Source organism: Struthio camelus, chromosome 22 (genome assembly GCF_040807025.1).
Source record: "Struthio camelus isolate bStrCam1 chromosome 22, bStrCam1.hap1, whole genome shotgun sequence".
Lineage (NCBI taxonomy): Eukaryota > Metazoa > Chordata > Aves > Struthioniformes > Struthionidae > Struthio > Struthio camelus.
Genome location: NC_090963.1, coordinates 8,525,505 through 8,642,221, shown reverse-complemented (window position 1 = coordinate 8,642,221; position 116,717 = coordinate 8,525,505). Strand labels below are relative to the sequence as shown.

The following is a 116,717-nucleotide window of genomic DNA, read 5'->3' as shown; positions in this document are numbered from 1 at the left end:
GGAAGAGGAGAGGAAGAGGAGAGGAAGAGCAGAGATGAGAGGGGAAGATGGGGAAGATGAAGAGAAGATGAAGAAAGGAGGGAACACGAAGAGACGAGAAGGGAAGCTGCAGAAAAGAAGACGAAGAAAAGAAGACGAGCAGAAGAGAAGACAGGAGAAGGGCAGGTGAAAAGGGGACCAAAAGGGGAAAAACGTGGGGGCAAAGTGGAAAAAACGCAGGGGAAAAAGGGAGGGGGGAAGAAAAAAAAAAAACAAAAAACCCGCAAGACTCTGCCGTTCCCCGGCGCGTCTCGTCCCCGAGCGGGCATCGAGGGGGCTCCTCGGGAGCGCGGGAGGCACCGCCGCCGTCCGTCTTCCCGCCGCGCCGTCCGCCGCGGGGCCAAATGTTCACTTAAGGGGATGTTTTGTTTTGTTTTGTTTTGTTTTGTTTTGTTTTGTTTTGTTTAGCGAAAAGCAGCTTTTTGACCGAAACGCACGTTTTCCTAGAAAAAGTTTGTTTTGGCTGAAAGCTGCCTTTTTTCTTTTTAATTTTTGTTGTGTTGTTTTTCTCTGGTGCCCAGAGCTGGTCCGAACCTCGCTGTGGGTGTTGCTTGTGGTGGCCCTGTCTTCTAGATGACCCTCAGGCTGAGGGTGTAGGTAGCTTATCTCCAGCCCTGTCTCCTGGACGGGCCACGAGCCAACGCTGCAGGTAGCTTGTGTCCAGCTCTGTCTTCTGGATGGACCTCTGACCGATGTTGTAGGTAGCGTGTCTCCAGCCCCATCTCCTGGATGGACCTCGGACCTACATTTGCAGGTAGCTTGTTTGCAGTCCTGTTTCCAGCCTCATCTCCGGGATGAACCTCAGACCAAAGTTGCAGGTAGTTTGTCTCCAGCCCTGCCTCCAACCCCATCTCCTGGATGGACCTCGGCCCTACATTGCAGGTAGCCTGTTTGCAAGCCTGTTTCCAACCATATCTCCTGGATAGACCTCAGACCAACACTGTAAGCAGCTGTTCCTTGGTCATGTTTCCAGCACCATCTCCTGGATGGACCTTGGAGTTACATTACAGGCAGCTTGTCTCCAGTTTTGTTTCCAGTGCCAGTTCCTGAATGGACCTCAGACCTGTGTTGTAGGTAGCTTGTCTTCAATCCTGTTTCCAGCTTCATCTCCACAGCGAGCCTCAGACTGATGTTATAGCTGGCTTGGCTATATCTATCTCCTGGATGGACCTCAGGCCGGTGCTGCAGGTAGCTTGCCTCCAGCCCTATCTCCTGGATGGACCTCAGGCCGGCGTTGCAGGTAGCTTGCCTCCAGCCCTATCTCCTGGATGGACCTCAGGCCGGTGTTGCAGGTAGCTTGCCTCCAGCCCTATCTCCTGGATGGACCTCAGGCCGGTGTTGCAGGTAGCTTGCCTCCCGCCCTATCTCCTGGATGGACCTCACGCCGGTGCTGCAGGTAGCTTGCCTCCAGCCCTATCTCCTGGATGGACCTCAGGCCGGTGCTGCAGGTAGCTTGCCTCCAGCCCTATCTCCTGGATGGACCTCAGGCCGGCGTTGCAGGTAGCTTGCCTCCCGCCCTATCTCCTGGATGGACCTCAGGCCGGCGTTGCAGGTAGCTTGCCTCCCGCCCTATCTCCTGGATGGACCTCAGGCCGGCGTTGCAGGTAGCTTGCCTCCCGCCCTATCTCCTGGATGGACCTCAGGCCGGTGTTGCAGGTAGCTTGCCTCCAGCCCTATCTCCTGGATGGACCTCAGGCCGGTGTTGCAGGTAGCTTGCCTCCAGCCCTATCTCCTGGATGGACCTCAGGCCGGTGCTGCAGGTAGCTTGCCTCCAGCTCTATCTCCTGGATGGACCTCAGGCCAGTGCTGCAGGTAGCTTGCCTCCAGCCCTATCTCCTGGATGGACCTCAGGCCGGTGCTGCAGGTAGCTTGCCTCCCGCCCTATCTCCTGGATGGACCTCAGGCCGGTGCTGCAGGTAGCTTGCCTCCAGCCCTATCTCCTGGATGGACCTCAGGCCGGTGTTGCAGGTAGCTTGCCTCCAGCCCTATCTCCTGGATGGACCTCAGGCCGGTGCTGCAGGTAGCTTGCCTCCAGCCCTATCTCCTGGATGGACCTCAGGCCGGTGTTGCAGGTAGCTTGCCTCCAGCCCTATCTCCTGGATGGACCTCAGGCTGATGCTACAGCCCCATCTCCAGGGCACCTCCCTGGCCGGACTCAGACTCGACCCACGGGGCTCGCCCTTGGTCCGTGGCTCATGCTGCTTGCCCAAGGTGCCCACCGAGAGCTGGGCCCCTCCGCCGTCTCCCGGCGGGGTGCAGGGTGCCACGGGGCCAGCGACGAGAGGTGAGTTCGGATGGCGAAACCTGGTGCCTCTGCAGGTGCCCGGGTGCCGCTCGCTGCCCAAAGTCCTCCTCGCGGGAGCGGGCAGCAGGCGAGGGGCCGGGGCCGGGGGAGAGCCGGAGGCAGGCGGAGGGGAAGGAGCGCCTTCAAATTGACAACATATGGCTGCTCCTTATCCTCGGGGCTAGTCAATAGGTCTTTCATGCTGGGCCGGTTGCCATAGGAGCGAACACGTCGGAAATATCCCAGATAACTGGAACAGTGGCGAAAACATGTGTTTTGCATGAAAAAAAAAACAACCCCCCCCCCCCCCGTTTTCCCTGCTCGCCCGGCTCTCGCCGGGCCGCGGGGCGGGAGCAGCCCCGGCGCGCTCCCGGCGGGGCGACGGGCCGGAGCAGCGGGGATCCCGGCCGGGCCGCGAGCGTCTCCTCTGTCCGGCTGCTCCCCCCCCGCATCCCCCAAGAAACAATCTTATCGCGGGGCTGTTTCCTCCCGGCTGGTCCCGACGGGGACCCCCCCGGGGTGGGGGGGGGACGAGAAGGGCAAAACCCCCAGCCGCGACCGTCGGCACGCCGGCCATCGAGTAGCCGGATGCCGTGCAACCGAGCGCGGGAGGGATGGCGAGACGGAGAGGTGGGACGGAGCCCGGGGCGCAGCGGGGGACGCGGCGGGTCTCCTGCCCCTCCTGCCGGCCTTAAAAACGCTTTGCCGTCCCCGCCGCGCCTCGTCCCCGCTTGCCCTCGGCTTTGGAAAACCTCCGGTGGCTCCCGGTTTCGTGCCGCCGCGGGCCTGGGAAACGCGAGCCGCCCGGGGCGGGCAGCACGGCTTGTTTGCCGGCGTAAAAAGCGTATAAACTTAAAAAGTTTATATAAAAAAGTTTACTTTATATATAAATATATTATAATTAGTATAAATATATATATAAATATATAAATAGTATATATATAGTATATATATATAGTGTATATATATAGTGTATATATATATATAGTGTGTATATATATATGCTATATATAAAATATATATATTAGTATATATATAAATAGTGTGTGTATATATATATATATAAAATATAAATATATATATTTTTACTTTAAATATATAAACTTTTATATATAAAAGTTTATATATTTAAGTATATATACTTAAAAAGCAGCCAAGCGCTAGGGCTCAAATTCGGAGCTTTTTTTTTTGTTTTTGTTTACCCAGGGGCTAGATGTTGGGTTCAATATAGGATGCGGCTTGGCCAAAAAAGAGACAATTCGGGTGGGGGGGGGGGGAAAACCCCAACCCCAAAACAGGGTTGAACGGCAAGCAGGGCTCTCGGCGTGGCCGCCCGGCCGGCCCCGGGACGTCTCGGCGGGCCCTGGCGTAAATATTCCCGACGGCAGCGAGTCGGGGCGAAGCGATGAAAAAAAATACCCCCAAACGCCTTTTTTCACCAGCAATCGGCACTTAAAGGGTTTGTTTTATTTTTGTTTTGCTCCCCAAGCTGGTGGAAGTGGGGGAAAACGCCGGCTGCCAGCAGCTGCTCCCCCCGCAGAGCCCAGCCGCAGCTCGGAGCAGCTTTTCCCTCTTGGGCTGGTGGGGTTTGGCTTTTTTTGGTTTTTTTTTTGAATGTTTCAGTGCCCCCCCGCCACCGCCGCCTCCAGCTATACTATGGGTCGGTGAGGTTTAGCAAAATAAACAGCGCCTAACCCTGATGTGCCGAACTACTGCGAAAGACAGAAGAGATTAGCGGGGGCAGCGAGGGGACCGAAACGGCCCGTTGCGGGGATTCCTCGTGCTCCCGAGCGGCTTCGCAAAGCGCGCTGCCCGTCGACCGGCGGCGGTTGCCGGATGCACTTTTTTGGCCTTTTCCCCTTATTGAAATATTTCCCGGGAAAGCTCAGCCGCAAGGAGCCGCGCCTCTGCGGTTCGGGGTATATTCGGGCCATACGGGTCCCTTTTGCCAGGGTGCTGGAGGCCTTTTTTGGCCCCACCGCGTGCCGGGAAGGTGGGATAAATCACAGCGAGCGAAAGCCGGCTGTGGCGATAAATCAGCCGGGGAGCGATTAAACCCCCCGCACCGCGACCGACGGGGGTGGGGGGGAAAAAGCGCTTTTCCCTGCCAAATCGCCCCGGCTTTCGAAGGGAGGCCGAGCCCCACCGGCTCCCCCCACGGCGCGGCGGCAGCGCCCACATCCACAGCGCGGCGATTTGGGGAGAAAAACTCCCGCGGGGCCTCTGGCTCCAGCGAGGGGGGCTGGGGGGGGGCTGGGGCCGCTTACACGGCCGGTTTCCCGCGGCCTCGGCCCCACTCCCTGCACGCTGGGGATCTTTTTTCTGCTGCTTTGCCCCGCGCCCCTCGGCTTTTCCTCCGCTCTCGCAGCCCCAAAAGGTTTTTCTCCCCTCTGGGCATCACAGCCCCGTCCCGGAAATCTCCGACGCTCGCTCCCAGCCGCTGTGGCCGGGTCGGCCAGCGATATTTCGGCCGGCAGCGGGACGCGCGGGATGCGGCCAGCACCGGGTCTGAAGCCCCGCCGGCCGGCGCGGGGAAGGAGCCGGGTGACCCCGCTGGGCGGCAATAACGCTTTTTTTGGGTTAAGAAACGCCTCGGCCGCAGCGCTTTCTCCCCACCCTGCTCAAGAACGCTCCTGCTGGTATTACACCCGACCTGGAGGCATCTCGAACGAGTGGACTTCCTCGCCAAAAATGACCTCAGACTGCACGGTGCGGGGCTTTTTACCTATTTAAAGGGATTTTGGAGGATAATAACAAGCCATTTTTCCTGGCTGCGCATGAAAAGCGCCAACGGGCACCCGGGGCGCCTCGCCGGCGGCACCGCTGCCTCCTCCGTGCCCCTCCTTGGGCATCGCGGTTCCCCGGAGAAACGGGGAAAAGGCGCTGCGATTAAAAGCAAATCTTGCCCGCAACGTTTGCTGGAGCGGGTTTTTACAGGCAACTGGTTTTCCTTAACTGTGCGGGCTCTGCTGCATTTCTCCTTTTATTAACGTGGCAGCTGTCCCGGGGCACGGCGTATGCGTGCGGGCGCTTATGCCCTGCTCCCTGCCGGATGGTTTTGGCTGAAAAAAGCCTGGTGCTGGCCCTCCTCCTTCCTCCGCTTGCTTTTTGGAGGCCGGGCTGGGTTGCAACGCGCGGCGAGGCGGGATGCAACAATATTAGGCTGTTTCCAGCCCCTGTGATATGCAGGAACGGCTTTGCTAGGGCTAAAATGTTGCCAGAGGGAGAGAAGGCTGGATAAGGAAAGATGCATCCCAGGAGAGCAAACTGCAGGATTTCGGTGCTTTCGGACAGACATTGGCATGAAAATTCCAGTTTTCCCACCCCAAAAAAGATGGGGCAATGCTCCTGCTGGTCCCACCTGCCCGAACCCCTGCATCATCATCCTGCACCCCGTGTCCTGCGTGCACATCCCGCACCCCACATCCTGCACCTGCAGCCTGTGGCTGTATCCTGCATCCCCACCTGCATCCTGCATCCACGTCCCCCTCCCCACATCCTGCATCCCACATCTGCATTCACATCCCACATCTGCGTCCTTCATCCTCCAGCCACATCCCAGATCTGCACCCTGCACCCTCCATCCGCATCCTGCGCCTTGTCCTGCATCCACATCCCACATTTGCATCCTGCGTGTGTCCTGCAGCCTGCGTTCACATATGCATCTTACAGCTGCATCCTCCATCCTTCACCCCACATCTGCACCCTGCATCCTCCATCCTGTGTCCTCATCCTGCATCCTCCATCCTTCACCGCACATCTGCATCCTCCATCCTCATCCTGCACATCTGCATCCTGCATCCTCCATCCCACATCTGCATCCTGCATCCTCCATCCTGCATCCTCCATCCTTCACCCCACATCTGCATCCTGCATCCTGCATCCTCCTTCACCCCACATCTGCATCCTCCATCCTCCATCCTCATCCTGCACATCTGCATCTTGCATCCTCCATCCTTCACCTCACATCTGCATCCTGCATCCTGTGTCCTCATCCTGCACCCCACATCTGCATCCTCCATCCTCTAGCCTGCATGCTGTAGCCACATCGCACATTTGTATCCTCCATCCTGCATCTGCATCCTGCCCCTCACCTCTGCATCCTCTACCTTGCACCTGCACCCATCTGCATCGCGCATCCACATCCTGCACCCTGTCCTGCATCCTGCATTCTCCATCCCACATCCAGCATCTGCATCCTGCACCCTGGATCCTGTCCCTCACCTCTGCACCCTGCATTCTCCACCCTGCACCTGCATCCCGCACCCGCATCCTGCCACCCTGCACCCCATCCTTCATCCTGCACCCTGGATCCTGCCCTGCACACCTGCACCCTGCATTCTCCACCCTGCATCCGAACCGTGCGTCTGCACACCCACACCTGCATCGTGCACCCTCTACCCTGCCTCCCGCATCCCACAGCTGCGCCCTGCTCTCCTGATGGGCCCTAACGGGTGCTAATGGCCCCGAGCAGCCTCACCAGGACCCCCCCACCCTGCCCCTGTCCGGGGGTGCTATTTAAGCTCAGCCCAGGAGCACCATAGCAGATGGAGCTGGGCAGGGTGTAGCACCTGGGGTGTGAGAAAGCATCGGCCCGTGCTGGGAAAGGGGCTGCAGCTGCCTTCTGGATTTTGGACGGAGGGAAGCGGCCCGGGGTGTTTCTTGCAAGCAGGTGCCGAGCCGGCCGGGGAGGCTGCCGGCACATCTGGCCGGCAGATGTGGCCGTGCCGCCCTCCAGATAGGGGAACGGGCCGGGGCGCGCCGCCTCCCGGCCCGGCGCAACGCAACGGGGCTTTTTGGAGAATTGAACCCTTCCCGGCACCTCGAAGGCTTTCTGGCCCGGCTGGCCGGTGGGACCTGCCTGGGGATGGGCCGGGTGACACCCCAGCCCACGTCCCGCACCCCAATCCCGTGTCCTGGGGTGTGCGTCTGCCTCCTGCATGCAGGCCCCGTGTCTTGCGCTGCACACCCACAGCCTGCATCCCGCAGCTGCACCCGGGGTCCTGCATCCGAATCTGCCGTGCATCCTGTCTTGCATCCGAATCTGCCGTGCATCCTGTCTTGCATCCGAATCTGCCGTGCATCCTGTGTCCTGCATCGTGCATCTCCATCCTGTGCGTCTGCACCCAGCTCTCGCAGCCAGCAGCTGCACCCACGTCCTGCATCCGACTCTGCCGTGTATCTTATCCTGCGTCATGTATCCAAATCTGCCATGTCCGGCACGGCACATTTGCCTCCATGTCCCGTGTCCTGCCCCTGTCTGCGTCCTGCACCGTGCCTGCGCATCACGTCCCGCGCCCACATCCTGCACCGTGCCTCTGCATCCGCGTCTTGCATCCTCCCCCGAATCTGCATCTTGCACCCCACGTCCTGCACCCCAACCCGCATCACGTACCCTGCCTTGCATCCAAATCCGCCGCATCCCGTGTGGCACCTCTGCAGCCACGTCCCATGGCTCTGTGCCCCGCGTCCCGCACTGTGCATCCGCGTCCCGCACCGTGCATCCGCGTCCCGCACCGTGCCTCTGCGTCATGTCCTGTGCCCACATCCTGCACCGTGCCTCTGCATCCACATCGTGCGTCTGCATCCTTCCCTGCATCTTGCACCCCGCGTCCTGCACCCCAACCCCATGTCATGCACCGTCTTGCGTCCAAATCCACCACGTGCAGCCACGTCCCGTGTCCTGCGCCTGCGTCCCGTGCCTCTGCCCCTCGCGTCCTGCACCGTGCACCCGTGTCCTGCATCCTGCACCGGGCACCTGCGCCCCATCCTGCACCGGGCATCTGCGTCCGAGCCCTGCACCCGCGTCCCGCACCCCAGGCCTTGCAGCCGCCCCCAGGGGCCGCCGAGGAGGAAGAGGAGGCCGAAGGCAGGAGGCCGGGAGCGGCCTTGCGAACCCTCGGCCCTGCGGCGAGCTGGGGGGCTCCTGACAGCGAAGCAAAGTGGGCGGCGGGGGGGGGGGATGCCCAAATGCCGCTGTTTCAGCAGGGGAAAGCTCCCCCCGGGCGGGCTGAGCGGGGGGAGCAAACAAACTGCCGGGCAGCAGTGGGCTCCGGGGGCCCACTCATGCAATGAGTTGTGCCTGGTCTCAGGCTGCAGCCAGTCGGCACCTGCCCTCTCCAAAAAGACCCCCCCCCTTTTTTTAAGGATGCTTTTTTGCAGGGGGGGGGTGCAGAGCCCTGTGATGGCACTAACGAGTCCTGGCAGCTCTCAGCTCGCTAGGGCAATTAGAGCGCCCCCCCCCCCGAGGGCTGCTGTCCCCATGCCAGGTGGGATTGGGGGGGGGGAGCAGGGGGGTGAGGTCTGTGATGGGCCACCCGTGACACGAGCACGTCAGGCCTCAGCCAGCTCACCTCCCTTCTGCCGCGCTGGTACTGGGCTCAGCTGGGATGCTCCCGCTGCAACGCGCCAATGCGCCCCCCCCCCCCCACACCTTTTTTTTTAAATGGCCGCCTTCCTCAGCGGGGGGCCGCGGGGCCGGAGAAGGGGAGGGCTGGCAAGGTAAGGCCCTCGGCGGGCGCGCGGACGCTGTAGCGCATCCTCGGTTGTTCTTTTTAGCCGGGGGCAAAAGGGAAGATGCAGCCCTGAAAGCCAACGCTGGAGCAGGGCCGGGCGGGTGCACCCTCAGTAGGCTTCAGAGTTAACGGGCCCACGCCGCCCGCTGGGGAGCCGCTCGAGCCGCCCGTGCGGGGGGCTGAACTCCCCCCCCACCCCGCCGTAGCCAAGCGCTTCGTGTGGGGACAGAAATTGCCAGGGACGGGGAGTTTGGGACGCCGGGAGGGCGCCGCGTCGCCACCCGGGCCGCCGCGGCTCTGCACCAGGGCAAAAACACACCAAACGCCACCAAAGCGTGTTTTTCCGAAACCCTGCCGTCGCTCTGAACCTCCCCGTCCCGCCTCCGCCCCGAAGAACACCCAGAGAGCGACAGCCCCCGCTTACCTCCTGCCGCCCGCCCTCGGCCCCTTCCTGCTGCTTTTCGGGGGGCGAGGGGGGGAGTTGTGCTTTTTTCCACCCGTTTGGGTTAAAAAAAAAAAAAAAAAAAGAAAACCTGGCAGGAAAAAGCAGATTGCAGTGAAAAAAAGGAAGAAAAACGAGAAAAGCAACGGGGCGCTGGGTCCCGCGGCCGACGCCGCGCGCGACCCGGACTTAATCCCTCAATTACAGCGACTCATCAAGGCATTAACGGCTGCGGGGACCCGAGCGGGGCCGTACTCACCCGGGCTGCGGCCTCCCGGCCCCGGCGTGCACCGAGTTGCGTCGGGGCTCTGCCGGGGGTGGGGGGGAACGGGACGACGACACGCGTTCGCCCCAGCGAGTTCCTTTCGCCGCCGAGACCCGACGCGCTCGCCGCAGCTGCTGCTTGCAGGCAGGCTACGCTTTATTTGGTAAAAGCTTCAAGCGGCGGTCCCGCTCCCGCGGGAAAGGCCAAAACTAGGGAAGGGGGGGGGGGGAAAACAAAAAAAGGCAGCGTCCGGCCCCGAGGTCCTCCCCGGCGTCGGGATGCGCGGCACAGCGCGTTTCTCCCGGCGAGGAGGAGGAGGAGGAGGAGGAGCAGGAGGCAGGAGCCCCGGGGCGGGCGGCTCAGCTCGGGGGCAGCCACACTTTCTGCGTGCTGACGATGTCGCTGAGCTTGCCCTTGATCTTCAGGAAATGCCGCTTGAACTCCAAGCCGTCGCCCTGCGCGGGAGCGAAAGGGAGAGCGTTTCGGGGAGCCGGCGCCTGGCCTCCACCCCCCGGCCGTTGCACCCACCGTGCACCGCGTTGCAAGGTCTTGCACGCGCCTCGCACCCTGCTGCAACCCCCGCCGCCGTGCCCGCCTTGCACCGCCTTGCAGTCCCTCGTATCACCTTGCAACTGCTTTGCACCACGTTGCACCCGCTTTGCACCACGTTGCACCGTCTTGCAGGATATTTTGTACCACCTTGCTTCGCCTTGCACCGACCTTGCACTGCCTCGCAAGGTCCTGCATGCACCTTGCACCATGCTGCACTGCCTCGCATGCACCTTGCGCCGTGTTGCACCCCCCCGTGCCTGCTTTGCACCGCCTTGCAATCTCTCGTATCACCTTGCAACTGCTTTGCACCACATTGCACCCGCTTTGCACCATGCTGCACTGCCTCACAGTATATCTTGTACCACCTTGCATCGCCTTGCCCCATGCCGCACCCACCCTGCACCGCCTCGCATGCACCTTGCACCATGTTGCACCCCTCTCCGTGCCCGCCTTGCACCGCCTTGCAGTCCCTCGTATCACCTTGCAACTGCTTTGCACCACGTTGCACCCACTTTGCACCACGTTGCACCCACTTTGCAGGGTATTTTGTACCACCTTGCTTTGCCTTGCACCGACCTTGCACCGTCTTACAAGGTCCTGCATGCACCTTGCATCACGTCGCACCACTTTGCAGTGTATCTGGTACCCCCTTGCATCACTTTGCCCCATGTCGCACCCACCCTGCACCATGTTGCACCACCTTGCATGCGCCTTGTGCCGTGTTGCACCCCTCCCCGTGCCCGCCTTGCACCGTCTTGCAATCTCTTGTATCATCTTGCAACTGCTTTGCACCATGTTGCACCCACTTTGCACCAAGTTGCACTGCCTTGCAGGATATTTTGTACCCCCTTGCATCGCCTTGCCCCATGTCGCACCCACCCTGCACCATGTTGCACCGCCTTGAGCGCACTTTGCGCTGTGTTGCACCCCCTTCCGTGCCTGACCTGCACCGCCTTGCAGTCTCTCATATCAACTTGCACCCGCTTTGCACCACGTTGCACCGTCTTGCAGGATATTTTGTACCACCTCACTGCACTGTGCACCAACCTTGCACCGTCTTGCAAGGTCCTGCATGCACTTTGCACCATGCTGCACTGCCTCGCATGCACCTTGCGCCGTGTTGCACCCCCTGTGCCCACCTTGCACCGTCTTGCAATCTCTCGTATCACCTTGCGTATCCTGCACCCCCTTGCGTCACCTTGCGCTACGTTGCACCCACCTTGCGCCGCGTTGCAACATCTTACGCCGACTTGCCACCGCTTTGCGCCACCCTGTCCCCACCTTGCACCGCCTGGCAATGCCCTGCACCCGCCCTGCACCCCTTCGCGCTGCCCTGCGCTGGCCTTGCACCGCCGTGCACCAGCCCGGGCCTCACCTTGGAGAGGCGGAAGTCCACCAGGATCTTGCTCTCCATCTCCACCAGGTTCACCTTGAAGATCAGCTTGTTGTTCCTCCGGTCGGTGGTCGAGATGGTGACCTCGAGAGCGACGGCGCCGGGCGTCAGCGGGGCGCGAGCCGCTCGCTGCCACGGCCGGCGCCGTTCCCAGGCGCCGTTGGCAGGGGATGTCGCCCCGCCGGCCCTACCTGGTTCGTGCAGCTCTTCTTCCAGCCGTAGCCCATCTTCTCGCAAACCTCCTGGAGGGCCCTGTAGGAGCAGTCGGCGTCCAGCTTGGTGAAGAACCGGGTCATTCGCTTCACCAGGCGCTGCCACGGGCTCTGCGGAGCACAAAAACGCCCCCGTCAACGCGACCCTTCCCGGCCCGATGCCGCGAGCGAGTTCGCGTCCTCGCCGCCCGGCTCCCCGCCGAGGCCACGGCATCCCCCTCGCCACCAAAATATTGCAGCGCTGCAGCCCGCTGGCACGCACGCTGCGGAGTTGCGCCCCAACTGTTGCAAAGCTGCATCCTGCACGTTGCAAACTTGCATCCTGGCAGGATATACGTTGCAAAGCTGCACCCTGAACGCCACGACGTCGCATCGCAGCGTTATAAGCACCACAAAGCTACGTCCCGGCTGCGCCTGCACTGCAGAGTTGCATGTTGAGTATTGCAAAGCCGCATCGCAGCGTTAAGAATTGCGGTGCCGCTGCGTCCTGAACACGGCCAGGTTGCACCCTGGCTGTATGCGCACTGCCAAGTCGCGCCCCAAACGCTGCAGAGCTGTGCCGCAGCATTGTCCGTATTGCAAAGGTGCATCCCGAATACGGCAAGGCTGCATGCGGGCAGCGCTTTAATTGCAAGGCTGCATCACAGCGTTGTACATATTGCAAGGTTGCACCTTGAATAATGTGGGATTGCATCGCAATGGTTCCCAACCCTGCAAAGCTGCACCCTGACTATTGCCAAATAGCATCGCGATGATCCTAAGCCCTGCAAAGCTGCATACGGCAAGGTTGCATCCGGGCAGTACTTAAATTGCCAAGCTGCATCACAGTACTGTAGAAATCGCGAAGTCGCACCCCGAACGTTGCAAAGCTGCAACCCGAACGTTGCAAAGGTGCACCCTGAACGTTGCAAAGCTGCAACCCGAACGTTGCAAAGCTGCAACCCGAACGTTGCAAAGGTGCACCCCGAACGTTGCAAAGCTGCAACCCGAACGTTGCAAAGGTGCACCCTGAACGTTGCAAAGGTGCACCCTGAACGTTGCAAAGCTGCACCCCGAGCGTTGCAGAGTCGCTGGGCTGCATTGCAAACGCTGCGAAGTCGCCGCCCGCCCGCCCCGCGCCCCTGCCGGCCGGGGCCGCACCTGGGAGGAGCCCGGCGTGCCCAGGAGCTGGCTGTTGAGCAGCATGTGCTCGGGGCGCGCCGGCTGCGAGAAGCTGATGGCCCGCGCGGGCTCGTGGCGGGGGCCGCCGTCGCCGAGGGGGGCGCCGGTGCCGGGCTCGGGCTGCGACGTGGAGCACCTCGTCCTGTCCTGGCTGCGAAAGCGACGCCCGCTGCAGCCGGCAGCCGCCGCCGGCGGGAGCAGCAGGAGGAGGAGGAGGAGGAAGGAGCGGGGGGGACCGACCTGAGCGGGCTGCGGGAGCCTCCCGGCGAGTCGGGGCGGGGGGCGGCCGGCGGCCGCTTGACGCCTGGGCGGAGGGAGGAGGAGGAGGAGGAGGAGGAAGGGGGGGTGACGGCCGCCGTGCCGGCCCCCCCGGCCCCCCCCGGCCCCCGGCCCGCACCTCGGCCGGCCGGCCGGCTGTACCAGCGGTCCTTCCCGATGTCGGCCACGGCGATCCTGGCCCCGGGGCTCTCCGCCAGCAGCTTGCGCAGCAGGGCTGCCGAGAGACGGCCGACAGGTCGTCCCACGGACGGACGGACGGACGGACGGACGGGGGGACGGGGGGTCCGACCCGCCGCCGGCGCCTACCCAGCGGCGCCGAGTCGATCTTCTTCCACGGCGGCAGGTAGGTCTTCCTCTCCTTCCAGTCGCTGTACTCCTGGCACTCGTCGCTGGGCTGGTCCCAGGGCAGCTCTGCCGGCGCCGCCGGGACCCCCGCAACGAAACCCCTCGGTTCGAGCGGCTCCTCCGCCCCCCCCCCCCCCCAAAACGCTGCTGCAACGCGTAGAAGGTGCCGGGGCGCCGCTGCGGCGCCTTCCCCGCCGAGCGCGCCCGCTTCCCGCTCTGCTCCCAAAGTACTGCACTGCACGAAAGCCGCCGGCCAGTTGCAAACGCGAAAGCAACGGGGAGCGGGCGCGCTCGCGGCTTTTCTACTAAATGCACCCGTTTGCTCTCTGCTCCTAAAACACTGCACTGCATAAGAGGCACCAGCGGGTTGCAAACGCGAAAGCAACGGGGAGCGGGCAACGTTTTGCTTTCCCCGCAAAGCCCCACCGTTCCCTCTCTGCTTTCAAACCGCCGCAACGCGCAAAGGGCAAACGCCGCCGCCGTTACCTCCGGCCAGCATCGCCGTGAGCACGATGCCGCAGGCCCAGACGTCGACGGGCTCGGCGCGAAACTCGGCGCGCCTCAGCAGCTCGGGGGCCACGTAGGGCAGGGTGCCGCACATCTTGTTGAGGCGCCGCTCGCGGCCGTTGTGCCTGAAGACGGTGGCCAGGCCGAAATCGGAGATTTTGAGGGTGTCTGGGCAAAAAAAAAAAGGGGGGGGGAAGAAACCCTAAAAGAGGCGGCGGCGGCGGCGGCCGGGGGGGTTTGGCCGGGCGGAGGGGGCGGCTCGCACCTCTCTCGTCCAGCAGCAGGTTTTCGGGTTTGATGTCGCGGTGGGTGATGCCGATGCCGTGCAGGTAAACCTGCGGGAGGGAGGCGGCGGGTCGGGGGCTGCGGCGCGGGGCCGGGGGGGCCGCGGGGGGCCGGGGGGGGCCGCGGGGGGCCGGGGCGCCCGGCCACTCACCACGCCGGCGATGAGCTGCTGGAAGAAGCGCTGCGCCTCGGCCTCGGGCATGCCGACGTCGGGCTCTGCGCGGAGGCAACGAGCGAGTGAGGGGCGGCGAGGGGCCGCGGCTGCCGGCCCTGGGGCGACACGCGGCCGCGGCGCAACGCAAAGCTGCGGCCACGCTTGGAGAGCAAAAACGCGGCGACGCTTAAATGCAAAAACGCAGCGACGCTCAAATGCAAAAACGCAGCGACGCTTTGAGAGCAAAAAGCGCGGCGACGCTTTGAGAGCAAAAATTTAGCAATGCTTAAACGCAAAAAGCGCGGCGACGCTTTGAGAGCAAAACACAAAAATTTGCAGATTTGTTTAAACGCCAACTGTTTAACCGCACCACGCAAAAATTTGCAAAAAAAGCACTTAAGCGCATAATGCCAGGATTTGCGAAACCGCTTAGGCGCGTGGCGCTGAGCGCCCCCGTCGCCGCGTACCGATGCGGTCGAAGAGCTCGCCGCCGCTGCAGTACTCGAGGAAGAGGTACTGCGTGGCGCCCTCCCGCCGGTGCCCGTAGAACTTGACGACGTTCTCGTGGTTGAGCATCTTGTTGATGCAGATCTCCTTCCTGATGTTCTCCGGGCAGTCGGCCGCCCGCTTCATGTCCACGATCTTCACGGCCACGGCTTCCTCCGTGCGGCGGTTCACGGCCAGCTGCACCCTGCCGGCGGCCAGTGGGGTCAGCGCCGCGGGCACCGCGGCAAAGGAACGGGGGCGCAACGGGCGCGCAGCAGGCGCGCGACGGGGGCGCAGTGAGCGTGCAACGGGGGAACGGTGGACACGCAGTGGGGGTGGAACAGGATTGCAACAGGCAGGCAATAGGTACACAGTGAGCTCACAGTTGGGGTGCAGTGGGCACACAACGGGCACATAACGAGGGTGCAATGGGGCTGCAACGGGCGCGCAACGGGCACACAATGGGGCTGCAATGGGCGCGCAACGGGCATGTAATTGGCCTGCAACGGGGGTGCAATGGGCACGCAACAGGCTGCAACAGGTATGCAATGGGCATGCAACGGGGCTGCAACGGGCACGCAACAGGCACGTAATGGGCCTGCAACAGGCACGCAACGGGGCTGCAACGGGCACGCAACGGGGCACGCAACGGGGCACGCAACGGGCACGCAACGGGCACGCAACGGGGGTGCAATGGGCACACAACAGGCACGTAATGGGCCTGCAACGGGCACGCAGTGGGGGTGCAATGGGCACACAACAGGCACGTAATGGGCCTGCAACGGGCACGCAACGGGGCTGCAACGGGCACGCAACAGGCACATAATGGGCCTGCAACGGGCACGCAACGGGGGTGCAATGGGCATGCAATGGGGCTGCAATGGGCACACAGCAGGCATACAATGGACATGCAATGGGGCAGCAACGGGCACGCAACAGGCACGTAATGGGCCTGCAACGGGCACGCAACGGGGGTGCAATGGGCACGCAACAGGCACGTAATGGGCCTGCAATGGGCACGCAGTGGGGGTGCAATGGGCACGCAGCAGGCACGCAAAGGGGGGTGCAACGGGCACGCAAGGGGCACGCCACGGGGGTGCAGCGGGGGCGCAGCGGGCGCGGAACGGGGGCGCGGGGGGGCGCGGCGGGCGCGCAGCGCACGTGCCCCGGGCGCGCGGGAGCCGCGCGGCGCCCGGCCCGGCCCGGCCCCCCCCGCAGGCCCCGGCGCGGCCGCACTCACTCCCCGTAGGCGCCTTCGCCCAGCGTCTGCACCAGGTCCCAGTCCTCCACGAACGGCACCGCCATCCTCCCGCCGCTCCGCTCCGCTCCGCTCCGCTCCCCGGCCCGGCCCGGCCCCGCCGCGCTCCCGCCGCCGACGCGAGGGCGGCAGCAGCCGCCGCGCGCAGCACCCCGGGCCCCGCCCCCTCCCGCCCCGGACGCCGGGGCCCTTCCCCGCCTCCCTCCTCCCGGACGTCGGGGCTCCTCCGCTCTCTTCCCCCCCACTCCAGCCCCCCGGACGCCTGCACCCGCCCCCCCCGTCCCGGACGCCTGGGCCCCGCCGCTCTTCCCCCTCTCCCCGGACGCCTGGGCCCCGCCGCTCTCTCCCCTGCACCCCCCCCCATCCCGGACGCCTGGGCCCCGCCGCTCTTCCCCCCCCATCCCGGACACCTGGGCCCTTCCACTCTCTCCCCTGCACCCCCCCCCACCCCGGACGCCTGGGCCCCTCTGCTCTCTTCCCCCCCCCCCCCCGCCCCATCCCGGACTCCTGGGCCCCTCCGCTCTCTCCCCTGCACCCCACCCCCACCCCGGACGCCGGGGCCCTTCCGCGCCTCCCTCCTCCCGGATGTCCGGGCTCCTTCGCTCTGTTCCCCGGACGCCTGGGCCCCTCCGCTCTCTCCCCCCCACCCCGGACGCCTGGGCCCCTCCATTCTCCAACCCCCACCCCAGACACCTGGGCCCCTCAGCTGTCTCCCCTGCACCCTCCCCCCCCACTCCCGGACGCCTGGGTCCCTGCTTGGGCCCAGCCCCACAGTTACAGTTTTAGCCAGTTTCGGGGCAGGTTGTGCTGGACTTTGCCCCGCCGGCGCCCGCGCGGCTGCGATTTCACCGCCAGGCGGGCCCGGGGCGGCGGGGTGGGGGGACGCGCGGAGCGGAGACGAGCCACAGCACCTCGGTTTGGTTTTTGTTTTGTTTTTGGAATTCCCCTTTGATCAACCCCTGGTAAAGCCATTATTTCCGATGCCGGAGCCGGGTGGCGTTTATAAAAATCCCTCCGTCACCCCCCCGGCCCGGCTGCGCGAGGACGGGACTCGGCGGGCAGCAACATCCACTCGCTTACAAATGGTATATAAAAAAAACGCCCCAAAACAAAACAAAACAAAAAAAAAAAACAACCCCCAAAAACTGCTTCACAGGCAAACGCCAGGTCAGTGCGGTCGGCGGCGGCGCTGACGGCGCGTCTACGTTCGCGACAGGCCGCGATTATCCAAGTCCTTGACCTGCCGGAAAGGAAAACGAGGGAAACGCTTAGTCGGCTGCGGGCGCCCGGAGCCGGAGAGGGGCCCCCGCTCGCCCCCTGCTTCCCCTTTCCCTCCAACTCCCGTGCAAGACGTTTTTCCGAACGCAGAGGGTTTGGGCTGGGTATTTTGCAGGAAAAAAAAAAAAACCCTTACTTTGTATATTCGCACCAGCCAGTGCTCTGTGGTGTAGGCCTCCTCCAGCACGTCCAGCTCGAAGTCCTTGTTCCCGATCTCCGCGTTCCGCACTCGGTCGTAGCCCGGCGGCCGCTCTGCGAGGGGCGGAAAAGGGAGACGGCTGCGAGACGGCGCCCTCGCAACGGGGCCGGGCTCCTCCTGGCAAGGCAGGAGGTCGCCTTGCGCGGAGGGCGAGAGCCCCCCCCGCCGCTGCCGCGCTTACTGGCTTCTGTGTAGACCTGCCCGAAGCGGTAGTAGCACATCTTGTACATGAGGCAATTGAGCAGCACCGGGGAGCCCTCGCGGTCGACGCGAAACTCGCCCGTCGGCGTGTAGTAGTCGTGCTCCTTGATGTGCTTCCCCGTGTCCGTGCTCCCCCCGATCCTCACCATCCACAGGAACTTGTTGATGTCTGCAAGGGGCAGCAATCGTCACGGTTTTCGCTTAGCCCGGCTGCTGCTTCGCGCTGCCGTCCTTCCCCGGGGCGGCCTCGGCTCGACGCGGGATTCCGCTGCGTTTTGGAGGCTCCCGCATCGCCAGCGACGCCTCCCAGGCGCTGCGTTACGCTGCGCGACCCGCTACTGGGCCAAACACCGCGTTTAACCCAGCAAAGCACCGCAGCTACTTTTGTCCGGTCCTTGCCCGCAGCTCAGAGCGAGATCTTACCGTCGGAAGAATATCCGGTGAGGCCTCCGAATATGACCAGCACGTAGCTGACATCCAGCTCCCTCATGATCTCATAGGCCTTCTCCTCCGTAGATGCCATGGCCTGGGACAAACACAGCGTCAGTCAAGCGGCAGCCATTAAATATGGGGTAACCCCATCACATGAAACCAAGCAGCATCATTCAGACACACCTGGAGGAGAAACCCCATTTTCCAGAGGTCTCCAGAAAGAGGAAAACGATCATCTGGAGAAGGTTCCTTGGAAACCCGACGAGCGAGTCGCGGGTCCGAGAAGGGACGGCGCCTACCTGGCCAACTCGAGAGATGTGCGTGTTGTTCCAGGTGTTGTTGTCCACCAGAATGGTCCGATTGGCCATCGCGGTGATCTGATACCCGTAATCCCACCAAGACATGACCTTTGCGTCCTGCACTCAAATCCGACACAGGCGATTAGCGCCTCTGCTTTCGACTAGCGGCGCTTCGCCCTGTTCCCAACAGGGAGGGGAGCGCGGTGGGAGGCGGGGAGCAGCTCACCTCCGGTGTGTTGTGGCGCAGCCAGTAGTAAGCCTCTCTGAAGTCGTCAAAGATGATCCTGCTGCCGTCCCCGCCTCGAGCGGACAGCACGATGGAGGGAGAGGAGTAGGCCTCGCTGGTCACCCAGGTCGAGTGGAAGGTGTACGTGATCAGAAAGAAAGCCATGACCAGGATCATGCCGCTGGCGACCTGGCGAAGCAAAGGGGCAGCGTCGACCTTCGCTCGCTTCGGGAGAGGAGCCTACCAGCCTGCAGCGGGCCTCGCCGGCACTAGAGGCTGTTTTCCTCTTGTCCCCGCAAGCTCTTCCCCCGAGCGGTTCAGGTGCCGCCCTGAGCGCTCACTTCGTTTTTGATGGGGTACGTGGAGTCTTGTTGTTTTTTGCTTTTCTTATCCGGTCGGCTGATGTCCAGGTTCTTCATGTACGTGGAGAGCACCTGAGAAACCCCAATGCCGGACAGGATGCACATAACCGGGGCCAGCACCAGCATCAGACGCACCTATTGGCAAGAGCAGAACAGTTAGTGCCCGGCTGCAATAGAGATTCCGGGTAGAAAGCGGAGAGAACGGACAAATTAAACGCGGCCCCTAAATCAGCATCTCGTATTCTGCGCTAACAAGTCTCGAGATAAACCGGCAGGTGGTTTTCTGCGCGCGCAAAGACGGGGAGCAGCGGAGCCGCTGCCGCGTCAGACGCCCCCGAGGGAGGTTCTCTGAAGTCCCGACGGTGGCCAGCAACACGCAGAAGCGACCTCGGTTTTACACCCTTTGGGCAATCTTTAGGATTGTAACGCCGGAGCCACGAATTCATAGACGCCTCCGTGCACAGACATCAGCTCCCCTTCAGGCCTCAGTTTGCTACTGCAAGATTGAAAAGCGGCTCGTTACCAGCCTTTTGCAATCAGTCCCCGCTTGGACGCCTGGAGAATCTGGGGGGTTTTGCAACTCAGCTACGCGAGACCAGGAAAAGCCTTCACCCGCTCCTCCCGCGATCTAGTCACCGACAGCGGTGGCCGTAAGGAAACGGGTCACATGAAAAATTAAAACCGGTGAGTTTTGCAAGGTCGCATTCCCTCGCCCCGTGGGGCGGGAGGGAACAAATCCGTTTTAACTAGAGGGAGAAAAGCCTCCTGAACGTTTCAGCTGGCTCACAGTGGAAGAACTGTTATGGCCAAGCTCCGAAACAGGAAGCAACTGAGCTTCGTTAAGACCGCTTTATCATCCTAGTCGTTCCCGGGTCAGTCCAGACATCCAACGGCCAGCAGGCAGCGGCCCTCACCATTACAGCCGAGAAGTACATGCTGGTCACGCCGTACATAATGATAAAAATGCGGGCGTCAGAGAGATTGCTGAAGCAGTAATACAGCCCGACTGCGAAGAGAAAAAAGAGAAATAGGTCAGCTTCACCTTAGCAATATGTTGCCTTAAGCAGCCTTCAGCAGCGCGAGGAAGAGGGGGAGCTGCAGTCCTGGCCTTCAGCACAAAACCCTCCTGGCTCAGCAAGGTTTCGTACAGCGATTTAATAAAAACGTGGTATGAACACCAACGTATGCATTCGGTTCACCTGGGAACATGAAAACAAGAAGCTGCAGGTCAAAGTAATAGGATGACCACGTGGTGGGCTGGTGCTCGGAGACGGAGGCGATGATGGGAATGTTATTCTTTGCATAGGAAGGATCCAGCAGAGAGTAGAAACGCCCCGTCCAGGGAGAGATTTTCCCTAGCAAAGAGGAGAAAATCGTGTTTAATTCCAGCACAGAGTAACCCGCGACGCCAAGAAATTCCCTCATCGGGGAAACACCTGCAAAGCTGAACGAGCAATCCTGGGCCTCGTTAGGCAGTTCCATCACCCGAAACGGCCCTTTTAAAAAGCAAATCGAGTGCAATTTTACCCCCAAAAGAATTCTCCCCTGCCTGACCTACGTTTTTATCGTCTCTTTGCGACTACGGATCAACGTTCAGCTTCTGAAGCATCAGCTCAGCATCCCCAGCGTGGGGCTGAGTCATGACAGGGTTTCTCTTCGCCTCTCCTATCGCCCGAGCCCAGATTTCACAGCTGCATAGTCGTAAAATATTTTCCCACTCACGCACAAACTAGGGCAGGTCCCAGCCCCCTTTCCTAAGGGAGGAGTAGCAAACGCTGAAACCTCAGTGCAAAATTACGATTGACAAATTGTGGTTATAAATAACCAGCGCTTCGTTCTTCAAAGCGACGAAAGGAAGCGAAGCCAGTAAACGCTTTGTGTCGTCGCCACGAGCCCGGCCCTGCCGGGGCTCTCGGGATACCTGTGAGCATCAGCACGGCCCCTATCGTGAGGAGGACGAAGCCGACCAGGGAAATGACGCTCCTGAAGAGAATTTCGAACTGCTGCGGGTTCAGCTTGCTCCGCAGGTAGTCCACAAAGGCGTGGATCTGACACAAGCCGAAGACTCCCAGGGCAGCCATGTGCTCCGAGGAGAGGACGGGCTGCAAGCAGGGGAGAGGGCGATCAGATACGGAGCGTCACCGCGCCGCTGCGCCCGACGCCGGCTTTATTCGTCTGTCTGTCTATTTTTACAAATCGCCTCTCAGCAAAACTGCCGCCAAAGTCACGGGAAGCCTTCTCCTCCCCATGGCCAGCGAACGGCGCAGCTGGCATGGCTCACTTTCTTACATAAGCTTTAATTCCCAGATAGGGATCCACGTGGAAAATTAAATCCGAGAACCTTCCTCACGGTAACCTCTTTTCCTGGTTAATTTTGCAGGCCCATGAAAACACAGATGTTAACCTGGATTTCGCATGCTGTGCCCTAAAGGTGAGCAACGGGCAGCGGCTCAAACTGATTCTCTCGAAAAGGTGAACTACAGTTTAGAAAGACGATGCGTTTTTCCTGCTGCACCAAGGTGCGTTCTGGCATGAACGTTTCCTTCACTGAAAATGGAAATATTTTCATGAAGGGCAACCAGGGCCATGAAGGTTGTTAGCAGCGTATTGCTTTGAAAGTCACCCAGCCTCGCAGCCTCCCCTACATCAACAGTGGTAGTACAACAGCGTTCTTCTCGCTGTGAAGACGGGCTGCGTTTCAAAGCCAGGCAGCGCCGAAAAGCTGGTCGCTGCTGATCTCGCTGAAGGTCGCAACAGAAATCAGCGCGACGGGAGCTAGAACTGGAAGCCAGCACCCACTCATCCTATTGCCGTGCACGTGCAAGGAAAGATAAAACAGCAGATCGTTTTACTATAGCTTTACCAAAACTGGTAAAACGCTGCGACCCTTTGTGAGGAAGAGCTTTTACCAACATCAAGCTCTGGAGGGAAAACCTGTGGCACAGATCAGTGAAGTCTCCACTAAGCTCGCCTATAAAGCTAAGGGCAAACGCAACAGGAGGAACTAGGTGCCACCTCGCCGATGTTCTGCGGCAACCCACAAAACTACCCCCGTCCTCTAGTCTGTAAGTCATTCGCTCCCCTACCTGAAAGCCAACAAAGGAGATCTGCATCGAGAGGATTGTTCCCAAGCAGTAGACCGTACAATAGGCTACGTAGATCCTGTGGGAGAAGCGCCCGGTCAGCATCAGCACAAGAACATGCAAGGGGATCAGGTTAATCAGAAAGACGTAGCCACCCCACGAGGAGACCTGGCAAGAGAAAAGAACAGTTCCGGGACTGAACGGGTTGCGCAGAGGAGGTCAAACGGAACAGGTTCGTTTTTACCCGGGATCACACCTAGCTTCATCAGCTCTGGTCTGAAAACGGGGCAATTTGTCCCGCCTAAAAGCGGGACCAAAATATTCTCAAGCTAAAACAAGCAAGCGGAAACGGGAATTTCTCGTGCTGGCACGGAAACGGCCAGTCGACGCAACGTTTAGCTTCTGTTTGAGAAGTAGCGACCGAGTTCCCGCACAGGCGCCGCTTTCACTCAGCTGTAACGCCAACTGCGATCGGCTCTCTCTAAGGACACCATTAGTAACGCAGTCACAGCTCTCAGAAGCCCAGATTTCCCAACGCAATAAAGACCTTGCACAAAAAAATGACATTGTCCTCGGAGGACCGCAGTGGAAATCAAGGAAGAACGTATCCACTCAAATTTGACACCGAGTCCTTCATGGAGGGTCTAGATCCTTGAATACCAGGAGCAACAGGGGACCTGCCCATCATATATTTTTTGGTTACTGTATCCAAAGCGATCCTTAGAGTCAGAAATACCTGGGCGCCACGAAAAGAGATACTTACCATGTAGAAATATGCAAGAGCACACATCGCTGCCCAATAGATGGACCCAGTTTTTACTGCTTTGATCCACATGTAGTAAGTCAACAGCATGCAGAATATGGCAATACCTAAGTGGAACAACACAGAAATGTCAAAGCAAGCTCACATCAGCCCTGAAATGCCAACTGAGTCTCCAGGGCAAACCAGAGCGCTCAGGCAAACAAAAATACCTCTTTGCCTCTCCCTCAGAAGCACAAACAGCACCTAGGACAAGGAGCTGGGCCTGGGAAAAGGGTTTCATATGTGATTTCTAGGTTGAAATACTGTGATGCCTGCGTCTTACTGCCGAGACCAGCTCACGTGGCCTCTTCTGGCTACGCCAGCTAGCTTCTCCTGACGCGGTGACTCCTTACGTAGCCCTTTCAGGACCAGCCCAACTATGGGAGAGCAACCTGGGTTCTCTTCTGCCCGAGGCATCAACGAGATCGCTGCCTCTGCCAGTCCTGAAGTCATTGCCAGTACAGAGATAAAACCATGGGGCGGCAGCAGCTCTAAACTTAGGTGGAGTTTGTGGTGGCGGAAACCCTCTTTGACTTGCAAACGAGTACTCAAAGAAAGGGATGTGCTCCCTATGCGAGTCGGGAAACTCCCTTTTTTCAGCTGGGTAGGCAAGAAGGACTGCCAGTCTGAGAGCAGTGCAGTTGGGTGAGCAAAGTGCAGGGAGCTGGTAGGGCTCACCGGGAAAGGCCGGATCCTCCTTCACTCGCTGTACCATCTTCCCTATCCTTTTCCAGCCCGGAGCAGTCCTGAAAGGCTTCCCTAGCCGCGAGCGCCGTGAACTCACCTTCGTTATCGTAGGAGCCAGCAACGGATCGAGAGATGTACCCAGGCACAACTGAAATCATGGCAGCAGCAAGGAGTCCTGCCCCTGCATCCTGGGACACACACACAGCCAGAGGGTGGGAAAAGGCATCAGTTTTTTAAGGCTTTCATTACTGTGCCGTGCTAGGCACGGATACGTCTCAAAGACAGGAAAATGAGGTGTTGAAATGAAATGTCAAAATAGATCTTTCATTTCCCGCAAGTTCTGGGCTCTGACCCGTTGCCGCATCCACCTCCAAACCGCCAAAAGAGCTAGTAAAAAGGCACGCAGCCTACTACGTCCAGGCCTTCCCTTTACCTTGAGTTCTTTGGTGAGGTGGTAAGTTACTATGGTGGTGAACGAGGAGAAGAGGGGAGCCAAGAACACGCAGACGTTTCGGATGTCAATGGTGATGTGGAAGAAGTGCAGCACGTGGTAAATCGCTGCCGATGTGATCATAAGGCCTGCAGGACGGAAGAGAAAGCGTTAGCAGGACGCTTTCCATCCGCTCGCAGCCCCGGAGGTTGTTACGTTGCAAGCAGAGCAGAGTAGCCAGAAGTCTCGGAAGGACAGACCGGGCAAGGAGCGCTCGGGGAGGTGGGCCGGGTGCACCCTGCGAGCGCCTCTCCTCTCCCGGCTGGCACTCCGCGATGTGCGCAGCACTGAGCCCACACTGCTGCTCCGAACCAAAGGCGGCTGCGTTTAAGCGGAGCGCGACACCTCCGAGCCGCAGCTGAATGCTGAAAGCTCTGGCTCGCTGCGAGCAAACCTCAGTTAGCTGCCAGCAGGCGAACGAGGGAGGCCGGCGTGCTGCGCTCTGCACCGAGCAGCTGAAGCCACTGCTCTGCTCCGCGTACGCCGAACGCCTCTCTCCCCAGTCTGCACCTTTACAAGTTTCCACCGCGTAAGGTGTGTTTTAGCTCGGCAGAAGCATGCTGTCTTACCCGGATAAATGGTTCCGCCAATAATCCTGCCCAAAGGGTACCATGCTCGGTCGTCAAACCAGTTGTGGAATTTGTAGAAGCCCTCCTCCGCCAGAAAGCGGGTTGTGCGGTAGTTAAAATACCTGTAACAGCAAGAAACACTAAGCAACTCTGCATCCAGACGCAGATGCATCGACTGTTTACCACTCCTCAGGTTACCTCAGTCTTCAAGCGTCGAGGAAACGGGGCAGCTCGACAGACAATTAAGTACCAAACTGCATGCCTAGCAGTTGTCCGTACATAAATGAAACTCCTGATTGATTCACGTGGGAAAGAAACCCCTCCGAGTGCTCTAAGTGATGCACGCTGGCCACTGCCTTACTCTGCGTTCTGTGCTTCTCCAGCGAGCAACGCGTTTGGATACGCTTCCCTGATGTCTGCGGTTCAGAGAGCACCGCAAGGGCTGCCCACGCATTTTCTGCGTGGAGGGAACGAACCTGAGATCCCTCTGCCTCTAGGCAGCAACGCTTTGCCACACGCTCTTGTTTTGCTTGCGCTAAGATACCATCAAAAAGAGCAGGGCCAGAGGGGATCCTCTGCTCCTCAGCGCGAACGCACGATAACTTTATTTTCCCGAGACTGCTGCAAACCTCTGCTGTAAAGGAGCCCCACACGACTCAGGTGTATCCTGCTAGTCCTAGTGGATTTAAAAATGGTTTTGCAAAGATAACACTATCGCTTCCTTCCGATTTTATCGGCAGCAGCCCTAGGACACAAACACAGGTTGCATTAGGAGCCCTCTTTCCTACTGTGCCCTGCTGTATTTGTGTAGGGCCCCGCACCCGTTCCCTCAGGCAACGAATAACCACATCTTGGCGTAAAAGCTGTGTCAGATGATTGCCCTGACTTAGATCCAAGCTCCAGAGGAGTCCTGGAAACCAAGAAGTGAATTTTGAGTCCGGAAGAGGAAAACCTGATCGTTTGTACTGAAAGCTATGTTCCCAGTCTCCCATCCTTAACGGGGAATTTGGAAGAGAATAAATTGAGCCCGGCAAGCACCACCCAACTTGCGCACGCTCCGGAAGAGAAAAGCCCAGGAGGTTCTCATGGAACGAGAGGAAGATACTTACGGGTCAAATTCATGGATGACGCTTTCAAATCTTAAGACAGAAAAAAGTCTTGTGGAGAAAGCTGAAAAAAACAGGCAAAAGGCAGAATGAAGACACAGCACTCTCAGAACCAGAGTCAACATCACGTTGATCTACTACTTTGTTAAACAAAAACTGTTTTGGTCTTCAGTCGGTCACGGGGAAGGTAGGGAAAGATGCTGTTTTCAAAGGTACGCACACTAAAGGAATCAGAGTATTCGCTTAAAACACGCTGTAAAGATAGAGGAGAGCTTCACAACCTAAAAAAGTACAGAACAAGGAGCAGGGCCAGCTCCATTCTGGAGTCCCTCTTTGAGGACGTGAACAGCCTTGAGCGATGGCGACGCGCAGGAACGCAGACTTACACAGCACAGCTGCCATGGACAAAATGAGGAGCTTGAGGAGAGTGTCCTGCTTCTCATAGGACAGCCGGAGAAACCCCAACTTGGTCATTTTTACATCAACGGCGGAGGCGGATGAGGTTCTAACACCTGAAAACAAACAGGAAAGACGATCACGGAGCGAGCCGACTCGCAGCCCCAGAACATCCCTAAACGTTTCACAAAACGGGACTTGAATTCAGGTCTAAACCACAACTCAAAGTGGCCTGTCCTCACCTGACTGGTTGCCCCAAGTCTCTCCTGGGGCTTTTTTTGCCTTAGGGAGACCAGAACGGCTTTGGGGCAGAGGATGTGTCTGCTTCTCTGTGTACAAAGCGATACGTAAGCATGAGTTTTTACCAGCAAAAACAAAGACGCTAGTTTATCCCTGGCTCGTCTCTGAAACTTAGCGACGACCTGTAAAAGATGCACAAAAACTCCACGGGGATTACGCGAAGCTGGTGCTGTTCTCTTGCGTGTAGCAAGTCTGAAGGGCTCTTGTCCGCTACCACTTGGAATTCGTAACGTTAAATATATACATCTCAGTGCTTTTCTAACGTGGACCAGCAGAGTAAGTCAGCCTTGTTTAGACCGGATAACTTGTGTTGTTTAATTCAACCTCCCCGAGCTAGAGGAGGAACAAGCAAAACTTGTTATTAGATACCAAGGAAGTGAAACTGTAGCCAAAAAACATAGACTTTTTACTCTGAAAAACACCTTTTTTTTTTTTTTTTTTTTAAATACATCTTTACCAGATCTGTTTGGAAGAAAAGCCATTCTCTACGGCTTCACTTCCATAACTGGCCAATAAATCTCCCGTTCACATCTCCGAGATGCGACACCAGGGGACGGCAGATTGGGGCAGGCTGAGATTTAAAAAATAAATCACAAGCTGGGCCCAGAAATCTTCCTGTGATCTAGAAGTAATTTCAGCTTGCACACAAGTATTGCCAATTAACGCAAAAACAACCCCGCAGCGTACTTATTTCCTGGTTGCTTCACTTAGGAATAATAAAAAGCAGATAATAATAATAATAACAACACAAACACATATTTTCAGGCCTGGGGCACGAAGACCCAGGTGCCGGGAGGGCTGCGGCAGGAGCGCCCGAGTGGGTTTCCACCCGATTTCCTCCCAATTTCCACCTTTTAGGCCCCTCTCCTGCGAACGCCTCCCGGCGCACGAGGGGGACGCGGAAGCCCAAGCTGCGCCCCGGCCGCGGGCCCCTCTGAGCTCGTCCGCGCCCCCCGCACCCCACAAGCGCCCAGATCTCCCCCCGCCCAGCGCACCCCACATCCCCCGGCGCCACACGGAGCACCCCCAAGCACCCCACACCCCCAAGCACCCACAACCTGCCGCCCCACAGCCCCCAAGCGCCTCCCAGCCCCTCACCCCAGGCACCCCACAGACCCACGACCCCCAGCCCCACAGCCCCCAGGGACCCCCCCAGTCCCTCACCCCACAGCCATGGGCACCCCACAGGCCTGCACCCCCCAGCCCTGGGCACCCCTTACCCCCCCCAACCTGCCACCTCCCAGGCACCCCACAACCACAACCCCCCCACCCCCAGGCACCCCTCAGGCCCACAACTGCTGACTCTGTGGCCCTGTGCCCCCCACAGCCCCGCGCACCCCACAAACCACAGCCCCCTGACCCTCTGCCCCACAGCCCTGGGCGCCCCCCACCCCCCAAGCACCCCCCACCCCACAGCCGTGCACACCCCACAGCCCCATGACCCTCTGCCCCACGGCCCTGGGCGCCCCCCACCCCCCACGCACCCCACAACCGCCACCCCACAGCCGTGCACAACCCACAGCCCCCATGACCCTCTGCCTCACAGCCCTGGGCACCCCCCACCCCCCAGGCACCCCACAACCGCCACCCCACAGCCCCGAGCACCCCACAGCCCCATGACTCTCTGCCCCACGGCCCTGGGCACCCCTCCGGGCACCCCCCCACCCCCCACGCACCCCACAACCGCCACCCCACAGCCGTGCACACCCCACAGCCCCATGACCCTCTGCCCCACGGCCCTGGGCACCCCTCCGGGCACCCCCCCACCCCCCACGCACCCCACAACCGCCACCCCACAGCCGTGCACACCCCCCAGCCCCATGACCCTCTCCCCCACAGCCCTGGGCGCCCCCCACCCCACAGCCGTGCACACCCCCCAGCCCCATGACCCTCCCACCCCCCAGCCCCACACCCCCACAACCTGCCACTCCACAGCCCTGGGCACCCCACAGGCCCATGACCCCCCGCCCCCCAGCTCCAGGCGCCCCCCAACCCCCCCACAGGCCCATGACCCCCCGCCCCCCAGCCCCGGACACCCCGCAGCCCCCCCACAGGCCCCACAGGCCCAGCCTCCCCCCCAGCCCCCAGGGACCCCCCCCGCCCCACAGGCCCCACAGGCCCCACAGGCCCAACGCCCCCCCCAACCCCACGGCCACGGCCACCCCCCAGCTCCCCACGCCGCAGGCCCGGGCGCCCCCCCCCGCCCGCTGTCCCCCCCCCCCCGCCGCAGCCCTCGGCGCTAGGGCCCCGCGGCGGCCGCGGCCCTCACCTGGGCGCCGCGCTCGGCCCCGCCGCCCCGGCCATCCGCCCCGCGCAGCCGCCCCTGCCCGCCGCCGCGGCCCGCCCCCTCGCCGCCGCGTCCCATTGGTCCGCGCCGCCGTCACTCCAGCGCGGGCGGCGCTCCTTGGCTGCGGCGCCGGGCAGTCAGCGGGGGAGGGCGGGGCGGGGGCGGCGCCTTCCGATTGGCGGAGGGCGCGCGGGGCGGGCAAGGTTGGTTGAAGCGCGCAGCAGTGACGTGTCCGCCCAGGCGAAGGGCGCCCGAGGGGGCGGGGCGCGTCACGTGGCCGGATGCGGAAGCGGGATGCGGAAGCGGGCGGCGGCCACGTGGGGCAGCGCCACGTGGGCGCCGCCATGGGGAAACTGAGGCAGGGGAGCGGGAGGGGGGTCGGGGAGCGGGGGCTCTTCCCAAATACCCTTTAACAGCGTGCCCCGGGCACCATCCCACCTTTGCTCCCGCCCTGCGCCCCCAGAAGGCACAGAATCGCAACAAACTTCACTTTTTTTTTTTCTTTTCTGCATTTAATATTTCAGTGTGAAAATACTAGAGAAAAGTTGGATCCGGAGACCGGCCTCAAGTCCTGGAAAACGCAGGGGGCTGGCGGAGCCGCGAATCGGCTCTTTCTGTTGCCCCAGCGAAACGGCCTGGGCCCAATGATGGCTGCCCGGGCCGGTGCGGGTGGACATGTTGGGGGGGGGGTCGCTGAGCCCTCTGCCAGCCCCGACCGGGTAAAAGGGGGGAAAAAGAAAAAAAAAAAAAAAAGGGTTGTGCTTCGGCCAGTGCCGCTCGAGGGACGGCGGGACGAGGACCGCGCCGCCTCCGAAGCCTTCCGAGGGGCCGCTCGGCGCCGCTCCCCCCGCCGGGCCTGCGGGCAGCAGCGTTTCTCTCTCGCGTTTTCCGGATACCGTTTCAAACTCCGTAGCGGCGTTGCGACGCGGCCAGCGCGGGTGGGCGGGCTCGCGTCTCAGAAGCGTCTGATCGCCAAAAAAAAAAAACGACAATAAAAACGGAACGCAACGCGACCTCGCGCCTGAGCCCAGGTTTAACGTTTCCTACGTTTCCGTTTCGGCTCCCAATGTCGCGTTTAAGCAATTTCCCTTTGCAGCTTCAGCAAGAGCTTTCCTCAGCTCCGAGCGAGATTTAACCACCGGCAGCGGCTGGGCGCCAAGGGCGACCCGAGGCCGAAGGCAGCCGGGCGACGGGGACCCCCCCGACCTGAGTTAGGACGTACAAGGGACATCGGTCAGCGGGGGCCGCGCGGACGCCCGCCGGCTTCACGGAGCTACGGCGAAACGGGGCCGACGAAACCCTTCGGCCGAGGGGAAAAATGGCACAGGAGAAAAATAACCGAGCGTACAAAAGAGTCCGGGGTGCGGGGAGGGGGGAGGCCTGCGACACGCCGCCACACAAGCGCAGGGATGCCGGCTTTTTCCGACGTGCGAAGGTGTCAAGAACGCGACCCGCTTAAAAATTCCCATCCGCGCGCTGGCCGCAAAACCCGCCGTCCGGACGGGACGTGGCGGCGGCGGGGGAAGGCGCCGAGGCCCCGGCAGGCGAGGCGGCGAGACGCCTGGCAGCCCGGCCTGGCCCGTCGCCCGGCTTCGGTGGAGGTTCAGTGCCCCAGGGCGGACTTGTGCTTGGCAGGAGACGGCTGGGGCGAGAGCTGCCGGTCGGCGGAGGCGCTGCTCAGGGCGGACTGAAGGTAAACCGTCTTGTGAAAGAGCCTGTTGCTGAGGAAAACCACCAAGGAGAAGAGACGCAGCTGGAAGTGGCTGAAAGGCAAGAGAGGCCGTGAGCCGCGGCGGCCGGCGGGGCCGGGGCGAGCGGGCGCTCCCCCAACGTAACGCGCTTCCCGTTAACGCCCAAAGGCAACTCGAGAGGCTTTTGAGCGCCTCAAGAAACCTCAGCACTTTCCTTTATACATCACCAGCTGGGCTCAGAAAGCTCATGGAAATCCGTTCCTCCTCCCACTTGGCGTTACCCACCGAACAGCGGGTCGTCCTGCAACGTCCCTCCCGCCCGGGCTTCGCATCCGCCCCCCCAGGGCAATACTCACTAGGCTTTGCCAGGGGTCCTGGCTTCGTTGGCGCTGATGATGAACAGAGGGAAAAGGATGGAAAAGAGGCAGCCGCTGCAAGAAAGAAAAAAAAAGGGGGGGGGGAATGGATGGGGACGCACCGGGGACGCCCGGCGCGTCCACCGAGAGCGGGCACCTCCGCCGTCGGCCCGGGAAACCCGTCCGTATCTCCCTATGGAAGCACCTCCGGTGCCGTGGAGGAGGGGGCAGCTCTGCGCTGCCCGGAAACGGGCAGAAACATCCCGTCTCGGGATTGGGAGGCGGAAGTTAACGCTTCCTCCTCCTCCTCCTCCTCGCAAACCCACCCCAAAAGGCTCACCTGATGATGTAAGAGGACTGCATCGCGGTGAGAAAAGCCAAGGGTAAGCCAAATCCGAAGTAATAGGGCCAGTTTCTCTCGATGTTGGACAACCGCTGGTGCATTTCAATTCCTGATAAGGACAAAATCTCACAGAAATGAACCCAGAAAATTCTCACGATGCGAACAAGTCTTCGCTATACGTGCGTAGCGTTTCTTTGTACACCGAAAGAAAACAACGAACCAAATGAGCAGAACGAGAAGCGTTTCTCTGCAGTCTGCTTCAAACAGCATAGGAAGACTCATAACTCTGTTGTCCAAAAGACCAAATGCACAGAGATTTAAAAAAAAAAAAAATCACGTAGTTGCAGCCAAATGGAGGAGAGCGGTAACTAGCAGCAGTGCCTCCTGTTAACAGGCCTGCAGAACGGCATGCTCGTTTCCCTGCCGCGCGCACGCCTCGGTGGGTTGCCCGCACGTCCCCAAATCAGCATCTTTCACCCCGTCTAGATGTTAACCGAGCGGCGAAACCCTCTACGGGGAAGCGCCTCGACCCCGTCGGCCTGGCCGAGCGCCCCGAGGGCGGAGGCAGCGCTCACCTTTGTTAAACCAGCGGTATTCAAAGCAGTACAGAGAATAGAGCAGCGCCATGTGAAGGAGGCTGATGAGCTGGCCGATGATATCGATGGGGAAGAGACTCACTATCATCCCCTAGAGAGGGAGAAAACAGGCGGGTGAGGCGCTTTCGGGACTGACTGGCAAGCTGCGCGCTTGTCGGCACCCGAGCGCGAGACGCGGGGCGACCCGGGCGGGCTGGTTACTCTGACCTCACCTGGATGAGGAAGAGCGCCTGCAGCAAGAGGTTAAACAACATGTCAGCAATGATTTTACTGACGCTGGGAAAGGGATGAGGCTTTCTGCCGGACACTTCGAACGCTAGATCTGCAATGTCCTGCAGAGCAGAGAAACGGGTGTCAGGGAAAACATAAAAGGCAGTTCAGGCGAGCGACTATGTTACTCATGCGCAGCCGCCTACTCGGAGCTCGGCCAAAGCCCGTTCTCCGGGTGCAATCTCATGTTTTCTAAGGTTGTTATGGGTAAAAAGACAAATTGCCTTCTTTTTTTTTGGCCTCTCACATAGTGATGCCAATATGGTCTGCGATGTTTTATCTTGCACCAAACTGCCAGCCGCCGCACTGCCAGCAAAAGGGGCTGCAGGCTGCCCTGTGGGTTTAGCCTTGAGCAACTGAGTCTTAACTGGGAAATTCCCCCTCGTTTCGCTGGGGCGCAGTCCGTGCTTCGCATCACCTACCTGAAACCAGATGGCATTGACCACCTTACTGAGCACAAACAGGGGCAGGACCCAGAGGGCACTGAAAATGGAGGTGAGGATGAACTCCAGCCAAGACCAGACGTCGCCGTGCAAGGAAGGGTCGCCTGCGGAAGACGGACACGGAGAAGCACCTCACAACTGGTGTAGGAACCAACTCGTTTCACACTGCAAACCCGCGAGGTCTGCGTCAACGTTTCACGCCCGGCCAGCTCTACATCACGGTGAAGTTCTCCTCTGCCTGTAGCGCTCGAGCATTTCTGCATTTACCTGCAGAAATATTCTCCATCTAACAACAACTGTGTTTGTAAAACCCCTCCTTTACACTCGGCAGAGTTCACGGGCTGCGGTCACCCCTTCCAGCCTGTTAGCTGGACCATCCGTCTGATTTTCTACTCATCGTTAATCACGACCTTGCTTGGTACAGCCTAGGTGTGGTTTTTAAGGCCAACCCATCAACTTTCGCAACTGATGCCAGAAGGAGCAAACGAGGCTCCTTTTAGCTTCAAGAAACCCAAAGCATCCACGTGCCCCGAGGAAGCCTGAGAAAAAGGTACTTACCGATGATTTGTGCCGTGACCGACTGAAGTACAGGTATAAATACTCGGTAAAACAAGAAGAGGCTAAGCTACAGGAAAAAAGAAACAACATGGGTTCTTGGTGAGGTCTTGTACATTCATTTCTTGCTCTCCTCTCTGCCACTTTCTCAGAGAAACCCACGTGTCTCCAAGGACATCTCTGGCAGAAACCCTCCTAAAGGTGCTACAACCGCCTCTGATGTCAGGGCCAGCTCGAAAGCCACGCAGTCTGGCTAAGGACAGCTCCGTATTTGGCACGTAAATAGCTCAGCTTCAAACGACAGCAGTAACTTTCACATGCCGTGACAGCAAAGGCTGCGAGTGCCGATCGGGAGGCCCGCTCCTTGTGCCGTTACAAAGGCAATGAGCCATTCATAGAGAGCTGAGGACTTCTATTTAAATATAAGCAAAATCTGTAATTGAACGCTTTCCTTTTAACGTTTCCATGCCGATTCCTCATACCTGGACAGGGTCTAGGGGAAAAATGAAGCCAACGATTTATTAGGCTGAAATGAGTCCGCTCCGTTAAGAATCAGCCTCACGAAGCCTATTAGCAGCTGCAGTAAGGTCAGAGCTGAGAAAACGTCTTAAGATATCAATATTCAACGTGGTGAAGCAATATCCCAGGCGGTGCCTGGGCAGGAGTCAAACATTCAGGCGAAGAGCAGCCTCAAATAATTGGAAACGCAACTCGGGTTCAATCTGCGGCTTTCCCTGCCACAAGCCTACCAGTTAGATATGTGACGTGGGGTCCCTTCACCTATAGCTTCGGGACTTGGAAACTTCCCTCGCAGTTCCTACAGCTTGCCGTGGAAAACCCCACAAACATCCACGTACCCAGAACACGCCTCCATTCCACGCGCAGCACTGAAATATCCGGCTCACTATCCGGGGTTCACTGGAAAGCAACAGGACAGACACGGGTGAGACATATGTGTTTAGCTACCGGCGTCTGAACAAACGATCCCCAACCCAGACATCTGCTTCCGTCCCCCGTGTTTGAGGTGACGGACACCTTAGAAACATCTACGCACACAACTGGTTTTATCTGAACGTGGCAATTCTGCAAGAAATCCCTGCACGCACAGCTTCGAGCCAACGCGCAATTTAGATTTCTGCAGGTTTACATCAGGGAGACTTTCAACCTTTATTAATCCTCCAAAAGCGCATTAAAAAGGAGTAAAAGTCGAGAACAGAAATAATTCGTTTACACTAAAAGCGACTGGGGGATTCGTTATGACAAAAAGCCAAGCGTAAGAAACCCCAGAAACTCAAAAGCGACACTGAAAATCCCAACGTATTAAGGAACACAAGGGAGCAGCAAAGGATCCACGGTTTTATTTGGGGTTACTTCAACGTATCTTGGGAACGCCAAGTTAGAGAAACGGATTTTTAAGTATTTATTAGAGAATTGAAGCTTTGCCCTCCTCACACTCTCGCTACAACATGATTAGGGCTCTTCAGGATGCCTTCTTTTTTTCTGGTGGGGGAGATGGTTGCGGCTGAAGGCAGTTTTGGCTTCTCTCTCTTTGCATCATCTCTACGGACGTGCAAGAGAGAGCAGCTCTGTGGGACTTGGGAGCAGACTTGTCTAGTCAGCTACAAAGGGAGTTTGTTACCAAAAGGAACAGCAAAACGTGATTGTTCAATCCTTAAAAAAAATACGCAGCACTCTGTAAGGGCAGCCAACGTGCAAAACCGCAGGAACCTCTGTGGTTTGGGGAGGGTCGAGAGAACGTGACGTGGGAGACTTTTCCATCCTTAAAGTCAGACGCTGCTGAGCTAGTCAACCTAACCTGTATAAGAACGCCTTGAAAGACGCATTACTGCACAAACACAACGACATTAAATGCCGGCCTGGCTGCAGTTAGGACAGCGAGAAGCATCTCGGCGCGGTTTGGGAACTAGATGCCGCTTCGCTCCCAGGTGGACGCGACCCTGACATCGCCGGCCGCGGCGGTAGCGGCCGCTCCGCAGCCCGCCCCGACGCCTGGGCTCAGTTCGGAGGACAGCAGGAAGGCTCAGTATTCAGGGGAAAAAAAAGGAGCCCAGAAATCCGAGCGCTTTTGATTTATATAGCCTCATACATCCAGGGTGCATCCCTGCTATTATTTCACACCTGCTACCTACTTTTATTTTTACAGGCAATGGTAGAAACATCTGGCTAATTTCTTAATGTTGTGCTAGAGTTTCATTATGCAGAGCGGGAAAAAAAAAAGCGTATCTCATGGACCGATTTCTATATTTATCGCCCTCGCGCTTCAGTACAATTGGGTTTACGAACCGTGTTTTTACTGCAAGCCGTTTGCAAACAGGGATCAAAAGCTCTGCTTTTCCAGATACCCGACTTGCTTCAGAGAGCGCTCCCCCAGCGCAGGCAACCAGAACAGCCCGTATTTCTTAAGTCCCACTTATCTCAACTTCCCTTTTAGGTGAACTACTGCGATGTGATGGATATTGGATCGGCGGGGAGGCTGGAAGGACGCGAGCACGTCGCCTGCTCCGTGTCGCCCCGGGCCCCGTACTCACTTCTCGTACTTCTTCTCGTCCGCCTGAAACCTCCGCTGGGCGAACGCGCTGTTCGCTCTCCTCCGCCGCTGCTCTTCCCTTTTCTGCTGGATGCGAGCGTCCAGCTTGGAGATGGTGCATATGCCCCAGATGGAGTCCTTAACTCCCTGCGGAGAAGGGAGCGCGTCAACGCCGTGGAGAGAGGAGACGCGCGGCCCGCCGCAAACCGCCCGGGAAAGGACGGCGCGCGCCCGAGGCGGCCGCGGAGCACTGCACCTTGGGGTGCTGCTTTCCGAGCTCTGCCAGCCCGGAGGAGCTCGCAGCCCGGCTCGGCGGGCGAGGAGGTCCCATCCCAGAGCACCTCCCACCATCTTTAGGAGCAGCGTTCGAAAGCGGCGTTTTTTAGAGGCGTGCTTTCTCCTCGAATCGCTGTTATTTATAACCCTGGCAAAAGGCGAGGAATCAGCTCTCTCGCAGCCTGTTGCTTCAACCTGGCGGAGAGCAGGCCTCGTCCTGCCAGCCTTCCTAAGGCCAATAAATCCTAATTACACAAAGCAGGCGCGAAGGCCTTGCGCTCCAGCCGCAGGGAGGAGCTGGAGGCGCGTTCCTCAGTACGTTTGGCTAATTACAAGCCAGAGCACCTGCCCTCGTCTCAGAAACGTCTGCGTGTCGGCCGCATCCGTGCAAGGCGCCAGAAAGCATCGCGAAAGATTCCCAGCACCGCTTTCCCCCTCCCCTTTTATTTTGATTGATTAATTTGCAAGCGGCTGGACGAGGCGACTGGCGTTTAGTCTTTTCCTGCTGCACAAATGGCTGATGCGGGTCTGAGTCACCGGTGGCTCGAAGGCAGGCCGGCGGGATTAACCGAAAAGTCTCGAGAAGATCCCTAGCGCCACCTTCTAGCACCCCACGGGAAGCCGTTCCCCGCTCCGAAAGGGACCGTAGCCATCGTTATCGAAGTTTCACTTCGCGATAACGATCCTACCGGCCTCGGCGTAAGCCAAAGGGCGTTTCCGTGGGGCTGACACCCGCGTACGGAGGTCTAGACCGAACGGATGCTGCCGCTTGCACCTGACAAGGTGGAAACCAATTACACGGACCGTCCTCCCCGCTGCTTGACAGGCGGCGTGAAAACGTCGCGAAGCGACACCGGTTTTTCCCCTCTTTAATAAAGAGCGCAGCCGGCGCACCGCAGATCTTCAAGGGAGCAAATAACTTCCCGAAAACAAATTATTTCCCCGTGGCGTTTCAGGCGCGTGCGGGAAACCCACGCATCCTCGGCCGGGAGGCAGCAGCGAGACGGAGCGGCGAGCTTGAGCCAAGCCTTGTGGCCGGGAAGCGACTGCGATATCGATACGGGCTACAGAGTCCGTTTTTGCCGGGAGGAGATCTGTTACCGCTTCGGTAACGCCTCAGCCCAACGGCGCGTGCCCTTTTTAACAGGCACACCGCGCGGCCGCCCGGAAATTATCGCAGGAAAAGCGGGGCAGCGAGACGCCTCCCCCGCAAGCCACCCCATGCCTAAGCGCCACATCACGTCTGACCGTCCCAAGCGGACAGACAACCCACCGAGAAGTATCTTTAGCGGATAATGTACCAACCCGCGTGTCTTTCTTCTGAAACTGAGAACAGACTGCGCTATTTGTTTTGTATGCATGTGTTTTGTTTACTGCATATTGACTGGTTTTGATAGGACTCGCCTAAAACGCAGGGGAAAAAAAACAGATTAGGAGAACTCACCTACAACACGTCACCGTCGGGAAACCAAACCGTACAGAGCTAACGCTGTTCGCCGACGTTTCGCCTACGCGTTTGCTAGCGCGTTGACAAGCTGGTCGAAAACGTCTTTAATACAACTATACCCGGAGCGCTTTTTTCCTTCAACTCCTTCAATCTACCTTGGAGCACGCGGGAAGGAAGATGCTCCCGGCTCCGAAGCGGGGCGTCGCGTGGTCGCCCAGCACCCTCCGGCTTTCTAACCTCGGAAGGCAAAACGGCCGGCGCCGACCGCCCGCGCCTGGGGCGCAGGACGGGACAGGCGGAGCGACTCACCCTGACGAGGTCGTGAAGGAAGGTTTTCACGCTGTCCGCCATCTCGACCGCCGCATCACCTCCGCTGCCGAAACCGTCAGCTCCGGGCCGAGGGCAGGCGCCGCACGCGGACCGCTCTCATCGCGGAAGGACGGGCAACGGAGGGAGCCTGCGGAGGCGGAAAATCCAGGGCTGCGGCAGGCGGAAACAGGTCGGGGGGGGCCATAGTTACCCGGGGGGGGGGCACAGACCCCCGCGCCCCAGGTCGGGGGGGCCCATAGTTACTGGGGGGGGCACAGACCCCCCCTGCCCCAGGTCCGGGGGGGCCCATAGTTACCCGGGGGGGGCACAGACCCCCTGCTGCCCCAGGTCGGGGGGGCCCATAGTTACCCGGGGGGGGCACAGACCCCCCGCTGCCCCAGGTCGGGGGGGCCCATAGTTACCGGGGGGGGGCACAGACCCCCCGCTGCCCCAGGTCCGGGGGGCCCATAGTTACCCGGGGGGGGGCACAGACCCCCTGCTGCCCCAGGTCGGGGGGGCCCATAGTTACCGGGGGGGGCACAGACCCCCCGCTGCCCCAGGTCGGGGGGGCCCATAGTTACCGGGGGGGGGGGCACAGACCCCCCGCTGCCCCAGGTCGGGGGGGCCCATAGTTACCGGGGGGGGGGGCACAGACCCCCCGCTGCCCCAGGTCGGGGGGGCCCATAGTTACCGGGGGGGGGGCACAGACCCCCCGCTGCCCCAGGTCGGGGGGGCCCATAGTTACCGGGGGGGGGGCACAGACCCCCCGCTGCCCCAGGTCGGGGGGGCCCATAGTTACCGGGGGGGGGGCACAGACCCCCCGCTGCCCCAGGTCGGGGGGGCCCATAGTTACCGGGGGGGGGGCACAGACCCCCCGCTGCCCCAGGTCGGGGGGGCCCATAGTTACCGGGGGGGGCACAGACCCCCCGCTGCCCCAGGTCCGGGGGGGCCCATAGTTACCGGGGGGGGGGCACAGACCCCCCGCTGCCCCAGGTCGGGGGGGCCCATAGTTACCGGGGGGGGGGCACAGACCCCCCGCTGCCCCAGGTCGGGGGGGCCCATAGTTACCGGGGGGGGGGCACAGACCCCCCGCTGCCCCAGGTCCGGGGGGGCCCATAGTTACCGGGGGGGGGGCACAGACCCCCCGCTGCCCCAGGTCGGGGGGGCCCATAGTTACCGGGGGGGGCACAGACCCCCCGCTGCCCCAGGTCCGGGGGGCCCATAGTTACCCGGGGGGGGGCACAGACCCCCCGCTGCCCCAGGTCGGGGGGGCCCATAGTTACCGGGGGGGGGGCACAGACCCCCCGCTGCCCCAGGTCGGGGGGGCCCATAGTTACCGGGGGGGGGGGCCCAGACCCCCCGCACTCACCAGGCCCCGCTCGCTCCCGCGCCGGGGCCGCGCTCGGCGCTGCAGCCGGCCCTGCTCGCGGCGAGCCGGCCGCCACGCACTGCGCATGCGCCGCACCGCCCGGCCGGCCCCGCCGCGCCTGCGCGCATCGTCCCCGCCGCCTTCCGCGCAGGCGCCGTGAGGAACGGCGAGCCCGGCCGACCGCTGGGGGGCGACGGGGGCCGGCTGGGGGCACTGGGGGATACTGGGAGCAGTCGAAGAGGCGCTGGGGGCACTGGGGGGCGGCTGGGTGGCACTGGGACGAGCCAGACAGGCACTGGGAGCAGCTGGGAGGTACTGGGGGGCACTGGGAAGAGCTGGAGAGGCACTGGGGGTGGCTGGGGGAAACTGGGAGGAGCTGGAGAGGCACTGGGGGTGACTGGGAGGAGGTGTAGAGATGCTGGGAGGCACTGGGGGTGGCTGGGGGATACTGGGAGGAGCCAGAGAGGCACTGGGAGGAGCTGGAGAGGCACTGGGGGGGGCAGCTGGGGGGCACAGGGAGCAGCTGGGAGGTACTGGGGGGCACTGGGAGAAACTGGGAGAAGGCAAAGAGGCACTGGGAGTGGTTTGGGGATACTGGAAGGAGCCAGAGAGGCACTGGGGGCAGGTGGGAGGCTGCGAGGGAAACTGGGAGGAGCCAGAGAGGCACTGGGGGAAACTGGTAGAAGGCAAAGAGGCACTGGGAGTGGTTTGGGGATACTGGAAGGAGCCAGAGAGGCACTGGGGGCAGGTGGGAGGCTGCGAGGGAAACTGGGAGGAGCTGGGGAGGCACTGGGGGCAGCTGGGGGGCACTGGGAGGAGCCAGAGAGGCACTGGGAGAAACTGGTAGAAGGCAAAGAGGCACTGGGAGTGGTTTGGGGATACTGGGAGGAGCCAGAGAGGCACTGGGGGCAGGTGGGAGGCTGCGAGGGAAACTGGAGAGGAGCTGGAGAGGCACTGGGGGTGGCTGGGGGGCACTGGGGGGCACTGGGAGCAGCCGGAGAGGCGCTGGGGGGCACTGGGAGCAGCCAGAGCGGTGCTGGGGGAAACTGGGAGAAGGCAAAGAGGCACTGGGAGTGGTTTGGGGATACTGGGAGGAGCCAGAGAGGCACTGGGGGCAGGTGGGAGGCTGCGAGGGAAACTGGGAGGAGCTGGAGAGGCACTGGGGGTGGCTGGGGGGCACTGGGAGCAGCTGGGAGGTACTGGGGGGCACTGGGAGAAACTGGTAGAAGGCAAAGAGGCACTGGGAGTGGTTTGGGGATACTGGGAGGAGCCAGAGAGGCACTGGGGGCAGCTGGGGGGCTATGAGGGAAACTGGGAGGAGCCAGAGAGGCACTGGGGGAAACTGGTAGAAGGCAAAGAGGCACTGGGAGTGGTTTGGGGATACTGGGAGGAGCCAGAGAGGCACTGGGGGCAGCTGGGGAGCTGTGAGGGAAACTGGAGAGGAGCTGGAGAGGCACTGGGGGTGGCTGGGGGGCACTGGGAGCAGCTGGGAGGTACTGGGGGGCACTGGGAGAAACTGGGAGAAGGCAAAGAGGCACTGGGAGTGGTTTGGGGATACTGGAAGGAGCCAGAGAGGCACTGGGGGCAGGTGGGAGGCTGCGAGGGAAACTGGGAGGAGCCAGAGAGGCACTGGGGGAAACTGGTAGAAGGCAAAGAGGCACTGGGAGTGGTTTGGGGATACTGGGAGGAGCCAGAGAGGCACTGGGGGCAGGTGGGAGGCTGCGAGGGAAACTGGGAGGAGCTGGGGAGGCACTGGGGGCAGCTGGGGGGCACTGGGAGGAGCCAGAGAGGCACTGGGAGAAACTGGGAGAAGGCAAAGAGGCACTGGGAGTGGTTTGGGGATACTGGGAGGAGCCAGAGAGGCACTGGGGGCAGCTGGGGGGCTATGAGGGAAACTGGAGAGGAGCTGGAGAGGCACTGGGGGCAGCTGGGGGGCACTGGGAGGAGCCAGAGAGGCACTGGGGGCAGGTGGGAGGCTGCGAGGGAAACTGGGAGGAGCTGGAGAGGCACTGGGGGCAGCTGGGGGGCACTGGGAGGAGCCAGAGAGGCACTGGGGCCAGGTGGGAGGCTGCGAGGGAAACTGGGAGGAGCTGGAGAGGCACTGGGGGAGGCTGGGGGGCACTGGGGGAGGTGGGGGTACCAGTGGCCCCGTGTCCCCAGGCCGCGCCACAACTGTCGTCACACCCCCCCCCCCCCGGTCCCCGTCCGGCGCGGAGCCCTCCGCGCGCCCCCTCCCTCGCCGCCGCCGCTGCCCCAGGAGCACCGCCAGCACCCGCCGGGGCCGCATGGCTTTATTGCGGCGCCGGGCGCCCTCCGGCTCCGGGCCGCTCAGATGATGTTCGTCTCCCGGGCCGGCTCGCCCGCCAGGATCCTGTCGAAGGAGAAGCGCCGCAGGTCGATGCTCTCGAAGCGGCCCTTGACCACCAGCTCGGCCACGGCGCGGCCGGCGGCCGGCGCGTGCTGCAGCCCGTGCCCGCTGAAGCCCGCCGCCACGATGAGGTTCTCCACCCGCGGGTGCGGGCCCAGCACCGCGTTCTGGTCGAAGGTGTTGTAGTCGTAGTAGCCGGCCCAGGCGCTCTTCACCTGCCCGACACGGCGGTCCTCAGCCGGCCAACGGCGGCCGATTCCTCCCCCCGCCGCCGCGGGGAGCGGCTCGCCCCGAGGAGGCATTTTGTGGGGCTGGGAGGGGAGGCGGGGAGCCCGTTACCTTCAGGGAGGCGAAGACGGGTACTCGGTGAGCCAGCTTGGGCCACACTTTGTCCTGGAAGAAGTCGTGGTCCACCTCCAGGTCCCCGGCGTCCGGTTCGTCCTCCTGGGGACGGGGAGGGAGCGCGCTCGCGTCCCGGGAACGGCTGCTGGGGCCGCGGGCAGGGGAGCAGGACCCCGGCAGCCTGATCAAAAACCATCCCACGTCTCCCCCCTCCGCCCCACGCAAGCCCCTCCGGCAACCCACCTCGGCCGGGCTGACGCCCCCCAGGTAGTTGCCCCCGATGCCTTCGCGGCGGAAGTAAGCCCCCGAGCAGTCGACCAGCAGGGGACAGTCCAAGCCGGGCCCGTTGGGGCAGTGCCACACGTAGACGAACCTGGAGGCGCAGAGGGCAAAGGCGATGAGTCCCTCGCCCTCCGCGGGGACGGCGTCCCTGCAAGCCATCCCCCCCCTCCCTCACCGCGTCCGGCCGGACCCTCCCACCGCCCGGCGCCGGCACGGACCGGAGCAGAGCGGGGGAACCCCCCGTCCTATCTCCTCCAGCTTTTGGGGGCCAGCAAGCCGTCAAAAGCGTCTTCGAAGTGCCTTTAAGGACCTAACGTCCTCGGTCCCCGCGGAGCGCCGGCTGCGCCCTCTGGATCTCTGCCCCGCGACCGGGTTGAAGCCGACCTTTTCCTGGGCTCCACCGGCAGCGGGACGTGCTGCTCGCTGCCCGGCGGCCCCGTGCCGGCGCTGGCTATGTCGGCCAGCTTCCCCGACCAGGCGCCGGCCGCGTTGATGACGATGGCGCAGGACACGGGCTGGTACTCCCTGCTGCCGGGCATGTAGACCTGCCAAGGGAGGGAAGGCGAGGGCGCTGGCGAGGAGGGCGAGGGGGCGCGGGTCCGGGCGCGATAAGCTGCGCGGGGAAGGACGTACGTTAACGTATCGAATGCGGGATATCGGGTGCGGCTGCCCCTTCGACAGCGTCGCGTTTCCCAAGGACGTGACGAAAGCTGGGGAAAAGGAAAAAAAAATCTGGAGTAAATCCTGCCCCGGGGCGGCGAGCACAGCCGGGCCGCGCGCGCCCGAGCCCCGTTTCGGGGAGAAGGCTTTCCGCGGAGGGAAGGGGTACGCGCCGCCGCGGTCGGCAGAGGCCCGCGCGGAGCCGGGTGTCCTGCCGAAACGCCCGGGCTCGCGCGCAGCCCCTCTCCCGGCGGGTGCCGCCCGCCCGCGAGCGCCGCCGGGTCAGCGCGCCGCCCCGAAGCGCTCACATTTCACCTCGCCGACGCAGCTGTAGACGCCCATGGACATGGCTTTCCTCCGGAAGGCGTTGAGGAGAGACCAAGGGTCGAACCAGCCTTCGTTCTCCAGGCCTGGGGGAGCGCACGCGGGGAGGCGGAGCGGTGCGGGCGCCCGCGACCGGCCGCGTTGCCCCCCTCCCTCTTTCCCCCCGTTTCTCGCAGGAGGAGCGAGCAGGGAATCCCTCGCGAACCGCTCGTTGCTCTGCGCGCTGGTGGGCAAACGCCCGCTCTCGCGAAGCCGCGGATAAACAGGAAAGGACGCTGAAACGTCCGGCGGCAGCAAAGCAAACCGAGGGGCGCGGAGACGCTCGGAGGGCAGGTGAATCCCCCCCCGCCTCTCTTACCGTAGGAGGCCAGGGCCACGTCGTCCGCGTTTATCCACGGAAACTTCTCCTTCAGCTGCGCGGGCGAAAGAAGGGATACCTGCGCTCCTTCATCCCTGGGGAGAAGGCGGGCGAGCTGGGCCGGGCTGCCGCCGCCCCGCCGGCGGGCTGCGCCGGCGCTCGAGGCCCGGCCCCGGGGTTGGGGGGGGACCTACCTCTGCACCCGCACGTTCTCCTCCAGCGCGCCGGCCCCCTGCTCCGACGCCAGGAAGAGGTAGCCCGAGGGGTTGTACTGCAGGTCGATGCGGGGCTCGTTCAGCACCCCTAGGTGCTCCTGGCCGGCGAGAGGCACCCGTCGGCCCCCGGGGCTCGATCTCCACCTTCCTCCTCCCGCCTCGGGGCGAACCGTCCCAGGAAGGGTCCCCCAAGAGCCGACCCGCAGCCCCCATCCCGTCCTGCTGTGACTAAGCATCCCCCACCGGGTCCCCAATGACCCCCAAGGATGCCCCCTCCCGATCCTCCCGTGACCCCCGGAGGAGCGCCGGCGAGAGGCGCCGGCCTCGGGTCAGCGTCGCGGGGGCCCGGGCCGACCTACGTTGACGGTGCGCAGGAAGAAGGCGGAGAAGCGGGACATGCGGATGTTTTCGGGCAGGGAGAACTGCTGCCGTATGCCGCCGATGGAGAGCACCGAGGAGGCTCGGGCGTACTGCGGGGACAAGCAGGGAAGAGGCGGGGGGGGCGGGATGGCGGCGGCGAGGCCGGGGCGCCGGTGGGGGGTGTCCCACCAAGACCAGGCGCCCGGGGACTCACCGTGGGGTCGCGCTCCACCACCACCACCCGCATGCCGCTCCGGCGCCCCTCCAGGGCCTTCAGCCAGTAGGCGACGGACCAGCCCATCACGCCGCCCCCCACCACCACCACGTCGGCCTGCTCGGGCGGCAGGTTTTCCTGGCGCCCCAGGGGATCCCAGCTCCGGCTCGGGAGGTTTTCTCGCAGCGTCTTGCCCATCTTGCTCAGCTCCTTCCCCAGGTCTGCGGGGAGCAAACGGGGAAGGAGCGGGGCGGGGGGGGGAGGGGGTTTGGGGGCTCGGCGGTGCCTCCTCCAGGACGCCGGACCTCCCGCACGGCCTTCCCCCCCCCCGCCCCGATCCGCTGCCGTACCTGGGGACCCCAGAGCCCAGCATCTCCCCCTCCCCAATGCCCGCCCAGCCCCCCAATCCCCCAAGGACCCCCCCAAAGCCCCCCTGGACCCCAATGACCTCCCTGGTGGCCAGTGCCCCCCACCCAGTCCCCAGGAAGCCCCCAACCCCCCCAGTGCCCCCCCCACCCAGTCCCCCAAGGACTCCCAGGATCCAGCGACCCCCCCATGCCCAGTGACCCTCCCCATCCCCCAATCCCTCCGTGCCCCCCCCCCAGCACCCTGATCCTCCCATTGCCCCCCGGTGCCCAGTGCCCCCCTTGTCCCCCCCCAGGCCCCTATGACCCCCAAGGACCCCTGATCCCTCAGTGTCCCCCTGATGCCCAGTGACCCCCCTGGTCCCCCAGTCCCCAAGGACCCCCCCAGGCCCCAAAGCCCTCAAGGACACCTGGTCCCCCAGTGACCCCCTGGTCCCCAATGACCCCCCCCCAGTCCCCCAATCTCCCAAGGACCCCTGATCACCCAGTGCCCCCCCGATCCTGTGCCCCCCCCGGTCCCCAACGCCCCCCCCACTCCCCCAATCTCTCCAGGACCCCGCTCCCCCCAGTGCTCCCCCAGTCCCCAGTGCCCCCCCAGTCCCCCAATCTCCCCAGTGCCCCCCCAGTCCTCAGTGCCCCCCCGCTCCCCCAATCTCCCCAGGACCCCGCTCCCCCCAGTGCCCCCCCGCTCCCCCAATCTCCCCAGGACCCCGCTCCCCCCAGTGCCCCCCCGCTCCCCCAATCTCCCCAGGACCCCGCTCCCCCCAGTGCCCCCCCGGTCCCCAACGCCCCCCCCACTCCCCCAATCTCTCCAGGACCCCGCTCCCCCCAGTGCCCCCCCAGACCCCCAATCTCCCCAGTGCCCCCCCGCTCCCCCAACCTCCCCAGGACCCCGCTCCCCCCAGTGCCCCCCGCTGCCCCCCGCTCCCGCTCACCGCCGAGCAGGCCGGAGACGCGGCGGCCGGTGCCCCCGGCCCCCCCCCCGCCGCCCCCCGCCCCCCCCCGCGGGCGCAGCGCGCGCCCCCAGCGCCCCGCGCGCAGCATGCCGCCGACGCCCCGCCCCCTCGGCCGCGGCCTCGGCCAATCACCGCCCGCCGCCTCCTGCCGGCCCGGCCCCGCCCCTTCCTCAGCTCCCGCCCCCGGCCGCGGCCAATGGGCGGCCGCTTCCGGCGGAAGTGCGCGCGGACGGGGGGGCGGCGAGGGGGAGGGAGGAGCCGGGGGCAGTGCGACGTGTGCGCAGGCGGCGGCTGGCGGTGCCGCAGCTCGGCTCGGCTCGGCCCGGCCCGGCCCGGCCCCGCCATGCTCGACTTCTTCACCATCTTCAGCAAGGGCGGCCTGGTGCTCTGGTGCTTCCAGGGCGTGCGCGGGCCCGCCGCCGCCGCCGCCACCGCGCCCGTCAACGCCCTCATCCGCTCCGTCCTGCTCCAGGTACCCGCCGCCGCCGGGGCGGGCGGCACCACCGACGGCCGCGGGGGGGGGGGGGAGCGCGGGCGGCACCACCGACTTCCGCGGGGGGGAGGGGTTGGGCGGACCAATCAGCGACGGGTTGGGGGCGCGGGTTGGACCACCGACCTCTGCGGCGGGGGGGGGGGGAGGGCTGGACCACTACTGGGGGGGGTCACCGCGGAGCAGCCCACCCGCGGGGCCGGTTTGGGGGGCGGGCTGACGGCTTCTCTCCCGCAGGAGCGGGGCGGCAGCAACTCCTTCAACCATGAGGCCCTCACGCTCAAGTACAAACTGGACAATCAGTTCGAGCTGGTGTTCGTGGTAAGTGAGCGCTGATGTCCTCAAACCTCCCCCCCCCCCAAAAAAAAAAACAAAAAACAAAAGGAGAAAAAGCTCGCGCGCAGGTAACCCCGAGGCTTTCTCTGCGGACGGGGACGTGGGGAAGCCCGGGAGAAGCGGCGCTGCGGAGAAGCGGCACGGTGCAGCTCATGACGCCGGCCGGCTCAGACTGATCTGGCCTGAGGAGGGAACGGCTGGTGCCGCGCGGGCTGCCAGCCCTGTGCCGGGAAAAGCTTGGGAGCAGCAACAACGTGCGAAGTGAGGAAACTTGTTCAGGTGGCGTCGATCCGCCCTGCTCGGATGGGAGTGTTCATGGGAACACAAAGCTGGCTGCAGAATAACTATCCGCCTGTAGCAGTTTAAGCAAGCTAACTCTTTCAACGCGTGCTCTAGTTTGGATCCCTCACCTGGGGGAGCTGCTTTTTTCATAGCTTGTTGGAGCAGGCTGTCTCGCTGGGTGCTCGCGAAGGAGGCTTTGTTGCCTTGCAGTCCCTTCTGCTCCCTTCTCCCCAGCTCTCACGGCCCTTCTGGGGAAGACGCTAGGAGTTATCTGCCCCTCCCGATTCTGTAGTCGTCTTTCTTCTCTGCCTGCTTTTAGTTTAAACGAGGCTCCCATCAGCTCCGTTCCTGCTTCTGGATGCTGTGGGTGAAAGCGATACTGCCCTGTTTGTCCGTTGAAGGCTTTGCTGCGGCGGCTGCAGAGGAAATGCTGCTGTGCCCAGATCTGCGAGCGCGGCGTTGCGTCAGTGTTTGCGTGCTGTTCTCGTTTGGGAAGACTCTTTGCAGCGTTACTCAAAGCTGGAAACGCGTTCGGGAACAAGAGCAAATTGGTGGCTTTTCCTAGCAGAGCTGCAGGCTAAAGGCTTTTGCCTGGTGAGCGGCTCTGGAGCTGCGGTGGCAGAAGGCACAGAGGTGCCGTCTTTCTGGTGTGGTTGGCAAGCCCTGCAAACGAGGTTCTTTGGCGAGTGCAAACATCAGCTCTGGGACTTTTTCCACGAGGAGGATTTTGGATATAACGGAGTTCTCCTAGTTTACCTTGCGCTCGGCTTTTGCTCGAGGAGGGTTCTAGCACGGCGTGTTTCGCTACCCACGGCACGCTGTCGGATCCGCTGCCTGCCTACCCCGATAGCGTGTCTTGGGGATTGAACGCGAATCCCGGATTAGCTAGGTTCCTTGCTAAGGTCACTTTGGATGCGTTTCCTGCGCGCGTCGTCCTGAGAGAGCTCCTGAGCTATTTGCAGATGTGCTCGAAGGCTCTGCGTTGCAGCACAGTAACCCTCGGTTTACTCGTAAGGGGTAGCAGCGCTTGTCCCATTCGCTGCTTGTTCGTGGTAAACCTGGGAAATAGGCCAGGTGTGAGAGGCGAAGGCCTTGGCTGTCCAGCTGCCTGTGGCCTCCGTGAGATTTCTCAGCATTTTGGGGGATTTTGATGTTATTTATCTCGGAGGACTGGATTTTGTGGCTGTCTTAGTGAGAAACCGCTGTAGTCTGTAGCGGTGTTTCTGAATAATATACGATAGGATTAAGACTTCAGTGTTAAAACGCAAATGGAAATGTACAGACTGTTAATCCCAATAAAACTTTAGCACGGAAGAGTAACACGGGACTTACTTTGACCGTATTTATTTAAAAAGCCAGAAATGCCTAATCTTTCCTACTTTAGGATACGTTCTAATGCTTTTCTCTTCAGACTTTCTGTACCTTATCTATGTGAATCCAAAAAACCTTCAATACGTACCTAAAACTAAGCAAAAGACTTCCTGGTCTTTCAGTGTCTTTATTGCTCTGAAACAGTCAACCCATTTTTATTGGTGTCACCGTTTAAAGCAAAGCTCTGGTGTGTGCTGTTTTTTTGAGAGCACATTAAAAGCTCGGGAGATGAGATTAGAAAATGTAGCCTGAAGCCTGCATCACCTTGTTGCTGAAATTAAAGACCTTTGTATCAAATGTCTGACATCCAGGAAAGCCCATTGCTTTCGTTCTTGCTGACTAGATATAGCAATTAATTAATTTCTCTTGTTTAGTTTGTGCGTGTGTCGTCAGCTGAAGGAACAACGTTGTCTTATTGTGCTGCTTTGCAGGTGGGATTTCAGAAGATCCTGACGCTAACCTACGTAGACAAGTTGATAGATGACGTTCACAAGGAGTTCAGAGATAAATATCGCAATGAGTTTCAGCAGAAAGGCACTCTGGGCCTCCTAAATGGCACCTTTGATTTTAAAGATGACTTTCTGCGTCTCCTCCGGTAACAGGACTTCTCGCTATAGTGAAATTTCCCTGTGCTTGGTACTGAATTATTCAGGGCAGCATGCGGAAGGGACTGTCAGACGGCCGTTTCTGGGGCCATAGGCCTGCGTGCTTGTCTGGGCTCTTGCTCGCTCCGTCCTCTGCTGGAGAGGTGAAGGGAGCTTTTGTGGGGAAAGTTGTGCCCTGGGGGTGGGTAGCTCTGTTCTGCTCTTGTTGTTGCGTTGCCCCCTGAGCAATAGCAAATATGGTGGCTGTAACGGCCAAAATACGAGCGATAAAACTGATCACTGGGGAGGGTTGAGCTGTATTTGACCTTTTTCAGGCTTTAAGTTCCTGCCTGGAGCAGAGGTGGATCGGGGGGTAGAGTTGCCATTCAGGCTGATGGGTCGCCTCTCCCTAGGGAAGCAGAGGAGAGCAGTAAAGTCCGAGCTCCCACCGTAATGAAGACGTTTGAGCAGTCGATGAAATTTCAGAAGACTGTCAAGTGTATGATAGAAACTCGAGGGGAGAAACCAAAGGAGAAAGCCAAGAACAAGAAGAACAAAGGTTCCAAAAAGGAGGGTGAGTTGATGGGAAATATAAACGGGGGAGAAGTGAATAATCCACAGCTCTGAAACGCAGGCTGTGTGTGTGCAGCTTGCGCTTTTCTAGTCCTTTCGCAGCACCCAAACACTGGTGCTCTTGAGGAGGTGCCCCTGCGTACCCAAGTTTTATATGTCCTGGACAAGCTGCCCGCTTTGACAGCGTGAGAGCAGAAGTGCTAGAACAGGAGCCTCGTCTTGGATTTGACCTTGTTGAGCTCTGGCATCACGAGGAGAGGACGCAAAGTTGTCTCCTTCAGAAAGCAACTTGAAGCTGCCACTGATACCGTAGCTTGCTGTGTCTCTCAGCTCACTTGCTGTGAAAGAAGCCTGGGAGCAGGTTGAGGGACAACTAGTGTTCAGATTATGAGATTTAGCGCTTGAGTTGGGGAAACGAGATACGAAGGCTATTTTGGTAGTAATGACTCGGCCGTTTCATGTGTATGTTCTTGGTTCTTAAGTGGGAAATGAGTTGTACGCCAAAATCCATGCCTATAACGATGTTTTTTTGGGAACTGCTTCATAAACTGCAACTCCTGGCAGAGTTGGATCCCAAACATTGCTAGCTTTAGGCTGAAATGAGATGCTCAGTTCTGTTGGGGCTTCCAAAATTTTCCAGGTCTGGTTGGAGCAGGACTCTGCCTCGATACAAGAATGTCTTATGGGCAGTTGGGATAGCGCTGGGTGTTGCTACCTGTTCTGCGGGGCTGAGCTCACGTTACGGTGCAGCTTGTGCCCGTGCGGTCCCGTGCGGTGATCCCAACTTGAGCGCTGCATAAAGATTGACAAGGGCTGTTTCGTTCAGGAACCGAAGCTGTTACAGCATCCAATAAAGCAGCCCCAGGTGAAAAGCAGCCCTCTGCAACTGGGGACAGGGAAGAACTGACCAAGGATGAAATACTGCAAAAGAACCGGGAGGAATTCTTCAAGAGGCACATGAAAGCAGGAGAGAAGTCGAGGTGGGTAAGGGGGGGGGGGCATCTCTTCCATCCTTGGCAATGATCAATTTGCCTGCGTTTTGAACCAGCCCTTAGTGGTTTGCATGAACAAGTTTCGTTTCCACCAGTCTTTCTGCCCTCTCTGTGATCTCCAAGCCCCTGTTTTCCTTCAGTGACCTCTCTAAGTCAGCTCCCCCGGTCATCAGACCATGCTCGTGGTAAAATTTTGAGTTCAAAGTTTCAGTAAGGTTTTCTGTCCGAAAGTGAGATTGTTGGTTGCTGCTTCTGAGGCTCTACTAATTGGGGTTTAGACTAGATAAGTAGTCTTCAGAGTTATTTCTCTACGTGTCTTGTGCTTGCTAAAAAGAATGGGAGATGGCATGCGCGGGATCCTAGCTGTGATAAAACGGTCTGATCTCTTCCCTTGGAGACCCAGAAATCCAAGGTGTGCCTGGGAGAGCTGCGCTGCGTTCTCCGTAGCGGTGCTGGCCTTGGCTGCCTTGCGTGCAGATCGTGCTCTGTGGTGAGACGTAACACGAGCAAAGGGCAGCGGGGCGTTGATGCCTGGCTCAAACTTCAGCAGTCTGTATCGAGTCTGATACAGGATTAAAGTTCAGATAAATAAACTCTGTAGAGATTTGGAATCAACCAGGTTTAACCTCAATGTCGCTCTTTCTGATCGATATCTGGGCTCTTGAATTTCATGCCTTCCAAGGCAATCTTTGCTTATTCTTGATTATATTGAACAAAATGTGTTTCTGGTCTTTATTCCAGCAAGTCTCCGAAGCCTGAGGCTCAGAAGGAGAAGGGGAAGAAACCCCGCGTGTGGGATCTGGGGAACTCTAATGCCAAAGTACTCGATTACAGTAACTCCACTACCAACGGAAACTCAGAGGCTTGTCCTGCGGAGGAATTTGACCCTGATATAGTAAGGAAAAGTCAGGTCGTTATGTTTGTTTTGGTGCATTGTTCTTGAATCGGCTGGACGTTACAAATGCAGCCTGGTCTCCGTGGCTGGCTGAGAAAGTACTGTTACTTGGGATCACAGCTCCCCGCCTTCTTCCTGAAAAGCTGTGGTGGCCTAGAGAATGTTTTCTCCTCCTGTGACAGCTGCAAACAGCACCGGACTTGCACACAGATGAGGTCAAACAGCTGAACCCTTCTGGCAAGGATGTCTGCAGAATGGCTTCTGCTGCTCGTGAGAACTGCTCCTGGTGGCAGTGAAAGCGAACCAGGAAGAAATGAGGTGAAGCTGCTACAGCTTTTGAGTGTGTGTCTTTGCTCTTGCAGGCCCTGGGGGATCGAAATCGGGAGCCCGGCCGCCTCTATGACCTTGAATATGAGAGCGATGAAGAACCTGAAGAGGAGAAGGTTGTTCAGAACCCTTCAAAACCAAGGTAAGGGCTACTGCAACCCCTGATTGCTACACACTCCTTGCTTTCTGTCCCATAACTCGTCTTCCAGTCTAACCAGTCTGTAATGCAGTGGAGACAAATAGAGCTTGTCACACAGCTGACAAACACTGTCTGTGTCTGCCTGCTGCCGGCTGTTGCACGCTCTATGCAGTTGATTCCTCGCGTGTAAAGGTAACGACTCTGCTTCTCTACAGTGCAAAGAAGGGTGGCCTGGGAGGCATGTTTGGCATGCTGAAAGGCCTGGTGGGATCCAAAAGCCTGACAAGAGAGGACATGGAGCCAGTGCTGGAGAAGATGAAGGATCATCTGATTGGTATGTCTGGAACATGCTGGGAATGGATTGGTCTGTGGAGCTGACTAGGGAAAGGGGCTCTGGGTCCTTCCAGAGGAAGGAGGCCTTCTAAGGTGTCGTAGGCTAGAAATGATCACCCAAGTGACCCGGGTGAGTTGTAGGTGACTGTGGTGCCCTCTGGAGCTGTTGTTTGTCACTGCAGTGAATGCCTCTTCCTGGTTTGGGACGTGGGCTCAGATGGTTGCTAAAGCCCTAGCCTGCTGCATCACGCAGAGCTGAGTTGATTCCCAAGGACCTGCACTTCTTCAGATGGGCTCCAGAGGGGGGTGGTGCCCAAATTTAGGCAGTTCTTGTTCACCCATCGTGCAGCAGGTTCCTACCTCACATCTAGGGGATCCTCAACAGCACATAAAATGAGCAAAAGGAGGACAACAGTGGAGTCTTGCAGGGCTGCTGGGCTGTGGGTCCCATGTAGGCCATCCCATAGTATGGGATGCTCTGAAGAAGCATCTGTGCACTCTTCTCTGCCACAGGAAAAACTGGTCTGATGGGGATCCTGCAGCGCTGCCTCTATCCCTCTCCTTCCCTTGATCTACCAAACTCCGGGGGCCGAGTGGGACGCTGTCCTTTATGTGGAACTCGGCCAACAGGACTAACCCTGCTTTCCTCCTCCTCACAGCAAAAAACGTGGCAGCTGAGATTGCAGTCCAGCTCTGTGAGTCAGTGGCTAAGAAACTGGAAGGGAAAGTGATGGGAACATTCACCAGTAAGTAGCCGCGATGCACTTGTGCCACTTCTCCGCATGTCCGACTTGGCTTTCATGAGTCCCCTGCTCCCTGTGTGCCTGGCCTGGTGCTTACACGGAGCTGGGTAGTCCCAGCAGTTGCTGCTGCTCTGCTTTTGTTGAGTTTCCTGTCAAACACCCCGAAGGATGAGAGAGCCAGGCTGCCTGTCGGCTAAACTACTCTGAAGTGACTTATGACTCTTGCAGGTATTTTGGTAAGAGAGGAAAGCCCCTTGGAGGGCTCTGACCCCTGCCAAGTGGGGTTAAAGTTAAAGTGGGCAGACATATGATACTTGCTTCCAAACGTCTCCTTGGCCTCGTCGCGTTTGTGGTTTGGAGCTCAGGGCTTCCCTGGAGTGTTTTCCAGTTGTGATAGGTTCTAACTCCTCTCTCCCAGCGGTGACCTCAACAGTGAAGCAGGCCCTGCAAGAGGCTCTAGTGCAGATCCTGCAGCCCCAGCGCCGCGTGGACGTCCTCCGGGACGTCATGGACGCCCAGCGTCATCGCCGGCCTTATGTAGTCACCTTCTGTGGTGTCAACGGCGTTGGGAAATCCACCAACCTGGCCAAGGTAGGGGCAGCGTGGCGGCTGTTTGGATGGGGGTGGCTCAGGGGTTGTGTGCAAGGCGGTGGAGTGCATTTGGCTGGGTGCTGCGTGGACCCACGGGTGGCAGGTAACGAGCGTTTCTGTCGCCAACTCCAGATCTCATTCTGGCTGATCGAGAACGGTTTCAGCGTCCTGATCGCCGCCTGCGATACGTTCCGTGCCGGAGCGGTGGAGCAGCTCCGCACGCACACCCGCCGCCTCAACGCCCTGCACCCCCCGGAGAACCACGGCGGGCGGACCATGGTGCAGCTCTACGAGAAGGGCTACGGGAAGGATGCTGCGGGCATTGCCATGGAGGCCATTTCTTACGGTGGGTCATTCAGTGCCGTGACCGCTAAAAAGCGGTAGCAGCAGGTGCCTTCTGAGGGGAGCTCTGGACTTTCTCCTGCTTATGTTGCCTCCCCGTTTTCCCAGCTCGTAACCAGGGCTTTGATGTGGTCCTGGTTGACACCGCGGGCCGCATGCAGGACAACGCCCCCTTGATGACAGCTCTGGCCAAACTCATCGCAGTCAATGCTCCTGACCTGGTCCTGTTTGTTGGGGAAGCTCTCGTGGGAAACGAGGCTGTGGATCAGCTGGTGAGCATCGAGAGTTTGTTTCCCTGAACTTAAAGATGAGATGAGGGCAGATGCTGACCCTTGGAAAAGGCTTCTGCGGGTTTTATTGGAGGAGTTCCAGACACTATCAGCATCACAAATGCATTTCCTGGATACATTTTCTTCCGCAGGTCAAGTTTAACAAGGCCCTGGCTGATCACTCCATGGCCCAGACACCACGGCTCATTGACGGAATTGTGCTCACCAAGTTCGATACCATCGATGACAAGGTAAGAAGGCCTTTTGTCACCAGGAGGATTTCTTTTCTCCCTCGCTTGTCTTGAGCAACCTTGCACAGAGCTTCCCCTTGGTGACTGGAGGGGGAGAGACTGAGTGAACAAACATGGAGCGTTTCCAGGCTGTCCTGGATGCAGTCCTCTGCCCCAGCCTGCCTCCCCCTTGCGTGTAAGCAATTTAAACAAAGAAAACTAAGCAGGCTGACCTGATTTCTATACACGTGGGGAAACGGCTGCGAGCTCTCCCAGTTTGTATGCATTATTGCAATAGGGCAATCGGAAATGGGATCATGCAGATACGGACAATATGCTGAATGTTTGACAAGCTCTTCAGCGTGGTCCCCTGAGGAGATAATACTGGAATTGCTGCAGCAAGCGCATCCCAAATGGCCCGCAGGGAAGCATACCACAAATCAGGCACTCGAAGCCTGTATAAAAAGCCATCCAGAGTAATGGTACTATAAAATCTTGCAGCAGAGCGAACCTGCTGCTGCAAGGGTAAGGAAGGAGATCTCAGGAAGGCCAAACCCTGGTGGGAATTGACTTTTAATCATAGATGTTTGTTCAAAGCAACTGGTATAGCCTGCAGCTTTAGTATAAAGTTATAGCACAGCATACCTCAGGGTGCGAGGTGCCTGCACCATCACCACCCCTCTGGGAACACCTTGTTAGTCAGCTTTATTCTCTCTCCGCTCTGCGTCTGCCTGCTTTCCAAGATGCAACGTGACCCTTCTGTTGTATCCCTGGGTCCATTAGTGCTTTTTCCTCCCCTTGAAGTTCACAGCGTGGTGTAAAGTGAACTGGAAATACCGAACCTGGGAGTAGCAGGCTCTGTGCAAGCGGCGAAGGTGTGTTTTTTCCGAAGGACGGCCCCGGGCAGCTCTGGTTAACGGTGCTTGTTGTCCTTGGCAGGTTGGTGCCGCGATCTCCATGACGTACATCACGAGCAAGCCCATAGTATTTGTTGGTACTGGACAAACCTACTGTGATCTGCGTAGCCTTAATGCCAAGGCTGTGGTCGCAGCGCTCATGAAGGCCTAAAAACAATTATTGCACCAAATTGCTGTTTGCAGATGTCTCAGAAGAACATGCTTTACCCTGTGACTGACTAGTCTTTCCAGTGTAGTGCAAAACAGAATGAAGGGATACCAGCGCAAAGGGCTACAACTGCCTTGCTTGCCTGTGAATACTCCCTAATGCACACTTCCACCGGCTGCATGAGTTTAAACTTGGGAGGAGGGTGTTGTCTTTGATCATGTTGTGCTTACTCCAGTTAGCGCCATGCTCCTGCCGTATTTATTGACTATAGTTTATTTTTGGATAAAACTTGTCTTCTCCAGCTGGAGCACTCATACCAGATCGATTCTGTGGCTTCATCCAGTACAAGCCCTTCCCCTGGATTCCTTCATTCTGTCCAAGTGACTCAGCCTCCTTCACTTGGAGGCTGAAACCAGAGCTTTGTATTGTTCATACCGTGTGAGTGGCAGTGCAAGGACCTGCTGTGCTTTGGGGCTGTTCTGTCACTAGCAGCAGCATGTGTGGACTGTTTGGTGGGGGTTGTTGGAGGCACTTGTAAGGCTGTGAGCTGCTCTTGACTGTTAGATCATCTCATGGAGGGCACAGTGAGTTTCCTCATGGGGCTAAGGGTGAGCGAGTGCTGTTAGCAAACTCTGCAGAACAGGGATAGGTGCTGCTTAGTGACAGCGTTAGAATATCCAACCATTGACACCTGCTGCTAGCCTTTGACTGTGGCAGCTCACCAAAGTTGGCAAACCAAAAATTTGCAACAGTCTGCCCCTGTGCTGGGCAAGAAGGGAGAGGTTAAATTGCCTTAAGGTCCCTGTTTCTCTTGTCACTGGGACTCTGTAGCGGGGTACCCAGCTATCTCCCATTTTGGCAGAAGCTAGAGAGCTGTGGGGGCTGCAGCTTCTGTTCTGTGGGGGTGGAGAGGTAGGTGGAGGACTGTAACTCTCCTGGGAGCTGTGTCCCTCCAAGATGGAGGACTGCTTATGTCCTCCAGGCACCTGGACTGCTTGAGACTACGTCCTGGTCTGCCTACCCTCCCACGTGAAGGAGCTTGGCCTAACAGTACAAAGGGGTCCGCTTCTCTTCTATCAGCCAGAGAAGGGAGGGCAGATGTGCTCCTGTGAGCCTTCTGCCCGCTGGCCCCAGCGTTGTTTGCTGCCTCAACAATGCTAGCAAAGAGGAGGAGGAGAAAAAACAAAAAATACTGGAAGACAATGGTGGCTGCTTGCTGCTTTCCTGCACCCTTTCTCCCTCCCTTTAGAGTGCCTCTTGATCCTGGTCTAAAGTGCTACATTGAATAATACAAAACTCTTACAATGTCTTGTAGCTCTGTATTGCAGATGTGCTATAGTGCAATAAATTGAATGCTGTCTGCTAAGAGACATAATTTATATAAATAAACTTCATAATTTGTTTTCTGTGTATAAGTAACTTGCCTTCAAAAGGGACATACTTCCTCCTCTAGGGGGAGACAAACTCCTGCCTGTATCTTCGGCCTGCAGTGGTCTAAGTCCTGGACAGGCTCTATGAAATGTTTAAGTAGACTATAATTCAAACACCAGCCAGAAGAGGGTAATTGAACAGGCCTTTTAATACAAGCTTCAACATACAAAATACTGTACAGTATAAAGAAAGGACTAGAAAACTAGAGCTTCAAGTAAAAAAACAAAACAAAACTGCTCAAGTTCCATTTTTTTAGTTGAAAGTACAGAATACAAAAGCACTAAGTAGGAAGTTACAAGAGGCTGCAGTTCAGCAGGAGAGACCACCCTCCCCCAGCAAATACAACTACGACATCAACCCAGGCGTCAGTCTGAGGAGGCTCTGCCCCGGCCTCGATGGTGCCTGAAGCATCACTGCTAGGCTCGGTATGCAAGGATGAGAGCGGCAGCTGCACAGGAGCGGGCTTCGCTCCTCCTCTGGACTGGCCTTAACATTCGCAGGCCTCCCTTGGAGCTGCTGGCTCTGGCTTAAACTCGTCCTAGGGAGTAGCCTGCAGCACAGATCTTGGGGCAAGGCCGAGGCTCAAGTGCTGCATCCTGTGTGAAGTTAAAGGCTCTTCAAAAGCTGCCCGAGTCACTGCGGCACAAGGGGCACCCAGGGAGTCGCAAACTGCGCAACGGGGCTAGAAGGGGCAAGGCTAAGCCCTGCTGCAGGTGTGACCTGGCCTGCAGGGCTGGCCGTGCCCTGCTGGGCTGCTGCAGCTGTTAAGCCTCATGTTACAATGCTTTTCTGTGGGGGCTTCAGCTTCTGAGCGCTCCCAGCCCAAAGCCGGGTTTCATTTGAAAATTTAAGCGCAGGCTGGCTTTGCAGTCGCCTCGCGTAAGACAGATTGACCTCAGCTCTACGTTTGAAGGGCAGGCAGCAATGCCCCAGCTCTGCACCCCAACGCACCGCTTCCACCCTGGCGCAGAGGAAGCCTCTAGCTCGCTAAGCTCAGGCACAAGTCTTACCTTTTATCTCAGCATGGGCAGCAGCAGAGCCATTCAGCTGTTGTCCCTCTTTAGGCACACCTGGGGGAGAGCAGAGGGTAACTACCATGCAGAAAGGCAAGAAAGCACCAGAAGCACCGAACCCTTGTGCCTCCTGGAAGGAGGGAGCTCCTACGCTTGCACCGCAGGCAGAGAGCAGGGCACCCCACAAGGCAAAAGCACTGCGCGCCAGCATCCTCCCTGCCCTTCTCACAGCCAGAGCCCCGCAGTGCCAGCCCTGCCCTGATAGGATTAAGACAGAGGTGTTAGTTACCTTAAGTGGCACTTGCTTGGAGCTGGGCAGAGAGCAGATCACAAGGGCTGCTTCCAGCTTGTTTTAAATAGCAAAGGGAGCTGCTGAGAGCGCGTCAGGATTGATCAGTGCCAGGAATCCAAATGTAGCACTTCAGCGCTCAGCAGTCTCACATGACAAGTGTGCCTGGCTGGGTTTTACATTCAGAACACATGCCAGCAAGGCTATGGCTAGCAAATTAATTTTTTCCCCTGCTTTTTAAGATTTATTGGTGAGACCTCTTACATGTTAAAGCATTAGCTCGGTCTGAGTAGCATGCAGGTCACTTAGACCAAACGACTGGACTGAAATACCCTTTCCTTTCTGTGGAAAGGAAGTAAAAAAGTCCAATTTCACAGTAAAAATTATGTCTGGATGTGTGGGAAGCAGCAGGGCTGTTTTAGCTATAGGAACATGCAGCGATTAAACTTGCATGAAAGTAAACCCAAAGTCCAACTACACGCGCAGCCAATTTTGGAGGAAAAAAAAAAAAAAGCTTAATGAAATAATAATATAGAGAAAAGGGAGGTGTTGATACTGTCTACAATCAGCTTAAACTCTACAGTAACATTCGAGAACTTGCTGTGCTGTCGTACGACAGGATCCCTGAGGTAAGTGCTGGGACCGTGGATATACACGTACGACCATCCAACATAGCCTGTAACCCCTGTACCTGTTCGACCCCGCATGGAGATCTCGCTCGTCAGTCTCTCAAAGTACTCGGGTAAGTCTGTATATTCATCTCCATAGGAAATCACTTTAATCCCTTTGTCCAGCATGTTCTCACGAAGCTTCTTAAACTCATCCACATCTCCTCTCCGTACGAGCATAAAGTGCTCCAGATCTGACTTGTGCTTCACAGCTTCTAAAAACAGGGCCTGAAACGTGGTGTCATCAACAGTCCAACCACAGCCCAAGAACAGGAATGACTTGTTTTCATACAGCTTCTGAATCTCTCGCTTTAAAAAGGAAAGATGTTCTTAGTAAAAGCAAGTTTTATCTGAGTCTTCACAGGGTACAAGGTACAATAATTGGCTTAGCATAGATCAGACTCTTTAGGAGCGTCATCGCTCTTTCATCCTAAACAGAAAGGGAGTAAGGGGTTTTTGCGGTTTAAGTGGGCTAAAGACGAGTTGTTCCAGTCTCAATAATTTGTCCCCTTTCTCCTATTTAACAAACTTAAGGACTCTCACGTTAGCCCGTGTGAAGTCCCTTCTTCAAACTCATTAGTTAAGCTCAGCAGAAGCTATGTCCAGTTAGCATATAGGACTGCCAGGAGCTAGAATGGGATAAAGGAGACTTATATACAAGGTCTTCAAAATACGCAACCTCAAGTCAGTGAGTATTTCAGGTAGCTGGAACAATCACAAGGTTTAGTGCCAGGGCAGACGGGAAACTGCTCTTTGCTACTCAGCTGAAAGTGAAGAGTGACTGGGGACAGCCAGGTCTAGCTGAAAAACACTACCCCCCGTGGCACTGGGAATCTGAGCATTTCTTTCTGTGAGACGTTCCTGCAAGCTCAGCGTCACGTTCTAGATTCTAATTCCTTACGAAAACTAGTGCCCAACCCACTGATCTAGTAAGGAGCCACATCTCACCCATTCTGTCTCTGGCAGGAGAGAATTGTTATCGCGATGGTCCAGCCAGATGACGCGGTAAGCGATAGTATGCTCAGTCCATTTCCAGCGTCTTAGTCTTTACAGGAACGTTTTTTAACTTTGCAAAAATCAGTACCTTATTGTTAAAGCAAAGTCTCCTGCCTCGCTGAGGCTAAAGGAAAAAGCCAAACAAGCTCAGCAGGTTCTGCTTGCATGCCCCCCCCCAAAGAGAAGCCACAGGCTGTCTCACCATAACCTCAGTGTTGCGCAGTACGTTCTGGTAGCCAGCCGGATGCAGCACTATTCCACTAGGATTTGTGTAAACACCGTGGATGTGCAGGACGCTGAGCTTCCTCTTCTCCTGCGCCCATTCCAGCACCTGCACAAAGCAAACCGCTCAAGAAACGTTAGCAAGTCCATCAAGTTAGCTTCCACAGAGATTTAGTATTGCATTGCTAGGAGGGTATTCTTCACTAAGGTCTCCTGTCTCTCCTGTTCTAGGACTTGCTTCCTACCTCTTTGAGTTTTGAGATACGTGCTGTTAAAAATACATTTTTTGGAGAAGCTTTTCAAAGGGGCAGCTTCTTCTTCATGTTCCGCTGTATCTGCTCAAGAGATGATGACTACCGCAGCCTGTACACCACAGCCTGCAGCTGCGCCAGCACACTACTTTGGTTCAGCACTTCAGCTGAATGGCTAATGCCTGCTGCTGATGGAAAGAGATTGACTCAGAATACTGTACCCAGCAGAAAAAGCAGAAAACTCCAAATACTATTTTAGCACGTTTCTCAAGTCTACAAAGTTTATTCCTCAGCTGCTCTATAGTCTGAGAAGATCTGAGAAAGCTCAACAGCTGATCTTCATTTCAAAAAGCCACTTCTTAGGCTCTCAGTTTACTCCTACAGATCTTAGGTCATTTAAGCTTGCAATAATTAGGAGGCTTATTTGTGCCGTTGTAAGTACTTGCAGCTATACAGATTAAGAGGTCATGCAGGAAATGCAAAATACAGAAATGAATCAGTATGGAAAGAGGCAAAGTACTCTGTAGCATCTACAAGGTGGCAGGTGTTTAGGAACAGACATACAAGAGAAATAGTAATAACAAATAGAAAAATAACATGCTCGCTGAAACTAAAACCCATAGTGTAAAGATGAAGTGGGTCAAAAGGGCAGGCGGTGGTGAAAGAGCTCAGGCTATAGCATCAGACAGTCCGATTTGCTGCCTGATTGAAGACTTGGGGCAGAAGGACGAGGAGGGATGTTTGTTTGAAGCAAGCAGTTAGAAATCCGACAACGTGTCAGAGCAAGTCAGAGAGAAAGCTCTGAGCAGACAGCGTATCCCACACGGAGCCACTCAGCAATTTCAGACGGAGGACGCAAGGTAACGGGAAAGGGGGGAGGATGAAAGCGCCAAGGAGTTAGAGCGTGCTGTCTTGAAGGCTGGAGCCCTGTGAACGCTGTATCACAAAAAGCATTCAGCAGCATATCATAAAAATAGAAAGGTCAGCTTTGTTTCATGCACATAAGTTTCCTGGGTTGGTTAGAATTGCTAATCCAAGCCTTATGTGGAAGCAAGACTTACAGGACTTCAGCAAGACCAAGCCAGAACTTTCAAGCACAGATCAAAGAAATACTAGACTTGAAGGCTCCTCCTGAGCAATGGATGCCAGCCAGTAAGCACAGCATTTCAGAAGGAAGCACTCATCTTAATTCCTCTGCTCACTGCCCCAAATTATCAGAGTCTCTGTTTGGAGCTTGCCTAACCCATCTAAATTACTATTAACAGTTCAATCCCCTTACATGGGCATAAGGGCACATCCTGCAGCCACCAGTGTCTTAGGTTGTTCCAGCTCAGCCCTGACAATAAAAAAAATCATCATCGCTTATTTACCTTTTTTTCATCAGTAAGGTCAAGAGACTCCAGATGCTTCCCCTGGTGTGCTGCATACAGTTCCAGCAGGTTATCAAAGTTTGTGGTTAATACCAGTGCCCCATTTTCCATTAAGTGCAGCACAGACTGAAGCAGCTGTTTCCCAGAATCTTCCATTTTAGATTCCAGGTCATCAAACACCTCATATAAACAGTCTTTGAAAAATGTTGAGCGAACATTGCTTGTGCGCTGAGAAGGGGAGAGAGATTAAGGTCAGAGTCTGGTTTCTTTTAATACTTCATGCAAAACGAATGTATGAAAACTACACGCATACTTCTGGAAGAGCTCTGCAAAGCTATAGGTCCGTATTGCTTGCAAGGCAAACAGCGGGCACTTATATCGGAATTTGTTCAGGTCAAAACACAAGAACATAAGAATGGTTGAAAAAAAAGCGTTGCATCAGAACGCTTCTCCTTCCACACTTATCAACTAAGCTCCGCTCTGGAGGCTGGAAATAGAAGAGCACCACTCTTCGCAGCCGGACAGCGGGATCACCCCTGGCCCTCTTTATATACCACGCTGAGGTGGATACGCTCCCCAGCACCCATGAAACATCCAGAAGCTGGTATGCACGGCAAAGTTTTGCCTCTTCAAAGCCAGAGAGGGAGAACTGAGCAGACACAATAGGGCACACAGATATTACAGGGAACATTCAGACAGCTGTTTGAACTCCTGTTTGTTCCTGACAGTGTATCAGCCCACAGAAATCCAGATGTGGGTCAGAGTGACCAGGCCTCTGATAGCCCAAAACACCATCTCAGGAACATGATGCAGTAACTGCACTTGCTCAGTTCCGTGCAAATACAGGAATTGTTGGGGCTGGCCTTTCTTTCAGCTCTTTCTTTCAGGGGCACGCTGGAGAACGGACCTATTTCCAAAAGCCAAATGCTTAGCTCAGGGTGGGACCCTGGGACGTTTATGTTCAGTGCTACAAGCACACTCACCGGAGACAGTTTTTGGATAAGGTCATGGGCAACATGAACCAAGTTCTTGTCTTCATGGAGACATTTCTGAAACCTTTTGCTCTCTTCATCTTCCAGAAGATCAAAGTCAATAGCGGCATCCAGGAGGGCCTGGATTAACCCTTTCCAAGACTTCAGCGCAGGGACTTGGGGAGCAACTGCAGCACTAATTCCTGTCCCAATCACCAAAACAAGCTCCCGAGGCTTCTTGGTTTTCAGGCTTGGCAACAGCTTCCTGCAACAGGAGAAAAATTGGACAACTGGTACCAGCACAAATAAAAGGATGTCTTGGGTCATGGGACCCACAGACAAGGGAGGTACTCTTTACCTGAAGTTTGAATCAACGTCTCCATTAGGGTTCTCTGATAAACAGAAGGAGAGGCTATTCGATATCCCTTAAGGGCAGTGCACAGCTCCACAGAGCACTATCACAAACACCCACAACTACAACGTACCTAACTGCAGCCTATTTCTCAGTCTAGTCCTTCACCAAGATAGTTATTGGGAAAAGCCAGTACTACCCAGGAATACCTCTGAGGCAAAGCTAATTCAATTAAATTTTGCTAGACGGGAGTGCCAGAAGTCTTGCTAATAACTTTGATCTGGAAACCTAACTGAAAGACTAGAGACACTGGAAGAGATGCAGTGAGCAACACGGAATAATGTCATCAGTGGCTGTAGAGATGCACGTAGATTTTTAATATATTGGCCAATTTAAGGCCCTGTCCTAAGGCTCGGATGCGAGATCTTGCAAGGAGGAGTAAACACAACTATACCCGCACTCGGTTCAAATAGGTGCCTGAACCCGCTAAGCTTTCTCTGCCTTTAAGTGACAGGTGCCAAACAGAGCCCTCAAGACAGCAGCCTTATTTACACTAGCACAAAGGAAAGGAAGCGAAGGCTTTCTCCCAGCACTCTGCCCTGGAAAGGCCCTTTCCACACCCCAGTCACTGCTGGCCTTTGCTGAGAAGACTGCTAAGCTGGGACATTGCTGGAACAGGGAAGGGACTTCTGGCGCACTTTCAACGTAAGTGGGACACTCGAGGCCAATCTTTTTGAAGCCTGGACCACAAGAAGCTGCTAATGAAAGGGCTCTATGCATATACTCTCCTTGTCTCTTCCTCCCCCTCCTCTCCTCCTCATTTTTCTGGCTTTATACCTGCACAGTGTTTTTAAATTTGATGTTATCAAAATTTCATTAAGTGGATGTACTTCTCCCTCATCATACTGTGCCTAATGCAGCTTGGTGGTGAGCCGCTTTCATAAAGCAGGGGAATGACTACAGTTTCCCAGAGAATCTCTGCCATTAAGCAGAAAAGTAGCTCTGGGAGGCAGCTCACTTGGAAGGAATGCTTTTTATCTGCAAGCATGTGATATTTAGCAAGAACGGAAAAGGAAACAGACACCACACAGATGGAGCTTTGCCTTCCCTCCGCTACCACCTAAGAAAACAACCAAGTTAACCCTTTTATTTAGAAAGTTTTCACTATTACTTACTGTAAATCAAGTCTAGATTTAATGTTTTTTGCGGGGACTGAAAATCTCACCTGTGAAGAATAAAACTAATATTCATGTTAAAGCACTAGTATAAAATCACAACTAGAACCTTATGGAATGAAACCCAAAATCCAGGAATAAAAATACCTAAGTCTAACTAACGTTTTATGCAACAACTCCGAAAGAGACATTCCTTTCCCACGCTGATAAAATGTATTTGTTTCTACCATCACATCCAGAGCAAAGCAGAAACAACTCCCAGCCTCTCTTCTGCTCATTTCACATCACTGGACCAACCATGAGACAAAGGCTCCCTCACAGAGAGAAAGTATACTCCAGCCCTCCAACTCATAAATAAATCAGATTAGTGGACGACAACTCCCTAGTTGAATTGAGCTGCTCATCTGCAGAGGCTGGTGATCTCCGTTTATGTCTTAATTTCAGAGCTAAGTCCCCGTTATCTCAGCAGCCACAGTATCACCTCTGGGTGTATCCAGCAGAGAACAATCTTCAATGGAAAGTAATGGAAGAACACCCCAAGGTGGGATCTGCTCTGTTTTGAGCATGACACTCCTTTAGAGAAATATAAGATGACTTGCTAATTAGTATAGGAAGCCTCTACACTGGAACTATTTAGCCTTTACACACAGCAAAGTCATATTAATTCCAATAACTGCCTGTCCTCCCAGGAACTGCCATCCAACTGAAGTTAAGAAGCACATCTGACATAAGCGACGCTCTGTGTGGACAGGACCTGAGCTAGGTTTAACACTAAACAATAACATGGAGAAAGTACAGTTAAAAAAAAAAAAGCAGCTTTCTATGCGTCCGTGCAGCCTGATGAAAGGGTTAACAAAATCAGCAACAAAGCAATTCCTCAGTACGCTCTCAGCATTAAGGCCTTTGTCCCACACACCACAGGAAAACACTAGTTGCAGGCACAGTTAGAGACAGCAGACTTTTCTTGGATCAGCAACTGAAATGGTTGCTATGATTTTGTGCCAAGTGTCATTCTCTTTAAAGAAAAATGCAAGGTTATGGAAAAAGCTCTTATCAGAAGAAATCCACTGGAGTATAATTACATTTACCTGGGCTTTTTTGTAGGTGGCATTCCATCTTCCAATAATGATTCTTTACCCAGGCTCACCGTAGAAGCCATCCAGTTTCTATAGTAGACAAAGTCACCAGAAGCAAAGTCACTACACATATGCAATATGACGTGGAACAGACCACAGGTTTTTGTAGAGCCAGCTTTGTAATGGACGAATAAACACTTGCTTTTGTTATCTTTATGACATCACCTTTTGGCCAAGAATTGCACTGTTTTGTTTTTGAACTCTGCACCTTGGAGCTTGTCCACCTCCTCAACTTCTTTTACAACAAAGTTTCCTAAGATTATATAGCTGTTCTGTACAACAGGGTACTAAAGGGACTTCCCATGGGCGTCTGTTACACATCCAATGGCTTGTAACCGCCATCGGCCGAGCAGCTGTTTGGAAGACACTGAAAGGAAGATACCCTCGACACAGCATCCTTTGCCATTTCCCCAAGTGCAGTGGCTGATGTCAGCCCAGTCGAGCGGGTGGGTGCTGAAACGCAGAATCGGCTAGGGTACGGGCACGACGTTATCCCCGTACAGCCATCTTCTCCCTTGCAGCTGTCCAGGCCACCTCCACGGGATCCTGCCATTAGTATTACTAAGAGCGTCTGAATATTCGCCAAACCCTTCATTTTACCTTGGCCATTCATCTTTGTTTGAGAATCTGCCTCTCAGAGCAGCACTGGCCCCTTCCCAAGATGATGTGTGTGAACAAACTTGCTGCTTTAGAAACAGCAGGAGGGAAGAAGCACAAAAAGATTTTTGTTGGCTACAAAAGGCTACTGAGAGCATTTCATTCTCAAGTGATGAGAGAAGGATTATCCAACTCGCCATACATCTAGACTCTGAGGGATATGACCTTAAAGCTGATAGAAAGGAAGGTATATTGTTGAAAATTCTTTCAATAGCCCATTACATAAAATACAAAAGGTCTGCCAGCAAATTTTCCTCTCCCACTTTGCTTCTCCAAAATAAGGCTATTAAGAGGAAAAGAAAGCAGAGACACCTATTCAGCCTTATCTATTTTTCTTGCCAATTCTGACAAAGAGTCTAACAAAAATTCTGGTTTGCGAGCAGCAGGCTTTTGCCGAATGGAAACCTTGTACAGCAGCTGCTGGCCTGAAATCTCAGCTTTTTACAGGTATCACAGCCTTTTGCAGCCATTCAGCCTCAGTGAGATCTGAGCGCTTGATCTACAAATGAGATGCCTGTCATCGCTTCACTAACTCCTGGAGCAAACCAGTAATACTAAAATGTAACACACAAAAATTCTTTAGAGGTAGGAAACCTCAGTTGTGCAGTAAGTGTTTGCAGGTATCATTTCAGGAATAGTCCCAGTAATCTAGATAATCACAATATTTTAATACCAGATAATGAAAACAGGACAAACACGCTCTCACAAACGCTATGCCAGAGCGTGCTGGCCAATCTTACGTTTCTAACCACTTCTGAAAACTTACATAACTAACGAAACACTCAGAGAGGTGAGGCAGGATAGCTGGTCTTCACAGTTTGTCTGCGGAGATACCAGTTAAAACGTGCTGCCTGTTACTTTCGAGCCCTTTTAGAATAAGGGAGCAGAGTTCGGAAAAAAATGAAACCGCCAAAGCAACCGGTAATAACATTTAGGATAAAAGTTTCAAAAGCATTTAGCAAATTAGGAGTCAGGCTGCAGCCAGCTGCTCTGCCTCCCAGTTTTATACACTCCACGCTTGCACCTCAGAGCCCTGCGCCTCCTCCACCACATGCACTTCTGAACATTGTACCCTGTGTTTTTCTTCTCACCTGAGGTGGAGTCTGACAGTACTTTTATGCTGTTCTACCAACTCACTGCCCTCAAAAGGGGCTGTCCCCTCTCCCCTAGAGCCCCATGCCCCCCACAAGCCAACACGAGCAACTGTCAGGCCCTGTGGTGAACTATTTCAGGCAGTTAAACCGTCAAAAAGCACGTGCCCCAAAACAGCGACTACTGTTCCCCTTTGTTTAGCCAGGGTGGGGAAGCAGGAGGAACTCAGGACTATCCGTTTTGGCACGAGTTAGCCATATGATCCATCAGGCAGCAAAATCAAACTCGCCCTGAATGAACATAGCCAAACACAGTCAGAACAGCAAACAGCAAGAAAAATAATACTTTCGTCCTTTCAGGACGGTAAGACCTCTCATTTCGATCAGCTAGATTTACTTCTAGAAGAACAGACTGCTCCAGAAAGCCAGCCGAGTTTTAGATCAAACATTTTGGATGAGCTAAGAATTAAAGCACGCACCCTAACTTAACCAAAACATGTAACAGAAAAGTTCATACAAGGCAACATGCAGAACTGCAAGCGCCGAACAGGTCTGCCTCAATTCTCTCTTCAGTCTAGACGGCATACGTAACAATCACACATAAACCACTTCCCAAAACACTAGTTTCGTTTAGGAATATAATTTAAGTTTGCAATAGTTTTACACTGTGAGTTATCAGCTCTCTAACTCACAAATAACAAGCCTGTTCTTCAATTGGTACTCAGGCATTCCTATGTTTCGCTAGTTCAAAATCTAGCTAAATAACTGATTATTGCCTGCATTTCACTCATCTTACACATAAATAGTGTTTTAAACAGCATGCAATGGAGAAGTGAACTCAGTTTCTAGGCGACTGTAAAGGACATTTTAAAAGTCGCCTGACCTTGGAAAACACTGTCCTTTACAATCATAGTTATCAAGAAAGAGTTTTCTAATATCATGACCTTGAACCTTCCTTTCTCTTTGCCGCAAATCACTAAAAAAGGACGAAAAAGGCAGAAATCATATCTTGTCTTATCCTATTTACAAAAAAGCCCCTAACAACAGTCAAGCTCTTTCTAGCTACAGATTATTTCTTTTAAGAACGAGCCTTAACGAGAAATCCAGCCAAGATATTTAAAGCTCCAGGATTCAGGCCTGGGGAGAAGGTCTGCTCTCCAGGGGGACAGGTCGCGCAAGCGCGAACACGTTCTGGTCGAGGTAACTGCAATTAAGCAGCATTATCTCAGAGCCTGGCACCACTGCCACATGGAAAAAACTTCAAAGGGCACTCTGCAGCAACTGGCCATGCTGTGAATGCAAGTCCCATCAAGAAAAGCAGAGAAGGGCACTTACATGATAAGAGGCAGCTTTCCATTCTTCCTCCTCTAAGTGTCTGGAACATACCAGGGATTTAGTCGACAGTAAGTCAGAGACAGCACAAACATCAGACTCTGCAGTTCCTTGGCTCGATTTTCCTATCACAATGTTGTCTTTCATCACTTTCATTCCTAAAACTACAAGATGATTTCCTGCAGCGTCTGAGTAAGCCTGCAAGGCTCTCCTTCCTCCTCCACAACTAAGAAATTAGTTAATATTTATCTCAAAGCCTTCAAGGTACAACTAGCTCCTGTTCAATGTGAGAATGAGCTTCTTGATCCAATGCTAAAAGCTGAATAGCACAGCAGAGGGCAAGAAAGGCTAGCTAAGGAAAAAGAGAGATGGTAAAATGTGACTCCCTTCGCTTCAGCTTGAAATAAGAGAGCATAATTAACACTGAACGTATGCTATGTGCTTCCAAAACAGATGTTAGCAAGGAACTGCTGTATCTTTAAATGATAAGCAAGTTGCCAAGACTGAATAAACTTTCTTCACGGAAGAAAGTTTAACCACAATAATTCCATATTTAATAGAATAAAGACACATCCGGTGAGGACCTACACAATTGAGACAGCTTTGAAAAACCCTGAAATACAAAGACATAGCTAAACGAAAACCAAATGCCTAAACAAGAGCATATGCCACATTAATGCTGAAGGTCACACAAGAACGTATTCTTACAAAGACTTGCCATAACTATACGAAACGGGCCGAACAGAACTGCAATGCTTGCGCAATACCACCTCGTATAATTTACAAGTCACATTCTCTCTGCAGATTCATCACCTAAGAAACGGGCAGGAGATGAGGAAGTCACTGTAGCTGTCCTTTGACCGCCTCCATGTTCGGCAGCTGATATACAAGCAAAGCCACGCTCAGACGCCAGCGGACCTGAACGTTTGAAGTTTAAGTCAATTAAAAACTGTGTTTTCCCAACTCAGTGCTCTTCAGTGAGGGAGGGGCTGCTCCATAACAGCCGTCTTCTGGGTCGAGCCGTTCCTTAAGCATGCTACTGTACCCAGCTGCAGTGTAACTAACCGGATCTCAATGGACTAATGGTAAAGGATATTGCAGCACCATAAGGTGTCATGAATCACTTTCAATGTCTAGAGATTGGAAAGCTGAGTTTCTGGTAGTGAGCGCGCACTGAAAAGCGGGAGCCCATAAACCTTTTTTGTTGGGACCAGCCATCATCAACCCTGGCAGAAGCTCTCAGCACCACTGTAACAAGCAGCAGATCCCGGCTCCCTCGGTCTGCGTGCCTTGCATTCCTACTAGCAGTGCATATGTCACAGGCTGGAAACTCCAGCATTTCGACATGCAAGTCCAATGAAAAAGCTCAAAATGCAGAGGCAATTATATGAAGAAGCCAGCATACATTCAATACTCATCCACTACTTTAATTCGAGTGCTGAGAAGAACTACCATCACTGGGGGCATAATTCATAGGTCGCCTTCTTCTTTTAAATCAGTTACTTTAAGACAACAGGCTAAGACAAACATTACATCGGAATTTAGAATTTCCTATGTTTCTCCTAGAAGAATCTGAAAGGAAATTAACTCATTATCTTTGGCCGAGTCCCAAACGCTGTCACTATGCACGAGCGCTGCAACTGAAGCAGGCCTGCACGGATCATGAGAGCCAACCTTTCCGTCTTAACAACCAAGGCAGGGCGAGGCTTGAAACCGAGCGGGAATCTGTGCTGCAGGAAAAACGAGCGCTGCTTCTGTCTGCGCCGACGCGCGAACACAAGATTCGGCCTATGGCGAGGCCAAGCCAAAACACCCAGCCGCAGAGCTTTTTATTCAACGCTGCGATTCTTCGCCTGCTTCAAATTCCCAATAACTCAATGGAAAAATGAGGCGGGTTTACAGAGCAAGGCCTTCAAGAGGTCCGCGTGGGAACAAGGGAAAAAGTCAGACAAGAATTCGCTTTCTTAGGAAGCCTGGTACGGGCACCAGACACACGTGCACAGACTTAAGGTCACAACGAGCTCTTTTTAGTCTGCCCGTTTTTAAGCCGCAGGAAGCAACGCTGAAGTCAAAGCTCAAGGCAGAAGGGGACGAAGGGTTTTGAGCAAAGGGGACGCGTTCCACCCGTCGGGGCGGTTTCCAAAGAGGGCACTTTTTGGGGAAGGCAAAGCAAGCCCGAACGCGGCGCCTGGGTGGGGGGAAAGAGCCGAGAGGAGGCCTGGCGTGTTCCGCTCTTACCTGTCCGCCGCCCTTCGCCCTCTCCTCGCGGTCGCTTTGCCTCACGCTAAACCAAAAGGAAAAATTGAGATTTTGGGGGTCAGCCCCTGCTAGCCGCCACGGTGCAGCCAGGCGGCAGGACGCAGAGCTTTTTTTTTTTAAAAAAGAAAAAGGGGGGGGGGGGGAACGTGCCCCAAAAGGGGTTTTAAACGGGCGGGGGGAGGGGGGCGGTGCGCACAGAGCGGCGTTACCGGGGTACGGCTCCAGATCAGCGCCCGCCGCGGCCTGGCCTGACCCGGCGCCCTGTCCCCCGCCTCGCCGGGGCCTCTCGCCCCCCTCGGGGCCCCTCATGCCCTCGGGGAGCCCCCTCCGCCGGCGGCCGGGCCGGGCCGGGCCGGGCCGAGCCCCGCCGCCGCCGCCATGGCTCCCCGTTCCCCTCACGGCGCCCGCGCCGCGCCCCCAGCCCCCGCCGTCGCCACGGCAACGGCCCCCGCCGTCGCCACGGCAACGCCGCGCCGCGCCACCTCGCCCGCCGCGCGCGCGCGCGCACGCACGCACCTGGCGCCGCCGCACGCACCTGGCGCCGCCGCCGCCGCCGCGCGCCCGGCCCCATGTGGAGACGCCCCGCGTACGCCCGGCACCGGCCCGCGCAGGCGCACTCCGCCGCCCCTCCTCGCCCCGCCCCCTCGGGTGCGGCCGGGTTGGCCCCGCCCCCTGCCCTCCACCGCCCTCCCATTGGCGCACAGAGGAGGGGGGGCGTGGAGGGAGGGGAGGGGAGAAGAGGCGCTTGCGCGAGAATTCCCCCTCTTCCACCATGTTCTCGCGATGCTTCGAGGCCATATAAGAAATGGCGGGGGCTGCCCCCTCCTTCAGTGGCGGGCGGTGGGGGCGCGGCGGTGGGTGGTTTATCGCCGCGCTGGCTGTAAACCGCGCTGGTGAGGCCCTTGTTTGGCGGCGACAGCTGCGTCGTGCAGCGCCCGGGGAGCAGCCCGGCCAGCCTGCCTTTCCCTGCCCTCCCTAGCAGCTTCTCTGTCCTCCCCAGCCTCCCCCCGGGCCGGGGGCTGGCTGCAAGAGCCCCAAACCCTGCCACTTCCCCCAGCTGACAGGGTGCCGTGGCCGGACCCAGCTCGTCCTTTGAGGGTCCCTCGTGTTTTGAGGCCTCCGCGCGTAGCGAGACGAAGGCGGGCGGCCTGTGTTGGCTTTTACGCTTTTTCCTTTAACAGTCATCGTGTTATCGCGTAGCGCTGGGCTGGGGGTCCTCCCCGAGGCCAGCGGCGCTCCGGGTCCGGGGGGTCCCCTGGGTGCCGCCGGGCGATGCCGCTGCGGCCTTCGGCGCGCTTCAGCCTCGGGCTTCGTCCTTGGTGGCCAGTCAGCGGGAGAGCAAAGCCACCGGGGCCGCGGCTCTCGCGTGCGCCGAGGGCGTCTTGCAGGGGGGGAAACCGAGGCACGGGGCTGGCGCGTCCCCAGGCTCAGCTCCCCTGGCACCTTTCCGGGTCCCGGCGGGTGCCCGCGAGGCAGCCGGGGCTCGTGGTGTTTCCTACGGCGAGGGGCTGCTCAGGCCGGGCGGCGTGTCACCACCACCTTGGCCGTATATCGTCCCCGCCGGCGCCTCCCGCCCTCCTCGCTTTTAAAAACCGGGTGGAGATGCTGGGTTGGCGGCGTGGGAGACGCTATCCGGGGGTTTTTCCCGTGGATCAGGAGCTGCCGAGCTTTTTCCCTGCTGCCTCCAAAAAAATTAGAGAAAGTCCCGCCCCGGCGCAGACCTTGGCGTGGGATCCGCCGGCCGCCGACTTCCCCTACCTCCGCTTCCGCAGGCCGAGGCGGGGCTTGCGCTGGCCGGTGGCGGCGGCGGCGGCCCCCGGAGCCGCCGGCACCGCTGCTCGGGCTCAGCACCGCGGGGCCCCGGCCCGCCTCCCGGCGAGCAGGAGCCGGCAGCGGACGTCTGGCAGGCTCCGTCCGCAGCGATCGCGTGGGGCCCCCCGGGGGGTGGGAAGAGCTGGGGCCGAGCGGGGAACCGCTTCATCGTTGTTACGGAGGAGGAAGTGCTGCACGGCGCGCGGCTCTGCTCAGCCTTGCCGTTCGCCGGCGACCCCATTAGGCTCCAGAGTGAACGCGCCGCATCCTCCTTCTTTCTGCTCTAGGTGATCCCAGGAAGAGCCTCCTCCTCGCCTAACCCGGGTGCCCCCCGCCGGGGCTGATGCAGCCCCTTTCCTTGCTCCGGCGCCTGGCTCCCGCGTCCCCGGTAGGTATTGCCCGGCCCCGGGGGCGTCGCGCAGCCCGGCTGCTCCCGGCACCGTGACTCGGGCGATTTCCCTCATGGCGCGGGCGGCTGGTCGGCGGCCAAGGGCTCGGCGCGGAGGGAGTGCCCAGCTGCGGGGAAGCTCGCCGGGCCGGGAGGTGCCCGCTCGCTTCCCGGCCCTGCCGCCTCTGGCTCCTTCCCGAAGGCTTCGTGCCGGCGAGGCGGCCTCCGAGCTGCAGCCCGGCTCTCCCGCCCGCAGGACCGCCGGCCCCGCTCCGGGCATGACCGCCGGCGGCGCCGGGAAGGCCTCCGCCGTCCCTCGGCTCTGGGCCTCGCTCGCCGCAGGTGGGTCCCGGCCGGGCGGGCGTCCGCCTCGCCGGCGGTGCGCCGCTCACCCCTCGCTTCTCCCCGTTTCCGCTCCCAGGACGGGTTTCCCAACGGGCGGCCGGCAGCTGAGCGCCGCGCGGGCTGGCCATGGCGGGTGAGTGCACGGGGCGGCGCGGCGAGCGCCGGCTCCAGCCGGCGGCCTTGTCCCCCTTGTCCCTGCCGGAGCGGGATGCTGGAGCCGGCTGCGGCGGGAAGGCGGCGGAGGAGCCGAGCGGGACGGGAGCCTCACGGCGCTGCCGCCTCCGCAGGCTGGTTTAGGCGGCTGCTGCACAGACCCAAGCAAAGCCCCAGCTCCTCGGAGAGCAGCCTAAACCCTTCGTCCTCGGCCTCCTCTTCCTCGGGCCGGAGCTCGGGCTCGGCGGGCGAGTCGCGCTGCCACGAGCACCGCCGGCCGGCCGGCCCGCAGGTGGACATCAGCGGCTCGGGCAGCGCCCGCTGGGCCAAGAGCTACGACGTGTGCGTGTGCCACAGCGAGGTGGACCTGGAGTTCGTGGAGGAGCTGGTGTCCTACCTGGAGAGCCAGCCCGAGAGCGTGCGCTGCTTCCTGCAGCCGCGCGACGCCGTGCCGGGCCGGGCCGTGGTGACGGAGCTGTGCGACGCCGTGCAGAACAGCCACTGCTGGGTCATGCTGATCACCCCCAGCTTCCTGCAGGACCCTTGGTGCAGGTACCAGATGCACCAGGCCTTGGCCGAGGCGCCGGCGGCCGACGGGCGCACCATCCCCGTGCTGAAGGACGTCGCCCGCCGCGACTACCCCAAGGAGCTGCGCAACCTCTACTACATCTACGTGGCCCTCAAGGAGAGCAGCTTCCGGCAGATCAGGGACACCGTGCTGCGCTGTGAGTGCGCGGCGGCAGCGGCGGCCGAGGGATGGGACGGCCCGGCCGCCGCTCGGCCGGCGGTTAACGGCGCCCTGGGTTTTCTCCTGTGCCTCCGCAGACCTGCGGGAGCTGTGCCGGAGCTCGGCGGGCGGCACGGACTAGCGGGAGCCGGCGGCGGAGGAGGAGGAGGAGGAGGAGGAAGAGGAGTTCGCCCTGGGAGCATCCCGAAGGCGGCGGGGGTCCGCGGGGGGAGGCGGGCGGGCTGCGAGGACCCGGCCTCGGCGGTGTGAAGCTCGCTCGCGCGCGCGCGCGCCCGCGGGAAGGTGGGAGTTTTGGTTTCGAATCTCGTCTCCCGGTGTGCGTTTTTGGGTTTGTTTTGGGGTCTAGAGGGAGCCGGCTCGGCCTTGAGGCGGGTGTGCGGATTTCGGTCCGGGGAGGGACTGAGCTCCAGCCCTTCCAGACAGGCGGGGGGGTTTCTGCCCCCTCGGTAACCCGCGGCGGGGCGGCCGGGGCCGTGCGTATGGGCGCCCGGGAGCCCTCTGGCCCGCAAAGGCCGGAAGGTGCCTCGTGCCGGCGGTTCCCGGCGGGGATTGAGCTGCTGCGGTCGGGGCGTCCCCGGCACGGGCAGGGCCCTGCGGATGTGGGATATGTGGGGAAAGGGGGATACGGGATATAGGGGCCATGGGGAGGGGGGACGGGGGGTACAGGGGACCATGGGGAGGTGGGATATGGGGGGATGGGGGATATGGGGAGGTGGGATATGGAGGGGGGCTGTGGGCAGGTGAGATATGGGAGGATATGGGGGGCTGCGGGGAGGTGGGACAGGGAGATTTGCGGGGATACGGGATAGAGGGGGCTGTGGGAGGTGGGTTATGGGGGGATATGGGAGATACAGGATATAGGGGGCTGTGGGGAGGGGGGATATGGGGGATACGGGATATGGGAGGCTGTAGGGAGGTGGGATATGGGGGTGTACAGGATATGGGGGACCATGGAGAGGTGGGATATGGGGGAATGGGGATACAGGGGACATGGGGGGCTGTGGGCAGGTGGGATATGGGAGGATGCAGGGGGCTGTGGGGAAGTGGGACAGGGGGATTTGGAGGGATATGGATAGAGGGGGCTGTGCGGAGGTGGGATATGGGGCCTGGGGCCATGGCGGGGGAATAGGGGCTGTGGGGCTGGGTGCCAAGGGGCGGCGGGGTGACGGGTCGGGGGCCGGGGTGAGGGATCGGGGCCGGGGTGAGGGGCGGCAGGGTGAGGGATCGGAGGCTGGGGTGAGGGATCGGGGCTGGGGTGTGGGCGGCAGGGTGAGGGGTCCGGGGCCGGGTGAGGGGTCGGGGGCCGGGGTGAGGGGTCGGGGGCCGGGTGAGGGGCGGCCGGGCCGGGTGAGGGGTCGGGGGCCGGGGTGAGGGGTCGGGGGCCGGGGTGAGGGGTCGGGGCCGGGTGAGGGGCGGCCGGGCCGGGTGAGGGGTCGGGGGCCGGGTGAGGGGTCGGGGCCGGGTGAGGGGTGGCCGGGCCGGGTGAGGGGTCCGGGGCCGGGTGAGGGATCGGGGCCCGGGGTGAGGGGTCGGGGGCCGGGTGAGGGGCGGCCGGGCCGGGTGAGGGGTCGGGGGCCGGGTGAGGGATCGGGGCCGGGTGAGGGGTCGGGGCCGGGTGAGGGGTCGGGGGCCGGGTGAGGGGTCGGGGCCGGGTGAGGGTCGGCCGGGCCGGGTGAGGGGTCGGGGCCGGGTGAGGGGTCGGGGGCCGGGTGAGGGGCGGCCGGGCCGGGTGAGGGGTCGGGGGCCGGGTGAGGGGTCGGGGGCCGGGTGAGGGATCGGGGCCGGGTGAGGGGTCGGGGCCGGGTGAGGGGTCGGGGGCCGGGTGAGGGGTCGGGGCCGGGGCCGGGTGAGGGGTCGGGGGCCGGGTGAGGGGTCGGGGGCCGGGTGAGGGGTCCGGGGCCGGGTGAGGGGTCGGGAGCCGGGTGAGGGGTCGGGAGCCGGGTGAGGGGTCGGGGCCGGGGTGAGGGGTCGGGGGCCGGGTGAGGGGTCGGGAGCCGGGTGAGGGATCGGGGCCAGGTGAGGGGTCGGGGGCCGGGTGAGGGGTCCGGGGCCGGGTGAGGGGTCGGGGCCGGGTGAGGGATCGGGAGCCGGGTGAGGGGTCCGGGGCCGGGTGAGGGGCGGCCGGGCCGGGTGAGGGGTCCGGGGCCGGGTGAGGGGCGGCCGGGCCGGGTGAGGGGTCGGGGGCCGGGTGAGGGATCGGGGCCGGGTGAGGGGTCCGGGGCCGGGTGAGGGGCCAGGGCCGGGGCCGGGTGAGGGGTCGGGGCCGGGTGAGGGGTCGGGGCCGGGTGAGGGGTCCGGGGCCGGGTGAGGGATCGGGGCCGGGTGAGGGATCGGGGCCGGGTGAGGGGTCCGGGGCCGGGTGAGGGGTCGGGGCCGGGTGAGGGGTCCGGGGCCGGGTGAGGGGTCGGGGGCCGGGTGAGGGGTCGGGGCCGGGTGAGGGATCGGGGGCCGGGTGAGGGGTCGGGGGCCGGGTGAGGGATCGGGGCCGGGTGAGGGATCGGGGCCGGGTGAGGGGTCGGGGGCCGGGTGAGGGGTCGGGGCCGGGTGAGGGATCGGGGGCCGGGTGAGGGGTCGGGGCCGGGTGAGGGATCGGGGGCCGGGTGAGGGGTCGGGGGCCGGGTGAGGGGTCGGGGCCGGGTGAGGGATCGGGGGCCGGGTGAGGGGTCGGGGGCCGGGTGAGGGGTCGGGGGCCGGGTGAGGGGTCGGGGCCGGGTGAGGGATCGGGGGCCGGGTGAGGGGTCGGGGCCGGGTGAGGGATCGGGGGCCGGGTGAGGGGTCGGGGGCCGGGTGAGGGATCGGGGCCGGGGCCGGGTGAGGGGTCGGGGGCCGGGTGAGGGGTCGGGGGCCGGGTGAGGGATCGGGGCCGGGTGAGGGGCGGCCGGGCTGGGTGAGGGGTCCGGGCCGGGTGAGGGGTCGGGGCCGGGTGAGGGGTCGGTGGCCGGGTGAGGGGTCGGGGCCGGGTGAGGGATCGGGGCCGGGTGAGGGGTCGGGGCCGGGGCCGGGTGAGGGGTCGGGGCCGGGTGAGGGGTCGGGGGCCGGGTGAGGGGTCCGGGGCCGGGTGAGGGGTCCGGGGCCCGGGGTGAGGGGTCGGGGCCGGGTGAGGGGTCGGGGGCCGGGGTGAGGGGTCCGGGGCCGGGTGAGGGGCGGCCGGGCCGGGTGAGGGGTCGGGGGCCGGGTGAGGGGTCGGGGCCGGGTGAGGGGTCCGGGGCCGGGGTGAGGGGTCGGGGGCCGGGTGAGGGGTCAGGGGCCGGGGTGAGGGGTCGGAGCCGGGTGAGGGGTCGGGGCCGGGTGAGGGGTCGGGGGCCGGGTGAGGGGTCGGGGGCCGGGTGAGGGGTCGGGGCCGGGGCCGGGTGAGGGGTCGGGGGCCGGGTGAGGGGTCCGGGGCCGGGTGAGGGATCGGGGCCGGGTGAGGGGTCGGGGCCGGGGCCGGGTGAGGGGTCGGGGCCGGGTGAGGGGTCCGGGGCCGGGTGAGGGGTCCGGGGCCGGGTGAGGGATCGGGGCCCGGGGTGAGGGGTCGGGGCCGGGTGAGGGGTCGGGGGCCGGGGTGAGGGGTCGGGGGCCGGGTGAGGGATCGGGGGCCGGGTGAGGGGTCGGGGCCGGGTGAGGGGTCCGGGGCCGGGGCCGGGTGAGGGATCGGGGGCCGGGTGAGGGGCCGGGGCCGGGTGAGGGGTCGGGGCCGGGTGAGGGGTCCGGGGCCGGGGCCGGGTGAGGGGTCCGGGGCCGGGTGAGGGGTCGGGGCTGGGTGAGGGGTCGGGGGCCGGGTGAGGGGCCGCCGGGCCGGGTGAGGGGTCGGGGCCGGGTGAGGGGTCGGGGCTGGGTGAGGGGTCGGGGCCGGGTGAGGGGCCGCCGGGCCGGGTGAGGGGCCGCCGGGCCGGGTGAGGGATCGGGGCCGGGTGAGGGGTCGGGGGCCGGGTGAGGGGTCGGGGCCGGGTGAGGGGTCGGGGCCGGGTGAGGGTCCGGGGCCGGGTGAAGGGTCCGGGGCCGGGTGAGGGGTCGGGGCTGGGTGAGGGGTCGGGGGCCGGGTGAGGGGTCGGGGCCGGGTGAGGGGTCGGGGCCGGGTGAGGGTCCGGGGCCGGGTGAAGGGTCCGGGGCCGGGTGAGGGGTCGGGGCCGGGTGAGGGTCCGGGGCCGGGTGAAGGGTCCGGGGCCGGGTGAGGGGTCCGGGGCCGGGTGAGGGGCGGCCGGGCCGGGTGAGGGGTCGGGGCCGGGTGAGGGGTCCGGGGCCGGGTGAGGGGCGGCCGGGCCGGGTGAGGGGTCCGGGGCCGGGTGAGGGGTCCGGGGCCGGGTGAGGGGCGGCCGGGCCGGGTGAGGGGTCGGGGCCGGGTGAGGGGTCGGGGGCCGGGTGAGGGGTCGGGGCCGGGTGAGGGATCGGGGCTGGGGTGAGGGGTCCGGGGCCGGGTGAGGGGTCGGGGCTGGGGTGAGGGGTCGGGGCTGGGGTGAGGGGTCGGGGGCCGGGTGAGGGGTCGGGGCTGGGGTGAGGGGTCGGGGGCCGGGTGAGGGGTCGGGGCCGGGTGAGGGGTCGGGGGCCGGGTGAGGGGCGGCCGGGCCGGGTGAGGGGTCGGGGGCCGGGTGAGGGGTCGGGAGCCGGGTGAGGGGTCGGGGGCCGGGTGAGGGGCGGCCGGGCCGGGTGAGGGGTCGGGGGCCGGGTGAGGGGTCGGGAGCCGGGTGAGGGGTCGGGGCCGGGTGAGGGGCGGCTGGGCCGGGTGAGGGGTCGGGGGCCGGGTGAGGGGTCGGGGCCGGGTGAGGGATCGGGGCTGGGGTGAGGGGTCCGGGGCCGGGTGAGGGGTCGGGGCTGGGGTGAGGGGTCGGGGCTGGGGTGAGGGGTCGGGGGCCGGGTGAGGGGTCGGGGCTGGGGTGAGGGGTCCGGGGCCGGGTGAGGGGTCGGGGCCGGGTGAGGGGTCGGGGGCCGGGTGAGGGGCGGCCGGGCCGGGTGAGGGGTCGGGGGCCGGGTGAGGGGTCGGGAGCCGGGTGAGGGGTCGGGGCCGGGTGAGGGGCGGCTGGGCCGGGTGAGGGGTCGGGGGCCGGGTGAGGGGTCGGGGCCGGGTGAGGGATCGGGGCTGGGGTGAGGGGTCCGGGGCCGGGTGAGGGGTCGGGGCTGGGGTGAGGGGTCGGGGGCCGGGTGAGGGGTCGGGGCTGGGGTGAGGGGTCGGCCGGGCCGGGTGAGGGGTCGGGGGCCGGGTGAGGGGCGGCCGGGCCGGGTGAGGGATCGGGGCCGGGTGAGGGGTCGGGGGCCGGGTGAGGGGTCGGGGCCGGGTGAGGGGTCCGGGGCCGGGGCCGGGTGAGGGGTCCGGGGCCGGGTGAGGGGTCGGGGCCGGGTGAGGGATCGGGGCCGGGTGAGGGGTCGGGGCCGGGTGAGGGGTCGGGGGCTGGGTGAGGGGTCGGGGCTGGGTGAGGGGTCGGGGGCCGGGTGAGGGGCCGCCGGGCCGGGTGAGGGGTCGGGGCCGGGTGAGGGGTCGGGGCTGGGTGAGGGGTCGGGGCCGGGTGAGGGGCCGCCGGGCCGGGTGAGGGATCGGGGCCGGGTGAGGGGTCGGGGCCGGGTGAGGGGTCGGGGCCGGGTGAGGGATCGGGGCCGGGTGAGGGGTCGGGGCCGGGTGAGGGTCCGGGGCCGGGTGAAGGGTCCGGGGCCGGGTGAGGGGTCGGGGCCGGGTGAGGGGTCCGGGGCCGGGTGAGGGGCGGCCGGGCCGGGTGAGGGGTCCGGGGCCGGGTGAGGGGTCGGGGGCCGGGTGAGGGGTCGGGGCCGGGTGAGGGATCGGGGCTGGGGTGAGGGGTCCGGGGCCGGGTGAGGGGTCGGGGCTGGGGTGAGGGGTCGGGGGCCGGGTGAGGGGTCCGGGGCCGGGTGAGGGGTCGGGGGCCGGGTGAGGGGTCGGGGCCGGGTGAGGGATCGGGGCTGGGGTGAGGGGTCCGGGGCCGGGTGAGGGGTCGGGGCTGGGGTGAGGGGTCGGGGGCCGGGTGAGGGGTCGGGGCCGGGTGAGGGGTCGGGGCCGGGTGAGGGGTCCGGGGCCGGGTGAGGGGTCGGGGCCGGGTGAGGGGTCGGGGGCCGGGTGAGGGGTCTGGGGCCGGGGTGAGGGGTCCGGGGCCGGGGTGAGGGGTCCGGGGCCGGGTGAGGGGTCGGGGCCGGGTGAGGGATCGGGGCCGGGTGAGGGGTCGGGGGCCGGGTGAGGGATCGGAGCCGGGTGAGGGGTCGGGGGCCGGGTGAGGGGTCGGGGGCCGGGTGAGGGTTCCGGGGCCGGGTGAGGGGTCCGGGGCTGGGGTGAGGGATCGGGGCCGGGTGAGGGGTCGGGGCTGGGGTGAGGGATCGGGGCCGGGTGAGGGGTCGGGGCCGGGTGAGGGGTCCGGGGCCGGGTGAGGGGTCGGAGCCGGGTGAGGGGTCCGGGGCCGGGTGAGGGGCGGCCGGGCCGGGTGAGGGGTCCGGGGCCGGGTGAGGGGTCGGGGGCCGGGTGAGGGGTCGGGGCCGGGTGAGGGATCGGGGCTGGGTGAGGGGCCGCCGGGCCGGGTGAGGGATCGGGGCCGGGTGAGGGGTCGGGGCTGGGTGAGGGGTCGGGGCCGGGTGAGGGGCGGCCGGGCCGGGTGAGGGATCGGAGCCGGGTGAGGGGTCGGGGGCCGGGTGAGGGGTCGGGGCCGGGTGAGGGGTCCGGGGCCGGGTGAGGGGTCGGAGCCGGGTGAGGGGTCCGGGGCCGGGTGAGGGGCGGCCGGGCCGGGTGAGGGGTCCGGGGCCGGGTGAGGGGTCGGGGGCCGGGTGAGGGGTCGGGGCCGGGTGAGGGATCGGGGCTGGGTGAGGGGCCGCCGGGCCGGGTGAGGGATCGGGGCCGGGTGAGGGGTCGGGGCTGGGTGAGGGGTCGGGGCCGGGTGAGGGGCCGCCGGGCCGGGTGAGGGATCGAGGCCGGGTGAGGGGTCGGGGCCGGGTGAGGGGTCGGGGCCGGGTGAGGGATCGGGGCCGGGTGAGGGGTCGGGGCCGGGTGAGGGTCCGGGGCCGGGTGAAGGGTCCGGGGCCGGGTGAGGGGTCGGGGCCGGGTGAGGGGTCCGGGGCCGGGTGAGGGGCGGCCGGGCCGGGTGAGGGGTCCGGGGCCGGGTGAGGGGTCGGGGGCCGGGTGAGGGGTCGGGGCCGGGTGAGGGATCGGGGCTGGGGTGAGGGGTCCGGGGCCGGGTGAGGGGTCGGGGCTGGGGTGAGGGGTCGGGGGCCGGGTGAGGGGTCGGGGCTGGGGTGAGGGGTCGGGGCCGGGTGAGGGGTCCGGGGCCGGGTGAGGGGTCGGGGCCGGGTGAGGGGTCGGGGGCCGGGTGAGGGGTCGGGGCCGGGTGAGGGATCGGGGCTGGGGTGAGGGGTCCGGGGCCGGGTGAGGGGTCGGGGCTGGGGTGAGGGGTCGGGGGCCGGGTGAGGGGTCGGGGCCGGGTGAGGGGTCCGGGGCCGGGTGAGGGGTCGGGGCCGGGTGAGGGGTCGGGGGCCGGGTGAGGGGTCCGGGGCCGGGGTGAGGGGTCCGGGGCCGGGGTGAGGGGTCCGGGGCTGGGGTGAGGGATCGGGGCCGGGTGAGGGGTCGGGGGCCGGGTGAGGGATCGGGGCCGGGTGAGGGATCGGAGCCGGGTGAGGGGTCGGGGGCCGGGTGAGGGGTCGGGGGCCGGGTGAGGGGTCCGGGGCCGGGTGAGGGGTCCGGGGCTGGGGTGAGGGATCGGGGCCGGGTGAGGGGTCGGGGCTGGGGTGAGGGATCGGGGCCGGGTGAGGGGTCGGGGCCGGGTGAGGGGCCGCCGGGCCGGGTGAGGGATCGGAGCCGGGTGAGGGGTCGGGGGCCGGGTGAGGGGTCGGGGGCCGGGTGAGGGGTCGGGGCCGGGTGAGGGATCGGGGCCGGGTGAGGGATCGGGACCGGGTGAGGGATCGGGGCCGGGTGAGGGATCGGGGCCGGGGTGAGGGATCGGGGCCGGGTGAGGGATCGGGGCCGGGTGAGGGATCGGGGCCGGGTGAGGGGTTGGGGCCGGGTGAGGGATCGGGGCCGGGGTGAGGGATCGGGGCCGGGTGAGGGATCGGGGCCGGGTGAGGGATCGGGACCGGGTGAGGGATCGGGGCCGGGTGAGGGATCGGGGCCGGGGTGAGGGATCGGGGCCGGGTGAGGGGTCGGGGCCGGGTGAGGGATCGGGGCCGGGTGAGGGGTTGGGGCCGGGTGAGGGATCGGGGCCGGGGTGAGGGATCGGGGCCGGGTGAGGGGCGGCCGGGCCGGGTGAGGGATCGGGGGCCGGGTGAGGGGTCGGGGCCGGGTGAGGGATCGGGGCCGGGTGAGGGGTCGGGGCCAGGTGAGGGGTCCGGGGCCGGGTGAGGGGTCGGGGCCCGGGTGAGGGGTCGGGGCCGGGTGAGGGGTCGGGGCCGGGTGAGGGGTCGGGGGCCGGGGTGAGGGGTCCGGGGCCGGGTGAGGGGTCCGGGGCCGGGTGAGGGGTCGGGGCCGGGTGAGGGGTCGGGGCTGGGGTGAGGGGTCGGGGCCGGGTGAGGGGCGGCCGGGCCGGGTGAGGGGCGGCCGGGCCCGGTGAGGGGCGGCGCTGCGGTGGGGCCGGGCGGCGCCGGCCCGGCAGGGGGCGCGCTCGGCGGAGCGGCGCTGTCTGCGCAGGCGCGGGCCGGGGGCGCAGGCGCAGGCGCAGCTCGGCCCGCCATGGCGGAGGGCGCGCGCGCCAAGAGGAAGCGCGAGGAGGCCGATGGCGATGCCGCCGCCGCCGCCGCCTTCCCGCTGGCCGAGCTGCGCGTGCGCCGCGTGCTGCGGGAGTCGGCGCGGGACAAGGCGGTCTTCCTGCACGGGCAGGTACCGCGGGGCGACTGTGGGGGCGGTTGTGGGGGGGGGCTGAGGGGGGCGGTTGTGGGGGAGAGAGGGCGCCTGAGGGGGTGGTTGTGGGGGGAGGGAGGGGGCGACTATGGGGGCGGTTGTGGGGGGAGAGGGTGACTGTGGGGGCGGTTGTGGGGGGGAAAGGGGCGCCTGAGTCGGGGAAGAGGGTGACTGTAGGGGTAGTTGTGGGGGGGTGAGGGTGGTTGTGGGAGGGGTGAGGGGGGCGCCTGAGGGGGGCGGTTATGGGGGGAGAGGGTGTCTGTGGGGGCGGTTATGGGGGGGGGAAGGAGTGCCTGAGGGGGGGTTGTGGGGGGAGGGGGTGACTGTGGGGGCAGTTGGGGGGGGTGAGGGGGCTGCCTGAGGGGGGCGGTTGTGGGGGGAGGGGGGGTTGTGGGGGGAGAGGGGGTGCCTGAGTGGGCAGTTTTGGGGGGGGTGAGGGGGCTGCCTGAGAGGGGCAGTTATGGGGGGAGAGGGTGACTGTGGGGGTGGTTGTGGGGGGGTGAGGGGGTGCCTGAGGGGGGGGTTGTGGAGGAGCAGAGGCACCTGAGGGGGGATTATGGAGGGGAGGGGGTACCTGAGGGGGGAGTTTGTGGGGAGGGGGTTGCTGCAGCAGAGAGGGGTGGTTTTTGGGGGGAGGGAGCAGGTTCATGGCCCTTCAGCTGCCCGGCCCCAGCGCCGGCAGTTGGCTCTGGGTCTGTGCCTTGAAGGAGCCAAAACCGGCTGGGGAAAGTGCAGGAGTCGTAGACGGGCCGGCAGGAAACGGGTACGCTGCTTTTAAACATAGCAACGTTAAACCATCTCTATTAAAGTTTCTCTCCATTGACGTGGCTTTTTTTTTTTTTTTTTTTTTTTAAATAAAGACAAACTTGAAGGGTGTTCAAGTGGCCCAGTGCTTCCTTTTTTTTTTTTTTTTTGGTCTGGTGCTGTCCAAATCCGGTTTAATTCCCTGCTTCACAGCATTGCGTCGAAAAGGGGAAGGTGGCAATTGGCGTCAGTAGCAAAGCGCTGGAAACCTATTTCAAGCCTGAGATTATTTTCCAAATTAGCGTATCTATTGCTTTTGGCCCAGAGATCATTTTTTCCATGTTTAGTGTTTAGAGTGGAATCGAATTGCAAAAATCTAGCCTTGTGAATAAGATAGGCTTGTCAGTCGGGGACCACGGAAGGGAAATTTGTAAATACTGTTTTAAGCTTGGCTTTATGGCCAGGTCAGTGCTCGGAGAAAGCCCGGCTGTGGCTCAAGCCGAGAGGTGGTGTATGGTCCTGTTTGCTCCTGCCGTTTCCAGGAAATCTGCCTTGGCAGGGCCGGAGCAGGTGAGGAAGACAGGGAATTTCCAGGCTGTCTCTGCCGTCTCAGAGCAGCGCGTTAATACTTGGCAAATAAACGGCCCCTCTAGAGGACGGTGCATTTAGGCTTTGTGCCGTGTTGCGGGTAAGATGGGAAGGGTGAGGCAGGGTGACCGCCTGGTGTGATTTACTTGCAGAAGGTTGGGGAAAAGCCTTGAGAGGGCAGAGCTCTAACTTGGGCTTTCCCGTACCCCTCTGGGGTTTGCAGCAGCACTGCCTGGCGTGTAATTACGCAAGCTTTATTAACCAGGATGCGAATTAGGCTATGGTTCCACTCCTGGCTTGATTTAAACAGTGCTGCTGCCAGAAGAGCGTTTCCTGCCTTGTGCTGACACTGGTGTTTGTCTGGTTGTGCAGTCCGCGGGTTGGCCATGTGCTGGTGTGACTGTAGATGGTCTTCTGCTGATGCTGGAGCTGTGCAGTGAGGAGATGGGACTGTCTCAGCAGTGCTGGGTGGGGGTTTATACAGGTTTGAACTGGGTGTAGAGCTGCAGCCTGTTCTGGCCCGTGACCGCCTCTGAATTTGGTGTCCCATATGAATCTGTGCCTGTGGCCTCGCAGGTGATGTAGAAGTGAAGCCTGCACCTAGGTCCTCTATGAACGGAAACGATTCGAAGTATGCTGTGAACCTCACACCACAGAACTGGGTAACTCAAGGTCAAGTCTAAATCTGGTCCTCTGGCTTGGACCTTGCTCAGACTGGGTGACAGCAGAGGGCTGAGAAGGTGTGTGGGCAGCTGTGGTTCCTCTGAGCCAAGCAGCAACATCCTCTGCTATAAAATAGCCTGTTTGCTTGGTTACCACAGGCAGCGTAATGCACATACCTACAGATGCCTCTACCCTCTTCCTGACCCTCAAGCTGGTTAATCAGTAGCCCTGCTTCAGCTCCTGAGTACCTGAGATGAAGTCAGTGAGGTGGGTCAGCAGGAATACATCCACGGCGCTGGGATCCTCCAGGGAGGTGCAGACAGGCTGAGACAGCTCCTGATGAAGCTGCCTTCACCTACCCAACATTCCCCATTAGTGCTGCTGTGTTCCAGAGCAAACGTGCCTTTTTGACAGTGGAGAATTAGCTGGGAAACAGGGTCTGTGCACGAGAACTGCCGAGGCACTGGGCGTCGGTGTTGCCTCCTCTCCCCCGCGGCAGGCTTGCGTGGGGCCGCAAGGTGTCCTGTGCGTTCCCTGGGGAGCGCGGCTGGTGAGGTGTTCAGATCAGGGTGTCAGACTCTCCAGCTAGCGTTGGATCAGTGTTTGCTGACTGCTTTTTCCGTTCTTGTTTTAGGTGACCGGCCACTCTGGAGAAGGGACTGATGCCGTTGTGATCCTGGAAAAGACACCGTTCCAGGAGGAGAAAATATCTGACCTGCTGGAAAAGCACACAAAACTGGAGCTGCAGATGTCCAATGATATTTACAGTACTTACCACCTCTATCCTCCCCCGGAGCTGAACCGTAAGTTCCTGACTCCTCTCCCAAGCTGATACTAGCACACCTGGCTAGAGGTGGGGAGACGAGTGAACACAAGGATCTATCATTGCCGCTATATGAGCAATGTGTACTCTCATCCCATTGAAAGCTGCCTTGTTTTACCCTCCCTTTCTCAGTGGGTTGAGAGCGTGCACTCCGTCAGGTACCCTACCTCACCTGATCAGGAGTGAGCCAGTAAGCGGCTGTAACTTGATTGCTTGCCGTCATCTGTCTGTACCTTGTTTTAAAGGCAAAGAAAAGCTTATGCATCTGCAGGTGTTTCTCTCTTCCTCTCCACCCCCAGTGATATCAGTTAATCTAATAAGATACTGTCTCTCTCCATAAACGTTACCTTCAAAACAATCTCTGCAGCGCGTTTGCCAGCCTCTTCTCATGCCAGGGTGTCATCTGATGCATTTTATTTTTGTTAGCTAATGTTGCCCTGTAAGGACAGAGAGCTAACATGTTTGCAAGGAGAATGGGCTGGTAACCTTGAATGTCTGGTGCAGGCAGGCCCCTGGGCTTCTCTGCCTTTCAAGCTGCTCCCTGGTGATTTCGCGTGTTCATGCGTTAGGATGCCTGATTAATAACTGAACACGATAAGGTCAGAGCTGGCTAGAAAACTTCAATGGAGCAGTGTCCTGTTTTATTGCGCTAGAAATGTTTCATCTGCTGAAGAGTGCCACAAACAGAACAAATAGGAATGCTCTTTCAGTGAGAAGTCTTGATGCTTTGATTTAATGCGGATGGCTGTTTAAACTATAAAAGTGTAATGACTGTGTTGACGCTTCCATAAATGTGATAAACATGCTTAATATAATCAAAATGAATGAAATTGATAGTCTTAAGTAAAAAGTGGTGCTGAATTAAGTTTTCAAACCGTCTTAAGGTTTTTTGTTTTGGTTTGGGTTTTTTTTTGGTGTTTAAGGCTTTTTTTGAGCCTGTGATCTGGAAACTGTTTCCCAACCAGCTGTGCTCATGGACTGTGTGTGAACTTCAGCTTTGTATGTGAACTTGCCATTTTTTGATGGCTGTGCAGTCTCTCATACAGCTGAGGAGTGAAGCGGAGTGTGGCTCAGTGATGAGGGAATGGTGGAGGAATTAATGCTGGCTGGACACTGAAGGGATAGATCTAGTCAGTGTCCATCTTAAAGCTTTATTGATTGTAGTGGGCAGCTTTCAAGTGTGAAATTGAGACACACGTACGCGTTGTTCACCCACCCAAACCTGCTGGCCTCTGCTTGGACAGGAGCGGGAACCCTAGCAAAACTCTTGCTGTGGTGGTAAGGACTCTTGTCCAAAGAGGACCCTCTTTTCTTCCTCTGATGTAGCTTCTCAAAAATACTGCTATTTTAGTGCTGTTGCCACCACTTTTCATTGTGTAGGAGGAAGCTTTGGAAACTTCTGATAAACTGTTCAAAACTCCTGTTATTCTGCAGGTGACTCTAAATTATAGAAGTTCTAACCTTACGTGACGTGTTAGCGGCAGGAAAATACCATGATACAGTGGCTATTCCTAATGCCCTGTGTGGGAAGACCGTTGGAGTTACCACTTAGCAATTTGAAGGACTCTTGCTTTGTAGCTTGCTGCGCCTCGGACGCTTGGGGGCGTTGCTTTTGGGGCTGGTGGTGACTTGCAGTGATTCCCACGAGGTGGCATTGTAACACTAAAATCCCGGGGCCTCTTTCCAGCTGCAACCTTGCCAGTAATGGGAAGCATTAGGTGCTGGCATTTGACTTTCTCTTACTACTTTGTTACAGCAGTGTATAACTCTATCATTACTCCGATAGCAGAAACGTTCCAGATTTATGTCAGGCCGGGAGCCTTGTGTTTCAGTGCTTAATGACTTCTCTGCTAAGAGAGTTAACCTTCAGCCATCTTAATAAAATTCATGCTCCTCCTATGCTTGGTGTGCTGTGTCTTGATGTCGGTCTACTTGCAATAAAAGGAGGCCGTGAAGGCAGAGCCGTGTGAAGGTCAGATTCCAGCTGGGGTTACTGCCATCCCTGGTAGTTTTGACTGGTGATGGCTCTGGGAGCCCAGGACACTCTGTTGCTTATAGCTCTGCCAAACAGCTGCTCCAGATGCGAAACCCATGAGCACATGAGAAGGCTATTGGAGTTGCTCGTTTCTGTTAGCGCAGTGCCAGGTCCTGGTGTTTCTGGGAGGTGAGAATTTGTGGGAGCCAAACCAGGCCTGTCTGGGTGACTTGGGAGCGGGTATTCTCGCAGCTAGTGGAGAAACGCAGTGGGGAGACGTAGACTGTGCCCAGGCCTCCCCAGCCTCTCCAGCGGGAAGAGGCAGGGAAAAGAAGGACCTCCTGAACCTTGTGGAGCAAAGGGGTTGCTCCGTGTTTGTTGATCCTTCTTATCGTGTTTCAGAGTTGATGTGACTCTTGCCAAAGCTGCCTTGCTGACTTGAATGAGTGTTGGAAAAGGATGCTGGCTTTCGATGGAACACTTAAAAATGAGTTGTTTGGGAGATGCTGCTGGAATCAACAGACAATTTTTGATGTGTGAAAAGTCCTGTTTTTCCGGCTGTGTTGAAGTGTTTAGCCCTGCCTGTAGACACCTCCGGCGTTTGTTCTGCCAAAAATGAGCCCTAGGGTACTCCTGTTTCTGGGCTTTCATTAAACTAAACCCTCACTGGGTTGTTTCTGTTTAACGCTTCCCCTGTGCCATGACTCTTTTCTACGGAGCTCTGGCACTTTACCTATGATTGCACTCCTGGATGAGTGTTTGTGCTGTTCGTCATCCGTGTATGAATGCTTCGTTCTACTAATATTTGTCTTTTCTATAGCTAGAATTGTGCTATTTATCACTGCTTGGCTGAACTTTTATCACTGCTTGACTGAAGTGGCTCGACTGTCGCTTTTGTTATTTCTGCCCTATCCTGCTGCGGGGGAGGCAGGTGGGAACAGGAGGAAGCTAATTTAAAATATAGTGAGCCTGCAGATAGTGAGGTATGTGGGGCTGGATTAACAGAAAGAAATCAAGGCTTCTGTTTCTCGTGAGTAAAGTAAGGTAACTTACCTACCTCCTTGGACTTCTTCGAGGGCTGGTGAAATCTAAATCAGTCTGAGGCCTTTAAAAGGCAGGCTTTGCAGAAACATTATCCAATAACGCATCTGATGTGGTTTGGAAATGGCACGGTATGACTGAGTGTAAAGAAAACATGGGGCATCTTTACTTTCCGCCCTTCTTGGCACAATTTGGACAGCGTCAGCAAGAGGACCTAATGGTGACCGCAGGCATAATGGGAGCGCTGCCTGTGTGCAGGGTGGGTCGTGGACCCTGGCTCGACCCTTTAGGCTTGCCAGGCTTGAGCTGCAAGTCACGGGGAGGTTGTGCTTTGCCACTCCTCAGAAACAGTTGTTGCTGTGCAGGCTGGAAGCTCTGGCTGTGTCAGAGTTTCAGGGCCTAATAGGCTTCTCTTTACTGAAATATGGATGACTTAAGGGGCACTTAATCTTTTCAGCTTTGTATGTGAACGTCTCATTAAAATTTCACCAAAGAAAATGCAAACGGAGTAAATAATGAACTCTGCTAGGAGACACCTTCCAGCCCTTCTTGGCAGTTTGGGGCCTGTTTGCCGGTATTAAGAATGGCTTATTTCTTCCACCAAAGAAATTCAGTGCTGAAGGAGCTGGGATCTTGATTTATTGCATACCCTGCCTCCTGCAGGAGCTTAAACAGTAGTTGGCTTCTCTGTCTCTGGGCTCTGCAGGTCTCTGGCACCCCAGATTGATTATATGTTGCCCCGGCTTTAGGAATCAGTGGGCCCTACTTGTCTAGCTCTTTGCTTTTCCTCTGGTGTGGTTGGTAGTAGCAGTAGCTGGTCTCTTCTGGGTCCCTAGCAAGGTGCTGTGAAGCTCTGGTCAGTTGTTTTTGCAGATGTCTGAGCCGCTCTCCGTCAGCTGCTCTTGCACTCTGATCTTGCAGGACACTTAACACAGGACTTTTCTTCCTTGCTTTGGGAGGAGCAGGGAATTATTTTGAGCTGAGTCATGGCCCAAGAAGGCGCTTAACATAAGCAATGGAAGCCGATAAGCCTAAAATAGAAAGATGAGAGATTTCCTGTAGTACTGTTGAAGGTGTCAGGGTGTGTAGGAAATCCCTAGATGTCAAGTAATCATGTGGAGACTTGGTGAGACCTAGCGAGCGGCCCAACTGGACTATCTCTTGGTTGTAGAGTTGGAGGTATTCAGGGATTTATGTTCTGGCGCTTGCAGGTTTACGCTCATCCATATAGCCTGGTTAATAGGCTTCACTAAGGGTACTTTGCAGAAAAAGGCCAGGCTTTGGCGTTAAGCAGTTCCCCTGAGGAGGCCTGGGTCACTTGCCATAGGGAGGAGAAATTTACTCGAGGAGTTTTACAGCATCCCTCTCCAGGGCAGCCTCATCCCCAAAAATCAACTCCTTCCTTTCTAAAGATAAAGTAAAACCACTTCCTGCAAACAGTCTTGACTGGGGAAGTCACAACCGCAGGTGACTTATAAACACCTGAGCCAGTTGTCAAAAGTGGGTGCATTAATGGTGTAAAATGCCTTGTAGGAGGAACTGTGTACTCCTTTCAGTTAGCTGCCGTCAGGTGGAGGGGCTGAAAACCTGGTGTGCCTCTGCTTTTTGAAAGCACTTTTCTCAATGTTGCCTTTGTGGTCTAAATGCTCCGGGAGGCTCTGCATTCAGTTGGCGTTTCTTAAGAGCAGGAAGTTGATATTCTCTTTACCCTTCCCTTTTGCCTGCCTCCTCCTTTAAGTGAATTGGATGCTGTTTCATCCGTGGAGTAAAGCTAGCACAGATGCTAATGAAAGCTTGTTTTTGTCTTGGTAGTCGAAGAAGCCTGTGAGGCTGGGCGAGTTGCTTTGTTCACGTGGCTGGCTTTGTGGTGAAGGCAGAGGAAGGAAGGCCAAAGGATGCAGGTTACCTTGAACGAATGACTTCCTTCTGTCCTTTGCTTTGCACTGGGAATAGCAATTTCACTCGGCTTCAGCTGCAGCTGAAGGCCAAGCTTTTTGGTGCTGAGAGCATGCTAGAGGCGTGCCCTGGCTGGAGGACTCATGAAGACAAAGCTTGTTTACATGCTTGTCAGAAGTGGGACCTCATCCTTGGCTTGCTCTGCTCATCAGACTTATTGGCTGCCAGGGGAGAGAGACGTGTCAAGGGTAAAATGGGAAATGTATGTGAGAACCAGTTTAAAAATCGTCAGTATTCATCTGAAGGGCAACCCAAACCCACCTGATTATGGAGGAGAAAGTTTGTTGGTGCGATTGTCTGGAGGGGTGGTGGGATTTACTGTCAGAGAACATGCCCTCTATCTGTAACAGGTCTACTAACGGAAAAGGAAAATATTTTCAACTTTATTTTAAGCTAGCCACTGAATTCTGAGGGCAGTTGTTGTCTGATCACTGTGTATGGGTCAGTGTAACAAAACTGTAAATACTTCCATGTGTTTGGAAAACAGGGTAGCATTAACTGATAGGGAGCGTGAGGGAGGAATGTAGTTCTCATTTAAACAAGCTTTTATTGCCATGCATAAATATCAATCCAGTGCTTTTTCCCTTTCCTCCTGTCTAGATTTAACAGGCAGCTTATGTTTAAAGGTGTGAGACGCTGGCAGAGGAAACCACAGCTCCATGACTAGCCTGCTAAGGGAAGGGAGAGCAAGGATTGCTTTCATAGCAAGGAAAAGATTTTCCTGGTGCCAAAAGATGGAATGTAAAAGGCAGATCGCTTAAGCAACACGTTCCCTAATAACATCCAGCTCCTGGTGATGCATTTGTTCAGTTGACATCTGTTTAGCAAAGAGCGTTTGTGGTTTCCAGCAAAATGCAACCTCCTCTTGTCTGCTGAAGGATGTCGTACTTCACGGCACCTAAGAGCCCTCAAATGATGCCAACGCTGCTTATCAGCCCTGCGTTTGACGGGGTCTTTATTCACTGGGTACAGCTTTGCATGGTAATGATTGGCAGGTATGTGGCTACCTGTCACTCATCTTTTTACAAGCATGGCCTGTCTTTATGCTGCAGACTTAAGCTTACTAGACTCATGGTCTAAGAATGAGTGCATCAGGAGACGCTCTGACTCCAACTCGGGGTGGAGAAATTATGGGAGAAATGGAAGAGTGTGGAAGCCAGCAGGGAAACTATTCAGCCATCCAGGAAGTGATACATATTCCTACATTCCTGAGCCCAGAAAGTATCCGGTTTCAGGCAGCAGGAGCTGAAGAAACTCGCACTGTGAAGGTCTGTCTCCTGGAGTTTGCAGCTCTTCCATAGCCTCGTTTTATCACTCAGCCAGCCTGTGGATCTTGCCCAGCAAGCTCTCTGGATTAACACTTAAATGAGCGGATAGAGATAGGTTAAATCCAGGTGTTCCCCTAGGACCGCTGCACAGTTGTTATAAATGACGTTAATCCAACAGGGGAAGGGGGAGGTTATGCCATTATGTTCCTTGTTGCGGCTGCATTAAAGGAGAACCTGAAGATGAAAAGACAGTGTGGAAAGGAGATGTAGGTAGCAGGACAGATGTTTTAAAGGAGCAACTTGCAAGAGGGTAATGCAATTTTCTTTTCTGGTTCCTGTGCTTGACGCTCTCCTGGATTGATTGAATTTATTATAAGCCAAACCGCCATCTCAATTTCCTATTAGCAAAGGGAGGAAAACGCAACTCTACCCGAAAGCAGAGACAGGTTGTTTCTGCCCTACAGGCTTCTCTCAACTCCTCAGCACATTTGAATTTATTTAAACAAAAAAATTGGAATTAGTCCATCTTAATACTGCCTCTGAGGTGGGTTTTTTTTTTTTTTTTTTTTTTTTTTGAGTAGGATGAGAGAAGAGAGCACAAGATGTCTGTGCACGGCCCGGCAAGCCTCCGTGTCCTTTCCTCCTCATAATTTGCATCAGTTTGACATTTGACATACTGAGCTGGGTTTGAATTTCTGCAGAGCCCCGAGACTGCACAGCAGGGAGGGAGGCAAGAGACGAGACATTGGTAGAGAGCCTGGATCCCTCAAGCACCTGAAATAGGATGGCTGCACTACTCCCGTTGGCTTCTTTTCCCTGTACCAGAATACCTGATTCCTTTGAAAGCCTGAATTTGGGAATTGGCTCCACGATTAGGCTCTTCTCTTAGTTAAATTTAAAAATAAGGTGCAAACCAACGGTAAAACCTGGGATAAGACAAGACTGTCTCTGAAATGCCAGTGAGCTGTTCAGGACAGCTTGAACCATGCGGTTGATTTAGTTGGACTGCTTTGAAGGCATAGGGAACACGGGGTAACATGTTTTGTCCTCTGCTTCTGGTAGCAGCTCTATGCAGCCCTTTATTCCTCTAAAATTTCCCAAATTGAGCTGGGGTACCGTTGTGACCTGAAGGCTTGTTTTGTCTTGGTTTGTTTTACTCTCCCCTCCTTAGCGGGAGAGGAGGAAAGTCATTTGTTTCTAGTCAGTTTTGAGCTTCATTTTACTTCTGGGCAGTGAACCAAAATATGGAGTATTCCCTCAAACATTTAGCTACTCCCTTTCTGGGATGAACTGCCCAAATAGAGGTACTTTGGCGGTACAAAGCAACCGGCGTGTATTTGTTCGAGTTCTCTCAATTAGACTTTCTTTTTACCTCCGGTTAATTAATGGTCAGTTCCGACTTCCAAAACAAACCACAGGCGCTTTGTGGAGTCCCTGGACTGACCTACAGAAACACGCTAGCTAATGTGACTTAGATGCAAGTGGAGACAATCTCTTGAAAGAGCTTAAAGAAAAGGAAAAAACTGCTGTGTGCCAAGTGATTCTTTACCTCTCTGTTTCCACGCTAGCATTGGTTTTGGCCGCACCACACTGCGCAGGATATTTGAATGCATGTGGAGTCTTTCAGGAACAGAGTAGCTTTTAAAGTTAAGTATGAATGTGGTTGGTCACCAGCAAATGGAAAGATTTAGCCGCGAGTATGGTCTTGCTGATGTCTGTCGTGTGGACGTTTTCTGTGGCTAAGTGGGGCTGTTCAGTGTTGGCCAGGCCAGGCCTTCACGTACCAATTGTGAGTGCTGGGCTCTGAAAAACGTTCAGAGCTTGGCTTTTATTATGACAGCTTCTCTGGTCTTAGTCGTTTATGTTAATTAGCAGCGTTGCAGCGTTTTGGGGTTGCCGAGACCTTTAGAAGGGAAATAATCATTAGCGAACCACAATGTCTTCCTTCTTCTCTTTTTAAAACATCTGCTGCTCAACCACAGCTACACATTAAGGATTTCTCTGATCTTGCATTATGTTTTAAAGCACTTTAAGTGACTGTCTGCATTGAGAGCAGCTGCCCCCAAGTTGAGGGGGTAGCGCTGCCCATTTCCTGTTGGTACTTTGTGGAGACGAAGCCGGGGAAGTTGGGATACTCTGCAGCCTCCGAGCGGCCGGAGGGAGTCTCTCTGCAGAAGTGTGTAAAAAAGAGAGCACAGGTGCATGTGTTGCAGTTGTCACCATCCTTAGGGTGTAGGGGGGCTTCACTGGAGTTCTTGCTCTTCCCTTGCCTTTGAGTATGTAATTAGTTTGTGGAAGCCTCAGCCTAAGGCTGAACTTGATATTTTTCTTCTCTCTTGTATCCCCCCCCCCCGGTGCTTTGTGTGTTTGTCTTTTTAAGCAAGTAGTGGAAGAGCTGCAGCCTCGGCTTTTGCTATTACATCATCCCGCTAGAAGTGCTAATCGAGTCCTGGAAAACAACCTTGTTTGAACATGTGTATGGTGGGAATCGGACCAGACTGCCCTTGTGGTTTACATTTTCATATTTCATGTTACCAGCATTTTCCTGTGGATTTCATTTAAGCTGGATTTGGCATGAAATGAAAAAGCAGTCTCCCAGCTTGTGTAGTGCTGACCTTAAAGGAAAAAAAAAAAAAAAACCAAAAACCTTTTAAAGTCCTGGCTTTAAGAACAAACAGATATTTAAATTTGGTGTTTGGGGAACATATTTATACTAAGCATGAAGCATAACTATTCTGTATGCTGGTGAATGACTTGGCCAGTAGTGTATAGCCAGCAGTCTTCACGACAGCAGCAAAGCCGTCTTAGACCTTGGGGCAAGCAGGGATTTGGGCCCGGGGTTGCCTTGTCTCCCACGTGTGAAGGATGCTGGGTGTAGGCACAGATCTCAATATGAAAATCTGGATCACGAGGTGGCCTTGTGTTCAGAGGTGTGATCCTGCCTGGAAGGGGGCAATGAAGAAGAGGAGAGACCAGCTCTGATAGCTGATTTGCATTTACAGTGCCGCAGCCGTTCACGTGGGTGGAATTGTACTTCTGCCACTTAGCTCCGATGGAGGCGGTTGCCGTTCAGGGTTTGTTTAGAGTTGCAAGCTTTTTCTCCTTCTTGCATTACATTTTATAGCATCTCTCCATTAGCTAAGACTGCAGAGGCACTGCTCATGCCATTGGGCTTACGTTAGGTTCTGTATTGCAGATCTAATCTCAGCCAGAGGGATATTTTCCAGCTGCTTTAGTGCTGTGGGTCAGATTTAGTGCTGCTGAGGTCAAAGCTTCCAGGTCCGTCAGGTGCATGCTTGCACCCTGTTTAATGTCACAGAAAGTACCTGGCCAAGTTTTAATCTGAAGGTAAACAGCGGTTGTTTCTCTCTTATTAGAGAGAGTAAACGGCTAAATGCTCTTTATCAGCTGGTACAGGGGAGCAAATTGAATCTTCCAACCCTTTTTTCCCTACGCCATCTCCCTGGCTGTATTAACCGGTCAGCCTGTGTCGTTCGCTCTGATGCGTCCCCGCGTCCTTGACCTCTTGCTTTCTGTAGGGACTCAAAGGACTCCAAGCTGAGCATGCTTAAGGCTGGGAGCGCTGAAAAGGAGCGGTGCCAGCCCTTATCTTGTTTGCATGCCCTGGGAAGTCATCAGGGTCTCCTCTCCAGGAGAGATGATGCAAGTTGGGGTCTGTACCAGATGAATGCTGCTAGTCACCACGCACAAGGAGGTTTTGTTCCTGTGCATCATGTTTGGCATGGGACATTGGCTAGTCAAGAGACTTGCCTGCAGGGCAGAGAGGATGGCCTAGATATCATGTGGCTGTTCACGAGGAGTGCAAAGCTGTTCCTGACTCGGTGGCTGAAAGAGGCTTTGAGAGGAGTTGAGTGATCATTTCCATGTTGTGTTACATGTTATGAATGGACAAAGCTTTTGGGACGCTGGGGCGCAAGGCTTGTAGCCTAAACGGGATGTAATGGGACAGGACAGGGTGTTCAGGGGCTGGATGAGTGGTGTTGGGGTGTAATGAATTATTGTGGCAGAAGTGTTATCATTTTCTCCTACTTCTGTGCTCCTATATATCCTTTCTACTCTCTTTTTTTTTTATGGACGAGAAAAATGCTCTGACGGCGTGCTGTCCCAGCTGGTTGCTCTGCCTCTTGAGGTTGGGGGTGTCAGTGGGCTGTCACAGGGACCCTTACCCAAACCACGTAGAGCTAATAAGTGCTATCACCTATTACAACAAGATAACATAGCCACTCGCAGAGACCTGTATGCTTTTGGATGCTGCCGTCTGCGCTGCTGTACGCGTATCCTTGGAAAGGCTGTCTGGTCTGGTTGTCCTGCTTCAGCTTTTGTTCCGCTTTGTTAGCTGAATGGAAGAAACTGTGGCCTAATCGTTCTGTCCTTAGAGCAGTCAGCCCTAGAGCGCTCTCACACAGCAGGCTGTGCTACGAAAGACCCTCCAAGCTGTGTTCAATTCGGTTTTGGCTCTTGGCTCCTACAAAGTCAGGCTGCATCATCTTAGAGCTGAAGTGGGAGCCAAGCTCCTTCAAATCTGGCTATTTACAATCGGAAAGCAGCTTTAACGGCCTTCCTCACTTTGCGGGAATTCGAGCAGCTCAACCGAAGCGACGCAAACCCGTTCCGCACCAGGGCTGAAATAGTTCAGGGTTTTCTGGGTTTCCATTGTGTTGTCCTGGAAAGTAATAGTTACAATGGAGTTACCAAGCTAAGCTCAGATAAAGCCATACAAGTTAGTCTATTTGCGACAATTCCTCCCCTTCTCCACACACCTAACTAAAAAAACCTCAACTTGCAGAAAGCCGGAGGACTGTTCCTGCTGCAGGGACGCAGCCTGGTTGAGCGCTTCCAGCGCAGAGCTGCTCGGTGTCGAGTCGCTAGCCATATGAAGAGCAGCTGTTCAAGCCGCGAGTCAAATCTCTCTGGCGCTGCTGGGATCTATTCCTGTCGCCTTCCTCGTTACTAGCAGTTACTGGGTAATAAGGAATTAACAGCTGACATCTCGGTGATTTCTCTGGAAAAAGCAGCAGCTTATAGCTTTGGGGTTTGGGATGAGTATCGTTTAGAGACTGAAACCCTGTGGGGAGTTAGGTGCAGAAGGCAGCCTGGCTGGGTATTTAGGTATTGACGATGCAGGTATTTTCGGAAGGATTCGAGTATTTGAGTGTGGCATGGTTGACCTGCGTGGCTGCTGTTACCTTCCGCTGTGATGGGCTGCATGGCACAAGTGTGATGTACCCCAGCCTGTAGCGTGTGGTTGCGTCCGTCTTAATGCGATGTTAACCCACCACGCTTGCTTGGTAGAGTCCCCAGAGGGGTGGAAGTAGGGGAATAAGATGGTTTCAGGTTCTCCGTGAAGAGCAGCTCTCTAATCCTTTGGTAGATAAACTGTCTCCCAGTCCGATTGTGGCCATGTCACCATGTCCCTGAGTCCTGCTTTGAGTTGGTGCTTCCTAACACCTCAGTGCTACCAAAAGGTCTCTGGAAGTGCAAGCAAAGGAGGCTTGTGAGCTTCTCTGCTTTCCTTCAGATGTTCCCGTTGCTGCAGGTTAGCTTTCCAAGGATTTTGAGGTGTCCCTCCTGGCTTTCTCCAGAAAGTGCCTTGTCGCCCAACCCCATGGAGGACCACAGCCTGGATCCTCTCCCCAAACGTTTCTGGTTGTGTCCAGTTCTCTCCCTCCATTTTACAGCCAACCTTCAATATCTTCGTTAGGATGGAGTGAAGGACTATTTCTCTGGCTGGGGAAATAGCACAGAATATTACCCAGCCCTCTGGGGAGGGCTGGACCCATGCAAGCTGGTGGAGAGCAGGTTGAACCCCAACTTCCCGCAGCATCTACTCCCTCCCACCCTTGCCAGCAAGCCCTGTCATGGCTTTCTCATGCTGGTCCCTGGGGAAGGCGGGTGTCCTGGTGCTGCAGGCGGGTAGCCCTGCCTGTAAGGTAAGCAGCTCATGTGATGTCTGGTTTAGTGGCTGGAGAAAGCAGCTAAACACTTACTTGTTAGTGCCTGATTAGCTTTAGATTTTGGAATGAGGAAGAAACACTTCTGCCCAGGGTGGTGTTGCTGTGCTCTGTTTATACGCTGCACATAAACTCTTCCTCTGAAACCTCAGCTCTGCCCTGTCGCTGCTGTTATGTCTGAAAAGCAAGTGTGGGAAAAATACTTTCACACAGTGTACCATTCCACCCAAACTGGAAATACAGGCTCCAACTGTGTTGTCAGCTTATCGCTTTGCAGGTCTGCAGCTATATGAATATTTCCTTCTAAAGAGCAGTAGGAGCCCTGGAGTTTAAAGTATTTGTTTGCCTTTTATGTCAGCTCCCCTCTCCCTGCTATTTTAGTGGTATCTCATTTGAAATGTGTTATTGTAACATTTATTAGAAAGGAAAACAGACTTATCGGGGGACTGGGGGAGGTTTCAGCACTGATTATAACTCTGTAAACGTTTTTATTTCTAGAGATAAAAACCACAGTGGTGTATCCTGCCACAGAGAAACATCTTCAGAAATATCTCCGTCAAGAAGTGCACCTCATCCGAGAAACCTGGGAGGATTACGAGACCATAACGCTGCCCTTCATACAATCCCAGAGCTTCAGCATCCAGGTACGGGTACTGCTGGTTGCCTGTGTTATCTGGGACACCGCGTTGTTCCACAGAGATGGAGAAGTCTTGCTGGCAGTGGTGTATGCAATACTGGCCTTTTGGGTTTGTTTGACCCCGCCTTTGACAAACAAGGCTGGTTGCAGTTGTGCCAGCGTTGGTATGGAATTGGGTGGTTGGAGTTGAGGGCGGGAGAAAAAAATTTAGCTCTCAACTTTGGGTTTTTCCTAGCAGCCTTGGTTTTGACATTCACGTATGCAACCTGGTTCTTCCCTATCAGCATAGCTGCCAGAGGCTGTACTTGTAGGAGTGCAAGTAGCTGTTCAAGGCCTCGTGCAATTGCAGTCCTTGCATGTTCATTAGTTTTTCATTCCTCCAGACAAACCAGCAGTGAAAACGTACCTTTAAGTCAAGAATCTCTGCAAAACTTGACATTTGCAGGAGCCTTAGGGACAGAAGGAGGGCTCTGGCTGACTTTGGTCTTCCTCTTTAACGTGCTGGGCCATCAGATGTCTCCTGAGAAGCCCCGATTGGAGACAGATGAATCGGAGTCCTCTGCCCCCATCTCCCTCTTGGTTGCTCCTTCAGTACGTTATCAGCTTGGCAGTACTTCACCCTCTCTGTTTCTCAAACATGATCAGCTGCAGATCATTATATAGGATGATTGAGTTGTGATGCCCTGGAATTGCTGTCTGTTCTCTTGGAAACATCCACTTACCTGTTGTGCTTTCTTGAGGATGTCTGACCTTTGGGGTGAGCTCAGCAATGCTACAACAGGGCTCTGTCTTTCCCTTAGAATCCCTCGCTAGCCTCGTCCTTTTGTTCTCCCTGTGGCACTTCTACCTTTTTATAGAAAAACAGTGCTTCCTGTAGAGATGTATCCAAAGCTGCCTTTCTCAAACTTTTTGGAGACTGTCTATGTTGGGGTGTGACTCTTCTTTTTCAGAGTGGCTCCCTGGGCGTTGGTACAGTTTGCTGGGTTTTTAGGAGTCTCCTAGGTGCTGTGGAAATGGGAAGACCTAGATTACCTGTGGATTCCTGCATCACAGCTTACTGTTAGTGCTTTGTATACAGCTGCTCTGCCCTTTGATCCTGCAAGGAGACTATTCCACTCGGTACTAAGTGGTCACTGCAGCAGAAGGAGGTTTTGAGCCCACTGCTGGGTCTCCTTTCTGCCTACCTCTCCCTCTGCCTCGTCTTTCTTCTTTAGAGAGCGAAGGAACACGCGTCTCTAGTCTGTAGGGACTTAATTCATGCCAGCTTGTGCAGAAGGGGGAATAAAAATGAATTCCAGCAATGCTAGGCTTACTGAGTAATTGGTTTTTGCTTTTTCAGTGCATTAAAAGCAGCTGATTTGCCTGAGTATCTAATCTGTGCAGGCACTGCTGTGAAATGGAAACCAGCACACAACCTGAATGGCTCTTAAAACTAGTCAGTGGCTTCTGCACGCTCTCTGTGATGCTACCTCTGCAACTTGCTGATGAGGGAAGCATGTGCCTTCTGCAACTGACTGCAGGTGAGGGTCTCCTGAGGCCATCCATTAAAAATAACCTTTTTTCTCAGGAGAGGCGGGGGGGGGGAAAGAAGGTCTTGTAATTCCCACAGCATTCCCTCCCCACAGACCTCTCTCCTGCTGCCTTGAACAGCAGCAGAATGGTTAACAGGCTTTGAGGTTGTGATGTCTGTTTTCTAATCACTTGCAGATGAACACGAGTCTTGCTTCTTGCATCTAGTACCGGAAGGCACCTTGCACGCTGAAGCATACACTCAATTACTCCTCATTTGCCTGCTTTCGTTTGCTCCATCTTTCAGCTTTCCTGCCAGCAGTCAGACCAATAACATACAGGAGGCATTTATTAGCTGGAGGAAGACAGGAGTGTGTTTGTGCCAGAAAATGATAGCAACCTGTGCAAATGTATTCTCAATGTCTTTGCTCTGAAGGCTGTTAAGTTTCCTGATTTAGCAGCTGCTTCAGAAGTTGTTAGAGCAAGGCCTCTCTGCCTGTTTCCCCAAATGCTTGTGGGCTGACTTCTGCACTACACAGATATGTGGAAGTGTGTTCCCAGTGGCCGTCAGGAGGGTCTGTCTCAGCTGAGCTGAGAGGTCTTGGCCGGCCCTGTCTGGTGATCAGTCCCTGAGCTTTGTGGCTTGATAATGGAGTTTCTTGTCTTTGTCCAACTGGTTTCCACAAGAGGAGGAAGCAGAAATATGAAGGGTAGCAGAAGCATGGGAGGATTACAGAGGAGACTGTTTTCTGCTGGGAGGAGATTTGAGTTCAAAGTATGGATGATTTCAGCACAATAGCTTCATTGTGGTGTCGGGCTCTGGATGTGTGTTGTCCTCCCCAGGCTGGTACGGGCATCAGCAAGAGCTCCCAGCGGATCACCTGCTGATCATATGAGGCAGCACTCGTTTAGAATTTAGCTCATCTGCTCAGTGGACTTACTAGGGTACCGAGAGCTTGGCACTGCTGAGAAGAGGAGGCATAAGGAAGTAAAAGGCAAACTTTTACTTCCTGCTGAGCTTCCTGCTCTGCTTTTCTTCTAGGGTCACAGAGCTCAGCGATCTTGTTCCTTGCCTTCCAAAATCTCTTTGAGAATCTGATCTTCTGTAGGGTGTTGTTGCTAGGAAGAAAAAAAACTTAAAGGGGGGGGGGAAGGGATCAAGGGAGGAGAGGTTTATTTGTCCCTAAGGATATATCCAGGTCAGTTCACAATGACATTAAGTTTTGATTAGATTAATTTAACTCCTGACAGAGTTCCCTCAAAGGATTTTCTTTTATCTTGACTTTGCACACAGCATCCACTGACCCAGTTCACTTGGTGTCTGCACTACTGGTAGAGTGGTAGTGGTTTGGTTCTTCTGTACGTGCTTAGAGATGTCTCATACCTAAGCTTGGTTGGAAGATAAGTGTGACGGTGATTAGTATTATATTTGACTTAGATGTTTGTCCATGTCCTTAAGACAACAGTGGGTTTGCCTGCAAGCTAATTGTCTCGGTTAAGACTTTCCTTTCCCAGAGATTGACTGGGAGGAAAACTAGTGTTTCGAAATGATTTAAGTAAGCCTTCAAACCCCAGCCAGTTCTACCAGCTTGTCTTATCTTCTAAAGATCTGGTTGATCTTGGAAGCCTTCAATATGACCTCAAGGTAATGTTAGAAGCCTTACGCAAGACCCCAGGGCGCAAGACCCTGTGGTTAGAACAGGTTGCAGCTCTTTCTGTAAAACAGGACGTTTGCATTTGGCAAGGTGCTGTTTGGAGTAGGTGGGTGGCTTGTTACTAGGAGCTGGTGTTCGTAGACAACAGTGTGCGCTCCTCTTTGTTTGCGGGGCAGTCTCACAGGGAGAGAGGAGCTAGGCCTGTTTGGCAGACCGAGAACTCAGTAGGATCACGGATGTCTTTTGACACAGTCCAATACAATAGGTAACCTTAATCTAGAACTGTAAAATGCCTTTCAGAAGTATAAGGAAGGATGCTTAAGCTCAGGTTTGCAGCAAGGAAGAGCGATCCTCCAGTCTTACCCCGTGCTTTACTTTGACGATTGTGCTCCAGCAAGAGGTACTCTGGGATCTGAGGTCCCTCTTCCTGCTGTTCTCCTGCTACCGCAGCTGGAGTCACTGGTGGCTCCCTTGGCTGAGGAACGCAGGGGAATAATCAGAGCAAGAATTACAGACAATCTGGAGGTTGAAGCTTTAAATATAGAGGAAGAAGAAGGGTGAGCTGTTTTCTAATCAGTCCGGAAACCAAGTGAAATACGTTGCTCTGGAAAGCAAAGGCCTTTTGTATTCACCCAAAGAATGCTAGCTGCCAACAGCAGGAGCTGTATCCAACCGCAGGCTCCCAAGCAATCTGCTGCTTCCTTTCTTGAGTGAAAAATCATCTGAGGTTTCCTTTCCAGAAGGATTTGTAAAGGTTTCGGTGCAGTGTGGGAGGTAAAAGGTGTAAACAGCCACAGAGCTCTGTGCAGTGCTATGAGAGATGTCTGCTGAGCCTCAGAAGAGTTGACTTCTTACTGCGGCCTGAAGTGGCTGGCTTGCTCTGAAAGTGGCATTACTTGCCGTGTCGACAGGAGGCAGGGCGCAGCGAGCTGCAGGGCACTGTCTCCTGCTGTCGGTTTGTCAGCTGGGGAAGAGCTGGTTGTGGCTGATGTGTCTGAACGCTTATAGCTGTGCATTGCCAGCATACTGGAGCATGGAGGAGGAGGAAAGTCGCTGCCCTTTAGGGTTTTAGTGCTTGTAGCAGGCTGAGGCTGCCTCCTGAAGCGTGGAGGCATCAACGTGTGGCCCTGCATCCCGTGACTGCTCTGGGGGAGAGAGAGAGAGAGAGAGAGAGAGATCAAAGCTCCTAGGTCTGCACCAGCCTCTGCTCTTGACTTGCTGGGGTTAAATCAGCAAGGTTTGAACTCTTGACTGCTTATTTCCTTGTGGATACTGAGTCACGCTGTGGCCTTCTGCAACGAGGCCTCAGGGCACTAGGGAGTTCCCTTTGTGTTTATCACTGTTTTTCAGAGAAAACTCTCATTGCATGGGCTTACTCAATACTATGATGAGCAGTGGACCTGGCTTTCTTTTCAGAGCTTTAATACATTATCTGTAATAAAACCAATCAAAAGTGTTAATGACAACCAGGACCATCGGAGGATAATTTGGCAAAGCCTGCAGGAGGAGCTCGTAGAGATGACACTGCAGGCAGTTGTGTTGGTGGGAAAGGTTGCAGCATGAAGTGTTGACCGGAGATCTTAGCCCGTGGAGGTTTTTCGGCCCTGCAAATGCCATACCAGTTGAGTTAGCCTGTGTGGCTGGAATCAGACTTCCTTAAAACCAGTTAAAGCCTTTTTTGGTCATAAAAGAATATGGGCTGTCCAAATAACACACAATAAGTTCTGTGTATGAGTGTTCCTGTCTAATAAGAATTTCTAGAGTGGTAAGGCCTGAAATGAGAGACTGTGGTGTGTGCTTAAAAAAACCTCTGATCTAGTACCTTGTGCAGAGTCAATAGATGGCCTCTAAAGCAGCCAAATCTGGAGTATGGTTAGACCCTGTCAGGGAGAATTATGTCCAAATCCTATTAAGTGCAAATATAACTTCTATACTGGACTAAACCACCTCTCTTCGATACTTCATCTCCAGCTGTGGCCAATTCTTAATGCTTGAGAGGAAAACCAAAATGCCTACATAATTTGGCAAGCCAATGGTGCACTGCCATGCAGTGGGGTCAGGAGGGTATCTGTTACCTAAGGTGCTCACAGTTCTCTGGAGTGTGGTGGTGGAGTGCTTTATGGATAATTAACTACACGTTATTGACCATGAAATTATTGTTCTTTTTAAAATAAGAGGTTTTTTTTAATATTCTACTTGTAGTGAATAGGCATTAATCCATGAGCTTGGGCTAAATGTGCCTGATTATATTTCTCTGCTGACTTATAAATCACTTTTTTTTTTTTCAGTGGGTCTATAATATCCTGGAGAAGAAAGCTGAGGCTGATCGAATAATCCATGAAAACCCAGATCCCTGCAATGGCTTTGTTCTGGTTCCAGACTTTAAGTGGAATCAAAACCAGGTTTGTTGCTACTCTTACCATCTTTGAAGGGATACTGCCTGTTTAAAGGTAACGCAGAAGAAATGTCCGCTTTCCTATTAATAGCACACAGATGCAAATTTTAGTAGGGGAATGTATCCTTCCTGTTCACGTTGTCATTAAGTAACGAATTGCCAGTGATTCAGATCTTTTTATCGCATGCAAATTGTGGACACTGCAAAACAGACAGTTTCTTTCCTGCGTTAGCCCAAACGCTGTCATGATGTCTTTGAACCCAAATCCAGCTTCATGTTGGTCTTGATGAACTTGTTTTGGGCTTTGTATGTCTAAAGTTTAGACATAAATTAGGCAGATGTGTTGTCCCTCAGTTACTCCAATTAACTCTCCTCTGCACAGTATTAAACAGATGGCTGTTAGCTTATGAGCAGCTGCTTAGCTCCTCACTGGAGTGGCCACTTGTTGAAATTCAGAGGTTTTAGCCCAGGCTGTAATGCTAAATTGAGTGGCTCGTTATTTCCTTCGACTCTGACTCAGTTTCATGCAGTACTTCTGTGATTTGAAGACATCAAGGCCTGCAGGGTGCCCGTGGAGATGAAATACCCAAAGCTGTCAGTGGAGCCAAAAACATCCCCTTCATGTTTCTCATCCTCAGAAGGCTTCTGTGGGTGGCAGTGAGGGAAAGCTACTGTTTGATTAAAATGTACAAACAGGAACTAAAAATAAGCCCCACTTGTGAGCCATTAGTACAACACAGTTTTGTGTTTCTCTTGCCGAGTGTGGGCCAAAGGCAGATTAGGAGTCAGAGGAACCCATTTCTTGTCTGTTGCCGAGTTGCTCACAGCGCAGCCTTGGGTGAAAGGCTAGGTGAGGACATGTGATTAAGTTCTGCAGAGGGTAGTCTAGCTAACTGTGAATCCCCCCCACCAGCTTCTCCAAAAATCCCCTGCCCCAATGTATGTGGAGAAAACTACCTCAAATTGCTGCTGCCTTACCAGAAGGTGAGACCTTGTGCCCAGAGAGTTTTTGCAAAGCAGGCAATCTACTGTAAACTTGCAGTCGTGCTTACTGTTACGCCTTGTTTGGTGCTTTTAATTTCAGGGCCTCTGCCTGCCTTCCATATAGGTGGCAATAGTAATATTTAGCGCTCCTAAAAGATGCAGTGTATTCCTTACAACTGGCCTTCTGTTCCCTTGCTCTGAGCAAAGTCTCCGGAACTGAATATTGCGTCTCTGATCTGTATTGGAGACAGATGGGCTAGAAATTGCACTTAAGGTTTTTCTAGGGACTTCTTGTATCCCTGTCTTGGAGCTAGTACAGTTCAGGAGCGGTTAGATGGTGGTGCTTGTCTGTGGGGGATGTTTGCTCGTGCTGCTGCTGTTGCTTTGCAGGCTGAACGAGGGTCGTCTTGGTTTTGTCCTCATGGGCTGCCATCTGTAAAGGCTGCCCTCTCTCGATGTGCCCTCGCTCTCTTTGGAACAAGAGAGCAATCGTCTCTGGGGCAGAGCATGCCTTTAAGCCTCCGCTCTTTCAGGCCCTGCAGGAGGCAGGACAAGGTCCTAAGGAGCTCAGAGCTGTTACGCTCGGATACTTTCTTCTCAGTGACGGGCACTTCTGGGAGGTGTCAGTTGCTGGACACTTTCTGAGCTTTAAAAAGCAGGCCTAGACTACTGAATTGTCTCTTAGTGATTCATTGCACCAGGCAAGTGGTTTGGACTTTATTTTCTGCATCTGCAGCCTTGAGGATTTATAGCCCTCCGAGCAGCCCTTTGCGCTGCCTGTCTCTTTCCCAGGCAGACAAGCGAACGTCCCAGCAAGGGGTGTTGACTTCTGTCTTTGGGCCAAGGAATTTCTCCTTGGCTGCGAGCAGCTCTGAGTGAGAGCTGAACCCAGTAGCCTCAGGACTTCCTGTGAGCACCGGTTCCTTCCATCTTCCAGCCGGATCCCACCGCATCAGCGAGGCTTGATGTCACTAGTGTTCACAGGCTGACTTGAAATCCCACGTTTGAAGACGGCTTAGAAACGTGAGAGGCCTGGTAGATCGTTGAGCTTGCTGCTAGCGGTATACAAATGACTTCAGTTTGAGAAAACGCTGCTGGAAAAGGGAAGTCCCTTCTCTTACTCCACCGCTCCCCCTTCTTAAGGGTTATCTGTGCTCTTGTTGGAGGCTCTTGCGTGCAGTCTGGTCTTTGATGTCGAGCAGGGTACGTGCACAGCTCCTGTTCGGTGAGCTTGTCCTAAGAAAGACTAGAATTGTTTTGCCTGCCTTGCAGAAGGTTGGATGCGTGCTCAGGAAAGAAGGAACGTCTTTCGAGTTAGATGTCGGTGTAAATAAATTATATTCTGAAAGACACAGTGTGTTTGAGTCCAATGTGTCTCCAGTCCTAATGTATCAGATTAACTTGGGATCTGTCAGAACAGATCTCGTCCCAGCAGCCGCTCTTCAAAGCGCTCGGATGTTCTGATTTCGATTCATCTGATCAGCACGCTCCGCAGGCGGCGTCTCGGAGCCGCGGGCCACTAAATTAAATTACGGCGCTGGATAGGGCTCCCAGCAGGATTCTTCAAACCTCCCTGGAGCGAAGGCTTAGAAGTCTGTTCAATAGCATCGCGTTACACTGACTTAGCACTTTGCCTGCAAATGCTGCGTATTCACCTGTAATTATTTCAGTCTGATGGATGGGAGGAAGATTTCTTGTTTGTGTTTTGAAGTCTTTCCGCTTGCTGGTGATCTTGATGTTCTGGGAGCTGGAAAGGCTGCTGCTACTCAACCTATCAGCCCTTGATATTGGTTTGAGGTTTTTTCGTTTTTTCTTTTTTTCTTTTTTTCTTTTTTTTCCTGCCTCACTTGAGTGAGGTGTTGGTATTTACTCACGTGATGTCGGGGAGTTGTTTGCCCGTGAGAACCCCTTTGGCCCCCATCCGCAGGGCCAGCCTTGCTCAGCCGCGTCCGGCCAGTGAGTTGAGCTAGGGCCTTCCCAAGCGACCATCCTGCCGTCGTGCTCCTGCCCGCTGACGTGAGGCTAAGGGGAAGGTTCGGCTCAGCCGCGGGGGAGAGCCCAAGCGTTCGAATGGATGCAGGGAGCGCTGTCAGTGATCCCTCTCCACCGCTGAGCTTTGGGCTAGCGGGAGGCTGGCCAGGATCAGCAGGCTACGCTTAACGTTAGTAAGTTGATACCAAAAAAAGTCTATGGTGGCGGTTTGACAACTTGGACTGTGCGGAGGAATAATGTTCTTGTTAAACATGCGGCTGGAAGGCCGGTTTTAGATCGCTCTAGCTTTTCTTTTTTCAAGCCCACAGGAGCCCTGAGGCGTTGCCTGAAATGATGTCTCGCATTACATCATTGAGGGCCTTTTTAGCAACAGGCTTATTTATTTCAAACAGCAACATACAGATGTTGTTCTAAGGAGAGTAACTGTTTGCTTTTCTCCTGCAAGCCAGCTCTGATTTGAACAAGACAAAGTAATACGCCATCTTTTTCTGGAGCTCCGTGCAGGCTGCTTTGAGAAGAAGCAAATCGGCTATGAGAATCGCTCTGCTTGTTGGATATAAATGAAAGCATCATGTTTTGAGAGTCTCAAAACAGGGTCTGGAGAGCATCTTTGGAAACAAAGATGTGTTTTAGAATAGCCAGATGGATTTCTCACAGCCTTGAAAAGGCACGCTAGGTCTTAGTTATCCAAACCCTTTGTTTTACAGTGAGTGTACTGTTAGAGAGCCCCTGAGTGGACTGATGGAGACGGGGATTCAAACGCAACAGAATTGTTTGCGCGCTAAGAGGACTCAGTTTCAGAAATGTAGGCAGTTGAAGAAATGGCCTTAAGCAATTGCTTGCTAGGATATGGCATAAAGAGTATAGAAAGCTTCGGGTGCGACTGAATTGCAACTGCAGCTATTGCTGCAGAACATCTTTATTAATAGCAGTATGCCTGTCTGTGTGCCTGTGTCATGTCTTCGTGGGTGCTTCTTGCTCTCTGAACATTAAATTCCCAATAAAAGAGACTTCATCTCTGGGTTTATTACCTTCTGTATAGTAGTGCCACAAAACGATTTGATTTAGTGCTTGATTTTTTTTTTTTTTTGTTTAAAACACGTAGTGATCCATGACCATATGTTTCATCAAACATTTAATTTGGAAGGTGCTTCTGGAGATACCAGAGGTCTGGCTGAAGAGCTGCTGAATGGCTGTATCTCACTGCATGGGTGTTGTCAGGTGACAGATTAGGTCTTAAACAGTTATTTATAGAACCGGAGTGACTGGAAAGTGGTCCAGTACTTGTAATGCCAGAGCAGAAATATAGGAACCTTTTCATTTGGAAGTCTACGGTTACAGTTTTGGCCTCTGGAGTTCCTTGTAAATCCTCGTCTGGAGGTGAACCACTTGCTTTTGCAGAAGGGCCGTGCTCAGGGTTGTCTGTGCATCAGGATTCCCGGCAGCTCTTCTCAGCCTGCTGCCAGCGCCTTCTGTATTCTGCTGATCCAGGCCTCAGTTTCCCCGGTGTAACATGGCGGGTGCTGGTGCTTTTTCTGCCTCATGAGGGAGTTGCTAGTCTTGATCTGTACTCTGAAAGTGCTTTTGAAGGAGATATTATATAATGTGTGTGATATATTTTTGTGAAAGGTAGTTTAGCCTTGAAGTCTGAAGTATATTGGAAATAAAGGACAGGAAACTTCCTATGATCACGTTAATTTTGGAGCTCTAAAATAAGTCTAGTGACTATGGAGGCTGTGCTTACAGTATAAAAGGGTTGACTGATCTACCTTTAGAGCTGAGAAAATATTTGTGGTCACGTTGTTTATTGGCTGGGGTGAAGTTGTCATCTTGTGTTTCGTAGTGGTCTGAGTCAGTTAAACGGCTGTCAAGAAAGATTCCCCAAAATACACTGGCCGTGTGGGTGAATGCACGTTGTGCTGCAGCTCAACCCAATCTAGGCGTCCGTTAACAGGACGGCAGGTAGTGAGCATGTGTGCACCTGCGTGTTATAACGCAGTCTCGAAAGCTCTAGCTAATGCGTCGGGCCCTAAGTCCTTGTGCCCTCTGCCTGCTCTTTCTCTTATCAGCTCTGTCAGCGTCTTCTGTCTCTTTGCAGCTAGACGACCTCTATTTGATAGCCCTTGTTCACCGCCGGGAGATAAAATCACTTCGGGACCTCACCGCTGAGCACCTGCCTCTGCTGAAGAACATCTTGCAAGAGGGCAAGGTGAGTGCAAGGCCGCTCAGGCTCTCGTGTGAGCTGCTGTCCCGGCCTGGAAGAGCATGGTCTCGCCAGCCCAAGGTGACTGTTTGCACCGCTGTAATTCTCTGCCAGTGGGGGTGGCCGCCAGACTGACCCTTGCGAAGAACCACTCACGATACGCTCTGGGCAGCGTGGAGCCCAACAGCTGACAGGCCGCATCTCTCCCCCAAGGTCCTTCACGATATTTTGTTGTAATTCAAGCCCTGTCCGTTTTACTGGGGGCAGTCCCTTGATGGTGACGGATTTCTTGCTGTCATGCACCAGTGGCAGGATGACAGTGACTTTCCACATAGCTAGTTATGTGTTGTGTCACTGTATGTGACAGCTGTGAGACTAAACGGAGGAAATGATGTGGGGCTGAGGGGTTGGTGTGGGAAGGTGCACCCTCCTGTGAGCCTGGCAGCACAGCTGCTTTGCTGCTGCGGTGTGGTGTTGCATGACTGCAACGTCCGCATGTGTTGCACTGCGGTGCCCAGCGCGAGGCTGACGTGCCTGCCTGGGAAGCGCTGAGAGGGGGAGAACAGAGCCCTGTAGCGAAAAGAGGGCACTTTAAATCCTGCCTTATGCTCTGACTTTTATGCCCTTGAGGCCGGATATATTACAGCAGCGTCTTGAACTGCTCCAGGCACGAAGCACGGCTCGGTGCCTAGGAAAGCAGCGAGTCTCCACAGGGCCATGGGAAGCATTTTCTGGTTTCCGTTCCTCCTCGATTTATCCTCCCTCCTGGGACGTGGAGGGGGAGGTGTGAATGCCTCCCTTGCCTCTTTCTATTCCTGAGACGAGAGCGGAGCCCGTTCGGCGGGCGATGTGCTCTGGGTTAGCCTTACAAGGGTCTATCTGGGCAGTGAACCCCTCCCAGTGGTGTCTGCGTGGACTCGCTGCACTGCCGCCTTTGGCATCTCTTCCTGGAGACCACGGGGACTTTTCCTTTCCCCTTGCAGCCTTCAGGGTGTCCGTTCCCACCTCACTGCAAAGTGCTGACTGCTAATGGCATGGCTGAAGTTCCTCTCTATGGCTTGGAGCATGTCCTGGCGCCTTCTGCCATAACAGCTCTTCCCTTAAGTTCCCATTAAGCTCTCCCTACTCTTTTGCTTTTATATGAAGTAGGAGATGACTCCAGAGAGCAAATTCCCCCTGAGAAAAGCCTACGTTTGGCAGAGTCGGGTGCAGGACTCTCCATGGCGCACAGATGGCTGGCTGTGGAGGGCAGCAGCTCAGATCCCAGTGCAGGTTGGAGAAGGTCCTTGGCAGATTGCTCCCTGGGGCCATAGGAGACCAATAGCTTTGCATGGCTGCTTTTGGCCTCCCATGCTATGTCTCCTGGCTCGCATGTCACTGCGGCTTGTTCCAGGAGAAGGAAGCATCTTTCTGGAACAGGCTGGGAGAGGTGTTGGATGTAACTGAGATCGCCCATCCCTTTGGAGGAGAATCTTGCACTTCTTTAAGAAGAAAACACCCTCTTCCTTTTGGCAGCCAGGCTGGGAGCAGTGTCTGAACGCGCTCTGCCTTGGAATTGAGATTTCTTGCCATGGCCAGCAAGCTCCTCACCTCTCTTCCCAAAGCGAGACAGGAATGGTCCTTGGCCCAGGCTGCTTCAAGTACCTCTGCCTCTCCTTTTCAGCCTGGCAGCTATAAAACTGTCACAGCTTAGAGCGCTGGCATGCAGCTACTGTGCCAACAGCTGTGTTTCAGCCCTGCTGCTGAGCATCCGAAATTCATGGCTTTAGAGAGGACAGCGTGGCAGTGGCGCAGAGAGCAGGCGGCGGGCAGGCAGGCGCGCTCTGCTGCAGGTCGCGAGCTGCATCCCGGTTCCCTCGTTGAGCGCTTTCCCCGAGTGGGGCATGCAGGCAACGCGATGCTCGGGGAGCACGAGGCGTTTCGGGAGTGCTCAAAATCGCTCTGCGAGCAGCAAGCTCCGAGAGTTGAGCCCTGTCCCCTCCATGTTAATAACTTGCTTTCTAACCTTCTAATCTCTTTCTTTGGCCAACAAATTTTTCCAGCCCTGTGTGCTTGGTAATGGGGAGTGTAGATCAAAGCGTGATGGAGTTTCTCTTTCCCTTCATTGCATTAGAAATTTGGAAAGTAATTGCACCAGGGAAAGCAGAGATTAATTAAGAGATTAGTCAGGGGATTGCAGTGTGCTGAGCGGCAAAGCAAGCCAGCGTGGTGGAGTTCGCTGTTGCTGTTTATAGCTTTAATTACACTGGCTGGTAACGGGATCCTGTAACTTGCCGAGCAAGCTGAAGAGATAAGAGTGGAATGGAAAACAATAAGAGCGGATAGCACGTCCTGTCACGGAGAAGTGGGCCAGCCAGCGGGCTGCGTAGCGCAGGAGGAGGCACTGCCCGGCGCCTGGTCTCTGCCTCGCTGGTGCGGACCCCCCTGGGGCGCGCTTGAACCCGCGCTGCCGAGACCCCCGTCTGGCCCCCTTCCTAGTCCTGAGGGGCTGATCCGTACAGCAGCCTGAAACTAGGGGGTGCGAAGGAGGATGGAGGTGGGCAGGAAAGAGCTCTACCCTTCGGAGTTTCCCTCTCCCTCGCTGTGAAGGAGGAAGAAGCAGAAATGGCTTTTTTTTCTGCCCCCTTCCCTGGGCTCCCGCACCGCCTGCCTCCTGGCTGTCGGACAGCAGTGGATGTGAATGGAGCTCCCCTCTCCATGGGTTTTGTTTAACGGCTTTCCTTTATGTTTTCCCTGTCTGAAAAGGGACTGTCCTTTCTCCACCCATTTAAATTCTTCTGCAGACACGTTCCCGATGGCCAGGGAGCTTGGCTGGTAACTCAACGGGCCTTGGCCGACGGAGGCTTTGGGTGTCTCCCGCCCTTCCCGTCCATCTTGCCTGTGCAGGTGGCCTCCGGTTTAGATCCCTCAGACGCGGAGCTGCAGTGGGTCTACAGCCGGACAGCTTGTCAGCCGGAGCGTCTGGCCTGCAGGATCGGCCTCCTTCGGCAGGAGTTTGGGAAGGAATGTGTCAATGCCGGAGAACGAGTTCCCGAGTTCAGTGGAAGCTCTTGACCCCCGTGTCACCTTAATCCTGTTGTCCTGCCTACATTCCAGTGAAATAATCGGTTTCTGCTACCTGCGTGCTATCCTCCTCCCCTTGCAGGCGTGTCTGGCTACGGTACTTTTGTCTGTGATGCTTTTATGCACCTCTGTTTGCTTTCTGTCCTAGAGGTGCCACATTTCTCTCTGCCTTTTATGCAGTCTGGGCACTCTTCTTTTGATCCCTTTAGGATCTTACTTCTCGTGCACTGCCATCCAAGCTGCCTGTCCCCAGTCATCCCGTGCCTTTGCTGCGTGTTGCTGTTCCTGACCTGTTTTTTCTCCTCAGGAAGCCATAGCAAAGCGCTTTGGTGTGGCCGGCTCCCAGCTGCGAATCTACCTGCATTACCAGCCGTCCTACTACCACTTGCATGTGCATTTCACTGCCCTGGGCTATGACGCCCCGGGCAGCTCCGTGGAGAGAGCCCATCTCCTGGCGGACGTGATTGACAACCTGGCGCTCGACTCCGAGTACTACCAGAAACGGGCCTTGACCTTCGCCCTTCGGGCAGACGAACTTCTGTTTAAGAAATTCCAGGAAGCAGGGAGAGTTTGAGCTGGCAGAGCTGAATGCAGAGTTACTTTTGTACCTTTTTATTTTAATAAATATGGATTTTTTTAAAAGGTTTTCGGTGCCTTTTTTAACTTGGGTTTTGTACAAATTGGCACTGACAGTCCATTGCTATGGAAACTGCTCCTTCTGTTTAAGTCAATTAAAATGTTGATTGAGTAACCATTTTGTGTGTTGTTTTTTAACAGGCATGTGGCCCTGCAAGGGCACCCACTTGCTTCTCTGGGATCGGAGGCAGCAAGAGGAGGGGTTTGGGCTAGCAGGGTCTGTGAACTTCCACTTTCTCCACCCAGAGGACAACCCCCTGCCAGACCCATGGGTGGAAAGCCCAAATGGCAATACACGAGTGGAGGGGTTCGGGGAAACCTGCTGTCCTTGGAAAACTTGGCCTGTCTTCTGTAGGTTCAGTCCATAAAACTCTTGCTGGGAGCAGGGTTCCCATCCTCCTTTGGCAGGGGTGGGGTTTCTTGCTCCAGATCGGACTGTTCTGCCATAAATCAAATGACTAAACCAAGCCCTTGCCCCTTCCAGCAGGCTGGCTGCCTTGGACTTTACTGAAGGCAGACGTGACTGCCAAATGTTGCCTGATTCCTCGCCTCTGAGCCATCGCCTCAAGGCTGCTAACTAGTCTCACGACCAGCTCAATTAGCTCGTTGAAAGGACCGAGCCCTCCCTGTTAGACTCTTCAAGGTTTTGCATGGGTTCCTTAGCGTGCTCAGGGGAGGGAGGGAGGGAGGGGAAAACCGCTCTTCCTTTTGCCCAGGTGCCTTCCTGCAGATGGAGGATCCTAGCGAGCGAGCCTCCCGCGACCGCGTGACCTGCTGGGCCTGCTTTGCACCCGTGACCTTGAGGGCTTTTGATGTGGGGTGAGTCGTTTGGGAGGAGCGGTGAGAAGCAGTGGGGCAGGTAACCCCAACTGCTGAATCGTGCGTGTCGCGCTGGGAGGTCTGGCCCGTTGGGTGGAAAGGAACAGGAGTCGCGTCTGAGCTAGGCCTGCGGAGCGGGAGCCGTTCCTGTTTGCTGTCTGCTTTGCTCGCCTGCCGTGCGCGGCGCTAGTGGGGCACGTCGCTCAGCCCGCTGCCCGAATGTCACCGAGGGCAGAACAGAGTTTAGCAGAGCCATAGTGTTCCTATGGAGCAGGATCTCCAGGTGCCCGCAACAATTTTCCAGGATGTTGAAACTACTGCTAGTAAGGAGCTGGCATTGTGGGACCGCTCAAAGTCTCTCTGCCTGGAGGGGAGCAGAAGTTGCGAGTTGCCTATAAGGTGGTACAAATCTCTCTCTGAAATGAGAGCTATTTTCAGATGAGACCCTGGACAACAGAGCTGCTGAGCTTTCCAGCTCTGCTAAGTTTTTCTTGCTGTTGCAGGGAGATAACAAATTCTCCCACACCATTTTATTCTATTTAATAGCCATCAAGCTGTAACCTAGAGTGAGCTGCCTGTTGTGGTGGGGAAAAACTGATTTCTACCTACAGAGAAAGGCTTGGATGAAATTTGCCTGGGCTGCCTACGCAGCCATCAGTTTCTCAGTGGAATAAGCGTCTTCCCTACTGGACACAAACCTCTTAAAGCTTCATGAGTTCTGGCTGCCAAAAAGCGCTTCAGTTTCTGGTCAGTTGGTAACTAGGGATGTACCTGCAGGACTGATGTTGCTGTCTCTCCCCGTTATTTACTCCTAACGTTTTGGGGTTTGAGGCTTTTTCTTGCTGATTCCTTTGCTCTGGAGGGAGGGGGAAAATAGATGCAGTTTTGTTTTTCTTAGGGCTGCTCAGTGTGCCACGGAGCTGCCCTGTAATGAGGTGGTCTGGAGCGTGCTGGATTGCAAGTAGGATCAGCAGAGATGCCCAGGGCTTTGTTCTGCTCATCTGATTAATAAATATTCAGGTCAGGCAGTTCCCTGGTACCTTTTAGCAGCAGGGAGAGGCAGAGCATCTGAATGCAGCTGCTTTGTGAGATTTGCTTATTTCTCTGTAAAAATGCAAGGTGTGATCTGCTAGGGGAGTCGTCTTCCTCATTTCACGTCTATCCATCTTCCGCAGCCTGAGAAGAGTAGAGTATCTCTGAGTCTCGGGCTGATGCAGGAATAGGGCGCTGCCCTAGCTGTTGATTTTGGAGATGGTCGTTGTAGTTGGCTCACCTCTGGCTCTTTGCATCCTTAGATTTTGAGTCGCTAAGGAAAAGGGATGAATCGCTTCCTGTTTTTTTGGATGCTAGTGGTTTTTCTGTGCCAAGAGGGAGCTGCTTTCCTGGGCTTTCTGGGTTAGGGGAAGTCATGGTCTTACGTGCACCCCCAGGGCAGCCCAGAAAGGGAGGCAGTTAAAAACAGATGGGACAATCCTTTTGTTCAGGAAGCATCCCTGGTCTCTCTTTTTCAGGTACAGAAAACTGCTTTGAAAATAGACTGTGACAGACGACTGAACAGCACATCTTCCTGAGACCATCTGCCTGCTTGTGCTGGAGGAAGGAGGAAGGAGGAGGCTGTGAGTTGCTGTGATTTGTGCTTTCCATGGGCAAGAGCTTGGAGCAGACCTTGCTCCCTCCTTCCCGAAGGGACTGACTGGCTTCCATGACTGAGCTGGGATCATTTCTCCCAGGAAAATAGAGAGACCTGGCCGTCACCCGTCTGCTTTGGGAGCAGAGAGCTGCGAGCAGCCTGGGACAGGGGCTGTCAGAGCCACCTCAAGAGAGGCCACGAGGAGGAATTTTAAATAGCGGTTCAGTGGATCTATGGCCGGAGCCCTTGAGGGGGTTATTCAGGTCCTGGAGCTGGGGCTGCTGAGCAAGACCGTGCCCTTGTAGGCTGGTACTTGGGAAGAACGAGCCTAAGGAGGACTAGGGGCAGGGAGCGCCTGCTGCATGGGCAGGAGCAGAGGGCCGTCTTCCAAATACGGCCAAGGGGGGCAACAACTGTCTGTAAATACCAGGAGCGAAGAAGGAGCTATTTCTGGTGAAGGATGTTGGGATGAGAGGCAATGGCTAAAACCTACATGTGAATCAATGTTTCCTATCCACAGGGTCTGCAATGTTGCCAAATGCCTAATGCGGCGTTGCTGGCGTGGTAAATGACCGGCGTTTCCCGCGGGGCTGACGTCCTGGAGGGAGCCTGGGAAAGTGGTAACAGGCCCAACATGCCTTTCGCCTCCGCTTATCCCTGGCTCCAGCCCTGGCATTTTGACTGCTGCTCCTTGTAAAGCGCTCAGGACGTGCCAGGATTAGGTATCTGTTCCTCCATGAGTCACCCTGGAGAAAAGCAGTCACTTGCAGGTTGCGATTAGCATGCCCTGTTTTAGACGTTTGTGTTGGGATGAAAAGCAAGGCCCCCGGGCAGTGCCTTTTTCTGGCCATCGGTTTGCAGAAACGTAGGTGACTCACCCAAGGAGCATGCGCCCTGCGCTCTGGGTCGCTGCGTTTGGCCACATCGCTTCCTCTCCCCACCTGGGAGCTTATCTAAAGGTCTTCAAAGCAGGGGAAGGACGTACGTTGCTCCTGCCTTATTCAGAGCCCAGGCAGGGATGATATCAGCCCTGGATGTGACAGGCTGTGTCAAGCAGAGTATGGATTTTGTGGCTACATGCAGGTTGTGATCTTGGTAGCGACGCAATTCGTCAGCTATAACGAGACCAGTGGAGTCTGCTCTCTGTGCCAGCACCTGCCTCGGATGGATTAGCTCTGCCAAACAGCGGGGAAACGGCAGGTGAACTCGTCGTAGCCCCCAAAAGCTGTGTGTTCACCCTCCCCACCCTCAACAGCCAGGCACGGATCAAGGTCAGGGCTTTGGAAAGAAATGGGAGCGGGATGAAACGTGAGCTTAGGGGAAGGTGAAGGGTCTGCAGTTTGTTTGTCAGGCCCAAAGCATGGGAACTAAGCAACGCAGCCATCGAGGAACGCCCTCCGGGGAAGGAGGATGATCCGAACGTGGCTCCATGGGAGCCCACTTTGCTCCCGTCATCCTTGTGGCCAGCATCAGAGGCGGGCGAGGGCCAGGCAGCGTGCGGTGCCCAGCACGGTAGGCCCCGACCTCCGGCAGGGACCTCTCCGAATCGTGGCAGGACAAAGCCGAATTGTGCTGGGCATGAATTGCCCCTTTCTTGTTCGGCTTCAA

The 116,717-nt window shown here is 57.2% G+C and overlaps 8 protein-coding genes across 20 annotated transcripts; 3 read left to right on the top strand and 5 right to left on the bottom strand.

Moving 5' to 3' along the window:
* Window positions 1-9,662: 9,662 nt before the first annotated feature.
* Window positions 9,663-16,323, bottom strand: CHEK1 (checkpoint kinase 1). Of its 2 annotated transcripts, XM_068916861.1 has the most exons (12): window positions 16,160-16,323; window positions 14,901-15,124; window positions 14,431-14,495; window positions 14,260-14,329; window positions 13,974-14,162; window positions 13,449-13,553; window positions 13,261-13,356; window positions 13,104-13,167; window positions 12,843-13,014; window positions 11,682-11,813; window positions 11,473-11,574; window positions 9,663-10,000 (listed from the first exon to the last, which is right to left on the bottom strand). In XM_068916861.1, the coding sequence occupies exons 1-12, from the start codon at window positions 16,222-16,224 to the stop codon at window positions 9,905-9,907; spliced, it is 1,380 nt and encodes a 459-aa protein (XP_068772962.1). In that variant the 5' UTR covers window positions 16,225-16,323; the 3' UTR covers window positions 9,663-9,904. The 2 variants fall into 2 exon arrangements, with proteins under 2 accessions (XP_068772962.1, XP_068772963.1); XM_068916862.1 differs by lacking the exons at window positions 12,843-13,014; window positions 13,104-13,167; window positions 13,261-13,356; window positions 13,449-13,553 and having other exon boundaries at window positions 9,665-10,000; window positions 16,160-16,318.
* Window positions 16,324-17,093: 770 nt separating this feature from the next.
* STT3A (STT3 oligosaccharyltransferase complex catalytic subunit A) lies at window positions 17,094-28,949 on the bottom strand. 4 transcript variants are annotated; one of them, XM_068916860.1, is made up of 21 exons: window positions 28,877-28,927; window positions 27,065-27,178; window positions 26,730-26,940; window positions 26,550-26,636; window positions 26,298-26,423; window positions 25,915-25,975; window positions 24,806-24,927; window positions 24,180-24,325; window positions 23,844-23,934; window positions 23,021-23,127; window positions 22,261-22,425; window positions 21,096-21,276; window positions 20,374-20,529; window positions 20,089-20,180; window positions 19,154-19,309; window positions 18,813-19,001; window positions 18,587-18,703; window positions 18,279-18,381; window positions 17,836-18,024; window positions 17,592-17,707; window positions 17,094-17,417 (listed from the first exon to the last, which is right to left on the bottom strand). In XM_068916860.1, the coding sequence occupies exons 5-21, from the start codon at window positions 26,383-26,385 to the stop codon at window positions 17,379-17,381; spliced, it is 2,118 nt and encodes a 705-aa protein (XP_068772961.1). In that variant the 5' UTR covers window positions 26,386-26,423; window positions 26,550-26,636; window positions 26,730-26,940; window positions 27,065-27,178; window positions 28,877-28,927; the 3' UTR covers window positions 17,094-17,378. The 4 variants fall into 4 exon arrangements, with proteins under 4 accessions (XP_068772961.1, XP_068772960.1, XP_068772959.1 ...); XM_068916859.1 differs by lacking the exon at window positions 28,877-28,927 and adding an exon at window positions 27,295-27,311; XM_068916858.1 differs by lacking the exon at window positions 27,065-27,178 and having other exon boundaries at window positions 28,877-28,943.
* Window positions 28,950-29,397: 448 nt separating this feature from the next.
* EI24 (EI24 autophagy associated transmembrane protein) lies at window positions 29,398-39,208 on the bottom strand. The gene is made up of 11 exons (XM_068916735.1): window positions 39,098-39,208; window positions 37,729-37,876; window positions 35,698-35,843; window positions 34,006-34,066; window positions 33,152-33,218; window positions 32,573-32,697; window positions 32,093-32,212; window positions 31,860-31,971; window positions 31,282-31,393; window positions 30,942-31,016; window positions 29,398-30,657 (listed from the first exon to the last, which is right to left on the bottom strand). The coding sequence occupies exons 2-11, from the start codon at window positions 37,768-37,770 to the stop codon at window positions 30,498-30,500; spliced, it is 1,020 nt and encodes a 339-aa protein (XP_068772836.1). The 5' UTR covers window positions 37,771-37,876; window positions 39,098-39,208; the 3' UTR covers window positions 29,398-30,497.
* A 2,164-nt stretch (window positions 39,209-41,372) lies between these two features.
* On the bottom strand, window positions 41,373-46,914 carry FOXRED1 (FAD dependent oxidoreductase domain containing 1). 3 transcript variants are annotated; one of them, XM_068916731.1, is made up of 11 exons: window positions 46,778-46,914; window positions 44,221-44,441; window positions 44,006-44,116; window positions 43,626-43,744; window positions 43,432-43,526; window positions 43,058-43,159; window positions 42,723-42,799; window positions 42,474-42,634; window positions 42,051-42,180; window positions 41,805-41,909; window positions 41,373-41,680 (listed from the first exon to the last, which is right to left on the bottom strand). In XM_068916731.1, exons 1-11 carry the CDS (start codon window positions 46,797-46,799, stop codon window positions 41,426-41,428), a joined length of 1,398 nt encoding a protein of 465 aa, XP_068772832.1. In that variant the 5' UTR covers window positions 46,800-46,914; the 3' UTR covers window positions 41,373-41,425. The 3 variants fall into 3 exon arrangements, with proteins under 3 accessions (XP_068772832.1, XP_068772830.1, XP_068772831.1); XM_068916729.1 differs by lacking the exon at window positions 46,778-46,914 and adding an exon at window positions 45,521-45,629; XM_068916730.1 differs by lacking the exon at window positions 46,778-46,914 and adding an exon at window positions 45,521-45,629 and having other exon boundaries at window positions 43,626-43,702.
* SRPRA (SRP receptor subunit alpha) lies at window positions 45,786-56,505 on the top strand. Its single transcript, XM_068916732.1, has 14 exons — window positions 45,786-46,013; window positions 46,269-46,352; window positions 48,452-48,615; window positions 49,018-49,178; window positions 50,004-50,157; window positions 50,911-51,064; window positions 51,427-51,533; window positions 51,746-51,864; window positions 52,523-52,609; window positions 53,025-53,197; window positions 53,330-53,543; window positions 53,648-53,811; window positions 53,961-54,059; window positions 54,978-56,505. Exons 1-14 carry the CDS (start codon window positions 45,885-45,887, stop codon window positions 55,104-55,106), a joined length of 1,938 nt encoding a protein of 645 aa, XP_068772833.1. The 5' UTR covers window positions 45,786-45,884; the 3' UTR covers window positions 55,107-56,505.
* Window positions 56,506-56,664: 159 nt separating this feature from the next.
* On the bottom strand, window positions 56,665-70,954 carry FAM118B (family with sequence similarity 118 member B). 4 transcript variants are annotated; one of them, XR_011135900.1, is made up of 9 exons: window positions 70,833-70,949; window positions 70,296-70,341; window positions 64,930-65,007; window positions 62,327-62,579; window positions 61,344-61,571; window positions 59,703-59,831; window positions 57,837-58,813; window positions 57,545-57,604; window positions 56,665-57,130 (listed from the first exon to the last, which is right to left on the bottom strand). XR_011135900.1 is itself a non-coding variant. In XM_068916734.1 (9 exons), exons 3-9 carry the CDS (start codon window positions 64,998-65,000, stop codon window positions 57,117-57,119), a joined length of 1,041 nt encoding a protein of 346 aa, XP_068772835.1. In that variant the 5' UTR covers window positions 65,001-65,007; window positions 70,296-70,341; window positions 70,852-70,954; the 3' UTR covers window positions 56,665-57,116. The 4 variants fall into 4 exon arrangements, 3 of the variants coding, with proteins under 3 accessions (XP_068772835.1, XP_068772834.1, XP_009680242.2); XM_068916734.1 differs by having other exon boundaries at window positions 58,528-58,813; window positions 70,852-70,954; XM_068916733.1 differs by having other exon boundaries at window positions 58,528-58,813; window positions 70,833-70,952.
* A 186-nt stretch (window positions 70,955-71,140) lies between these two features.
* On the top strand, window positions 71,141-73,888 carry TIRAP (TIR domain containing adaptor protein). Of its 4 annotated transcripts, XM_068916739.1 has the most exons (6): window positions 71,141-71,209; window positions 72,416-72,516; window positions 72,773-72,858; window positions 72,938-72,994; window positions 73,149-73,739; window positions 73,840-73,888. In XM_068916739.1, exons 4-6 carry the CDS (start codon window positions 72,988-72,990, stop codon window positions 73,881-73,883), a joined length of 642 nt encoding a protein of 213 aa, XP_068772840.1. In that variant the 5' UTR covers window positions 71,141-71,209; window positions 72,416-72,516; window positions 72,773-72,858; window positions 72,938-72,987; the 3' UTR covers window positions 73,884-73,888. The 4 variants fall into 4 exon arrangements, with proteins under 4 accessions (XP_068772840.1, XP_068772841.1, XP_068772838.1 ...); XM_068916740.1 differs by lacking the exon at window positions 72,773-72,858; XM_068916737.1 differs by lacking the exon at window positions 71,141-71,209 and having other exon boundaries at window positions 72,087-72,516.
* An 8,419-nt stretch (window positions 73,889-82,307) lies between these two features.
* On the top strand, window positions 82,308-112,666 carry DCPS (decapping enzyme, scavenger). Its single transcript, XM_068917056.1, has 6 exons — window positions 82,308-82,535; window positions 85,186-85,354; window positions 98,085-98,230; window positions 103,676-103,789; window positions 108,857-108,967; window positions 112,332-112,666. Exons 1-6 carry the CDS (start codon window positions 82,389-82,391, stop codon window positions 112,596-112,598), a joined length of 954 nt encoding a protein of 317 aa, XP_068773157.1. The 5' UTR covers window positions 82,308-82,388; the 3' UTR covers window positions 112,599-112,666.
* The last annotated feature ends 4,051 nt before the right edge of the window (window positions 112,667-116,717 follow it).

Excerpts from the sequence above, each read along its gene's own strand:
- CHEK1 (XM_068916861.1), bottom strand. The coding sequence starts at position 16,224 with ATGGCGGTGCCGTTCGTGGAGGACTGGGACCTGGTGCAGACGCTGGGC. Across the intron at positions 15,125-16,159 it reads GGCGAAGGCGCCTACGGGGA|GGTGCAGCTGGCCGTGAACC; the intron begins GTGAGTGCGGCC and ends GGCCGCCGGCAG. Across the intron at positions 14,163-14,259 it reads CCTGCTGCTGGACGAGAGAG|ACACCCTCAAAATCTCCGAT; the intron begins GTGCGAGCCGCC and ends TTTTTTGCCCAG.
- STT3A (XM_068916857.1), bottom strand. The coding sequence starts at position 26,385 with ATGACCAAGTTGGGGTTTCTCCGGCTGTCCTATGAGAAGCAGGACACT. Across the intron at positions 20,530-21,095 it reads GGCCGTGCTGATGCTCACAG|GGAAAATCTCTCCCTGGACG; the intron begins GTATCCCGAGAG and ends CCTCTTTGCTAG. Across the intron at positions 18,025-18,278 it reads CACCGGATATTCTTCCGACG|ACATCAACAAGTTCCTGTGG; the intron begins GTAAGATCTCGC and ends TGCCCCTTGCAG.
- EI24 (XM_068916735.1), bottom strand. The coding sequence starts at position 37,770 with ATGGCGGACAGCGTGAAAACCTTCCTTCACGACCTCGTCAGG. Across the intron at positions 33,219-34,005 it reads GGAATGGAGGCGTGTTCTGG|CTTAGCCTCTTCTTGTTTTA; the intron begins GTACGTGGATGT and ends TTTTTCCTGTAG. Across the intron at positions 31,394-31,859 it reads ATACCGCTGGTTTAACAAAG|GAATTGAAATGCACCAGCGG; the intron begins GTGAGCGCTGCC and ends TGTCCTTATCAG.
- FOXRED1 (XM_068916729.1), bottom strand. The coding sequence starts at position 45,629 with ATGCTGCGCGCGGGGCGCTGGGGGCGCGCGCTGCGCCCGCGGGGGGGG. Across the intron at positions 43,527-43,625 it reads GAGAACGTGCGGGTGCAGAG|GGATGAAGGAGCGCAGGTAT; the intron begins GTAGGTCCCCCC and ends CCTTCTCCCCAG. Across the intron at positions 42,181-42,473 it reads CCGGTGGAGCCCAGGAAAAG|GTTCGTCTACGTGTGGCACT; the intron begins GTCGGCTTCAAC and ends CTGCGCCTCCAG.
- SRPRA (XM_068916732.1), top strand. The coding sequence starts at position 45,885 with ATGCTCGACTTCTTCACCATCTTCAGCAAGGGCGGCCTGGTGCTCTGG. Across the intron at positions 49,179-50,003 it reads CAAAGGTTCCAAAAAGGAGG|GAACCGAAGCTGTTACAGCA; the intron begins GTGAGTTGATGG and ends TGTTTCGTTCAG. Across the intron at positions 51,065-51,426 it reads AGGAATTTGACCCTGATATA|GCCCTGGGGGATCGAAATCG; the intron begins GTAAGGAAAAGT and ends TTGCTCTTGCAG.
- FAM118B (XM_068916734.1), bottom strand. The coding sequence starts at position 65,000 with ATGGCTTCTACGGTGAGCCTGGGTAAAGAATCATTATTGGAAGATGGA. Across the intron at positions 59,832-61,343 it reads ACCTTACTGATGAAAAAAAG|GTGCTGGAATGGGCGCAGGA; the intron begins GTAAATAAGCGA and ends TGCTTTGTGCAG. Across the intron at positions 57,605-58,527 it reads CTCCATGCGGGGTCGAACAG|GTGTGCCTAAAGAGGGACAA; the intron begins GTACAGGGGTTA and ends GCTCTCCCCCAG.
- TIRAP (XM_068916740.1), top strand. Across the intron at positions 73,740-73,839 it reads CAGGGACACCGTGCTGCGCT|ACCTGCGGGAGCTGTGCCGG; the intron begins GTGAGTGCGCGG and ends GTGCCTCCGCAG.
- DCPS (XM_068917056.1), top strand. The coding sequence starts at position 82,389 with ATGGCGGAGGGCGCGCGCGCCAAGAGGAAGCGCGAGGAGGCCGATGGC. Across the intron at positions 98,231-103,675 it reads CCCAGAGCTTCAGCATCCAG|TGGGTCTATAATATCCTGGA; the intron begins GTACGGGTACTG and ends TTTTTTTTTCAG. Across the intron at positions 103,790-108,856 it reads TTAAGTGGAATCAAAACCAG|CTAGACGACCTCTATTTGAT; the intron begins GTTTGTTGCTAC and ends GTCTCTTTGCAG.